The sequence below is a fragment of the Piliocolobus tephrosceles genome, chromosome 3 (genome assembly GCF_002776525.5).
Source record: "Piliocolobus tephrosceles isolate RC106 chromosome 3, ASM277652v3, whole genome shotgun sequence".
NCBI lineage: Eukaryota > Metazoa > Chordata > Mammalia > Primates > Cercopithecidae > Piliocolobus > Piliocolobus tephrosceles.
In genome coordinates this window covers 5,356,164-5,499,127 of record NC_045436.1, presented here as the reverse complement: position 1 = coordinate 5,499,127, position 142,964 = coordinate 5,356,164, and the positions used below count along the sequence as shown (strand labels likewise).

At 45.3% G+C, this 142,964-nt stretch overlaps 1 protein-coding gene, 2 long non-coding RNA genes and 1 other non-coding gene across 12 annotated transcripts; 1 reads left to right on the top strand and 3 right to left on the bottom strand.

Annotated features, from left to right (window-relative positions):
• Window positions 1-5,686: 5,686 nt before the first annotated feature.
• Window positions 5,687-30,352, bottom strand: LOC111548476. 7 transcript variants are annotated; one of them, XR_002733435.2, is made up of 5 exons: window positions 30,290-30,352; window positions 29,034-29,285; window positions 9,756-9,917; window positions 8,176-8,324; window positions 5,687-7,818 (listed from the first exon to the last, which is right to left on the bottom strand). It is a non-coding gene; the product is annotated as an uncharacterized LOC111548476 (long non-coding RNA). The 7 variants fall into 7 exon arrangements; XR_002733436.2 differs by lacking the exon at window positions 5,687-7,818 and having other exon boundaries at window positions 8,150-8,324; XR_003309756.1 differs by lacking the exons at window positions 5,687-7,818; window positions 8,176-8,324; window positions 9,756-9,917 and adding exons at window positions 16,848-18,011; window positions 18,513-18,661.
• Window positions 30,353-55,658: 25,306 nt separating this feature from the next.
• On the bottom strand, window positions 55,659-60,357 carry LOC111548454. Its single transcript, XR_002733425.1, has 3 exons — window positions 58,919-60,357; window positions 56,285-56,417; window positions 55,659-56,103 (listed from the first exon to the last, which is right to left on the bottom strand). It is a non-coding gene; the product is annotated as an uncharacterized LOC111548454 (long non-coding RNA).
• A 15,931-nt stretch (window positions 60,358-76,288) lies between these two features.
• IRF2 (interferon regulatory factor 2) lies at window positions 76,289-142,508 on the bottom strand. Of its 3 annotated transcripts, none has more exons than XM_023220948.2 (9): window positions 142,391-142,508; window positions 118,934-119,025; window positions 109,178-109,277; window positions 108,242-108,418; window positions 107,877-107,923; window positions 97,872-97,989; window positions 88,648-88,806; window positions 80,789-80,835; window positions 76,289-79,143 (listed from the first exon to the last, which is right to left on the bottom strand). In XM_023220948.2, exons 1-9 carry the CDS (start codon window positions 142,434-142,436, stop codon window positions 78,835-78,837), a joined length of 1,095 nt encoding a protein of 364 aa, XP_023076716.1. In that variant the 5' UTR covers window positions 142,437-142,508; the 3' UTR covers window positions 76,289-78,834. The 3 variants fall into 3 exon arrangements, with proteins under 3 accessions (XP_023076716.1, XP_023076715.1, XP_023076719.1); XM_023220947.2 differs by having other exon boundaries at window positions 88,648-88,812; window positions 142,391-142,499; XM_023220951.1 differs by lacking the exon at window positions 142,391-142,508 and adding an exon at window positions 139,087-139,207 and having other exon boundaries at window positions 88,648-88,812.
• Window positions 121,847-121,930, top strand: LOC111548526. Its single transcript, XR_002733452.1, has one exon. It is a non-coding gene; the product is annotated as a small nucleolar RNA SNORD79 (small nucleolar RNA).
• Window positions 142,509-142,964: the final 456 nt, after the last annotated feature.

The window sequence follows — 142,964 nt, the reverse complement described above, 5'->3', positions numbered from 1 at the left end:
TTTAGGGTCATTCCAGCATGTGGTGTGCTCAGTGCAGCCCCATATTCCCTCAACAATAACAACAGCAGCAACAGCGGCAACAAGCAGTGAGAACATGAACTCCATGTTGGAGCCAAAAGACATTAAGAGTTCATGCAGCCCAGGTGTGCACTGGCCGTCCAGCTTCCTCCAGCAAAGGCCCCCAGGAGCAGCGTGCTGGGCCTCTCTGCTGCAGGGAGAAGGGCCTGAGCCAAACTACCCAGCGCAGGCCAAGCCCTCCCAGGGACAGGCATTGCCCCGGAGTCTGTGCTCGCTGGGCACAGGGAATGTTTCTAGTCGGCCTCACTGCCCAGCATGACTGATTTCTTCCCAGGCCAGTTTTTCCCAGGAGCCCGGGAGCTTCTGGAAGGCTGCCATGAATCGTGTTCTTCCACTGCTTAAAACCCTTCAGAGATTCTCCCCTGCCCTCGGGACAAAGTCCAGATTTCCTCATGGCAGCAAAGGCACTCCCTTTGAAACTGGGGCCTTCCTTTCCTTCCAACTTCAGCCCTGCCAGTCCCCATTCTTGCTCTGTGCTGTGTCCATTGTTACGTTCTTGAGGTCTCTGAAAGGAACCACACTCTCTCCCACCTCAGGACTTTCCCCCATGCCTTTCCTCCAGCTCCAAACATCCTTCCCCACCCCTTCCTTCCCACCACTTGGGTAATTCTGACTTGTCCCTCTGGCGTCGGAAGTCTCTCACGGTTCACAGGAAGCCTTGCTTGCTCACCTGGCACAGGCAGGGTGTGCTGCCCAGGTGGGCACATGCGGTGTGCACCTGTGCGTCCTGGGGCACCAAGGCCCCACCCAGCTCCACCACAAGCCTCGGGACGATGTGTCCCCTAAAAGATCATATTTAAAGTCCTGTCCCCCAGGGTGTGACCTTCTTTGGACATAGTCATTACAGAGCAAATCAAGCTAGAATTAGGTCATTACAGTGCTCTCTAATCTAAAAACCTGGTGCCCTCCTAAAAGGCGTAAATGTGGAGAAGGACACTCAGGAAGAAGGCCACGTGAGGATGAAGGCAGAGACTAAGGTGAGGCTTCTACGAGCGAAGAACTCCAGAGATCACCAGCAAACCACCAGCTCGGAGGAAGGCGCAGCTGTCCGAAGGAACCAACGTTGCCGACCCCTCCATCTGGGACCTCCAGCCTTCAGAACTGTGAGACCATCAACTCCTGTGATTTCCGCTGCCCTATGTATGGTGCTTTGCTACCCTAGAAAACGAACACAGGCAGCAATCATGTCTTCACTTTATTTTTTTCTACTTCATCTACAGAGCTTAGCACAGCAAGTGGAACAAAAGTGGAGCTCAGTGCATAGTTATTGAAAGAAGAATTTGTACTCTGGAGAACAAGGAGGAGACATGGTTCTTGCATCCAAGGATCTCATGCAATGAGAACACAGAGAAGGAATAAGATAACTCAGAGCGTGTGCATAATGCCAGGCTAGACAGATGGACAGCCAGGCCACTTCCAGGCAAGTCCCTGGAAACCAAACAGAAAATTTTAAGGCCCTCAGCCACCTGAATGATGGCCTCTCGACCAAGGCATTCCAAAGTTAACCTATAAAACCAGCGCAGGTCGTGAGGGGAAGGGGGAGCCAGACATGCCTCATGATCCCCTCCTTCCTTTTGGAATGACTGATAGAACAGCCTCTTTAAGTCTGAGAAGAAACATTTATAACCTACTCTCTCTGAAGCCTGCTACCTGGAGGCTTCATCGCATCATAAAACCTTGGTCTCTACAACCGCTTACCATAACCCAGACATTCCTTTCTCTTGATTCCAGGTCTTGAGATAATAACTCCATCAACTGCCAGTCAGGAAAGCTTTGAATCTGACTGTGACCTGGAAGCCCCCACTTCCAGCTGTCCCAACTTTCCAGACAAAACAATGCGCATTCTACATGCATTGATTGATGTCTTATGTCTCCCTAAAATTTATAAAACCAAGTTGTGGGCCCACCACCTTGGGCACCTGTGGTCAGGACCTCCCGAGGCTGTGTCCTGGGCATGTCCTTAACCTTGGCAAAATACAGTCCTGATTAACGGAGACTTGTCTCAGATACTCTTGAGGTTTACACCCCTTACTCAGATGGGGGCAGGCAGTGCCCGGCAGCAATCCCAGGAATCTCCCAAAACCCAGATCTTCAAGTACAAGCTGGTCAAGCAGAAAAGAGAATTGGAAGAAACAGAGGAAACAAAGCCCAGTGGACTATTTGTGTACCCTCGAGTAATGTGCTGGGAGAGAAGCTGGGACCAGTCGTGAGGGATCCGGGAAAACCTGCCGAGTCTGGGAACCAATGGCTGAACTTATTAGGGGGAGTCCTAGAAATTTTTCTCTGGCAAACTGAGGATACATTTCAGGGGGTTGTGAATCACTACCAGCATGCTCCCTGCTCTTCACGGACATCAGAAACTGGGGGAAATCTTTCTTTGTGAGCCCCCAGCCTCAAGGGCAGGCGGTTCCCGGGCTGAGCCTTTGTGTGCCATGTAGGAACTGCCCACACACCAACTCCTGTCTTGTCCTTTTGATAGGCAGCTTATTTCCTCAGCAGGTGTATTGCATGACTATTTTTAAGCCCAGACCACCTTCACCCTCCTAGAATCTGCCTCTGATTCTTGGAAGTTGGGGAAAACCACGTTTTTCATAATTTCTCAAAACTACTAGTTTGCGGCAGCAGTTCTGTGAAGCTGGGGAAGAAGCTGAGGACATGTGTGCCATGTTTCTGTTCTTATTCACGTTTCTCTGTTCTCTGAAAGCAAAATAACACAAAGTTATAAAGACCATCAGGGAGAATCACAGCGCAGACAGGATTCCAAAGGATGGAGGCTGCCCCAGACAAAACCCCTCGCCAAAGCGGGGAGGAGGCAGAGAGAGGCTCCAAGATCCCAGGTGCTTCCCTCTGCAGCACGACACAAACTATGAGGTCTGGGTAAAGAAAAAAAAATATCAATTTGGGTCCAGTCTTCTTGGTCTCATTATTTTTATCATCTCTCAGAGGATGCGTGGTTGTCCTGAATCCTGTGCTCAGAACAGGAAGGGAAAGCAGAGGCTAACAGAACTCACTCGGTCTGCAGGACAGAGGAGGAGAGCAGGCTAAAGGCCCATCCACCTCTGCACGCATCAGGGGGCTTCTGCATCCTGAGACACCCTTCTTGAATCGACACTTGGGCCCAGCCTGGCACTGGGCCCCATAGATGCCAATTAGCTGGACGTGGTCTCCACACTGCAGGTGTTCACAGTATTCACTTGCCCCCGCAGACCCCAAATGTCAGAGAACTCATTTGCTGACCTTTAGCTGATGACAGGGCTAGAGTTGACATTTGTATCAACCCAGCGCATGCCTCAATGGGTCACCCTTCTGTGAGCAGGTGCTTCAGAGGCACAGTAGGACAGTCCTGGCGGCTCACCACAAAGCAGGGCCACCACACGCATGGGGAGAACTAGAAACCCATGACTTGGAATTTCCCTGCTGTTCTGCTGTTCTGGGTGGGCTTTGATGGGCTCTGCTCTGACTTCCTCTCTTAGACCTCTGGGCAGTGTTGCTACTGATGCAATAGAAATCAAGCATCCTGTTTCACTTGGCAGAGGCTGCATTGCAGCCATGAGGGGTGTTTGCCCCCATACCCAGAGAGGCACTGCTGGCGAGCGAAGGCCCATAGCAAATGGGCACCCAGCACATCAGGCCCAGGAGTCTGCTGCGCTGCAGAAGCTGCGGAAGTGCTGCCCCTGCCCACCTCCCAGGACACCTGTGGGAATATGGGAATTCCACAGATAATGTATTCTAAGCCCCAGGAGATTTAAAAGGAAGGGAGAGGGAAAGAATGAGAATCGATGCTCTATTATTTGATGAGTTTGTAGCAGAGTGTATGAGGGCAGTGTTGAGACAAGATTTTCAACTTCGATGTAAGGAATATCTGTTAAGCCCCTACTGTGTGCCGGGGCTGTGTGGGACGTCTAAAGAACAATTGGCAGCAGCCTCTCAAGGTGTGTGTGTGTGTGTGTGTGTATGTGTGTGTGTATGTGTGTATTTGTGTGTGTGTGTGTTTGTGTGTGTGTGTTTGTGTGTGTGTGTTTGTGTGTGTGTGTGTTTGTGTGTGTGTGTGTGTTAGCGGCAGGCACATAACACAAGTTCAAAAGGGAGTGTCATAACTGTATTAAAGGGAAAAAATTACCACCACTGGATTTAGAGTTATGAGATCTGGGTTTGAGTCTTGGTTCTACTTATCAACTGCTTCCTTGAGTGTCCTCTCTATAGAATAGCGATCATAGCTCTTCCGAACATCACAGGGTTTGGGAAGCCAGAAAAAAGAAAAGGGATGAGAAAACACGCGGGGAAAAAAATGTGGTTCCACAGCAAGAGTGGGCCCTCATGTAAACTATGAGCTTTGGGCGATAATCGTGCATCAACGTAGGCTCCTCCCTTGTACGGATCAGACCCCTCTGGTGCCAGATGTCGATAGGGAGGCTGCGTGTGGGAGCAGCGGGAAACTCCCTGGACTTTCTGCTCAATTTTGCTCCAAACAAAAAAAATGGCTCTTAAAAAAGAAGTAAATTCAAAAGAAAAAAAAACATAAAAATACATAATCCATTTGAAAAAATTACAATAATCAAAAAAGACAGAAAAGGAAAATGGAAAACCACAATAGATGTGGTTTAATTGAGTTGATATTAAAGCTTTGGTAGAAAGGCACAAAGAAAATGGCCTAAGAGTTCAAAGCCCAGTGAAAGCACGAGGGGTACTTGAGGGAAACTAGGGGAGAAAGGTTGAAGACACGGTCTCCAGCAGAATGGGCTGCCATGAACCCTTGGGGTAAGAATTGGGGTTAGGTCGTGAGGAGAACAGCTGCCTTCTGATGTCATCCCTCCCTCTGTCAGGCACCCTAGGCAAGAAGCCGTCCAGAGAGACGCCGAGGCCAGGGACTGAGTGTGCTCGCACACCTTGCCCTGAACCTGCACTTGTGTCCCGATTTCTGCCTGTGCCGCCATAACACGTACCACAATAGGGTGGCTTAAACAACACCGGCGCATTCCCTCACGACTCTGGAGGCTGGAAGTCTAAAACCAAGGTGTGAGCTGGGCGGTGCTCCCTCCAAAGTCCTGAAAGGAGGACCCTTTCTCGCCTCCTCCAGTGTCTAGCAGCCCCAGGAGGTCCTTGGCTGTCAGCAGCATCGCCCTCATCCATCTCACATCTTCTTCCGTCTGTGTCTGTCTCCACATGGCCTTCTTCTCCCTGTGTGCACCTGTGTCCAAATTTCCCTCTTCTTTTTCTTCTTCTTCCTCTTTCTCTTCCTTCTTCCTTCCCCTTCTTACTTCTTCCTTCTTCCTTCTCCTTCTTCTTCTTCTCTTTCTCCTTCTCCCTCCTCCTCCACCTCCCCCGCTCCTTCTTCTTCTTCATCTTCTTCTTTTTAGAGTGGGGTTCTCACTCTGTGGCCCAGGCTGAAGTGCAATGGCACAATCATAGCTCACCGCAGCCTCAAACCCCTGGGCTCCAGCAATCCTCCTGCCTCAGCCTCCTGAGTAGCTGGGACCACAGGTATATGCCAGCCACCATACTCTGGTAATTAAAAAAATATATTTTTTTTAATTGTAGAGATGCAGTCTTGCTATGTTGCCTAAGCTGGTCTCAAACTCCTGACCTCAAGCAAACTTCCTGTCTTGGACTCCCAAAATGTTAGGACTACAGGCATAAGCCACCATGCCTAGCTAAATTTCTCTTTCCTTACAAGGACAGCAGTCCTTTGGATTAAGGCCCAACTTAATGACGTCATCTTAATTTGGTTACATCTGTAAAGGCTCAGTTTCCAAATAGGTCACATCCATAGGGGCTTCAACATATCTTTTAGGGGAACAAAATTCAAGCCGTAACAGTGGGCTAGAGTAGCTCATCCCCTCACCTTGTCCCCGAGAGCCAGGCAGAGAGGATAACCCTGGGTATGGAATTCTGAGACCTGCATTTGTATCTCAGCTCTGTGGCTTACTAGCTGCGTGACCTCAGACAAGCTGCCCGAACAGTGAGCCCCAGATTCGGCGTCTATAGCAGGGATCCGAATGCCTACAACACCTCCTCCCCACCACTGATGTGAGGATTCCACGAGACGGTGTTAGTGGATCACTTTGTAAATCTAAAACTCCAGGCAAACATCTGTTGTCATTGCTTCAAACAAAGGGCCCAGCTTCAACCACCTGTGGCTACAAAAAAATGGGGGCAAGTTTCCATCAATACTCTAATTACAACCAATTGCATGCATTTCCGTCTGCCCACACAGGAAGTTAAACCCCTCAGAGCACCTTTCTGTTATTTCTGGGGGTCCCCCTGGGCTGTGTCACACGTGCTCTGGAATAGGAATAGGTTCCCATGTACCTGGGCGTCTGCTCTTCTTTCCCGCTCCTGAGCGACCAGGACTGCCTTCCCCGCTGCTGGCACCCCCGAGATCACCACTGTTCTGGTGCCACTGGGTCCCCCTACTCAGGCCTTGCAAAAGGAGCACGCGCTCCCCACCTTCTCCTCTGCTCCACCTCATTCCTCTCCGCAGCCAGCTGAAGCTGGGCTATAACCTTTAACCAGGCCTTGTTTGAAGTGTCAGCAGAAGGGATGCTCAAAACAAGGGGACTTGGGGCTGCTAGTGCCACTGCTCAGTCAGTCCCCCCGAGCTTGCCTCCCTGTAGCAGGGCCTGCCCACCAGGGTGCTACGAGCACACCTGCCCCCCACCACGCAGGACAGCCCTCCAGAGACTCAGTGAGAGCAGCAGCTCCTCCACCCATGGGAGGCAAACTCTGCCTCCCTGTGCCTGAGTTGCTGTCCTAGGACAGGCCACTTTCCAGAAGGACTGGCAGTGGGAGTTCCCACTGCACTCGGGGAAGTCCCCATGCCGTACCCATGGGCCTGCAGCACTGCTTCCTGACCCCACGCCACATGATTCCACTGGCACATAATGGTCCAGAGGCTGCAAATTAGGCACACAGAACTGTTTCATTTGGGTCATACAGTTTAAAAAATATATATGAACTATTATCAATATTCCCATTGAGATAGTTTACACTTTAAAAAATCTAAATTTCTATCTTCTCTTGAAAACAACATTCAGCCTCTGGATCTGCATGTCAGTCACCAGCGAGCTCTGCAGCAGCTCTCTGCAGTTGGATGTGTGTCCCTCCAAATCTCAGGTTGAAATGCGATCCCCGGTGTTGGAGGCGGGGCCTGGTGGGAGGTGTGTGGGTCATGGGGTGGATCCCTCATGAATGGCTTGGTGCCATCCCCATGGTAATGAATGAGTTCTCGCTCTGTTAGTTCCCAAGAGAGCTGGTTGTTAAAATGCCCCTGGCGCCTCCCCACACACGTGCTTCCTCTTGCCATGCCATCTCTGCCATCTCTGCTCACACGGCCCCCTTCCACTTTCCACCCTGAGCGGAAGCAGAGCAAGGCCCTCACTAGAAGCAGATGCCTGATCATGAACTTTCCAACCATCAGAATCGTGAGCCAAATAAACCATCATATATACATATATATATTGCCCAGCCTCAGGTATTCCATTATAGTAACACAAAATGGCTTAAGACACAGCTCCTTCCTCTAAAAGGTCTCTTTTAGTCCTGTGTATCACCTTCCCAGCCCCTGCAGCCATCTGAATTGGTGGGATCATGCTCCTGCAGTGGGCCCCAAAGGTCCACTCCACAGAGCGCTGGGCCTGAGCTCGTTCTGGTGCCATTCTCTCCTCCAACCTGGGACGGCGATTCTGTCTGTGTGTCCTTCCTGGACAATGCTGCTGTGAGCTCTGCAGCTCCTAGAAACACCTGCACAAAGAAGAATACAGCCTCAGAGCAAGAGAAACCGGCAGGTTAAGGGCAGGCTGCACGGCAGGTTGCCGCAGAACTCACCTTCAATCCATGTGGGGCCAGGAATCATTCCTTCCCCCTTTGTGCTACCCTCCATCAGCACCATAAAAGAGCTGGTGGAGACGGGGTCCTTGCACAAGCAAGTACAATTGCCATCTAGTTAATGGTGAGGACCCAGTCAAGCGGGAACAGTCTGCCCCAAAGATAAATTTCAGTTTAAGCTCTTTTAGGAAGCCCCTGCTTGCAATTTTTAAGGAGTCAATTTTCTAGAAATTTTTCCATGAAATTATTTTTTTAACCTTATCATTTGAGCACCTGTTAACATCATATCGCTGGTGTTTCCGACAGACTGCAAGGTGGAGCATGATAACCGATAGAGACCAAAACTTCACACGCAGACTGTCATAAACGAAATGCTGGTGGGAGGGCTGGGGAATTTCCATAGTACTAGAACCTCTGACACCCTGTGGGCATAAAAGAGAGCACGAAAGTTGCACATACTGAATTTCTCTTTGCATAGAGGCACAAGTGCATCTCTCCTGTTTGACCTTGAAATATTAAAAGAACCACAAAAAGGTATCTGTTTTGGGAAATCCCTCATGCCCCAGTGCTGAGAAGGGCAGGTGGACTCAGTCACAGGGCTCTGTCCCTTTAGGTCTATTGACCACAGCAATGGTTGTAGGGAGAGGTGCCTCTCCCTCATTCTTTTTCTAATATCCTCCCCTCCTTGCTTCCTCACTCAGCCTACCTCCCCAGCTACACAGCCAGTGCAACCTTGACCCATTTAACCAAAACGCTGCCAATGTTATGGGACAGCAAATCAACATAGACAATTTGGAATTTTCTGCCTTAGAAGATACAGCTTTTGGCCAGGTGAGGTGGCTCAGCCTGTAATCCCAGCACTTTGGGGGGCCAAGGTGGGCAGATCACCTGAGGTCAGGAGTTCAACACCAGCCTGGGCAACATGGCAAAACCCCGTCTCTACTAAAAACACAAAAATTAGCTGGGCGTGGTGGCACGTGCCTGTAGTCCCAGCTACTCGGGAGGCTGAGGCAGGAGCACAGCTTTCTCGTCTTCTGTGCAGGTTCCCCGCATTGCCTCCAGTTCCCCGCATTGCCTCCAAGATGCTGGCGCCATACGTAACTCCTACCACCTAGAATCCTCCTCAAAAGCATTTTTCAGTTCCTCAAATTTTAGACCCAAGGAGTGAGGCTCAGGGAAAAAAACCTCAGGATTCCTTCTCACCTGCCTGTGGCCCACCTTGTGAATTCTGACTTCCTGTCCCATTTGGGAGTTCTGGTCCTCATTCCTGTCTGAGGACCTGTCACCTGATACAATTCCTAGCAGGAAAGTCCATCCATGTCAAAGAAGACCACACCTGCACATACAGACCTAGGCCTTAATATTCAGCCTACGACAAGATGGTCGCCTCTAGCAACAGAGCCCAGTTATTTGCAACAGGAACACACACCTCCAACAATGTCAGACCTGCCCCGTGCTCTAAAAAGTATAAATTCTGCCCAGGTGGATGGACTAGTCTAAGCTTTCCTGTAAATGGGGGCCTGACATGGCTACTGGCTGCCTAACATCTGAAGAACTTTCATCAGCTAATTCAACTAAACTTTGCAAAGCCCTGTGCCCTCCTCCTCCTTAAAGCCATACTCCCCAGTGTCAATGCACTACTCAGAGAAGAAAACAGCAGTGTTTATGGGGTGAGGCCTGGGGTCAAGTTCTTCTCTGCAACTTAAATTCTCTACAGCTCACTTCCCTCTCCTGTCTGACCCATTAATACCTAGTCCTATAAACAGTCCTATAAATTTGCACACAAAGTTAGTTATTAACCAGCACCAAGGCTGCATGGGGTTTCTGCAAGATGACTTACGGTGATTACTTACATGTGAGTTGAGCATAAACATCCTCCTGGAACATTCAGTCCACGCCTCTGCAGCATGGCTGTCAACTCTAATAAATGTTTCCAGGATTAAAAGGCTGGTTTCTCAGGGTGTCAAGAGAATAAGGCCAACTGGTGGTGAATCAGAAATATCCGGGGGGAGGCCCTTTGGAGAATCATGAATAAGTATGACAAAAAGAAAAACATTTTAATTTTTATTAATTACTGAATAATTTCCTATAGCATCATTGTTAGATTATTAATGAATACCATGAACTAAGTTTATTTTATTATGAAACAATTCTTTTTAATATACTTATTAATCTATCAGTGATAATTATTAATTAACTTACCATATGGATTAATTAATGCATAATGATGAAGTAGGTTGAGAAGGGCTATATCAAAATATGGAACAAAACCAGGGGGATAAGCAGGAAAAGAGCTCTGCTGTGTCATGGGGCTTCCGGAAAATCAGATTAAGACGTTCTGCAATTGGAAAAGTACATGTCCTCTTCTGTAGTGTGTCCTCTGTACAAATGCTTTAAAACTTCAAATCACCTGATCTTTTTTTTTTTTTTTCCAGAGTCTCACTCTGTCACCCAGACTGGAGTGCAGTGGTGCTATCTCAGCTCACTACAACCTCAACCTTCCAGATTCAAGCAATTCTGCTGCCTCAGCCTCCCGGGGCGAGTAGCTGAGATTACGGGCATCTGCCACCACACCTGGCTAATTTTTGTATTTTTAGAAGAGACGGGGTTTTTCCATGTTGGCTAGGCTGGTCTCGAACTCCTGACTTCCAGTGATCCACCCACCACGGCCTCCTAAAGTGCTGGGATTGCAGGCATGAGCCACTGTACCTGGCTGTCCTACCTGATTTTTAAGGAGTAAATAATCATTTGTGTAGATTTTAGTTGTTTGTGTTTTTTTGTTTTGTTTTATTTTGTTTTGTTTTAAAAAGTATAACTTTTGGCCAGATGTGGTGGCTTATGCCTGTAATCCCAGCAGTTTGGGAGGCTGAGATGGGTGGATCATGAGGTCAAGAGATCAAGACCATCCTGGCCAATATGGTGAAACCCCGTCTCTATTAAAAATACAAAAATTAGCTGGGCATGGTGGCGGGCACCTGTAGTCCCAGATACTTGGGAGGCTAAGGCAGGAGAATCACTTGAACCTGAGAGGCGAAGGTTGCAGTGAGCCGAGATCATGCCATTTCACTCCAGCCTGGCGACAGAGTGAGACAGTGTCTCAAAAAATATATATATATACACACACATATAATATTTAATATGCCAACAAGTTTTTTAAGTTTTTTTCTTTCTTTTAACTTTTATTTTAGGTTCAGGGGTGCATATGCAGGTTTGTTATGTAAGTAACTTGCGTGTCACAGGAGTTTGGTGTGCAGATTATTTCGCTGTCCAGGTCATAAGAATAGTACCTGACAGGCAGTTTTTCGATCCTCACCCCGCTCTCACCCTCCACCCTCCAGAAGGCCCTGGTGTCTGCTGTTCTCTTCTCTGTGTCCTTGTGTCCTCAATGTTTAAGTGAGAATATGTGGTGTTTGGGTTTCTGTTTCTGTGGTAGTTAGTTCATGTAGGATACTGGTCTCCAGCTTCATCCACGTTGCTGCAAAGGACATGATCGCTTTCTTTTTTATGGCTGTATAGTGTTCCATGGTGTATATGTACCACATTTTAGATTTTAGATTTAAAGAAAATTCAGTGCCCCCAAAATGTAATCAGCTGCAAACATTTCACCAGGTGAAAACTTTCTCATCCCACAAATTTTAGGCCATGGAGAGTGTGATTTTCCCAGAGTCTAGGGAAAAGTTAAAGCCCTGGGCACAAGGTAAATTCACTTAGAATTTCAGGGTAGATACTGATTTTTATTAGGCTCTCGTGCCACCCACAGAAATGCCGCATGCTCTTAGTTATCAGCCTCACCCTAATACCTGTACACCACATCCTGTTCAGCAGAAAGGAGTATCCACTTTAACACCCATCAGGGAAAAAAAAAATGCTCTTTTTAAAATAAATCAGTGACAGTTTTCTCAAATAAAAAGTTGGATCAAGAAATAAATGCAGGCTAGGCACAGCTTCTCATGCCTGTAATCCCAGCACTTTGGGAGGCTGAGGCAGGTAGATCACAAGGTCAGGAGTTCCTGATCAGCCTGGCCAACATGGTGAAACCCCATCTCTACTAAAAATATAAAAATTAGCCAGGTGCGGTGGTGGGTGCCTGTAATCCCAGCTACTTGGGAGGCTGAGGCAAGAGAATCGCTTGAACCCAAGAGGTGGAAGTTGCAGTGAGCCAAGATCACGCCACTGCATTCCAGCCTGAGTGACAGAGCGAGACTCTGTCAAAAAAAAAGAAAGAAATGCATAAATAAATGTATCCCTACAATGGAATATTATTCAGTCATAAAAAGGAATGAAGGGCTGGGTGCAGTGGCTCACGCCTGTAATCCCAGCACTTTGGGAGGCCGAGGCAGGCAGATCACAAGGTCAGGAGATTGAGACCATCCTGGCCAACATGGTGAAACCCCATCTCTACTGAAAATACAAAAATTACCTGGGCGTGGTGGCCCACACCTATACTCCCAGCTACTCAGGAGACTGAGGCAGGAGAATCACTTGAACCCGGGAAATGGAGGTTGCAGTGAGACAAGATAGCACCACTGCACTCCAGCTTGGCGACAGAGCAAGACTCCGTCTCAAAAAACAAAGAACAAACAAACAAAAACAGGAATGAAGCTCTGACATAGGCTACAACATGGATGAACATTGATTGGAAACATGCTGCTAAGCGAAAGAAGCCAGACCCAAAAAAAGAAACACTGAATGATTCCACTCATACAAGGAACCTAGAATTGGCAACTTCATAGAGGCAGAAGGTTGAAGAGAGGTTACCAGGGACTGAGGGGAGAGACAGCTGCTGTTTACTGGATAGGGAGTTTCTGTTTGGGATGATGAAAATAACAAAAACATTTTTGGAAATAGACGGTGACAATGTTTGCACAGCATTGTAAATGTAATTAGTGCCAGTGTACCGGACTCCTAAAAATGGTTAAAAAGGCAAATTTTATGTCTATTTCATCACAATAAAAAAGTACAAATATTAAAATAAATGAAAACTTGGAACACCTTAAGCCATAGAGTTCCGCCGGGGAGTGTTTGACCGAAAGGACCGACCAGACCACGTTCCCAAGGCTTTTCCATCCCAGACCACTCGCAAGCCCGTCTCCTCCAGCTCCACGGCCCCTCCTCACTATTCTGCTGACCCGATGGCTCTGCTTCTGATCTCAGCCTCACCAAGAAAAGCTTCCAGACTCACAGAAACACACTCTGGGAGATGAGCTTTCTTAAAGCCTTTGCTTTTGGTTTTAATAAAAAATATATATATATCTTAAAAGCAAAACTGCTATCTAAAGCCTGCTAAAAATATAACTGCAACTTTAGGAAAACGTAATTACATGTGCTATCAATCACTGGCCCATGATCAATCTATCTATATTTCCCTTTTCTCTCGTTTCAGAAAGTAAGAATAAAGTGGTTTTGCCTAAATATAAAAACCTAATCTCTCTTCTCATCTCTTCTACTTCCTTGTATTAGATTGTCTTCCAGAACTGATCATGAGGTCCCTAAAGCTGGCTCCAAAGACAGGATCCTCTGAGAAGGTCTCCACTCTTTAAAAACACCCACTCACGCCTGTAATGCCAGCACTTTGGGAAGCCAAGGCGGGCAGATCATGAGGTCAGGAGATCGAGACCGTCCTGGCTACCACGGTGAAACTCTGTCTCTACTAAAAATGCAAAAAAATTAGCCGGGCGTGATGGGCGCCTGTAGTCCCAGCTGCTGGGAAGGCTGAGACAAGAGAATAGCGTGAACCCAGGAGGCGGAGCTTGCAGTGAGCTGAGATCAGGCCACTGCACTCCAGCCTGGGTGACTGAGCAAGACTCCATCTCAAAAAAAAAAAAAGAAAAAGAAATTTTATTTGTAAACAAAGACCTGAAATCCGTGATTACACATTTCACGTAAGATGGGATGGGGGCTTTTGCTCCAGGTGAGCATGCATGGCTTGAACTTGACTCAAGGTCACCAACTAACCTATGTTGAGAAGAACCTTAATGTGATAAAAAGAAGTGAGTGTGAAATTTCCTACCAGAAAATGTTGAGGGTTAATTTTCTGTCAACTTGGCCAGGGCAGTGTGCTGATATGTGGCTTAACATGAATCTGGATGTTTCTGTGAGGGTCTTTTGGATGAGATTAACCTTTAAACTGAGGGACTTGGAGTAAAGCAGATTGCCCTCTCCCGTGTGGTGGGCCCCATCTAATCAGGTGAAGGTGTAAAAGGAAAATATTGTGGGCCCTCAAAATCACTAAGCTAAAGGGAAAATTCAAGCTGGGAACTGCTTAGGGCAAACTTCCCTCCCATTCTATTCAAGGTCATCCCTCTGCTCACTTAGATAAATGCAGATCTGACTGCTTCCTTTGGAAAGGCTAATCAGAAACTCAAAAGAATGGAACCTTTTGTCTCTCACCTACCTGTGACCTGGAAGCCCCCTCCCTGCTCTGAGTTGTCCCGTCTTTCCGAATTGAACCAATGGTCATTTTATGTATGTTGATTGATGTCTCATGTCCCCCTAAAATGTATAAAAGCAAGCTGTGCTCTGACCACCTTGGGCATATGTCATCAGAAACTCCTGAGGCTGTGTCACGGGCATGCCTTCTCAACCTTGGCAAAATAAACTTTATTTTATTGATTGATTGATTGGTTGATTGGTTGGTTGGTTGAGATGGAGTCTCACTCTGTTGCCCAGGCTGGAGTGCAATGGCGCAATCTCGGCTCACTGCAACCTACGCCTCCCAGGTTCAAGTGATTCTCCTGTTTCAGCCTCCCGAGTAGCTGGGATTACAGGCAACAGCCACCATGCCTGACTAATTTTTGTAGCAAAATAAACTTTCTAAAAATTAATTTAGACCTGTCTCAAATGTTGGGGGTTCACAAAGGCCTGTATAGAACAAAAGACTGACCTTCTCCCGAGCAAGAGGGACTTTGGTAGCAGACAGCCTTCAGACTTGGACTGCAGGATTGGCTCCTCCCTGAGTCTTCAGCCTGCTGGTTCACCCTGAAGACGCTGGACTTGCCAGCCTCCATAATCACGTGAGTCAATTCCTTAAAATAAATCTCTCTATATGCCTAAATACACATTCTATTGGTTCTGTTTCTCTGGAAGACCCTGCCTAATACAAAAATCTAGGAACAAATCCTGACTCCTCTGCTACATATTTGCAGAATGTTTTCAGTAAACCAATTAATCTCTCTGAGGCTAAATGTCTTCATCTGTGAAATGGAGATTTTTATAATACCTGGAAGTGTTCTGGGGGTAATGTACATAAAGCACATGAGATATCATGGGTGCTGTTTGGATGAACCGAGGCAAGATGGTGCACTTCCGGGTTCTTCATCCCCACCCCCCCCCAACTCTTCCCGCGCGCGCGAAAATGCAGCCGGCGCCCAGGGAGGGTGCAGACCAACTGGGCATGCGCCAGGTGACGTCAATCCGAAGAGAACAAGATTTACCTGGTCGCACCTGCGGAACGCCCCTGACACGCCCATGCCCCACCTATTGCCCTCCCACTCCTAGAAAAGCCGCTCTCCGCCATTGAGCCACGCGGCCTTCTCACAGCCCCGGCGGCCTTCTCACAGCCCCGGCGGCCTTCTCACAGCCCTGCGGCCTTCTTGCAGCCCCACTCCTGTCGGGATGTCGGGACTGTGGGAAGTCCGTCCGAGAGCCCCACGGGGGGACTCTGCCAGCCTCCTTCCCCGGAGGCCGACAGACTTCTCCCGCACACCTTAGGTTACCAAAATAAACGTGCAGTTTTGCTGTTACACTTGCCTACCCGCTGCTTCTTTTGCGCCCGCTCGGCTGGTCTTAGAAAAACAAGACAGGTGCCAAATAAACAGTAGCTTTTAAGAGGGAATGCCACTGACACAAAACTAAAGAAACCACTTCTCTTCTCCATAAGTTGCTTATAGCCTTGGAAAAGAGCTAAATAACAATGGAAGTAATGTGTACTAAAACAAATAACTAGGGCTTCAGATTCATGTGTCTTGGGTATGATGGGAACTAGAACGTGCCACCCCAAAATATGCCACTTTGGCATACGAATTGTTTTGAGCTGAAGGCAATCAGCTGTCAGGCACCCCCTATTCTGTCTAAAAACAGGACATAAATTTCCATTTGTAAGGATGTCCCTCTTTCCTATACGAGGAAGAGAAATACTCCAGAGTCAACTTTTAGCACCTGAGGCAACTCTTATCTGCTTAACAAACATTATTAAACAACACTTGTTTATTACACATTATATTCCTTCACCTTCCCATAACTTACCTCTCATCTCAGAAACCCAAAATCCCCTTGCCTTTGTCCAGTCTAAGATGGTATATAAGCTCCAAACTCTACCTGCCTCTTCGAGTCACATTTCATTGTGAATTCCTGTGCTAGCAGACATCATTATACCTGTTTTTCTCTCTTGTTGGTCTGTCTTGTGTGAATTTAATTCACAGCACCCCCAACCACTGAATATAGGAGAGTAGAGAACAGATGTTTTTCCTCCCCTACAAGTATGACTAAAAATATAGGAGATCTTGCAATTAAGAATTGGCCTATGAACCAATATTCCCAATCTCTAATCTCAAACCTGTTTTTTCCCTCCTGAACTGATGGTATGTTGACCTAGAGATGATAAAGACAAAGTTATTTAGGAAGGTAATGCTGGCAGCCAATTGGGTGGAATAGCTGGAAAAGTTCCTTTAAGAGTGAAAGGATAGGCCAGGTGTGGTGGCTCACTCCTGTAATCCCAGCACTTTGGGAGGCCAAGGCAGGCAGATCACCTAAGGTCAGAAGTTTGAGACCAGCCTGGCCAGAATGGCAAAACCCCATCTCTACTAAAAATACAAAAATTAGTTGGGCATGGTAGCACATGCATGTAGTCCCAGTACTCAGGAGGCTGAGGCAGGAGAATTGCTCGAACCCAGGAGGCAAAGGTTGCAGTAAGCCGAGATCATACCACTGCAATTCAGCCTGGGCCACAGAGCAAGACTGCCTCAAAAAAAATTAAAATAAAAAAGAGTGAAAGGATCCATAATTACAGGTAGGTTATCATCAGTTTTCTATTTTTGCTAGATGTTGAAATTAGGTGTATTGAATAAAATGCATGGGACTTAAGGTCTCAATAGTTTCTTTCAAATTCCAGCTCTGCTTCTTAGCAGCTGCCATTGGAGAAGTGATTATCCTCTGAGCTTCATTTTGTTCATCTATAAAACCCAGTGACCAGCACATAGGAAGAACACAGCAAGTGCTGATGTCATTGAACATGCAGATAAATGAATGATTAACAGTCATTGAATTGAAAACTGTTTACCAAACCCAGGCTTGGAAGATTCAAAACAGAAACAGTGGTGTTGACAGAGCATTATGTTTTAATGGATGGATGACAGTAAATAGAAAAAGGGGGTTGATTCTGGAAAAGCGGAAAGAGCTTCAGAAATACTGGGAAGCTCCTGGCTTTGGACGCTCTGTCTTGTTGAAATATTTAAGCCTCAACGTACTTTCTCAACCTCATTTTTAGTGAAAGAAGGAAGGTCTATTAAAGAGAGCAGGAGAAAAACCATGCCTCAATAGCCAGAGTAAATCTAGTTTCCACCACACTCAGGGTGACCGGTGGTCAGGGCAAAGCAGCGTGGATGCTCCTGTCAGGATTTTTCTGTCCTGACCTGAGATGCTTCTGGGTGAACCCATCAGACAAGATGCTTTCTCAGACTCAAGTTCAACCACGTGGACCTCAGAGGACATATAACATTGTGTTTGTTGTTCCAGCTAGTACCCAGACAGGAGTCACCTGTGTGCGTGCCTTTGCATGCATAGCCACAGGGGTTTTCCCAGCTCTGGTTCTCTAGTTCACTTGAATGAACACAGGAGGGAATCACAAAGGCCTGAAGAATGTGTGTTCTTTTCTTCTGTTTTCCTGCACAGGTGCTAGTGTATTAAAAGCAAGAGCAAAGGGGCAGCCTGATGACTGACGAGGTGATGAACAAGAGCAGCGTGTGTGGCCCGGCTGTTCCTAGAGAACAGTATGCAGAGTGTATTTCTCCATCACCCTCTCAATTTCCAACTACATCCCAGTTGTCCCCTCCTCAGTCCTGAGGGGCTTTCTTAGTTGAGTCATAAGGGTAACCTCCAGGATGTCTCCAGAGCTAGAAGGAAGTTGCATAATATCAGTGTTTTTTAAGTACTTTTAGAAAACAGTGACACTCATTTGACAAAAAAATTCAACGTACAGTGATTTCTTTCACTTACTGCTGTTGACTTTTCAAAAAAAAGATAATCTAAGGTCCCTTCCCTCAAGGATGGATTTACAACCTCCTTGGGGAGTCAAGCATAAAAATTACATAAGAGCTATGCAAGAATTGTACCTATATAATAGATTTTAAAATTAGATTGAGAGCAAAAACATTTATTGAGCATGTACTATGCTCCAGGTACCTGCATAGGCACTTTTATTTATTCCTCTGATTAAACTGTCCTGTAAGGTGTGAGATATTATCTGCATTTTACAAAAGGTAGCTCGAGGTTCAGAATGGTTAAGTAACAACAGGGTTCAGGACATGCTACCCCAAACTGTGGTACCTTGACACACGGAATATCTTAAGCTGAAAGAATCTGAGAGATGGCACGTGCAAGCAGCTCCCTCTCACCTTTCCCCTCACCTTTCCTCCTGAATCAGGTCATAAAACCTAGGAAGGATTTTCTGACCTTCTCCTGAACCAGAAGGTCAAATCCCAGCTTCGCTTCTTAGCAGCTGCCACTGGAGAAGTGATTATCCTCTGAGCTTCATTTTGTTCATCTATAAAACCCAGTGACCAGCACATAGGAAGAACACAGCAAGTGCTGATGTCATTGAACATGCAGATAAATGAATGATTAACAGTCATTGAATTGAAAACTGTTTACCAAACCCAGGCTTGGACCCTCCTGTGAGCAGTGCCCTCCCCAGACCCGGAGAAAGGGAACATCCTTATTTCTGAAGAGAGAGAAGAAGCTGAACAAACAGGCCTTGCTCAGTTTCCCCCAGTTTATTACCATCAGATTACACTCTTTCCCCAATCACGTTTCCGCACACCCGGCCACTCCTCATCAAACCTGCTGTACAAAAGAAGCCAGGTTGAATTGTTTCTCTGGGTCTTCATTTCCTTATGAAGGCCCCCGTGTCAAGTAAAACTTAGATTAACTAAATGTGTATACTTTTCTCTTCTTAATCTGTCTTTTCTTGTATGGGCCTCAGCCCTGAACCTGGGATGTTTGAGGAAGATACATTTCCTCCTGTACAAGTGTCTTCTCGTTCAGAGTTTCCGATTCCAAATCCAGGAGTCTTTCCACTACGTCAAACCTAATGATAAATATTCAAGTGTGTACAAAAGAAGGATCCCTGTAGTTTAGTGCATCCAGAGAACCGCCTTGGCTCTCCCAGTAGTACCACTCTGACCTGAGGAAGAATAAGGCCTTTATAAACACAACTTGGCTGCACTCCACTGGCATAAATCCCAATCAGACAGTCAACCCCCTTCCCCATTCCCATCCTCTGGCCTTTCGAGAAAAGGGATCCACCCTCCTAAGGGAATGTTCATTTTGCCACTAACAGGGAGCAAAGGCCCTTTCTGAAAACGCTGTTTGCTGTCCAGTAACAGCTCTGTGGAATCTTTTAACACATGGCAATTCCATGGCAGGATATCTGTGTTGGTTTTGTTTTCACAGAGTGGTCACAAAGCTGAGTTCAAGGTGAGAAGTGAAAAAAATTAAATGAATGGTAGCTTTTTCCACATGACTTTTCACTGCAGAGACCCGGCCAGGTCAGTCCCCGCCCCTGCTCGGTGTGCGCACTTGCCATGACACACACACACGTGGTATTCATGAGTGCGTGTCAGGAAAGCAGCAGTGTCGCATGGACAAGCGAGTGTCAACAAGGGATGTGCCTCCTCCACACATCATGTGGTTAATGTCCAAACTCGCTCACCCCACAGTCACGTTTGGCTCTCGGTTGATCACTTTGTTCATGTTAAGATTCAACAGGAAATATTGTTTTTACAGGGTCTGGAATTTTAATGAGTCTAAGGATTCCTGATGGTTTTATTGACTTTATTTGTGGGGTTCTCAAAAGGAATCTCACAGTGTAGTTAACAGCAAGGAGTAAGCATTTTCTTACTTACAAAACCAAAGTTATATGTGTGGTACAAAGATGAGAGACTGGGGCCGAGCACGGTGGCTCACACCCGTAATCCCAGCACTTTGGGAGGCTGAGGCAGGCAGATCACCTGAGGTCAGGAGTTTGAGATCAGCTTGACCAACATGGTGAAACCCCATCTCTACTAAAAATGCAAAAATTAGCCGGGCATGGTGGTGCATGCCTGTAATCCCTGCTACTCAGGAGGCTGAGGCAGGAGAATCACTTGAACCCAGGAGGCGGAGGCTGCAGTAAGCCAAGATCACGCCACTGCACTCTAGCCTGGGTGACAAGAGCAAAACTCTGTCTCGAAAAAAAAAAGATGTGAGACTGGGAGCAGAAAGAAAGCAGTACTCATGCCACACTGGGCTGTGGTGCTTTAAAAAAGTGAAAGAACAAACACATGAAATACCAGCCTCAATGCAAAACTAAGCTGGAATGGAGGAGGTTTTCCATGCTTTTTGAAACTAAAGAAAAACAGTCTGCACTCAGGCTGGGTAGAAATTGTAGCCTTGGGGGTTTTGTTGACTCCAAGAATTTCAGCTTTGCCTTAAGTGTTACTCAAAAGGTGAAATGGATTCAGCCAAAGGTTACCATATAAACACAAACAGGCACATTTTGAAAACAGTTCCTGGAGTTCCAGGGAGCTCCCTTTTAATTCATCCCTCGCTCAATGCCATATAGTTAGTGCTCAACATCCTTCTAAGAAAAGAACTGAGGCGGTTTATTATTAGTGGGGAAGAACCAATAGGCAGAAATACAAAGGGGCATAGAAAGATAGTAAGCAACATTTCTGCTACAACAAGAGTCCTTAACCACGCTTTACTCCTGCCTCAGGGCTTCTGAAACCTGCTTAAGCTAAGAAGCACAAACACATGTATGTGGGTCCATAATAGAGGTAGGTGAGGGCTACAGGTCTCCTTAGCTTCATTACCAGGTGGTATGTTACAATGAAAGCAAGTCTCAGACTGAATTCAGCCATAAAATAAACATTTAGAAGCCAGCAGGCTCAAAAACGTGGTACAACCAGTTCTGTAAACTCAACCAAGTACTGGTGCTTTGTTCTGCTGGCACACTGACAGGTGCCTTACATAACAGGTTCACTTAAGGCAGATGTGACAGTGTTCAAACAACATGACTTAGTTTCATGTCTAGTCAGGGTCAGGTGCAGGAACCTTCCTAGGAGCTGTGGATACAAGTCCTGACTCAAATCCCAAACCAGAGACAACATTTGGAAGGGCATACATTACCCACTAGGCTTTCTAGGTCATAACACCCTGTTTGTGCAAGGAGATGCAACCTGATACGGTGCTTCCACTCAGCCCACAATATACTGAACGACTCTTACTTCACCAGTGAGAATGACTTCTAAAATCCATTATGCCAGATAGCAAAGCTGTTGGTGTTCATTGAGAATAGAGGAAGTTCTTACAGCTGACTCTAGAGCAGGAGCTGCTTCTTTTCTTTTTTCTTTTTTGTTTTTTTTTTTTATTTTTTGAGATGGAGTCTCGCTCTGTTATGCAGGCTGGAGTGCAGCGATGCAATCTCGGCTCACTGCAACCTCCGCCTCCCAGGTTCAAGTGATTCTCCTGCCTCAGCCTCCCGAGTAGCTGGGACTACAGGCGCCGCCACCACACCCGGCTGATTTTTCGTAGTTTTAGTAAAGACGGGGTTTCACCATGTTAGCCAGGATGGTCTCAAACTCCTGACCTCGTGATCGGCCTGCCTCAGCCTCCCGAAGGTGGAGCTTCTTTTTTTTTTTTTTTTTTGAGATGGAGTCTCGCTCTGTCGCCCAGGCTGGAGTGCAGTGGCCGGATCTCAGCTCACTGCAAACTCCGCCTCCCGGGTTTAGGCCATTCTCCTGCCTCAGCCTCCCGAGTAGCTGGGACTACAGGTGCCTGCCACCTCACCCAGCTAGTTTTTTGTATTTTTTTAGTAGAGACGGAGTTTCACTGTGTTGGCCAGGATGGTCTCGATCTCCTGACCTCGTGATCCGCCCGTCTGGGCCTCCCAAAGTGCTGGGATTACAGGCTTGAGCCACCGCGCCCGGCCTGGTGGAGCTTCTTAATAGTCTTTCGAATTCCAACAGACCACCCCTGGAGTGTGTATTCCTTCCTGAATAGGGCCCTTCAATATTGACTCGCTGCTCCTGGTTGTCAATTAAAAACCCAGAGATAAACACCACCACCTATGCCGGCATTCTTAAACATGAACTGAAACAGTACAACATTTTTGCTAGGATCTTTGATTGTTTCTTGCAGGGCCCAGACTGGGGGATCCAGGCATACACCTGGGCTCAAGACTTAAGAAAGCCCTCTCTCTTTCCTGCCCTTAGGGTCTGGAGTCTTGGTCAGAATCTGCCCATCTTCAGACAGTTAGGGCTTTTTCTCTTCTTAACTGTGCCTTCCATCAACCTTATGAAGGAGGTGACGGTTACCAGGTTTAGAGTTCAGTTATTCCAAGTGCTTATCAGAGGAATTAAGCAGAAATTTTTGATGTTTTTGCTTCAAGCTATCAGTTCCAAGGTCAACATGATACCTTGATACTCTTAAATGCTCTGATATTTTTTGATTTGCTATGACAGGCACACAATATTAACTCTATGAATGCCAGACAAAATACCATCATAAGTGCTACATGTGGAGGGCCCTTGACAAAGACATTCTCAGTGACCAAACTAGAAGGGCCCTCTCAGCCCTCTTTTTAATAGGCTTCATCCCTGGACCCAGGCTTCAGCCTACCTAGTCCAGTTTCAGCAGGGATCCTGCTAGGCCAGTTTAGTGAGAATCCCCCAATCTTGACCTCTGATCACACTGGTCTGCCTTCAGCAAGAATCCTGTTAAGGTCAGTTTAGCAAGAATTCCTCTCCCCTTGATATTTTTCTTGGTAATTACTTCTCTTAATAATTTTCTACCCATGAACCTCCCCAGTCCCCATCTGATACTGATACGGCCTAAAAAACTTAAATCTCATACTGCTGGACTGAGTGAGGGCTTTCGAAACTCTGGTTGAGAAGCTGACAGATTCACGAAACTACTAACCCATGATCAAGCAAAACAAGAATTAATTACGTAGGACTGAATCAACTAAAGAAGGATTATAATTTGTATGGCTTTTTGTTTGGAACATTGCTTGTTTTTACTGTTCTATTTTCTGGAAATGAGGAACCCCTTTTCTTTTTATCTTAAGTTAGCTATAATATGTAACAATTTAGTAGATAGATTTCTATAACAAAAATGGAACATTTTTTTTCCTAATCCTTCCATAATTCAGAAACTATTACTGAGTCTTTTTATGTTCATGGTTGTATTAGTCTGTTCACACATTGCCATAAAGAAATACCTGAGACTGGGTAATTTATAAAGAAAAGAGGTTTAATTGGCTCACAGCTCTGCAGGCTGCACAGGAAGCATGGCAGCTTCTGCTTCTCAGGAGACCTCAGGAAACTTCCGGTCATGTGGAAGGCAGAAGGACAGCGAGCTGCATCACGTACCCAGAGCAGGAGGAAAGACAGAGTGGGGAAGTGCTACACACATTTTTTTTTCTTTTGAGACGGAGTTTCACTCTTGTTGCCCAGGCTGGAATGCAGTGGCACGATCTTGGTTCATGGCAACCTCCGCCTCCCGGTTTCAGGTGATTCTCCAGCCTCAGCCTCCCGAGTAGCTGGAATTACAGGCATGTGCCACCACACCCAGCTAATTTTGTATTTTTAGTAGAGACGGGGTTTCTCCGTGTTGGTCAGGCTGGTCTCGAACTCCCGACCTCAGATGATCCACCCGCCTTGACCTCCCAAAGTGCTGGGATTACAGGCATGAACCACCATGTCCAGCCACTACACACTTTTAAACAACCATATCTCACGATAACTCACTGACCATCACAAGAGCAGCACCAAGGGATCAGCAATGCTAAACCATTTGTGAGAAAATGTCCGCATGATCCAATCACCTATCCCTGGGCCTCACCTCCAACACTGGGAGATTACAATTGAACATCAGATTTGAGTGGGGACACAGATCCAAACCATATCAATGGTGATATAATATTTTATATGGGTTCAATAAGAATCTGTCCTTCTTGTAACAGAACATAATTTTAAAAATTGGTTAATCAAGGCTTTGATTAAAATGTCTTATTTGAGAATAAGACATGGGGGTCCGTTCCAAGATGGCCGAATAGGGACAGCTCCAGTCTGCAGCTCCCAACCTGATCAATGCAGAAGACGGGTGATTTCTGCATTTCCAACTGAGAATAAGACATAAAATCACATATGAACAGACAGTTTTGAGGAACTAAGGTTAAGTTTATGGAGCCAATGCGTATGAAGCCCTCCTGGAAAGTCTGCCTGGTACCTGGCTTATGGAGTTCCCAGCCTTGCAGGTGAGTCAGGAAGGTGACTCTCTGGCAGGCCAAAGAAACTCAGAATATTTTTAGGGCCTCAAGAAGAGAGGAACCCATCTGAATCTCGAGGCATTGCAGATAAGGCCTGGTAGTGCTTGACTTGGCTTTATAGCTTCAAGAACTCTTGAAAGCATAATCTGAGATTACTTGTAAAAAGTTCCAGCCATGGCAACTTAAATAAGCCTATATGGTCAGTTGCCATTCTTGCTGCAATTATGTAAATAAGTAAGTCAAATGTAATGAGACAAGACTTATTTTGTAAACAAGAATAATCTTACTTTGGTTAACTTGGATCAAAAAAGGGGGATGATAGTAGAAAGATATTTTGTAAAAACTATAGCACCTTCTTACTGGTTATGATTCTGGTCCTAAACTTGTCTTTCAGGTTTTGTTATCTACTTGTGAATTGAATGGGATGCTGTCATCATGCATAGCTTGTTAGTCCTTACCAGATTCTCAGTTCTTCTAGTTCCCTTTACTATCTGGCTACCACTCTCCAAACTGAGGTTTTAAATTTTTCTCCCACTGTCCTGATTTGGCATCAATGAGAACTAAAACCTAACTTCCCAGATCTTTATTGTGACTGTCTAAAGAAGCCCTTCAAGATGAAGTTGGATGCTTCTACACTCTGCTTGGAAAAATAACCATGACTGTGACACTGATGTCTATGCCATCGCCAAAGACATTCAAACTGCAAACCAGAAAATCCACGGGATGGCCACTGCAGTCCTCACCCCATCATGGAAAGATGCTTTGACATCTAGAAATCTTCTCAACTGGCTGCCCTGCTACCAAGTTTCGACAGGGGGCTCAGCTTGTCATTCATGGAAAAAAGGTCACCAAATGAGAAATTGACTTATATTATTCAAAGGAAAGAAGAATGTCTCTTTTTCCCTTGAACAAGAGGAGGGACCAGGAAAGACCCTCCCCTTGACCAAACTGTAGATGAGCTCCTCTGAGGCCTCTTTTCAACAAGCTCTGTCCTTGCATCCTGTCTTCAGCCTGCCTAGTCCAGTTGTGACAACAGTCCTGCTAGGTCAGTTTAGGGAAAATCCTCCCACCTTTGATTTCTCCTCTTAGTAATTTTCCATCCACTGACTCTTCTCCTCCCATTCTGCTCATTGGCTACAAATCTCCAGTGGTTTTTGCTGTATTCAGAGTTGAGCTCAACCATTTCCTCTCTCCTATTGCAACGGACTTGATACCTATTGCAATAATCTTGAATAACATCTTTCTTCCTGCTTTAATAAGTGTCAGAAAATCTTTTTCTTTAATACCATTCTACCCCGATATGGTTTGGCTCTGTGTCCCCACCCAAATCTCATCTTGTAGCTCCCATAATTCCCACGTGTTGTTGGAGGGACCCAGTGGGAGATGGTTAAATCACGGGGGCATGTCTTTCCCGTGCCATGCTCGTGATGGTGAATGGGTCTCAGGAGATCTGATGGTTTTAAAATGGGAGTTTCTCTGCACAAACTCTCTTTGCCTGCTGTCATCCGTCATCCACGTAAGATGTGACCTGCTCCTTCTGGCCTTCCACCATGATTGTGAGGCCTCCCCAGCCACATGGAACTGTAAGTCTATGAAACCTCTTTCTTTTGTAAATTGCCCAGACTCAGGTATGTCTTTATCAGCAACATGAAAACTAATACATACAATCATTCAAGATGGATTGAATGAGTTTTTTTTCTTCCCTGAAAAAAAAAAAAAAAAAGCAAAATATATTAAATAGCAATTTTAAGGTACTGGACACCAGACAATTAAGGATGATACTTTGATACTTAAGAGATGAGACATAAATAATATCATCCATACAGTGGCCAAATTTTACTACCTTGAAAGAGTTTTGAGGCAACGATATAGGGAGAGGGAACCCTGGTGGAGCCCCAAGGCCTCCCTGAGTTGGGGAGACAGAGCTGCGGGTTGGAAAAACCAGAGCAGTGAGAACTCACAAGCAGATTCCCAGAGAGAAAAGATTTGTGCACAGAGAGTTCTAGGGTTTTGCAGAGGGACCTCCTTAAGTATTCCTCTGAGTATTGGTTGGTGCATGCATGACAGATAACTACCCAAGGCCGAAAGAACCACCTGAATGGGTTAGAAGAAACAATGTCTGAGACTCACACACAGCTAGAAATAGTACCTATTCTTACCAGCCACATTTAAGACCATGATTCATGAAGCAATAAATAGAGCACACAGAAGGGTCTTAACTTAGTAGTGGGGAATAATTATGCCTAAACTGAGCACTGCTGTAGTACCACCTAAAAAATCTTAAAAGCAAGACTTTAAGTATTCAAGTGTTTCCAAGTATCTTAACTGTATTGCCAAACAAAGCTGAAGAACATTTATAAGATTGCAAAGATACCCAAGACCCAAAAAGATAAAATTATAGTGGCTGGCATCAAATAAAAACTTACTCATCATGAAAAGAAGGAGGTAAACATTAGCTATAATGAAGAGCATAATCAATAAACTGAAATCAAAACAGAACTCACACAGACAATAGAATAAACAGAAAAGGACATTAAAACAGTTACTGTAGCTGTATTCCAAATGTTTAAAAGGTCAAATAGAGACATGAAAGATTTAGAAAAGACTCAAATCATCTACAGATGGAAAGTTCAATATTGAGATTAAAAAAAAAAAAAAAAAAACCTATATAGGATTACTAGCAGATTAGCTATTGAAGAAGGGGAAAAAAGTGAAATGGAAATCATAGCAAAAGATGCTACCTAAAAGGAAACACAGAGGGAAAAAAGTTTTTTAATGAAAGAGCATCAGTGAGCTATGGGGCAATTTCAAGTGCCTAATAGACATGTAATTGGAATTGCTGAAAAAGAAGAGAGAGAGGTTGGCATGAAAAAAATATTTCAATAGGATAATGGCCAAACTTTTTTCCAAGTTTAATGAAAACTATAAAACCATAGATCCAAGAAGTTAAAAAAAAAAAAAAACAGCATAAGAAACACAAATAAAACTTTAGCAACACACTTCATAATCAAATTTCTGAAGACCAAAAAGCACCTTAAAAAAAAGATACTATGAACAAAAGAATGAAAATGAGGATGACATCAGACTTTTTAAAATCAAAGATATACAAGAAAAAATATGGTGCAGGAAAAAAACCACAAACCTATCAATCCAGAATTCTATATCCAGTGAAAATATTTTCCAAAAACAAAGTCAAAGTAATCACATTTTGGGACACACAAAAGCTGGAAAAACTCTTCATCAGAGGACTCACAGTACAGGAAATGTTCAAGAAAGTCCTTTACTCCAAACGAAAATACCATTCCAAAATAACTGTTAAATATATTATAGTTAATTTCTCATAAATAAAGCATCAGGTCAAAATGGCTTCAATTATGATTTCTATTAAACATTTAAGGAGTAAATAATACCAATTATACATGAACTTACCCAAAAAATTGAAGCAGAGGGAATAGTTTCCAAATTATTTTATTAGATTACCATTCCCTTGACATCAAAACCAAACAAAGACATTATAAGAAAAGAAAACAACCAACCAATATTCATCATAAACAAAGTTGGAAATGTTTTAAACAAAAATTTTAGCTAATCACATCCAACAATATATAAAAAAGATAATATATCATGATTCAGTAGGGTTTATACCAGGAATTCAAAGTTGGTTTAACATTTAACATTCAATCCATGTAATTCACCACTGAAAAAGATAAAATATGTGATCATCCTTATGAATATCGAAAAAGCATTTGATAAAATGCAATATCCATTTCTCTTCAAAAAAAAAACTCTCCTTAAAAAAAGATAGAAAGAGTTTCCTCGATCTTATAAAAGGTGTTCTACGGATAGCTAAAACTAATACCATACATAATGGTAAAAGACTGAATTTTCCCCCAGAGATCCAGAATAAGATAAGGATGTCTATTATCTTTATTTGTAGAGAACATGATTGTCTATGTAGACTAGCCAATGGAATTCACATGAAAAAGCTACTAGAAATAATAAATAAATTTAGCAAAGTTATAGACAAAATAAATTGCATTTCTATATACTAGCAATAACCCATTGGCAATTGAAATGGAAAGAAGTAATACCATTTACAATTAGTTCAAAAATATTAAATACTTAAGAATTAATCTGACAAAACTCTGAAAGATCTATATATTGAAAACCATAAAACATCGTTGAGAAAAATCAAAGAAGACCTAAACAAATAAAGAAATACACTGTGTTCATGGGAGAAAGACTCAATATTGTTAAGATGTCAGTTCTCCCCAGATTAGTCTATAAATCCAGTGCAATCCCAATCAAATTCTCGGTAGGCTTTTTTTTTTTTTTTTTGGAGAAATTGATAAGCTGATTCTAATACTTTTATGGAAATGCAAGGACCTAAAATAGCCAAAACAGTTTTCAAAAAGAAGAACAAATTTGGAGGCCTAATATAATGTTATTTCAAAGCTTATTATAAAGGAACTGTAATCAAACTAGTGCAATTTTGGCATAAATTTAGAAAACCAGATCAATGAAGCAGAAGAGAGAGTCCAGAAACAGAACTGCACATTTATGTGTTGGTGAATGCCAGGGATTCAGCTTAGGTCTAATTACTCACCACACAGAAAGCCAATCACTGAGACAACAAGTACTGCCAGGAAGAAAGGCTTTATTGCTGGTGATGCCAGCCAGGATATGGGAGACAAGTCTAAAATCTGTCTCTGTAACCAAATAAAGTTAGGAGTTTATGTAGGAGTTGCTCCAGGCAGTAGGTAGTTGAATCAGCGTGCTGGCACCTTGTTGTTAGGATGCAGTGATCTGGAAATCTTCAGCTTTCTGATACTATCTGGGAGGCCTGACAGTTGGTTTCCTGAGAAAGAAACTCAGATAAGACAAACGTAAATTTCACAAGTTTTAAAACCAGGATAGTCCATTTCAATGTTTATTAAAAACAACAACAACAACAACAAAACTGTATACAGTTTTTCCTATCAGTTCTAAGGGAAAATTGGGTCAGTTTCATTTGCATGACCAACTTTTTACAAAGATGCAAAAGCAAGTCAGTGGAGAAAAGACTGTGATTTCTATCCTATCATTACAACAATGATGTTGGCACAAGTGGTAATCTATAAGCAAAAAGAAAAAACCTCAGTCCTTACCTTGTACAATATATACAAACTAACTCAAAATGGATCATATACCTAAATGCAAAACCTAAAGCTAAAACCTTTAGACAAAAACTCTTGTGACCTTGGGTTAGATATCTTAAATACTATGCTAAAAGCATGATTTATTAAAATCATAAATTGATACATCTGACTTCATCAAAATCTAAAACACCTGCTCTTCAAAAGACATTGTTAAGAGAGAAAAGTCACAGACTAGGAGAAAATATTTGCAAACCATATCTCTGATAAAGGGCTTCTGTCCAGAACAGATAACACACTCTCAAAATTCAATAGTAAGAAAATAAACCCAATTTTTAGATAGGCAAAATATTCTAACAGACACTCTACCAAAGAAGATACACAAGTTGCAAATAATTACATGAAAATATGCTCGACAGTATTTGTCATTATGGTACTGTTACCAGAAAGGGCAGAAGGGGGTCCTGATGCAGACCCTAAGAGAAGGTTCTTGGACCTTGCACAAGAAAGAATTTAGGGCGAGTCCATAGAGTAAACTGAAACCAAGTTTCTTAAGATAGCAAAGGAATAGGCCAGGCTCGGTGGCTCACGCCTGTAATCCCAGCACTTTGGGAGGCCAAAGCAGGCAGATCACTTGAGGTAAGGAGTTCGAGAACAGCGTGGTCAATATGGTGAAACCCCATCTCTACTAAAAATACAAAAATTAGCCAGGCATGGTGGTGCACACCTGTATTCCCAGCTACTCCGAAGGCTGAGGCAGGAGGATCGTTTGAACCCAGGAAGCAGAGGTTGCAGTGAGCCAAGATCATGCCGTTGCAGTCCAACCTGGGCGTCGCAGTGAGACTCTGTCTCAAAACAAACAAACAAAACACAAAACAAAAAACAAAGAAAGCGAAGGAATAAAGAAATGGCTGCTCCATAGACAGAGCAGCAGCATGGGCTGCTAAGCTGCTTGTACTTACTGTTACTTCTTGATTTTATGCTAAACAAGGGATGACTTATTCATGAGTTTTCCAGGAAAGAGGTGGGCAATTCCTGGAAGTGAGGGTTTCTTCCCTTTTCAGGCCATATAGGGTAACTTCCTGATGTTGCCATGGCATTGGTAAACTGTCATGGTGCTGGTGGGAGTGTCTTTTAGCATGCTAATGCATTATAATTAGCATATAATGAGCAGTGAGGACAACCAGAGGTCACTTTCATCACTGTCTTAGTTTTGGTGGGTTTGGGCCAGCTTCTTTACTGCATCCGGTTTTATCAGCAAGGTCTTTATGACCTGTAACGTGTGCCAACTTCCTATCTCATCCTGTGACTAAGAATGCCTAACCTCCTGGGAATGCAGCCCAGAAGGTCTCAGCTTTATTTTTTCCAGCCCCTGCTCAAGATGGAGTCACTCTGGTTCCAATGCCTCTGACAGTAATGTGATACCATTACATGCTTTGTGTGTGTGTGTGTGTTTTCATTTTTGTTTTTTTTAGACAGAGTCTCACTCTGTCGCCCAGGCTGGAGTGCAGTGTTGCAATCTCAGCTTACTGCAGGCTCTGCCTCCTGGGTTCAGGCCATTCTCCTGCCTCAGCCTCCCGAGTAGCTGGGACTACAGGCGTTCACCACCACGGCCGGCTAATTTTTTGAATTTTTAGTAGAGACGGGGTTTCACCGTGTTAACCAGGATGGTCTCGGTCTCCTGACGTTGTGATCTACCCGCCTCGGCCTCCCAAAGTGCTGGGATTACAGGCGTGAGCCACCACGCCCAGACCCATTACGTATTTTTAGAATAGTCAAAATTAAAAAGACTGAACACAGCAAGTTTTGACAAGAATGTGAAGGAACTGACACTCTCATACATGGCTGGTAAGAATGTAAAATAATGCAACCATTTTGTAAAACAGTTTGGTAGTTTCTTCAAAATTTAGGTATATACTTATTTTATGACCTTAGATACTTACCTAAGAGAAATGGAAACTTATATCCACAGAAAGACTTATAGATAAATGTTCACGAGAGCTTTGTTTTTAATAACCCAAAACAGAAAACAAGCCTAATGTCTTTCAATGGTTGAACGGATAGACAAACTATGGTGCATACATACAATGGAATTGGCAACATAAAGAAATACATTATTGATACACAGGAAAACACGGCTGAATCTCAACATAATTATGCTAAGTGGGAGAAGCTGGAGAAAAAGAGTTCTTTTTTTCCCCCCTTTGGGACGGAGTCTCGCTCTGTCGCCCAGGCTGGAGTGCAGTGGCGTGATCTCGGCTCACTGCAACCTCTGTCTCCCGGGTTCAAGCGATTCTCCTGCCTCAGCCTCCCGAGTAGCTGGGATTACAGGTGCCCGTCACCATGCCCGGCTAATTTTTGTATGTTTAGTAGCGACGGGGTTTCACCATGTTGGCCAGGCTGGTCTCAAACTCCTGACCTCAGGTGATCCACCCACCTCAGCCACCCAAAGTGCTGGGATTACAGGCATGAGCCACCACACTCAGCCAGAGAAAAAGAGTTCTTAATGTATGTTTTCAGTTATTTAAAATTCTAGGAAATGCAAACAAATTAAGACAATGATTTTTTATCTCTCATAATTCTGTGGGTTAGCTGGGCAGCTTCTCCTTCTAGTTTTGCCTGGCCTGCTTATGCATTGCATTCAGGGAAAGCAGTTGGGCTAGAACACCAAAGACAGTCACACTCGCATCTCTGGAAGGTGGTACTGCACTGCTGTCTGGGGCGTCTTCTTTCTTCTTCATGTGGCTTCTCATCCTCCAATGGCAAGATCTGCTGCTTTCAGGGCCTTTAAAGGACAAGGTTCCAAGTGGGTGAAGGCAGAATTTGCCAGACCTCTTGAGTCTGGCCTCTGGAACTCACATATCTCTTGTGGCTCATTTTGTAAGCCAGAGTAATTCACAAGACTATCTTAAATTCTGGGGAGTGAAGAAATAGAGTGCAACACCAGATAGGAAGGATGGCTTAGTCACATGGCAAAAAAAGAGAGAGGGGTGTGCAGCCACTGTTAAATAAAATTTGGGGGAGGCCATTGTTTTGGACTGAATTCCTGCACTGGGCTCCAGCAGGCCAACCCAAAATGGAATCATCATGTTAAGTGCCACGTAATCAAATTAAAACTTTTAAAAACAGAAAAATCCCAAAACAGGCCAGGTTGCCAAAAAAAAAAAAAAAAAGGGGGGGGGGGGGGGGGGGGGCGGGTCCAGTCAACCTGAGTCGGCATGATAAAGGAAGTTCCCTCTGTTTTAATCCACACAAGGAAAGCAACCTGAAGCAACCAAGATAACCGGAAGCAACCGAGTAAGCGGATATTAACCAATCTGCTTTTTTGTACTATACTGTTTTCTTGTTCCTGCTCAAACCACCTTACAAAATCCTACTGTTCTGCCATTCCCAGTGGAGCTCTTGTCTATTTTATGGACTAAGTGCTGCCCAGTTTATGAATTGCTACTAAAAGCCAATTAGGCTGGGTGTGGTGACTCATGCCTGAAATCCCAACACTTTGGGAGGCTGAGGCAGGTGAATCGCTTCTGCCTAGGAGTTCAAGACCAGCCTGGGCAATATGGTGAAACCTCATCTCTACAAAAAAATACAAAAATTAGCTGGGCATGGTGGCACATGCCTGTAGTCCCAGCTACTCAGGAGGCTGAGGTAGGAGGATCACTTGGGTCTGGGGAGTCAAGGCTGCAGTGAGCTGAGATCTTGCCACTGCACTCCAGCCTGGCTGACACAGCAAGACCTTGTCTATAGATAGATAGATAATTATTATAACTGATAATTAAATGAAATAACATATTTGAAATGCCTAATATATAAAAGACACTTACTGAACAGGTACCTACTATTAATGTCATTATGGTTATGAACAGAGATCTCTGAAAAGAAAGTCTCTTGTTCAAGAATACTTGTCATGGTGACCTCTTTGGTGGATGCCGCAGGGTATGTGACAAGGAACCGAGTTTTGTTGTCAAACTTCTGAGAGAAAGACTTGCTTACTCTTTCCTTTTATAAGCCCACAAATGCAACTGGGGTGAGGAATTAAACAAGATGAGATTGTATTTGATTCGCCTTAAAATTTGCGTTTACTTTATAAATGTGTGTACTGAATAATGTCCAGTCAGCAGAACAGATACTACTCTAGGAATTTCAAGTAGAAGAAAGTTAACCTAGGAAATGGTCTGTAAATGTGTTGAAGGGCTGGAGGAGAACAAAGGGGGAAAGCTGAGATCATTCAGAGATTAGTAACTGCAGGAAGCTACTGCTAAGGCTGGCTGAACAAAAGGAAAAATGGTGTGATCCAGACAGAGTCGGTGACTGCTCTGTGGCTGGGGCGGCTGTGATACTCGCTGCTCCACGGCCATTACTGGAAATCTTTCAGGAAGCCAAGAAACTGAACTCCCACCAAGGGCTGCCTGTCACGGACGCTGATGCTGCCAGAGCCAGAGCCCAGGAATGCCCTGCTGCAGAGGCTGCAGGAGCACCCCCTGTCCCCACTGCTGTTGAAACTCCACCTGAGCAGAAACTCAGTCACCTACTGCCGCCGCTACTGCTATTGCCGCAACTGCTGCTACTGCTGCCACTGCCAGAGACTTCAGCAGAAGCAGAAATAAAATCAGCTTCTTTCTCCCTTCTACCCTCCTTCCAAGCTCCCACCAGTGTTTCCCATTGGCAGAGGCTACTGGGAAGTAAACTGGCTGGGTATTCTGGGAAATGTAGTCTGCAGGCCTCCAGATCCTACAGAGAAGGGCAGAGAGAGTGGGATGGCATTGAGAGCCGACAGGCAAATAGGCAACACCACGCGGAACACAGACATTTCGCAGAGCGCTGCTGCGTGTGTGCATCTCTAGATGCTTTCTGTTTGGGTTTTGTTCAAGCAAAGCGAACGTAGGTTGAATGTTTCAAAATTCTTACTGGAATACTGTCACACCACAATGAACCATTTGACAATCAAATCCCTCTTCCGGCCATTTACTCCTTTCTTCCTTAGGTTTGGCATCGGATGTGTAAATTCTGGCAGAAAAAAAAACCAACTTTGCATTTCACACTCCACTTTGCAGAATACCAGTGGAATCTTTCTGGTCTCCTACCTCTTATCCACTTGAAAGTGCTTCATGAAATACCTGATGGGCTGGATATACTGTATGGGGCATCTTATGCAAAGGGATACATAGATTCCTTGTATTCCCTTAAGTAATCTCAAAAGATACTCCTGGTTTTTTCTTCAAAATTGTCTACGATTTTTTATTTTATCTATGATTACACACCTAGTCTGCTACATCTGTGATAATGCAAAAGGCTATTCTATTAAACTAGCAATGACTATCCCTTATGAAATGAGGTCACTTCCTCTTTAGACCTGAGCATTGAGAACATTACATTATTCTTAGATTTTTCTCTTAGGTTTATTGAGTCTGATTGTTCCTTCATGGGCTCAAATCATGCTGCTGTCTCCAAGAACAGCCCTGGGGAGGGGGCAAGCGGGAGGATGTGACAGCTCAGAACCACTCCAACAAATGAGGCATGATCAGAGATCAGGAGGAAACTTTGTTCCTACCCCAGAATTGGTTTCTCACATAAAATCAGGTAACAGAACAGCGAGGGTAGTCATAAAGATAGAAAGTGAAGGGAGGCTTGTTTTGCAAGGGACAATCCCACAGCCTTGCCACGGAGCCTCATGCCTACCTCTGCACCTGGCTGAGTCGCCCAGTGCCTCGTAGACCCCTCCCACGGCAGTGACAGATGCATGAGGCAGAGGCAGGGGTGGCCAGTGGTCCAGTACAGAGTTCAAGGGATGCAACTGCCTATGAGGCCATCACAGGGATGGGGGACGGCATATTTCAAAGAAGCTTAAAGACAGAAACCAACATTTATCAGATTCCTATGATGCGACAGGCATGCTCTATCATTTTTCATTTTAATCCTGACAGTAACCTTATGACATTATCTCCTTTTTAGAAACAGGAAAACAGATGATCTTGCATCTGGCAAGCCACTTAGCCAGGACGCAATGCACTGTCTCCGACACCCACATGCCCCTAAGGCGAATCCCGGCACTAGCTCCTCCTAGGACAAGCAGGAGGGACAAGTAACCTTTACAGATCAGCTGTCATGCGCCAGGCATTGCGCTATGTGTCTGACACATGTTACCTACTTTAGACTTCCCCAGCACCCTGATTCATTGGTCCTGGTGTTCCCATTGTACAGGGTAGGAACATAAAGTCCAATGTTATAAATGTGTGCAGGCAGGGGATTTGAACCCAGGCTTACTTACTCCAAAGCCAGATCCTTCTGTGGCATCAGCAGTTTCCCGATCTATTTTGGGAGTGGAGACGTGAGCATCGAAGGTCAGGAAGAGGGCCGGGCAGAGCAGGCCAAGAGCTGGATGGTGAGTTTGGATAGTGTGTGGAAACAGGAGAGCCCTGAGGCCTGGGGTGACTGTGCACTCGTCACAGCTGTCTTGCTCTTTGTGGTCTCTTCCCTGCCAGTGTCTCCCAGGGGTTAAGAAAGGCTTGAGCCGCTTTCTTTTTTTCCCCAGAACAAGGTATAAGTGTGAATCTGAGGTCCCAGCCCAATGTTTGTGGGCCCACAGTGGGCCCTCTTGCTGCCGCTCCTCCTGCCTGCACCCAAACCTGTGGGACCCCATGTAGCAAAAGCTCCTTTCAGCACGAGAAAGGCCTCCCTTCTCAGGAGGTTGTCAATACAGAGGTCAGGGCCAGAGTCTGCTCTTTAATTCGTATCCCCGAAGACCCTTTACATCACTTGCACCCAGGGAAGGGTCTATAATTATCTTCTGACTAACTAAAAAAACACGTTAACCTTTTAAAACAAAAACCCCAGGGTTTTAGGAAAAGTGTAACCACTGAGGTCAATTTCATGGGCTTACATTGGGATTTGTGAACAACATTTTAAGTAACTACAAAGCATTAAGTAGTTAGTGACATCTAACAAAATATAAAAAGTAGACTGTAAGTATATGACCATTTTCTTTTTTATTTTATCATTATTATTATTATTTTTTGAGATGTAGTCTTGCTGTGTCCCCCAGGCTGGAGTGCAGTGGTGTGATCTCAGCTCACTGCAACCTCCGCCTCCCGGGTTCAAAACATTCTCCTGCCTCAGCCTCCCGAGTAGCTGGGATTACAGGCGCACACCATCATGCCTGGCTAATTTTTTGTATTTTTAGTAGAGACGAGGTTTCACCATGTGGGCCAGGCTGGTCTCAAACTCCTGACCTCAAGTGATCCTCCCACGTTGGCCTCCCAAAGTGCTGGGATAACAGGCATGAGCCACTGTGCCCGACCAAAATATGACCATTTTCTAAAGTCTCTTTCTTTCAAAATTTGGTGTCATGAAACAGTATTTCCTGCTTACAACTTGTAGTCATGTCCTCACTCCAGAAAGCACCCTGCTTTCCTCTGAAGAAGAAAAAGGAGATAAAAAAGGAAATCATGTACTATTGGGAAACTGCTGGCTGAAAACTTCTCCTAACTCAATATTTTGTCCTCCTAGCCTAGTTCTGTGAAAAAGCTCAGTGGTCAGATCATTACACATTTAAGCCAAACAGAACTCAGAAATGGGGGGAGAGAGACACACCAACATAGAGAAAATCTAAGATCATAAAATAAGCTATTCTAGCCAAGTGTTTCATTCTAGGTGAATATTGCCTATAGAAAAATGTTTTTAAACACAGTTTTGTGAAAAACTGCTACTGGGAAGCCGCTGACACCAAGAGGATGCCTCTTGGTGGGGAATTTAATGCTGTTTTTGGTGTTTCATGTCCATTACATTTTGAACAGGTGATCAGGAAAGCAGTGCTGGTGCTGGTGTGATTTCTCGACTTTACAACAGGTTCATACAGGGCATGCAATGAGAGTCTGAAAACGTGTCCCCAGTGATCATTTCTTAGAAGACTGTTGAGGCTGTTTGGTAACTCTCAGTGGCAGCCATAGGCATTTTCACAATGTTGCTTTCCTGTCTTCAACTGTAGTTCCTCTTTCAGCTGCAGAACAGCTAACACTCCTGCAGAAATGACCTTCTGCCATGTTCTGGAGTCTTCAGCTCCAAAAGGATCGGTCAGGGCCAGTACGTGACACCCTGCCTTGGGGCCGGAAAGCCTTTGTCAGTTACTTCTCAGTGGTGTCAGATTTCTATTAACTCAAGAACACACCCAGAAACCTGAAGAAACATCTCTTGCCGAGTGATACCAACTCTCCCTCCTCCAGCTTGTGCACTGGCCCAGGCAGAAAGGAAGGAAGTCACAACTTAAAAATAAAATTCACACATAAGCTTTCGGCCAATGTTTATATCTTAATAACCTGAAGTCCTATGGGATCCCACGCTGAGCTTTGTCCATGACATTCACGGTGTTCACACACCTCAGACCATCTCTTCTGGGATCTTCCTGGGAAGGCCGCCCCAGCAAAGCCAGCAGTGCTGCCCTTTGCTGAGAAAAGTTCCCACCGTGGCCGGGCTGGAGCCTCACGCACGTACTCTCATGTGCTCCTGCTGTGTCCATCTGCCTTGCAATAAATTCCCCAGGCTTTATCAAATGGCCTTGGTTTTAGAATTTGCCCTTCGGGACACTAGTGGTAAAGGAAATAGCTTGTCATTAGATTAAAAAAATTGTCATCAAAGTCTCCGCTCTTCTGCACAATTAACAAAGCCAAGGCCTCCTCCCCGGGAGCCTGCCTCACCTGACAGAGGTGTGTCTGGCAACGTCTGGATGCACCTGGGACCCAGAGCAGCCAGGGGGAGGCTTTCAGGCCCCCTCTGTGAGAGGAAAGTGCATTTGAACACCTGGAAACAGATGCATGTCTCCGGACTGCCCTTCAGTAAAACATTGCTTCCAACTCCTGATACGCATCTTTATTTTCATTGTTTAGATTATTTCTTGGTAATAACCAGGACATAACTCATGACTGACTCCTTTTCTAATTCTCCAACTTGCCTCAGTGCCTCCCAAAGCCTAGTCCCTGATGGTAAGACCCTGTGTCCGCGCAGTTAGGGTGAGGCCCATGGCAGTCACCTGCGTCTATGAAGAAACCTTTATTTGTAGCCCTGCGCTTCATTAGATAAACTGGTTTTCTGCATGTAGACTGCAAGTAATCACTGCATACCAACAAACTGAACCCTGCCGCCTAGCACTAGATAAGTAACGTTTCAAAAACGATTACTCTAGTCCTCTTCGTAGACTCAGTCCCTTCCCAGCCACCTCCCCACCCCACCCCCTGGCTAAAGCGAATGTGTATTTATTTGCTGTCTGAAATTCTTTCTATCCTGGTTTCACAATCCTCCCTGCCTCAGTGTCAGAAGTCATATAGTTGCACAGACGAGCTTATCTTTAGGCAGCAGTTTCTAAAACAAATGTAAATCCTTTGCTTTTCTCTCCCCTGCCCACCCCTGACACTGTACTGCATCACGTAAGCTTCCAAGCTTGCTTTTAGAACTTCGTCCTTGAGCACATGGGACATGGAAAAATACCGCCTGATAGAGTGGCTAATCTAGTGGGATGATTGGAGATCAGTGGATTAGGGAGATTGTGGCGTCAACTGAAGATCAAGGTCCACTGTGCTTCATGCCACTCCTTTAGAACACAAAGGCCAATATCATTCTTGCCACACCAGCTTAAAACCTGATACCTTGGAAGCAGGTTAGGCGAGGCAGCACTTGCTGAACCCAGGGCAAGCAAATATTCCCACCTGCAAGCCTGCTTGGCAGAGCAGGGTTGAAAGTGGGGCACAGAGAAAGTCACCTCAACCATTTTGTACTCTTCTTGCCTTTAATAAGCCCCCATTTAAACCAAGTTTCACCCCTCCTCTTTTTAAAGCCTCCCGAAGGACCCATAATTGCCCTTGATAGAGCTCCTGCAAGTGTAATTTAAATGTAATTCACTTACATAGTCAATCTGATCAGCCCTTACTAATCCATCGCCTGTAACTCATTTTGCATTATTATTTCTTGAATGAGTGATTTAAAAACTTGCATATGCATATCGTTCCCAAGTCTCTCTCTGAGCCTCTTTGTGATGGGGATGGAGTAAGCACCAGCCTGTATTTCCTTCCTAGTTCCCCTTCCTGAGGCGCTTCCCCCTTGGGGAGATTTCGGTGAAGGCTGAAGATACTTTCTTGGGCAGAAATGAAGGGGCTTCCCATCCTCTGTGGAAGAACCACATTGACAAGCCCCCCAGCACCCCACCTTCTTATTCCCAGTTGTGTGACCTCAGTTTCCCTGACCCCGTCTCTGTGGCTCTCCTCGCAGCCCTCTTGAGGACTTGTTTCTCCACCCCGTGGCTGCTCTGCCAGGCACGGTCTGGGCCTAGACATCCGCAGTCACCAGGTTTGCTTCCGAGGAGCAGCAGCAGCAGGAGGAAGTCTGAAGCTGTGGTGAATGTCCCCGTGAGTCCAGGAGGAAGAGACGAAGCAGGACAGGTGCAGTGGAGGATGAGGACAGGGGACACAGAAGCGCCTTCCTGCTGAAGTGTACAGTGAGGGGGCATGAGGACCACACTTGGGGCTCTGCAGCGGCAGCTGGAGAAGAGGATGACCTCGAATTGCAGAGGATGCTCTGGAAGGCAGAAGGGGGAAAGAGATTCAGAGAGAAACAGGGGGAGAAACAGTAAGGAGAAGCAGAGGGAAAGGGTGAGGGGAGAGAAAAGAATTACCTGCACAAGACGGCCACTTGGATGGAGGATGAGGAATAGAGAGCCCGGAAGGCAAGAAATAGGTCTAAATTCTCGGCACACATTCATACACAGGAGGCCCGGATATCTGTGGATGCTGGGGGTGTGTGCACCAAAGGCCCACCCAGCCTACAGTTGCTATGCTGATGAGGCCTTTTCCCTCTCAATGTCCTGTGATAGCCAGAAGCATTATAACTGCTTAAAGGAAGGTGGCTAGAAAAGTTGAGAAAGTACATATTCTCTAGAGTGTTCTGCTATATTTTTCTACATTTTTATTTCCTCCAAGAGTGACAATCCCTCAAAAGCCCAGGAGCCTGCTTTGAAGGGGATTAGGGGCCATGTGGCTTGAAGGCCAAGAGAGGAAGCTGCAGTATCTCTAGGTGTGAGCGTAGGGCTGGCCCAGCCTCCTGGAGAGGGGCTTCTCCAGGCCCAAGCCCAGGACCACGAGAACAGCAGCTGCGGGTGCGGGAGAGCGGCTGCTCTGGCCAATAGGACCACACCGCCTGGGGTATCTGAGCCAAACACAGCCCACCAGGGACACCCCATTGTTGGATCGGGCGCCATATTTTCCTCCTCCCACCTGGAAAGTGATGCTGTAAGCTCCCATCTGACTTATTCTCCAGGCTCAGCTCAAGCCCACCTCCAGCAAGAGGCCTCCCCGACCTGCTCCCACCCTTATTTGAACCAACAGCCCTCGTAGCATCTACCAATTACAGTTCGCTATTCTTCGGTTTTTCCAAGCAGATTAATACTTTGATGCCATGAGCAATAGGGTTTTCAGAATTAAATAGAAAACCTTAGCACCGTATGAAAACTTTAAGAAAAAATTGGACTACCGGCAGAAGTATCTTCCATTAATGCAAGTAGGAGCTGGCTTTATAATTTCAAGTTGGACTTTTTTTTTTAAATCTGGGGAAGTTGTAAGTGAAGATGAAGAATCTGCAAAGACATATCCCCCAGTGTTTAAAAAGAAATGTTGGGCAAACAGGCTACCTTCAGGTTGTATTTTTTATTTTAATGAAGCAGGTCAGTCTCAAAAAGAAACGTCATAAAGAAAATGTGGCATATATACACTATGGAATACTATGCAGCCATAAAAAATAATGAGATCACATCTTTTGCAGCAACATGGATGCACCTGGAGGCCATTGTTCTAAGCTAATTAATTCATAAACAGAAAACCAAATACTGCACGTTTTCACTTATAAGTGAGAGCTAAACATTAGGTACACATGGTCAAAAAATGGGAACGGTAGACACTGGGGAACACGAGAGGCAGGAGAAGGAGAGGGGGTTAAGGGTTAAAAACACTATCTATTGGGTACTATGCTCACTACCTGGGTGACAGACATTTGTACTCCAAACCTCAGCATCATGAAATTATAGCTTTGTAATAAATTTGCCCATGTACCCCCTAATTCTAAAATAAAAGTTGAAAAGAAAAAGAACGCTCCATTCTCAAGGAGGAAACCAGAAGCCCAAGGAATAAAACTGCAAAGGATGTACTGTGGGAGGGAGATGTGATCCAGCTGGTATTTCAGTTAACATCGTTACTGTTCTTGGTAATAGTAACAAGGCTCTGGTTATAAGTTCCACAGGTCTTGAATGGTCTGCCTCTACTTTTCCCATAAGCTAATTATTTTTCACGCTTCATTTTCCAGAGATGAGAGTTTTTGTGGGTGATGAGGCGGATGAACATATGAGATTGCAGTAGAAACTACCGTTATGTGGCGATTTCTGGCTCATTGACCTGTGACACTTTTTTTTCGGATTCTTATCTCACTTAACTTTGCTATTTGTATTAGTTTCCAAATGCTACTATAGCACATTTCCACAAGCTTAGTGGCTTAAAACAACCCAACTGTGTTATCCTACAGTCTGACGGTCAGAAGTCCTTTAAAATCAGGGTGTAGACAGGGCTGTGTTTCCTCCCACCTTGTCCAGCTTCCAGAGATGCTCTCGCTCCTTGGCTCAAGGCCCCTCTCGTCTTCCAAAGACAGCCATGTCCGATCTTAACTCGCATGACTCCAACTGTCTTGACTCTTTTTTCCACTTACCAGGACCCCAGTGACTACACTGGGCCCACCTGGATAATCTAGGCCCATCCTCCCACCTCAGAGCTTTAACTTAATCTCATCTGCAAAATTCCTCTTGTCATGTAAGTTCACATCACAGGTTGGGGGATCAGGGTGTGGACATTTTAGGGGAGTCATTACCCTGCCTGCCATGCTGTGGCTATTCACCTTTCGCTTCTTTGTCATTCTGTTCCCCCCAGCAATTGTCCAATTCAGATACTCAGAAGGTAGTTTTCAATTAGTTTTCCTTCCTGACTCCTGGTTTGAATAACACAGAAGTGTATTTCTAGGTCGTAGCTGTGTTGAGCCAGTCATGGTATCTTACCTTCTTGCTCATCACTGGGATACAAAGAGGATTCAATATTGCTCCAATTTTCAATAAATTTGCCAGGTCGGGCACGGTGGCCCTCGCCTGTAGTCCCAGCACTTTAAGAGGCCAAAGCAAGAGGATTACTTGAGCCCAGAAGCCCAAGACCACCCTGGGCAGCATAGTGAGACCTCGTCTCTAGAAAAACATTTAAAAAGTTAACTGGGCATGGCAGTGCCTGCCTGAAGTCCCAGCTACTTGGGAGGCTAAGGTGGGGGAATTGCTTGAGCTCAGAAGTTCGAGGCTGCAGTAAGCCATGATCACACCACTGCACTCCAGCCTGGGTGACACAGTGAGACCGTCTTAAAATAATAAATAAACAAATTTGCCTTGCAAAATGTTCAAGATGGCTGGACAGCACCCACAGGGTAAGCTCTTTGACACAGGAACGACATATACAACTAAAGATAAAAATAATGTGATACTTGATTGAGCATAATTTTATGGAGCAAAGAGATGCTAGAATGAGTGGAGAAAGCAACCAGGGAGAGGAGAGCCAAGTGGGTTTATTCTCTCCAAATTTTGAATAAAGTCATGGGGAAATCAAAGTAGTAGGAAGGGGTCCAAATGAAGTGTGCAAAGATGTAAGAGTATAATCATGAGAACCCAAGATAGCAAAATACGTGTATGTCTAAATACACCAGAACAGCAAAGGAGAGCTTACCTTATTTAAAGGGATACAAATAAAACTGAAAAATATAGCAATGCTACCGGAGGCTGAGGGTGGGAGGAGACACTGGTATAAGCAGCTTTCTTGGTCCTTTGCTTTTGTCAATCAATTTTCCAGGATTACCTAAAATGCAGCCAGATTTATCCCAGTAAGAAAAAACTTACCCCCTTTCTGGATGCCCGGAGCACTTTGTTTCCACAGTACAAAGTGCTGACCACATGTGGGTTCAAATTTTGCCCTGGAAATCCCCTTACACCCCCTGAAAGCAGATTCAGGTGTGCTAGATGGTGTTTTCCAAAGATGAAAATGTCACAGTATCCCCCACTCATGTGCTTCTAGAACTTGGCCACAACCCATCAAGACGTAGAGTCTAATTCCGTTTCCTTCAGTCAAGGCAGGCTTGGGACTCACTCACAACCCATAGAAGGCAGTACAATGGATGCTGCCTAGCTTCTGGGTCATCAAAGGTGGCTGAGCATCTGTCTTGCTGGGGCATTTGATCTTGGAGCCCTGGGCTTCCATGTGAAGTCCGAGTACCCGAGGCAGCCATGCTGTGAGGGAGGCCGCAGTGCCTGGGGAGGACCCGGATGGACGCTGCAGTCATCAGATCAGACCTCATCCTCCAGTGCTCCAGGCCAGGGCCAGACATGTGAGGAAAGGAGCCTTTAGATGATAATACACCCCAACTGCTGCATTACCCACAGCGGTCAAGGCCCCAGCTATCATGCAGCAGAGACAAGCCACTCCTGCTGTCTAAATTCCAAACCTGCCGCGTGCAGTGGCTCATGCCTGTAATCCCAGCACTTTGGGAGTCTGAGGCGGGCGGATCACGAGGTCAGGAGTTCAAGACCAGCCTGACCAATATGGTGAAACCCCATCTCTACTAAAAATACAAAAAAACTAGGCATGGTGGCACGGCCTGTAATCTCAGCTACTCGAGAGGCTGAGACAGGAGAATTGCTTGAATCCAGGAGGCAGAGGTTGCAGTGAGCGGAGATCGTGTCCTGGGTGACAGAGTGAGAATCCATCTTAAAAAATAAATAAATAAAATAAAATAAATTCCAAACCCACAGACTCTGAGAGCATAAATAAGGTGATCATTTTAAGCCACTAAATTAAGGGGTGACTTCTTATGCAGCAACAGTACCAGGGGAACCAGGTATGAGCGGTGCACATATTTTCACTGAAGTTATATTTGGGAAGTTTTCCTGGTTAAGAGCTCTAATTATAGCCATTATGTTAACAGAGAAACCAACACCTAGGACAATTAGAGGGTAATCAGTGGCTTCTCCGGGGCTTCAGCTACAGTGATGGGTGAGAGGGACATGACAAGGATCAATTCTGAGAGTGCTGGCCGGGTGCAGGGGCTCAAACCTGTAAGCCCTCATTTTTTCAGGTCGAGGTGGGTAGATCACTTGAGTCCAGGAGTTCAAGACCAGCCTGGGCAACATGGCAAAATCCCATCTCTACAAAAAATACAAAAATTCACTGAGAGTGGTTGTGCTCACCTGTAGCCCCAGCTACTCAGGAGGCTGAGATGGGAGGATCACCTGAACCTGGGGAGGCCAAGGCTGCATGCAGTGAGCCATGATTGCGCCACTACACTGCAGCCTGGGTGACAGAGTGAGACCCTGTATCAAAAAATAAATAAATAAATAAAGAGGTTATTTTACTTGAAGCAGGAAGAAAATATTTTCTGGAAGAGAATCACTTCTCTAAAAAAGAAAAGTAGCAGAATGTTTGTGCCTAGAGACAAGTGAGAATAGGCACCCCTCACGCATGCCGTGTCCTCCAGGATGAGCTGCCCACAGGTGAGGTGGGGGACCACCACCCAGCTCAGGCAGGAGTGGCCCCTGCAGGGGTAAAACAGCAAAGAAGGCTTTCCAAGCAGTGCTGCAAAAAGGCCTTTCTATTGTTTTTTATGTAAGTCCGTTTCATGCCACATTTTGGGTGAAACATACACACACACAGTCTGCACAGCTGACCGTGAACAGGACTTCTTGGTGACTCTGGGTAAAGTCATTGTTGCTGGGAGAGAAGGGAAATGCATGTTTCCAGTGAGTTTTGCCTTATGTGACTAAATGGGAGGAATTTGGCAAATTTCCCAGTGCAAGAAGTCTATGGGACAGTCTGAAAAAGGAAGGGATCATCTCCACCAGTTACTGAAGTGAAAGTGAACTGTTCTTTTCTGGGGACCCTTCCTAACAGAGAAAGGGTTGAAATGAAAACCACAGCACAGCCAATTTTGTAATATTATCTGGCCAGTTTAGTAGCCTATAGCTATATTGTTTAAGGCATTTAGAAATCCAAGTGGTTGTTATTGGGACTATTATTTTCTTTGCTTAAGATATCTAACCAATTTTGCATAAACTAGGATGAGGAATATAAAGGCCTTGGTGTTTCTTTTCCAATTAAAGAAATCTCAATAAATAATTATGGAGCAAGTAACTCCCAAAATGCTCTCTTGGATAATGAAATTCCAAGAAAGAGCCTTTAAAAATTTGTAGTAGGCTGGGCACGATGGCTCACACCTGTAATCCTAGCACTTGGGGAGGCTGAGGTGGGTGGATCATTTGAGTCCAGGAGTTTGAGGCCAGCCTGGACAACGTGGTGAAACCTTGTCTCTACAAAAGGTTTTAAAATTAGCCAACCTGTAGTCCCAGACACTCAGGAGGCTGAGGTGGGAGGATCATTTAAGCCAGGGAGGTCAAGGCCGCAGTGAGTCGTGATTATGCCACTGCACACAAAAGGAGATCCTGTCTCAAAAGATAATAACAATAAGTAAATAATAAACATTTGTAGTAAATAGATGTCTGTTTCTGGGGCTTATTCTGCATTATAAATCTACTCAGCATCAAGGCCCCAGGATTAAATTTTAAATGTCAAGCTTCCTTCTTGTACTGAAATGTGTCAACAGGTGCTGAGTGTTGGCTCAAAGTAACTTGGTCTTACTTGGGGTAATCCCCTACCAGACACCCTCAGTTATCTGGTCACTACACAGCCAAATCTCCTGCAGGCCTGGGCTGCCATTCTGGAGAAAGTGAATCACAAATCACCTTGAATTAAGGTAACGTGGCTTCTACCACACATAAGCCCCCAAACCTCAGTGGTAAAACACAACAGAAATTCACTTCCCACTCACGCAGGAATTGGCACAAGGCAAGAATGAGGGAAGTGCCACACAATCCTGTGCAGCCTATGCTGAGACGGGCTCTGCCATCCTGCAGGCATGTCCCCAGCACTGCTGCCAACAGACAGGATCGGAGAGCAAAGGATGGACGGGAGAGTTTTGTGGGCCAGGTGTGGAAGTGCCATAGGTCACTTCCTCCTAGCTTCCCACAGCCAGAACTGTCACCTGGCCCAAATTATTAAGTAGATGCAGGTCTCTCTTGAAAACATCATCTCTGGCTGAGCAGCTACTTCCCAGTAACAGAGAAGGGGAGCAGAGCTCCCCTGATGAACATCCAACCCTTGGCTGCCGTGTCACTTACACTGGATTCTGCCCAGCCCCAGCCTGGGGGATAGCGCCACAGGTTATCAAACCGCTCCCAGTCCCAGCAGGTCCGTAAGACCATGCTTTGCTGTCTTGATCTGTATGTGACGTTAGTTTGGAGCAGTACTTTGGAACTGGGAGATGGTCCTTCCTGTGGGGATGCAGCAAAGATGGATGAGGCCAGGTCTGCCCCGCGCATCCTGTTGCCAGTGCTCCTTCACCAAGGAGGCCAACCAAACATAGGAGCTTCTTATGAAAGGGGAGCATGTTGCTCTGGTGCTCAGTGATAGATGACCACCTTAGAGTATGCAGCGCCCAGGGCGGGCTCAGGTGTCAAGAAGACTTACTGTGGAACTAGGCCCTGGCCAGGAGTTCACTCAGTAATCAACTCTAGGTGTTCTTTTTCCTCTGTGAGTAGCTACTAATGATACAATGGCAGGATTCAATGCTGAAGGTAAGCAGATCTGCTCAGAGATCTGTTTATCTACATAATGAGTTAGCTTGCCCTGTGGCCCCATCACTCTATGTAAATCTAGATTATTTTTAAGGAATGGCAAATATAAGCCATGATTGATTGTTCTCTCATTATACTAGGCACTGTGCAAAATACAACACAGTTTTTATCTATCATAATAACAGCAGCTCTGCAAGGTAGACATGATTGTTTTTATTTTAAAATGAGGTGCCTCGGCAAGGTTAGATAGCTCCTTCAAGGTAACTGATGAGCAGCCGAGCTGAGACTGGAGTCCAGGCCTACGTAATTCTAAGCTCTGCTCTCCTTCCTACGTGCCATATGATGCATGCCCCACCACCATGCTGTGGGATGCTTGCCACCAGCCTCCTAGAGTAAATGCTTAGCACACACGGCAAACACCCGCCTGCTCATCCTCCCGATAAGACTCACCGCAGCGAGCCTTCTCGGGACACTAACAGTAAGCACGGTACACTCACCTTGATAGAGTAACTCCCATGTGCAAGAAGTTTGTAGAAAACATATTCATTGAAAAGTGAGTGTCCATTGCACGTAACTGTGCATATCAACAACATATAATCTGGTCACACCCACCCCCTCTTCAGCCATGCCAAGGGTGGGCTGCAGAGTTACAACAGCTGTTTTGGATTCTTGTAAGTGTTCATGTCATCATCATAACATGAAGTACACGGTCCACTTCTCTTCGCCTCTGCTTCTTCATAGTTAACAAACCAGGGAAGTGTGCCTTGGCTTTCTCCAGATAGGTCAAAAAGGCCGCAGGAATTCAGAGAGTAACCACCTCGTCACTAACACAGCCTTTTGCCAGGCCACCAGAACATGTGAAAAGATAGTTACTACTGCTAAGAGTCATACCATTGAGCAGAATCTTCCACAGTGAAACATTTGTATGTGTGTCTTTGAATTCTTTAAGCAAAGGCAGAGCAGTTTGACACTGGAAATCACAACAAAGAAAAGCACATTGCCCGTTTCCTAACCGCCATTATTAAAATAATTTTTTGTTGTTGTTTTTTTTTTTTTGAGACGGAGTCTCGCTCTGTCGCCCAGGCTGGAGTGCAGTGGCCGGATCTCAGCTCACTGCAAGCTCCGCCTCCCAGGTTCCCGCCATTCTCCTGCCTCAGCCTCCGGAGAAGCTGGGACTACAGGTGCCGCCACCTCACCCGGCTAGTTTTTTGTATTTTTTAGTAGAGACGGGGTTTCACAGTGTTAGCCAGGATGGTCTCGATCTCCTGACCTCGTGATCCGCCCGTCTCGGCCTCCCAAAGTGCTGGGATTACAGGCTTGAGCCACCGCACCCGGCCCATTATTAAAATAATTACTTCATTTATTGGAGTGTTTCACATTGCTGGGCACTATAGTGGATGCTTTACACACATTGTCTTATTCAGTCCTCACACTGATCCTACAAAGACATTAATTTTATTATTTCCCTTTTGCAGAAGAAAACGAAAACAAAGAGTCAGATGAAGTAAGCACACAGCACATGACAGCAGAACCTGAGCCCTGGTTTGTCTGAATGCCTCGAAAGCCCATGCTTTTTCCTTTGTACCGGATAGCTAGAGGCCCCAGAGTCGTGTGCAAAACATGCCAGCCCAAAGGAGACTCCAGCACGAAGCGGGGGCCCTGGGCACGGCAGTGCCGCTGTTGTAAGGAGACTCCAGCACGAAGCGGGGAGCCCGTCCAGTGCCGCACGGCAGTGCTGCTGTTGTGCTGTTACAAGGAAGGGAAGGCACTGCTCCGAAACTGCACAGGGACTGTAAACAAAATACATGGAAGCTCTCAGAGTTGGTGCTAATGCCTTGCTGGAGGCTGATTTCAGAAGAAGCCTATTGGGTAGCATTTGAGTAGGTAGCTTGGCCCCCAAAATATTAAAAGAAAGTGCTGAGAACAATGTCTGTTTTGTGAGTGTGTATGCATTTAAGGCAGTTTATCTCTTCCTATGCCAGTGCTTTCCGGTGCATATCAGATCTCAAATGCCTGCTTAGTGATTGAAGAATTCCAAGGAAGCCTGAAATGAGCTTTCATAAGGAGAACTCCAAAGCTGACATTTGTTGATAGAAGTAATTTCATAAGGTTTGATAGAATGGAAGATTTGCGATTGCCTTAGGAGGCAGCAGTGGGATGGAATTACAGGAAGGACCCCTGCCAGCATGCCCCTCATACATAATAAATAAATAGAGCAAGGCCATGAACCAATGACTTCAGATGAAAATGCTCACATGTAAAAATACACATATTTTATAATATTTTATTTGTAACAAAGGCCTTAGGAAGGTATAGGTGCAAATGAGTTCATAAGATATGCCATCGGCCAGGCGCAATGGCTCACTGTGATAATCCCAGCACTTTTGGAGGCCAAAACGGGTAGATCGCCAGAGGCCACGAGTTCGAGACCAGCCTGACCAACATGGTGAAACCCCGTCTCTACTAAAAATACCAAAAAAATTAGCCAGGTGTGGTGGTGTGCGCCTATAATCCCAGCTACTCAGAGGCTAAGGCAGGAGAATCACTTGAACCCGGGAGGCAGAGGTTGCAGTGAGCTGAGATTGCGCCATTGCACTTCAGCCTGGGCGACAGAGGAAGACTTTGTCTCAAAAAAAAAAAAAGATATGTCATCTATTGACTGCAGTCTGTCAAGTCCTACACATATTATCTTATTTAATCCTGACAACATCTTGTGAGTTTGTGGAGAAGAGGATTCTCATGGCCATGCTACAGATAAGAAAATTGAAATTCAGGGAGGTTAAGTCCACAGAGGGTAGTAAGCGGCTGAGCTTAGATTCAAACCCAGGTCCTGCTTCCAAAGACAGGCTCTTTCTCACTTCTCTGAATAACAGGCTTCACATTTCCTAGCACAGCTGAGCATCACTTTGAAGTTCTCCTACTCCTCCCTCCAAGGCATCTGAGAAAACCTTGGGAGTGGTAAAAAATCATTATATGTACATAGAGGTTGTTTATTTGTTTACACACATAGCCTTTCCTTACCCTATGTTCGCGTGCCAGAGGCCCCAGGGCCTCCTCTCCACAGTGTGAGATAGTAGTTACCCTCACCAGCCTATAAGCTACCTCTTTTGAGCTTCGAGAATTTGCCCATAAATTTCCACACATCATAGGATTCTTAGCTTTCACTGAGTTCCTTCGCATTCTTTGTGACCTGGAAGCTTTCCATTTTTCAGACTTAAAGATACTGCTGTGAAAAAATAAACATGTAACAACATCTGTTCTCCATTTGAAGATTCATTCAATCACACTGGTTTCTTTCTCTGCTCCCCTAACTTCATGGGGGCAATTGGCACATGTCAGGAGCAGGGACTCATTGATTTTCTGTTTTAAGTGCTACCCCTTTTCTGTTTTCCTTGTCCTTCCCAGTGATACCCACAGGCCTGTGTTAGGATTCCCTCCGGCGCATGTCTTTAGGGTGTAACAAGAGTCACAGGGGGAATTATGTTAGAGGCAGGGTCTGAGCCGCTTGCTGCTTTTCCTCATCCCTTCGTATTGCAGGGCTAAGAGAATCCAACATCATTTTACCCATTCTTGGGATCTTGAAAGGTCTTTCTACAGTTTAATATCGTTATTCAATTCATGAAAGATTTTGATGACACTATAGACTTGCAAAATTCACTGAACAATTCTATTCCATAGTTATTTCTGAAAATGTTACATAAATTCAACTTCTGGTGTTCCCAGTTGCCAAGAGGCCACATCTTCAATATTTCTTTGTCATGGATGCATGAAATGTTTGAAAATAGAAAGGAAGTGTTATTTCCCTTGCCTCAAAGCCCAGGATAACTTTCATTTTAACAGGCCTCTTTAAAGTCTGGAAACCCATGCTATTGCCTCCCCCGTTATCCACAAACCCACTCATCAGCCCTTTCCCCACTGAAGAATGAATGAGGCGTGACTCCCTGTCCAAGCAGCATTTCTCCTGCTACATCAAAGCTCATTCAAGCTTTGAGCTCCAAAAAAGTAATCCAAAGAAAACCTAGCATAAACTTTTTGCCCTGGTCAACAACTTTCTATCAAGTTAGATATCAGTGCAGGCTACCTTCTTCCCAGGTCAGGTCCTCAATATGGGCAAGTAGAGGAGGGAATAATAGAAATTCCAGTCAGGTTTGGGTGATTAAAGAAGGAGGCAGGGGGAGATTCAGGATTTGTGGGATCCCAAAGCTTATGAAATTTGAGGCATCCTGTTTAAGGAAAAAAAGTAAGATTATAAATATAAAATTATATATGAGTGTTAATATTTAGAGTAAGAAAAGAACACAAGACAAATAATTTTTTAAACTGGCAATTAACACAAACATGAAGTCCAAACAGTTAAGATTTTTCTTTAAATAACTGCTTAAAATATCTCTATCATACTTTTGCCATATGTTTATTAGCTGGCTATTTTATAATTTTTTAAATAAAAGGAATAGAAATATAATTGCTTCTCAGACTTTTGGCTAAGACCAAGTATGGAGAATGGAAATATAATGCAGCCTTTTATCCAGCATATTTGGTCAAAATTTGTTTTTTATTATCAAGAAGCTTGGAAAAGTTTATTTTGGCTTCACAATTCATTCTTAATGATGTCATACAAATATTTGGGTTGTTGTCAAGTTTAGAGGAAACCTCTATGGCCTTTCTTTCATACAGGAGCTTTTGTAGACATATTCATTATTTATAGTAATGTTACAGATTTCTGTCCAGTAAATACAGAAAGTCTGTCAATTCTGGTTCATGCAATTCCTATCAAAAGCTACAAATATAAATATGATGAACCTACAATTGTATACTCTGCATTACCAAGTATATTGGTCTGTTCTCACATTGCTATAAATAAATAGCTGAGACTGGGTAATTTATAAGGAAAATAGGTTTAATTGCCTCACAGTTCCATAGGCTATACAGGAAGCATGGTGCTGGCATCTGCTCAGTTTCTAGGGAGGCCGCAGGCAACTAACCATCATGGTGGAAGGTGAGTGGGGAGTAGGCATGTCACATGGCCAGAACCGGAGCAAGAGAGCGAGGGGGAGGTGATACACACTTTTAAACGACCAGATCTCACAAGAACTCATTTGCTATCATGAGGACAGTACCAAGAGGGATGGTGCTAAACCATTCACGATCTGCCATCAGGATCCAGTCGCCTCCCACCAGGCCCCACCTCCAACACTGGGAATTATATTTCAGTATGTGATTTGGGTGAGGACACGTATCCAACCTGTATCCCCAAGGTTATTCTGAACTGGGGAGAACTACACTTTTGGATAAGCATCATTAAGAATCAAGTCCTCTACCAACAGTTTTATCCTGTGATGGCTGGAAGAATTTTCCACAGACGAGCTGCTGGTTCCACATATTTCAAACATTGTTTTTCCTCCCCTTCCCCACACACTTCCAGGGCTGGTATCAATTGCCCTGTGTTCTCTGACTCTGCACATTTATGTCTTGACTTCAGGAAAATCAGCCCAGTGGGCTCAGGGAGTATTCCTGGAAGTCATTCCTCATCAGGATGGTTATTCATAACTCAGCTATATGTGAAATTGTCGGAAAACCACACAAATAGGTCCCATTTCACCAAAACTAAATATACCTCTAACTTGAACGCCACTAAAGCACATATGGAAAAACAGCGCGGGCCACTCCCAACACCCACGCAAGGAAAACAGAAACAGAGAGGAAGCAAAAATGGAAATAACCAGCAGTCTCCATTGTTTAAGTGTCTTACTTTGGCAAATTTTATAAACATATGACCATTTGAACACATTCTAAGGCTCTTCCCAGGGCCTTACATTTTGTTATTTTAAGCCACCAAGTTTGTGGTAACTTCTTACAACAGCCCTGGGAAACGAATAGGCCTGCAAAACTTGTTCCCAATGCAACTGAAATGAAAGAAGGGAAAATAAGCAGCATGACTTGTCCAGACTTCTACTTGGAGAGCTAAGGATGTGGGATTTTTTTTTTTTTTTTTTTTTTTGAGACGGAGGCTTGCTCTGTCCCCAGGCTGGAGTGCAGTGGCCAGATCTCAGCTTACTGCAAGCTCCGCCCCCCCGGTTTACGCCATTCTCCTGCCTCAGCCTCCCGAGTAGCTGGGACTACAGGTGCCCGCCACCTCGCCCGGCTAGTTTTTTGTATTTTTTAGTAGAGACGGGGTTTCACCGTATTAGCCAGGATGGTCTCGATCTCCTGGCCTCGTGATCCGCCCATCTCGGCCTCCCAAAGTGCTGGGATTACAGGCTTGAGCCACCGCGCCCGGCCAAGGATGTGGGATTTAATTCTTAAGGCTAAGGAAGTGACTGAGAAGAGGTTGCATGTTTCACTTACCTATTTTTGCATAAAAAACCATGAAACAACCATGTTATCCTTATGCTCCCAGATTCTACAGGTCAGGAATTTAGAAAGAGAACAGAAGGTGTGGCTCTTCTCTGTGGTGTCTGGGGCCTCAGCTATGATGAGTCCCATGGCTGGGGGTAGGCTGGATGGGGCTGGATGACCCATTGCCCAGGCAACATCTTGGCTCATGTGTCTAGTCTTTGAGTTGGGCTGGCTGGAGGCTGGCTGAGCTGGGGCTGGTGACCAGAGCATCTACCTGTGGTCACTGTAGCATGGCGACCTCAGGCTCCTGGGACCGCTCACAGGGAAGTTCAGGGCCCCAAGGGCAAATGTTCCCAGGCAACAATGCAAGTCTAGATTGCCTTCCATGGCTTAACCTTGGGAATCATATGGTATCACTTCTACCATTCTCTATTGGCCAAAGCAGACCCAGATTCCAGGGGATGGGACACAGCCTCTGCCTCTTGATGGGAAAAGTGCCAAAGAATTTGTGACCATGTTACAACCTGCCATATTGCATGTTGTTTTTCAGCCCTTCCTTACAACCCATCCTGAAGCTGCAGGAACAAGATCAACTCTGCCTGCAAAATCAGCACAGCGCCTCTAGCCCAGTCCACAGAGGCTCTACCAAGAGAGGCTGCTGTGATGGCACATTAATAATTTAAATCATAATTAATAATGCAATGAATTAATATATACTTCATAATTTAAGGCACTATTTCACTGAAATCTTTGTTAAGTAGATGGTCTCTAACTCACGATTTTTTGACGTTATGATGGTGTAAAAGTGACACGCGTTCCATAGAAACCATACTTGGAATGAATTTTGCCATTTGCTCTTTTCCCGGGCTAGTGATGTGCGGTCTGATATGCCCTCTCCATGCTGGGCAGCAGCAGTGAGCTGCATGCAGCTCCCAGTCAGCCACGATCGTGAGGGTGAATGATGATACTCTACGTTGTCCTGTGTCACTGGGTGACTTTGCCCAGCTGAAGTTGATGTATGTTCTGAGCATGTTTAAGGGAGTTGAGCTAAGGGACTGTGATATTTACAACAGGTTTGTCTGAATGGGACCCCATCGTAAGTCCAGGAGTATGTGTATTTCTCACAGCAAGCCCATATGTAATGCTGTATCCCAAGACTTTTTAAAACCAGACTTTGGGAAATATATTGATGTCATGTCTTTGTGAGGTTATCGTGTAGCCAGAACACCCCTATGTGGTTTTACGTTCCTTCCTTTAGCCTTAACCTCTGATGAAACCCTGTTAAACATTACACTGTGGTCTCAGCCATGCTGTGAGGAATTAGTGAAAGCCAGGCCCATGTGGATGTGTTGAGACAGAGAAGAGAAGTGTGGTACCCTCTTGCCTCAGGCTTGTAGCAATGGGGGGTCTGGAAGAGGCCAGGTGTGTTTAGTGAAGATGTGACCCTTGGGAGGGTCATTTGTGGTGTGACCAGAAAGTCAGGATGGCGGCCCTGAGAGAACTTCCTTTGAGCTCAAGTCAGGGGAACCTTTGGGAAACACTCATAAAGATAAAGCGAATAGCTGTGAAGGTGTCCACTGCCTCGCAATAATCCAGCCAGGGGCCGTGCCTTCAGGACCTGGCTTGGCTGTGCCCTGATGAGGTAAGATTCAACTGCAACCTAGGCTGTCCTCCACTGACCAGACCCTGCACACCGGTGTGGGGCTGTGTGCACCTGGCGGAAGCGGTTGGTCACTGCCACTTCTCAAAGGTGTTACGTGAACTAGGGTAGCCCGAATATTGTTATATATTAACAAGTACAATTCTGAAGCAAAATTAGTGCAAGTTGGGATGACAAGGACTCAAGCCCACTTGAGGTTACTGTTGGGGCAGATTTGAGTGGGAGATGGTCACAGAAGCTTGGGTTGAGGGCAGGACCAGGTGTCACAGAAGTGGGAGTAGGGAGACAGATAGATAGATGATACATAGATTTTGTCTTGGTCTATTCCTGTCACTATAAAGGAATACCTGAAAGTCAATAATTTATAAAGAAAAGAGGTTTATTTGGCTCAGAGTTCTACAGGCTGTACATGAAGCATGGCGCTGGAGCAGTAGGTGAGGGGTAGCAGGTGTGTGCATATCACATGGTAAGAGAGGAGGAGAGGGAGTGGAGGATGCTGCTAGACTCTTTTTAGCAACCAGATCTCTCAGGAACTAGTAGATCAAGAACTTGCTCATTACCACAAGGATGGCACCAAATGGCCATAAAGGATCTGACCCCACAATCCAAACACCTCCCACCAGGCCCCACCTGCAACACTGGGGATCTACTTTCAACATGAGATTTGTCCAAACTATATCAGATGTTCAGTGCCTTCAGCCAGTAATCAGCACTACAGGGTGTCTTGGGTGAGCACCCTCATCTGCATGCCATGGTACCCAAGAGGACTGACCCCATGGGCCTGGGCAAACAGCAAGGCTTGTGCTGCCTTCTGGAAGCCAAGAAGATCAAAGGACTTCATATACTGATAGACCCTCAAAACTGCCAGACTCCTATGCCTGGGAGTCAAAGCCATACAAATCTGTGACTACTAGTAGGCTCTTATTTCATCCCACCCTCCTTCCCGCCCCCACCATCACCACCAGTAGCATAACCCAGGAAACATGACTTACATCTGGAGTTCTGATGGAAGTTCTTATCAGGACTATAAGTTTCTTGGGTCAAGATCATGCTAACTTCAGACCAGCATCTTCCAGGAACTCCTCTAGTGCCTGATAGATAGGAGATATATAATGACTGCTCAATCTATATTTGTTGAAAGAACAAAGGACAGGGAGTTTCAGGACACAGTCACTGTAAAACTGGGTGCATCATGTTCCCACTAACTGATTTCTGGCTCCATACTTGTGAGTGCCACCCAGTTTGATGCTGCTGCAGGGCTGAGGTGCTCCCGGGGGGCTGAGACATAGGAGAGCTGCCACCACCCTCAACAGTCATCCTGGGACACCTGAGCACTCTTGACTCAACCTCTGCTGGGCCCAGCCAGTCCCTTTGGTTAAGGAGCTGGGTATGGGAAATTCGACAAAACACGTGAGAGTACCAAGGAGAGGAGAGCAGGGCACAGAAATCTGAATGCCATGGGCTCCATTTGTTTCTTCCAGCCTTGGGTGCAATTCAGTTTGGAGATAAGTGTGGACTGGATGATCTCCTCTCTAATTCCTTCATTTCATGAATGATGTGTCAAAGGAGAAGTCATGGTTTGGGGGTTTGTTGGTAGGCTTGGCCATATACTTCTAGTTTCGTCCACAAGTTCCAAGAAACCCAGCTGTGAGCTGCATAATTTCCAATTAAATGTCTTCTCCCATTTAGCCAGGAACTACAAACAAAGTTCTCTTTTTGGCATTTATTCTTAGTAGCTGGCTAAATGAAGAGCTAACATTTAAGTGAACTGACATAAATGCTTGTTGATTTACTGTATATGAATTCAATAAATGTTTGTAAGCAATACAAACTGTAAATTTGTAAATTTACAATTTACAAATTGTAATGTAAATGTATCAAGGGACTTTTTAAAAGGTCTAGGATACTAGGGCCTTCCACTAACTATTTAGTTAGAAAAATGGAGCAGAACCCCTTTGGGAAAATATAAAAAAAAGCTATTGAGGGTCTGATCATGAGCCCCATGAGTGTCCCAGTCATGGATACCGGTGGGCTGGGCAGGTCCTCAAACACAAGTGGGACCTTGACCCCAGCGGGTGCCCAGGCTCTTGATATCATCGGGAGAAGAAATTCAAGGATGAGTCAGAAAATAGTGAAAGTACAGAGACTTGTTGCAAAGTGAAAAGTACACACTCAAGATAGGGGAGTGCAGGTGGACTCAAGAGAAAGTTGTGTGCAAGGGTGTTTAGGGCTGCTACTTTTATGAGTTTCTTTAACCAAGGGGTGGAATATTCATGAAAATTCCTCGAAAAAGGTGGAGATTTCTCAGAACTGTAGTGCCACCCACTTTTACGCCAAATATGTGTGTTCCTGGAACTGTCATGGCACTGCCGGGTATGCGATTTGTATGCTAATGAATGAATAATGAGGTCCTAAGAGAAACCTCGGTCAAATCCAGCACCATGTTGGGTCTAGTTGGTCTTAGCCAGCTTGGCCTACACCCTAGTTTTTCAGGGTCCTATCAGCCCTTAGCTCCTGTGGCTATTTCAACAGTTTCCTTTTGCTAGTCACGTGAAATGCCTGCCTAGAATTTTCTATTCTTCTGCGACCACCCTGTATTATTCCTGCCTCATTTCTGACAGAAGAGGCAGGAGGAAGGCTGGAAAGGCTGAGCAGATTAAGTGAGAGGAGGAAAAAGGGGAAAGCATTCCAAGCAGGTAGAATCGCGCGAGCAAAGGCTTGAAGGTAGCATAGTTGATAACCCCAAAATGTTTCTGTTATGAATAGAAACCAGAAGGAAGTAATACGAAATGCATTGGTTGGAAACAGATGAAATGCTTTCTAGAAGAATAGGTGCTTGAGCATGTTAGGGAGGAAAAACTTTCTTCTGTCCCAGAAGTTTAATGGCTGGAGCCTGTAAATTTAACTGACGCAAGACAGGTTAACAGGAGAAAAGGAATACAAATGTATTTATATTTTTACATACATAGGAGTTCACAGAAAACTGGTGAAATGCAAAGTGATTAGGCTCAGGGACTTATATATCATTTTAACAAAGGAAAAGGATGACAAATTGTGGGATAGTAACTAGGAAATACATAGAGGAGATTAATGGAGGAAACTTTTTAAAACAAAGCTTGTTTATGCAGACTCATCTCAATGCTGACCCTCCATCTTTGATGGTAAGAGTTGCTCTATACTTCCTGGTATGGGAGTTGAGGAACACCTTCCACAAAGGGAACGTTATGCCCTTGTTTCAGGTAGGAAAAGAAAGAGCAGAGGATTCATCCTGCATCTGCTCATTTTCAGTTGCTTTCAGCCCAAAATAAACCATATGTCAAAGTGGCATATTTTGGGGTGGCATATTCTGGACCCCTTCAATCATGTAGGTCACTACTTGCCAAAATATCTTCACTGAAATTCTAGCCTTGCAATCTTCACTTGACCATAGAAAAAGAATTCCCAGCTATTTGCCCATCAGGCAATTCAAAAAACCTTTGAGTCCTGCTGCAGTAGAGAAATCTGTTTAACTTGGTTTCAGCTCTATTAAACATGAAAAGATAATAATCAGTAATTAAGGAAGTGTAAGTTGAAAATACAAACACCTATGAGAATGGCTAACATTAAAAAGAAAGAACTGGCAATACCAGGTGTGAATGAGGATGCCGAGACCTCAGCTCTCCTGCATTACCGGTTGGAGTGCTGTGGGGAGGTCACCAGGAAACTCATGGTAGACAAGGGTAAGGTTTGTTATGCAGAATTAAGTCAGCACCTGCTTCATTGACTAGAGATTCCAGTGACTTCCGCACATCCTTCTTGCCTGATACTGAGAGGGAGATACTCTTACAAGCAGAGATTTCCTTTATAGATATAGATTTCCCCTGCACAGGGATCTGTTTTCAGAACTCCTGTGTCTGCAGTTTCTCAAAATAATCAGCTCAAAATAACCCTCATGCCCAAGAAGCATATTTTGGGGTGGCATATTCTGGTCTTCTATAGTCATATTTTAAGATGGCATATTCTGGTCTAAATGGTCAGAGAAGACCTCACTGAGAAATTGAAATTTAAGCAAAAACTTGAAGGAGATGAGGAAGAAAGCCATGTGGCTATTTAGGGGAAGAATGATCTGGGCAAAGAGAAAAGAGGTGCAAAGGCCCTGAGGCAGGTACATGACTGACTTCTCCAGATGAAAATCCACAGAATAGGGGGCTGGACCCCTAGGATCCTGTCCTAGTTCTACAGATTATTTCTGCCGTATGGGCCCATTTTCTTCATCTGTTGAATTAAGGCATTCAGCAAGGAGGTGACCAAGATCTCTTCCAGCTTGAACCTCGGATTCTAAATGCCCTCTTCTTTTGAGACTGCCACTTGTTTTCTGCCTATATGACCCACTGGTCATGCTCACAAACCCAAGATTCACCGTTTCTCCGTCCATTCAAAATAAGTCGAGGGAACCTGGCCTTTGCTGATCTTTTCATCTGTGCCTGACTCTGTTATGGTGATTCCATCTCATCAGCACCTTTAAAAAAGAAATCCAGCAATCTCACTGATTTGAAATTACCCCCATCCCTTCAACCCTCAGTTGCTAAATCAAGCAGCCTGACAAACACTCTATTTCCCCAGTTCTAAGATCCCATCAATTATAAGATACTCTATCAATTTAATAGCAGCATTTCAGTGGGAAAAGGAAAGAAGGAAGGAAGAGAGGTTAGAAACAAAGAAGGGAGGGGCTGGGCGCGGTGGCTCACGCCTGTAATCCCAGCACTTTGGAAGGCTGAGTCAGGCAGATCACCTGAGGTCGAGAGTTCAAGACCAGCCTAAGCAACATGGAGAAACCCCATCTCTACTAAAAATACAAAATTAGCCAGGCGTGGTGGCATATGCCTGTAATCCCAGCTACTCAGGAGGCTGAGGCAGCAGAATCGCTTGAACCCAGTAGGTGGAGGTTGCGGTGAGCCAAGGTCGTGCCATTGAACTCCAGCTTGGGCAACAAGAGTAAAACTCTGTCCCCCCCACAAAAAAAAAGAAAGAAAGAAAAAAGGGGGAAAAGAAAGGAAGAGATAGAGAAAGGGAGACAGAGAGAGAGGCACATCTTACTGTGTGTCTTCTTAAATGACTTTGGAATTCACTTATCCATGCCATTACATGCTGCTTTCATTACCAAAGTTTAACTCTGGCCTGTTTCATGATCAGAGACTAAATATTCTTCCACATGATTTCGGACACCCACAGTTATTCACAGCGGTATGGAGAATGCCACTTTCCAGCCATGCTCATGAGCTTGGCCTCTTCAGCACGCTTAAGATTGACAATGTAATTTGAGGGTATCATAGAGAATCCTAGTGGTTTATTGGCATTTCCTCTTTAGCTAAACTTATAATTCTGTTTTTCCTTATTTTAAAGATAAACATTAAGTAACTTCTTTTGAAAATCACTAGAAGCTTTTAAAGATTTTGGAGCCTGAATAATAGTTTTTTTTTTTTTTTTTTTTTTAATGATGTATGAAGTAGTCATGCTAGTGTCCCCTCGCTTTGAACATTGTACCATTTCCTCCGTGCAGCGGGGCCATCTTTCGCCTGGCATATGCCAGGCAATCTTTTGCACGCATGATGACTTTTGCTCCAATACAGTAAAGCAGAGTTATCTTGTGAAAGACGCTTTCAGTGGCAATTAGGAACATGAATCTAAGTTAACAGTGTGCTGTGCCTACCAATGAAAATAACAAAACAGAGTGACAAAATGGATGAATGGATACTTCCACGCAGCTGGCTAAGGTGCTGTGGCCACAGGCGAGGCAGGCCACGTTGGCATGTCACTCCTCTGCACAGCTGCTGGAAAATGTTTTTGACAGGGCATACATTACACATCCCAATTTCATAAATGTTAACATGTGAAAAAATATAAAGTGAGTCTTCAACTAGAGGAAATATGGCAGTTTTCAAAAATCTCAAGGCCTTGGGAGTTTCAGTTAGCCTGCAAAGCTGGGGCCAAGTCCGTCAGCAAAAGATTTGTGTATTCCTCTTCCCTTTCTGTCCTTATAACTCCGTCTCCAACCCTAACCCTGGAGATAAGATGAGTTCAAATCCCAGCTTGGAGGGGAAACCAATTTAAAAGGAAGAAGACAACAGTTAAGCTTATTTTAAGCTTCCTGCCTGAACTGCCATTAGGTTAATTTCTTCTAGCTCAGATGTCATTTTCTGAAGGCTGACAGGAAAATGCATATTTTCATGGCTGTGCTAAGAGATGGAGGCTAGTTCTTTCCCAAGGCCTTGAACTTCCTTTAAATTAGTAATGACGTGGCTATGGCGAAACACCAACTTGAATCTAATCAAGGAATTTGAAATTAATCCTATCCAAGAATTTTGCAGCTTTGTGTGCTCATGTGTGTGGTTATGTTGCTTTTGGTGGGAGGTTTTCCCCTTCTTTTTAATAGTTATAAAGCAAACAACCTTTTCATTGTGGTTAAAAGTCCCCACACAAAAGCTCCTCCCTTTCTTTTTACCAGTAAGAGCTGTGCCTTGCCACCTCTGAAACAATTCCCACCTAGCCAGTCCTTTGAAATGAAGAGTAAATCCCCCACTCCGGAAATTCTGGAAATAAATAACAAGAACCTATACAGGAGGGCAAAGCCAAGCCGCGCCAAGATGCAGATGTCTCTGGAAGAAATTTACTCAAAGCTCTGGAAGAGTCACCGTGTCTGGGCTGTGTCGCTCTCGCTCAGAGCCCAGGGTGAGCAGGCCCCGTGTGCCTCAGGCAGCCAGAGGCCCCTGCCAGCGCTCGCAGCCCTGCACACACACTGGAACCAGAAGATAAAGCAAACAGGACCTCAGGCCTCTGCCCCTCAGCCCCCGCCCTCCCTTCTGGAGCCACTCTGCTTGCTGGAGAGTGAAGAACAGCATCCCGGGCCCAGCGTGGGGGCTCTCACCTATAACCCCAGCACTTTGGGAGGCCGAGGAAGGTGGACTGATTGAGCCCAGGAGTCCAAAATCAGTCTGGTCAACATGATGAAACCCCATATCTACAAAAAATACAAAAATTAGCCGGGCAGGGTGGTGTGCATCGCAATCCCAGCTACTCCGGAGGCTGAGGTCGAAGGATTGCTTGAGCTTGGGAGGCGAAAGTTGCAGTGAGTCGAGACCGTGCCACAGAACTCCAGCCTGGGTGACAGAGTGAGATCCTGTCCCCCTCCGAAAGAAAATAAAGAATACCACCCTCCACCCCCACCTACTGGGTCAGCTAGAAAGCCTTTCCTTTCATTTCTGGCCATGAACTCCTCCACATGTAACCCCTCCCTCAGCACAAAGGCTTTCCGATAAACCTGACTTACCTGGGTTGATTCCTTTTATAGGAAAAGGCTTCATTTTTGACATTACCGAACATTGCTGCGTGGCACACAGAAAGCCTGGGTTTTTCCACCCACCGTCAGTCCCATCAGTACCCGCAGCCCTTCCCTGGGAACCACTATTACAAGTGGAAAAAAGTGCATTTGGAAGAGCAGATGTCTGATCTAAATAAGGAGCCATCACTGCTTCACAGTGAGTTGTAACTGCACCTTTTGTATCTGCTTATGTTAAATACCCGTCTTCCAGCACAGTCTTCTTAAAATAATGACTAATTTTTGACATAGATGCTGGTACTTCTTTAGCAGATTTTGTCCATAGGTTTTCTTGAGGTCGGTGATATAGCCACAGTCCCAGTTGGATGGCAAATGTTTTGCAACATTTTGTGCAAATTACGTATTTATCATGAACTTCCTGAGTGTCAAAAGACAGTTAACACTTTTTCACTGAGCAGGCATGCACTTTTTAAACTCTCATTTTGCCAAAATTGTTTATCATAAAAGAAAAAAGGAATTACTAAATAACAAAATAAATGATGTGGGTATATATATATATTAAGGAGTATTAACCTACAGGATCACAAGGTCCCACAACAGGCTGTCTGCAAGCTGAGGAACAAGGAAGCCAGCCCAAGTCCCAAAGCTGAAGAACTTGGAGTCTGATGTTCAAGGGCAGGAAGCATCCAGCACAGGAGAAAGATGTAGGCTGGGCAGCTACACCAGTCTAGTCTTTTCATGTTTTTCTGTCTGCTTTTATCCTAGCTGCGCTGACAGCTGATTAGACTGTGCCCACCACAGATTGAGGGTGGGTCTGCCTTTCCCAGCCCACTGACTCAAATGTTAATCTCCTTTGGCAATACCCTCACAGACACACCCAGGAGCAATACTGTGCATCCTTCCATCCAATCAAGTTGATGCTCAGTATTAGCCATCACATATACTTTACAATAAACGACATGCCCGTTGTAGCAGAAGCAGCAACACTTTTGTATGCTCTGTGGAAGGACTGCTCAGCTTTTCTTTTCTGCACATATTTCATATGCAACTAACCTATCATTTCTCATGTTTCCCACGGACCCTGCCAAATAGCCATGTGATGACATCGTACATCTCGCAGGCCATAGCACAGAACACACAGCCCAGCTGACTGGCACGCCAAATGGCTTGCAGGAGAAGAAGCATCAAATATTAATACCTCTCCAACTAGGCCTGCAGACGTGAAGGAGTTATCCATCCCTTGACACTTGTCTGTGAAAACACATTTTATTTGCAATCATCCCACATCCTGTGCTTAAAAAGGAGATACTAGTTAGGCTATGTCTGGAAAAGGTCAGAGAGAAGAACAGCATCACTTGTCAACTTTTGGATTTAATCACACATTGAAGTGAGAACTGTTTTTCTTGCACATGCAACTCAGACTATACTAGAAAAGACCATGGCAGAAGCTAGAGTAAAAGCAGAGGTCTACCAAGCCTATCCAGGTTAATTTAATGCAACCATAAATACAAATATGTGATGAATTTTCTTTTTAAGATAGGGTCTCACTCTGTTGCCCAGGCTAATCATGCAATGCGTGATCACAGATCACTGCAGTCTCAACCTCCTGGGCTCAAGCTATCCTCCTACCTCAGCCTCCCGAATAGCTGGGACTGCAGATGCACACCATTACACCTGGCTAATTTTTGTATTTTTTTTGTAGAGTGAAGGTCCCACTATATTGGCAGTCTTGAACTCCTAGGCTTAAGTGATCCTCCCACTTTGGCCTCCCAAAGTGCTGGGATTACAGATGTAAGCCACCATACCTGGCCTTATATGGCCAATTTTTCAAAATGATCATGTATATTTGAAAAGAAAATACATTCTCTATTATTAGGACACAGTGTTGAATATGCATAAGGTCTACTTTATTATTAAGCTATTTAAACAACTTTATTTTCTTCCCATTCAATCTGCCTTGTACTGGCTATGATGTTAAAGTCTCCTATTAATGTGTTTAATATTCGATTCCTATTCTCACTTTGTGTGATTTCTGTTTTATATTGGTGGTTGCTGTGTTATTCGGTGATAAATAGTCATAATTATTGTACATGAACTGTGAAAACCTGGCTTTCAGTGTTGCGTAGTACATTCCATTGTCTCATTTAAGGCTTTTTGGCCTGAATTAACTCATCTGATGTAATAACCACTATCCTATCTTCTTATTGTTTGCATTTTTCTGGTATATCTTTGCCAGTTTTTTATATTTTTGGCCTTTTGAATCATCATGTTTGATATATGTCTATTAAATATAGCATGAGCTCAGGTTTTGCCTTGTGGGCCAATTTGAGAATGGGCTTATTCATCACTATAACAAGAAAAGAGAGGAAACCAGTAAAGCCCAATCCATTTATTGGTATGACTCATATATTTGGTCTCAGGTATCATATTATTTTATAATTACTCCATGTGTCATACTTACCGTATTTCCTTCTTTAATTGCCATATTTTATTTGCTATTTTTTTTTCATTGCTTTTGGCATTTCAGAATGTTCATGTGTTTGTTCCAGTGGTTGTATTTATTCCATTTTAATCCCTTTTAACTTCCTTTTCTTCTTACTGAACATTCTACTGTCTGGTATGACCATTTATACTCTTCTCCTTCACCCTTTATCTATGTAACTATTAATTCTACTTCTCTGCTTTCTCCTTTTTTTCTCTCTTCTCCTCTCTTTTCTTTTTGATTCCATAAGTTTTGCTTTTCAGAACACATAATATATGTATACTACTCTTTAATCCATGTCCTCGCCTGTGTTTTAGCTATACAATTAAAAATATTAAATTTTCACCACGCAATATACTCTACTGTATTAGTTCATTTCACGCTGTTATGAAGAAATACTTGAGACTGGGTAATTTATAAAGGAAAGAGGTCTAATCGACTCACAGTTCCACATGGCTGGTGAGGCCTCAGGAAACTTACAATCATGGCAGAAGGGGAAGCGAACATGTCCTTCCTGACATGGTGGCAGGAGAGAGAGAAGTGTCAAGCAAAGTGGGAAAAGTCCCTTATAAAAGCATCAGATCTCATGAGAACTCACTCACTATCACGAGAACACCATGTGGGAACTGTCCCTATGACCTAATCACCTGCCAGGAGCTCCCTCCCCAAACATGTGGGGATTACAATTTGGATTGCCATTCAAGATGAGATTTGGGTGAGACACAGAACCAGACCATATCAACCACAAAATATATTTTCACCACCAGTCCTTTTGCGAAAGTTTTTCTAGTTTTGCTCAAACAAAGCTCATTCTCTAGGAGAGCCCTACTGTACATGTGTACAGTATCCCTGAGTTATTGTATGTTGAAACTGTTTTACTTTAATCTTGATATTTGAAAGAGCCTGGCTGGATATACAAACATTGGCTCACACTCTGTTCATAAGTCCTTTAAAAGGCTGTTCCATTATTGACTTGCTTTGTCTGTTGCTTACGAGAAGTGTGATGCCAGTTTAGTATTCTTATCCTTTTAAGTAATTTGAGCTCTTTGCCTGGAGGCCCTGTAGTGGATTGAATAATGGCCTTAAAAAGATATGTTTATGTCTAGGTCCCTGCAACTTGTGAATCTTACCTTATTTGATAAACCAGTCTCTGCAGATGTCATTAAGTTAAGGATCTTGGGACAAGATCATCATGGATTATCCAGGCGGGCCCCAATTTCAATGACAAGTATTCCTATAAGAGAAAGGCACAGGGGGGATTTGAAAGAGACAATAGAGGAAAGAGACAGGGATAAAGAGGAAAAGTGCATGTGAAGACAGAGGTGGAGTTTGGAGTCATGCACTCACAAGTCAAAAGAACACCTGGAGCCACTGGAAGCTGGAAAAGGCAAGGAGGGATCCTTCCCTGGAGCCTTTGGAGGGGACATAGCCCTGCTGACACTTTGATTTTGGACTTCTGGCCAAAAGTGAAATAATACATTTCTGTTGTTTTAAGCCACCAAGTTTGTGGTCATTTGTTACAGCAGCCACAGGAAACTAACATAGGCCCTGAGGATTGTGTGTGTGTGTGTGTGTGTGTACCTTTAAAGCCTCATAGTTTACTAAAAATATCTCAGTTATTCTCTCTAGGTCAGTTTTTCTAGATATACAGTGGGCCTCTTCAATATGTAAATTATATTTTCTCTTCTTTCTGGAAAGTTTTCTTGAATTACAGTTCCATTCCATTGCTTTGCTTTTCTTCTCCAGGAGCTCCTATTATATGTATGTTGGATCTTATCTGCCCAACCTCCATTCCAATCACTTGTGTTTAACCCTGTTTACATCATTCTTTATTCTCTTCGTTATTTTACTGCCGCTTTTCAATGTTGAAATTGTTCAATGTTCAAATTGATTATCCTTCAGTACCTTGTAATCTGTTCTTCATTTTTGAAATGATTTTGTATTTTTCTTGAATTTCATTCCATAGCTCAATCAACTCATTGCATGTCTTCCTATTTTGTGCCCATTATGGCCTTAGTTATAAAATTTCTGATTATGGGTTTTTTTTTTTTTTCTAAATATATCCCATTGTTTGAAGATAACTACTTCAGTTTGGAATGTTGGGTTACACTTTTCTTCTGCTCTTTGGTTGGTTTTGGTTAAGAATTCTCATCAGTTAAACTGTAATGATTCTCATTTTTGTGTGTATGTGTTCTAATAGTAGCTCTTTATGGAATTAGGTTGATTTTTTAAATTTAAAGTTTTTTGGACAGGTTCTAAATTCAAGAATATCCTCTCCTGTCAGTGCAGTGCAGAAATGGGTAGTAACGGGGTAGCGGGCCATTATGTCTTATTTCTCTCTACTTTCCGCAAGGTCCTCCGTTTTTCCCTCTTAGTTCCTTCTTTCTCATCACTGTCAAGTCTCTAAGGGGCACTACTCTTTCTTAGTTTATCCGATTCTCCCCAAGAAGCAATGCTTCTTTGAAGTTGCTATTTCTGGTTCTGCTTATTTTCAATCCCCTTCCCTTTAACTGTGCTGTGAATGTGTCCCTTAGCAGTGAAACTTTTACTTTCTGGAGGTGATTTTGTTTATGCTATGTCTAAGTTTCCCCTGCCTCTTTACTCTTTTTCCTGGGGATTTTAAGTCTTCTTTCTCCCACTCTCTGCACACAGCTTACAGTGGGTATAAGTGACGGGAGTTCATTTGGAATATGGCATTTGTTTCTCTACTTATTGGTCACTTAACATTTGTGGTATCCTCCATCTTCCACTAATGCTGAAGGCATGGACCATAGGTGATTATCGTGTGCTCCTGTTGAATTTAAGGGTTTCGTGAGGAGGTCCAAATTAGATGGCCGCAATTATCCTGGAAGCTCCCTTGGATTAGTGTTTCTTAACCTTTTTGAATCCATTTTCTCTTCATCAGCATAAAAATCATGTACACTACTCTCATTTTTATAAAATTCAAAATAGATGAAATATTATAACTAAAAACAAATCAAACCAATGAGACAAAATACCATTTTCTTTCTAGACACACATTCTCCCCTCCACAGATTCTGATGTGTAAACATTTCTTTACCCTCTTCTCCAAATCACTGAACTGAATAATTTTCATAGGCGTAATACTGAATCAGTAAAATTTTGCCATAGTTGTTTTGATGCATAAGTATTTCAATACCTCTGAATTTATATATTTTATGATACCTTTGTCTTTTTTTCTTCACATTTTACTGTCTGTTCTGTTCATTTTAAGTGGTGTAATTTAACTCACACCCAATACCTATAAAATTGTAAACAATATTGTTTTACTTTCCCTCTTCTTTCATATTATTTAGTTGCATTCTTTCTACTTGGTGAGAACATATATTTACTTAGTATAATTCCAACCATGTTCCCCATTTTAGTCTTAGCTATATAATCAAATACAGCAAATTTTCATCAACAGTCTTTTTGCTGAAGTTTCCCAGTTATCTTTTGTTGGATGAAGCTCGTCCATTAGGGCAGTCTTTGGAAGGGCATGTAAGGATGGTATTTATTCGGTGTAGGGGCTTTGATGTGAGCAAAGGTGAAAGCCTCAGAGAAGCATTCCTTCTTGGAGGACAATCAGATTCAAAGAAAAGGAGTGGTACTTCTTACAGAGTTGGCAATGAAGAGAAAGATGAAAGCAAGTTGGGGAGAATGTTAAGAATTTCTTGATGAAATGAAGGAGATACAGCTTTACATCACAGTGGTCATGTCACAAGGAAAAAACTCTGTTTTTATTATCCAGTTGTAATTTCAGTGTCCCAGGGCTTCCCAACCTGTAGGTACACATGATGTCATATTACTACTATATGAGCTGTCCTAAACATTCAAGTCCTAACCTTGAGAGCCCAGCCTATGAAACCTCAGGAAATCAAAAGCAGCACCCCCTGCCGCTACCTCTTTTTTTTTTTTTTTGGTCTCACTCTATTGCCCAGGCTGGAGTACAATGGCGCAATCTCGGCTCACTGCAACATCTGCCTGCTGGGTTCAAGTGAGTCTCCTGCCTCAGCCTGTCGAGTAGCTGGGATTACAGGCACCTGCTACCATGCCTGGCTAATTGTTGTATTTTTAGTAGAGATGGGGCTTCACCATGTTGGCCAGGCTGGTCTCAAACTCCTGACCTCAGGTGATCTGTTCACCTTGGCCTCTCAAAGTGCTGGGAATACAGGTGTGAGCCACTGCACCCAGCCTCCACTACCATTTTTGAGGTCACTTCCACCTTTAGTATCCAGGGTTCTCTGCTTTTGTGTGTCAATCTACTAAGTACACTTCTGCCCTCCCTAGCCCTGGAGCTGCCACTGCCTGGGCCAGCGGCCTACCTACTGCGTTTCTGCTTTTAGGTAATTTTCATTCCTTAGCTAAGGCTTCTGCTTTCCCTACTGTCTTAGTCAGTTTGGGCTACTATAACAAAATACCTCAGACTTGGTAATTCATAAGCAATAGAAATTTATTTCTCACAGTTCTGGTGGCTGGGAAGTCCAAGATCAAGGCATAAGCAGATTCGGTGTCTGGGGAGGACCTGTTCCTCATAAATGGCACCTTCTATCCGTCCTCACATGGTGAAAGGGGCAAACAAGCTTTCTCAGGCCTTTTTAATAAGGCCATTAACCTATTCATAAGGGTGGAGTCCTCATGACCTAATCATCTCTCAAAGGCCCCACCTCTTAATACTATTGCATTGGAGATTGTGTTTCAACATATGAATTTCGAGGGGACATAAACATTCAGACCATAGCATCTACTGATGCAGTCCTATTTCAGGATGTCTGGGAACTTTTACTGGGACACATGCCTCTGTCATTACTGGGGAGGTTCTCATCTTCTACTTAATCTGCCACCCAGGCTCAGGCCACTAAGAAATAGCTAGGGAAAACTCTGCTTAATAGAGGTGATATGGTTTGGCTCTGTGTCTCCACCCAAATCTCATCTCATGTTGTAATCCCCATAATCCCCACTGTTGAGGAAGGGACCTGGTGGGAGGTGATTAGATCATAGGGGTGGTTTCTGCATGTTGTTCTCAAGATAATGAGTGAGTTCTGACAACATCTGATGGTTTTGTAAGTGTCTGACAGTTCTGCCTTCACAGGCTTCTCTCACCTGCCGCCATGTGAGACATGCCTGCTTCCTCTTCTGCCATGATTGTAAGTTTCCTGAGGCCTCCCCACCCATGTGGAACTGTGAGTCAATTAAACTTCTTTCCTTTATAAATTACCCAGTCTTGGGTATTTCTTTATAGTAGTATAAAAACGGGCTAATACAAAGGATAACCGGGACTGGAAGTGGCAGTTTTACACTCCCAGCCATTCTCTCTTCAAGGTGTGCACACCCCTTGAAGCAGGCAGGTGTCTTCACAGGTTCAAGCAGCAGTCAGAACGCTGTACCAAGAACACCTCCTACCACCTTCAGAGCCTAATTGGCCCCAGCTGGTCACATCCTCAGGCTAGATTCTTTTCCTGGGATCCATTCTCTGCACGCTCTTCTAGCTCTTTTCCCAGGAGCCTCCTCAGCCCCTATGTTAATCTGTTTATGCAAACAGATAACACAGAAGGCCTGGCCCTGCCCTCATGTCTGGCACAGGTTAGGCTCTGACAAAGCACCTGCCATGTAAGCTCCCTCATTCTGTCCTGAGTGTGGGTAAGATTCTAGCATAGGGTAGAAAGATACCAAGAAAGCACAAGAGCTTAATGTTTGTGGTTCTGTTTTATGACTATGTTGAAACATTCCCAGTTTTAAAATTGTTGAGTCAAAATGTCATGAATCCCAGGATCTAGTGGGAATTATAATGCCAACTGGTCCACAAGGGAAACTGTATCAATGGCCAGAATGAAGCAAATCAGAATCACTTCAATAATCAAAAGTTAATGTAATTCCACTGGGTGGCTTTATGAAGCTTAAAAAGTTTGTTTGAGGCCGGGCGCGGTGGCTCAAGCCTGTAATCCCAGCACTTTGGGAGGCCGAGACGGGCGGATCACGAGGTCAGGAGATCGAGACCATCCTGGCTAACACAGTGAAACCCCGTCTCTACTAAAAAATGCAAAAAACTAGCCGGGCGAGGTGGCGGGCGCCTGTAGTCCCAGCTACTCCGGAGGCTGAGGCAGGAGAATGGCGCAAACCCGGGAGGCGGAGCTTGCAGTGAGCTGAGATCCGGCCACTGAACTCCAGCCTGGGTGACAGAGCGAGACTCCGTCTCAAAAAAAAAAAAAAAAAAAAAAGTTTGTTTGAATCTATGTTGTTTAAAAAATAAAATTGGCCAGCCATAGTGGCTCACACCTGTAATCCCAGCACTTTGTGAGGCTGAGGAGGGTGGATCACTTGAGCTCAGGAGTTTGAGATAAGCCTGGGCAACATGGTGAAAATCTGTCTCTACAGAAAACACACACAAAAAAAACTAGCTGGGCATGGTGGCATGCACCTGTATTCCCAGCTACTACTCAGGAGGCTGAGGTGGGAGGATGGCTTGAGTCCAGGAGGCAGAGGTTGCAGCGAGCCGGCACTCCAGCCTGGGTGACAGAACAAGACCCTGTCTTAAAAAACAAAAATCAAACTAAATTAACTGCCAGCAGGTTTATATCCCCTTCAGCTTCTACCAGAAAGGAATAAATTCTCAGCTCCTTCTATGCCACTTGACAACAGAATTAGGCTTGCTCAAAAAAAGGCGAGCTCAGAGAAGGAAAGACTAATTTTAGCTATATAGAAATTGGGGTCACATGTCTGAGCTCTGAGATCCTCAGTGGTCAAATCTTGAATTCATGTAAGTCTGAGAGAGGATGGGTAGTTTGGAATCAGTGCTCCAAAATATGGATCTTAGCTATTTTATATGCAGATGGTGTGGCTGATATAACTGAGTACTTACAATGTACTTCATACTTCAAACTTTACATTATCTTATCTAATTCTCACCTTGCAAGTAAGGTGTTAATATCCCCATTTTATATGTGAAGAACCTTTTTCTCATAGATACAAAGAGATTTCCCAAAGTCGTCAGCAAATAAGAGCAGACTGAACCCAGGTTTATCTGATTTCAAAAAACGTATTCTCTTCCCACTACATATGTTGCTTTCCCATCTACGCTGGAAGGTATGGGATGCAGATTTCATTCTCTGGATATTCTTACCTTGGATTTTTCACTCCCTTTGGTATTCCTGGCAGGTTTCCTGAGGTGTGACAGACATCCTGAAGAGGCACTCAGCACCCGCTCTCAACTCCTTCTGGAGTGTCTTCCTGTAAACTGCAGAGGCGGGAACTCTGAGAGCCATTTCTCCAGTCTTACTTGCAGCTGGGGTTCTAACTGTGAATTAGGTTCAACCAATTATATGCAAGAGATTTGGAAGTCAGAATGGAGGCAGAAGCCACCTCCTCCTGATTGACTGTAAACACTGGCAAGCATGATTGTGGTAACACTGGGGCTTTCTGAAGCCATGTCTCCAAGTTCAGCCACTGACTGCATGGGTGTTGAGAGACAGTTAAAGTGGTGGTGACAGAACTTTCTAATAAACAGCTTTCAGCTAAGACAATGTGTCTTCAGAGTCACCGTTTCCAGCCACAGGCTCCTGATTTCCTCCCTTTACGGTGGTGGCAGATGTGGAAGCACCCGCAAGCCGGCTCCTCCAGCCTTCCCAGCAAAGTTGTAAACACCTGCTTCTTTCTAGACAATGCCTTTCTGCTTAAAATAGCTGGCGTGGTTTTTGTTTCCTGCAACTAAGCCCCATTGATATATGCTGTTTTCCTTCTTTCCCTCTAACTGCTGGTTTTCACAACCGCCAACCCTGCAATCAATCCTTTAAGCTCTAAAATGAAAGCCTTGAATATCTTCATCACTCCATATTCTGCTTTGTTTTTCTCCATGGAGTTGATTGTCGCCCAAAGATTATTTTTATTATTTGTTGATTGTCCACCTTACTAGAATTTAAACTCCATTAGAACAAAGACTTTGTTTTGTTCACTTCTGTAACAACTCTCTGACATTTAGAACAGTACTAGAAAATAGTGGGAATTCAGTACATAGGCTTGAATGGATGAAATCTACTTTTTTTTTTTTTTTTAACAAAACACTACTTTAAATTAATGCATGAATAGGGTCATCAACAAGATATTCTCAATAACACCTCTTCATGAAACATTTACCTGGGTTTTAAAAATCTTCCAAAAACACAAAATGTCATTTGTGCTATGTAACTCAGCACTACATTTAGGTGACATCCCCTCCCAGTTTGCCTGAGACATTCCTGGTTTTAGCACTAAAAGCCCCACATCTTGAGAATCCCCTCAGTTCTGGGCAAACGAAGATGATTGGTTACCCTAATTAAATACGTTAGTTGCTGAGAAAGGCACTGTAATTACATTACTTCAGATCAATTTTGCAAATAAAAGTTTGAAAACACAAATCCACCTGTGGTCTCCTTCCCGTATCAGCTGTGTTGCACAGGATCCCTGGAACCATCAGGTAAAATCCAAGCAATGGCTTTGGGCTGTATTTTATGATTTTTACTAAAATTTCTATTGCTTGGACCCTGAGTATTGCAGAGCTGAGCCTGTGACATCTTTCCTGCATCTCAGTTACATTCAAAACATGAACTTCCCAGAGAAAAGATACTGCAGCATAAAGACGTGCTCTAGAGTCCCAGCACCGGGGACGTCCCCTTGGGAGAGCGCAGAGTGAACTCGGCAGAGAATATGGATCAATGTTAATTCTGGGGATGAATAAACGCTTAGTCATCACCTCCCCCCAATTAAGGAACTCAATCCCATCTCGCTGCTAACATTATCCTGAAACTTCAGGCAGTCAGTTCCGGTGCCATGTGTGGATCTGAAATGTCAATGCCTTTGAACTGGCACATTAGAGAAAATTTGGAGAATAAGAGTATTCTCAGATACACAACCCAAGCTGCCAGAACATCTTGGATATCCTCTCCCTGATGATTCACGTGGAGAGATATTTGTATTTTAAAATGTGCTTCTCAACCAAAAGTGAAACTTAAAGCTGCTATCACTGTGGAGTTTTTTTGCACCTGCAGAAAAAAAAAAAAAAAAAAAAAGTTGTGTTTTTTAAATTAACTGTTTTCGCAACACAGGCTGTTGCACGGGATATTGGTGTTTCTCCAGCCACGCATGTAAGGGGTTAACTGGGCAGCAGTTACATGATCCCAGCACACTACATTCCACAGCACCAGCAACCTCTGTCTGGACGTGTTTATAAAGCAGATACGGGAAACTGAGCAAACCTCCACAGGGCAGTGTGCTTACAGGAACAGAAGCACACACACTGCTTTTCTTCTGCAGAAACTTGGTCAGACTCCAGAGCATGCTCTTTTCAGATTACATGAACTCTGAAATGTGCTACATCTTGATCCTTCCACAGCACAACCCAGGTTCTTGGACAGACTTAACATTTTTGCTAAAACCAGCTATTAGGCCTGACCACTTCCTTCCTTCCAGGCACTATTTTCGGAAGCAGAGACACGGTGCCTCTGCACCTGCTCTTCGTGTGGCCACAGAAGAAAACCTCTACAAAACCCTCATTTGTCTGCACAGCAGGACCAGTGATGCCAAAGCCCAGACAGGGAATGGGGAAGGTACCAGTGTCCCATGGGGCCAGTGGGGACCCAGAGGCCAGGCAGCCTCACAAGAAATCATCTCCCCCCGACTCCTGCCAGCTTCCTGCATCTCCTGACCTGAGACCTGACGGCTTCGCACAGCTGGGCTCTCATCTCCAGGCCTGTGGTTGGACACATTCCTAAGGGGGTGAAGCCAGGAGTCCCAGTCCTGTTCTTTTGACACCAGGATGGTGGGGCTCAGGGAAGGAGATCTGGGGGATGACAGCCTGGTAGTACCCAACCTTGATTCACATGTTGGGGTGCAAATGAGATTGAGAAACAGCCTCAAGAAGCTGATGGTGTCACCCAACTGCCCTTGGGAGGGGTCCACTGCAGCCTGGGGACAGAGGGAGGTCAGCGTCATGTCCTACTGGCTCTGATCACTCTGGTCCCAGGCATGTCACTGTGCTGTGGGATGGAGTTTCAGGGTGAGGGAGGTGGCTGAACAGTACCACGTAAAAACCAGTTTCTGCCTCCAGACCAAACTGGTACTCAGCCATTAGCTGTTTGACCCCTGAATGCCAGGAACTCATCCTGGCCACCTGTGTGTAAACCTTTCCTTGCTTTTGTCTTTTATCAGGAGAAATCGGGCAGAACAGTGGGGTTCTTTTTCTTCACCTTTGAGGTGGGCTTATTTGTCCATAACTACAATAGCAGGGGGCCTTTACAGCCTAATGAATGCAGCGTTGCAGAGTGGCCTCAAGCAGAAGGAACGTCTCCTGTTCCATCTCTGGGAACTAGGGGCAGGAGGCCATCTGGGGCTTACCATCTTTTCATTCATATGCAAAGTACTTCCAAAAGCACAAGTGTGAAAACTCAGACTCCTGAAACCAAATCACTCATCTTCTTCACTTCTAAAATCTCTGTCTCAGTGGTGGCTACATGATAGGATGGGACACTCTGGATTCGGGTGGGGAAAGGGTGTTGTGTTAGGGTTCTGATGTCCCAAGAATCTGTATTCCATAGCCATGTATAGTTTTCTTTTTTACAAATCCTTTTCAATAGACTCAATATCACCTTTGGCAGTGGTTCATCAAAACACGGACAAAACAGTACGGTTGAGGGTGGATTTATTTAGATATGCAAATGGCATTCCAGAAGCCCCTTTCGTCAAGGCATGTGGATGTGCTGGGTGCTTGCAACCTCAAGGCGGGGCAGAAGTTCATGTCCCTGAATTCACAGTTCACAGCTGTACAGCGAGCCCGTTATCAAGGGAGTGACCCAGGAACTGGCTGCAGAGAATGGAAACTATTGTTCCAAAGGCAGTTACACTGAACTTGAACTTGCTGTTAAGTGCACACGTGCACACACACACCCAAGCCCATCATAAAAGCCTATCAGCTCGCACAAATACCAGCCAGAAGCATGTGTCCCTGGTACTTCCTCTAAGTGATGACAAGGTCTGAGGCTTGGGTCCATGAGCTGCTCCATCGCCTTCTTCTTCCTCATGTCAACCCTAGGCATCCTGAGACTAGCTTGTTTTCCTACATTACTCGCAAGGATCACTTAGAAACAATACAGGCTTTCTCACAAGTATTTTAAACATGATTCTGTTTTTCATGGCCTTATTGGCAATGGAGTATCATCTCTGGAGCTTAAATGATGCATTTCCAAGTCCTGAATTTTATTCCACTTGATGGGGTTTGAGAAGTCTGGTCACACTACAGAAGCAGGGGGAGGGCAGCAGGAATGGCATTTGGGACCTGAGATGCAGGAAGAAGCCCTGAGCCTGTGTTGGGAAGAAGGAAGGGGGAGGAGACCTGAGCTACCTGAAACCCTTTGATAACCAGGTCATGTGACTCAGGGCAACCTTCCGTTACTGTTTTGTTAATTTATTTAAAAACAGGATGACTCAGTAAAAGGTTTTAGATGTAAGTCTCAAAGAACTAAACTCCTCCATTTAGGACCTGGGGGAAGAGCAGGTCTTAACTGAAAAGCAGGGTGCCAAGGAGCCAGGGAGCATCCCTTTCCTCCTGATAACTCCCCTTTCACTAAGAAACTGAGACAGTCAAGGAAGGTGCTTCTTCCAGAAGCAGCCCCGCCTCTGTGTGTGGCATTTCAACTACAATGCATCCGCCAGGAAAATGCTCCAGTTGATTTCCATCCAGGGCTGGATAACTTTATGGCCGCTAATTATATCTGCAGCCACACATGGAGATAGGCACAGAAATAGCCTTTTGTCCTTTCATTAAAGGAACCTCTTCAAATATTAACTTAGCAATCTCCTCCACAACCCCCCAGAGGTAGCAGGCAGGCAGCGGAGTTTTCATATTCTGATTTTACAGAATAAGACACTGGGGATGCAGGGGAGGTTGGTGCTGTGGCTTTCTCCAGGCCAAGACTATACCTTCAAACACCAAGTGGATGATAAAGACTGGTGTTCTTGAAGTCACCCCTTTTATTCCACAAGACAGACCCCAAGTTTTGAGGGCAGCGTCTATGTGTAAGGCCTTGGGTCCTAGAAAGAATAGTGACAGACATGGTGTTGGAGCCCAACACATATTTCCTGTAGTGGAAAATGTCTTATCCACGCACCCCTCTAAGTGACATAAACACAAAACGTTCGTTGTACGTGTAAGCCTAAGGATGAAAACAGGAAAGACACAGAGGTGGGTGAACCCACTCATAGCAGAGAAGGAAACCAGTGGAGTAGCTAAAATACTCCCCCTCCCTAGGGAACGCTCCCAACACAAAGGAAGAGAGACATTTGAGATCACAGACATGCTTACAAGAAACAAGACCCCCTTCATAGCACAGGGAATTGGGCTCAACTTGCACCCAACTTGTGCCCCGGCCTCTTAGTGCCACTGTGAGCTGAGTAAAGGCATCTTCACGCTAAGTCTTCATTTCCTCCACATGAAACGGAGATGAATGCCTATTCTACAGCACAAGTGTGATGAATGAAGGTGGCAACTCACGGAAAACGCTCAGCACAGGCCCCTGCTCAGGCGAGCCCTCAAGAGAAGAAGTCATCTGAGGCCTCACAGTAGGAACCTCCAGGGTTTCTTGTGGTCAACAAGGGAAAACATTTTGGTCCCCAAAAAGAAACAATACTTTGTCAGTCCTATTCCGTGATTGTGCTCTTTTAAAGCAGACACAGACAAAGCCAGGAGTGATGCCCCTTAAAAATGTAACTATATATCATATTCATTTATTATCAATCCACAGGATAATCTGATTGCTACATGAGCTCATAAAAGCTTTTCTCACCTTTACAAAATTAAAAAAAAAAAAAAATGTGCCACAAGGATGTAATAACAACTGCTGATAAACAAGAAAAGGAATCTTAAAATTATAAATTTGCTGTAGAAAAGATAAAAAACAATTATATTTTATTTAGAATTTTACCTTGAATAAAATATTCCCCTGTATAAAAAATAAAAAAGCTTGCTCTGGTTAGAATTAGAGTATTTTTGTCTTCAAATCTGGGAATTTGCATAATATTTCCATGATAGTTTTTCCTTTGTACCGCGTGGCATTCAAGCATAGCAGATTAGAAGGATTTTTTTAAAAGCAGTCTTAAAATGGGACATCTGTAGAGAAATTCATTTCCTTCTTCTCCTCCGGATGTGGAATGGAAGCTTTGAGGGAAGGAAAAGTAGGAAAAGAGTGGGATGGGATGGGTCGGGATGGGATAGGAAGAGAGGCTGGGGAATGGGCAGAGAAGGGGGTGCTGAGTGTGCTGTGAAATAGAGCAAGATCACAAGAAGGCCTATCTGTAAGTGCTTTAAGATAAGGTGCAGAAGCAGACTGCAATGTCGCTAGTGCTGCCTATGTACATATTCACAAGAATAAAAAATTCCAGCTAGTTCACATTATCTCGTCCGTTCTGAGGCATCCACTCCACCTTGCTGGCCGTGACCGCAGGCAATGCAGCACCTCCACTGCCCTTGTTGGTCCTTGAACTTGAGCGAGTAGCCCTGGGAGATCCAGCAGGCTCTAGAAACACACGTCTACCAATGGGCTGGAGTCCTGAGTTAAAGAGAAGCTCCAGTACTGGAGTTGGACACAGCAATCAATGTTCTATTGTCAAGGCTTTTTCCCTTAGATTTGTCTAAAATAGGTGTCAGAGAGAAAAAAATAAAATACAAACAAACAACAAAACAAAGCCAAGAAGCCCCACTAACCACCGGGGGAGTCAGAGGCTTAACAGCTCTTGACGCGGGCCTGGGTGATATCCGATGTTTTCTTGATGACACTGGCCCGGGTCTCCCGGTCTGGCCGACTGCTGCTGGATGCTGGGGTCATGGAGGAAGAAAGGGGGAGGTCTTGAAAAGGGGGCCAGGAGCTGTTGTAAGGCACCGGATTGCTCTCCTCTTTGATGGTGACCTGGAGGTCCGGTTTGTTGGAAGTGACGAAGGACGCCATGCCGGGCAGCAGGTAGGAGCCTCGAGTCCCCATGTTGCTGAGGTACTGTTTGCCTTCAATATTCCTCTTCCGCCAGTGTGGCCGCCCCTTTCAAGAAAGTAATTAAGATATGTATTTCCTTCTCCTTCTATTGGATGGCTTTTTAAAAAATGCATCACTGGCCAGGTGTGGTAGCTCATGCCTGTAATCCCAGCACTTTGGGAGGCTGAGGCTGGAGGATCACTGAAGCTCAGGAGTTTGAGACCAGCCTGGGCAATGTAGTGAGTCCTCATCTCTACAAAACATAAGAATTAGTTAGGCATGGTGGTGCACACCTTTAGCCCCAGCTACTCAGGAGGCTGAGGTGGGAGGATCACTGGAGCCCAAGAAGTCAAGGCTTCAGTGAGCTATGATTACGCCACTGCACTCCAGCCTGGGCAACAGAATGAGACCTTGTCTCAAAACAGCAACCCACAAATAAAATTTAAAAATGAAAAATGTGTCACTGTTCCCATGTGTTGGTGCTTTAGCTGAATTTTTTAAGAACTGCAGAATGAACAAAGGCTTAGCACTTCTATACCCCTCAAGTGGAATCTATTGCACCCAGCTATTCATATGCCAAGTAATGGTTTTTCTTCCCTTTTCTTTTTTTTTTTTTTTTTAAATCAATTCCCATTTGCTACCTCCCAGAAATACTTTCCAGACTACTCTATGAAGGCAAGAAAAGAAGGCAGCAGCTTGGTTTCTGGTTCCCCTATGCTCTGCCGCTCGGCCCGATTATTCGATAGGTTTCAGGTCACCACGGCCAGTGTGGCACAGTGACTCAGTCCCTCAGTGCTGGCCCAGTCAACCTGAGCCAACCTGCATTTGCAAAGAAAAGGTAGTGAGGAACTTAGTGATATGCAATATATGCCCCTTGATTGCTTTCAAATGGGGGTGGTTTAAAGCTCCACAGTGTGGAGCTCTGAATGAAGGGCTGGTTTCATTCAGAGAAGGGACTAGACCTGCAACCTTGAAGAAATCACACCAGGGTGTATGTGAGTGTGTACATCTGTCTTTTCAGAATGCCTGCACTTTTTCTGAAAGTGTTTAGTACATGGGAAACCACTAATCCAAACAACCATGAGCTTTCCTCTCTCTCTCCCCCTCCCTCTCGCTCTCTCTCATTCACTCAAGCACAGACCCCCAGCAGGTGGCCAGCAGGAATGCTTTCCACGTCCATTCCAGCCACTCTCTGCCATTGCGCATGCCCCATCTACGGGAGGGAGAGGGGATGGGACCCACTCGGACTCAAGATGGGGCACACAACCAGCTCTGGGCATGGGTCACAGAGGGAGGGAACCCACGCACATGTGGAAGAGGCTTTTGCTTAGCATTTTCTGACGTGTACTGGTCACTGCTTTCGGCTGGGAAGGCTGTTCTATTTTTGCCAGTGAAGTAGGATGTTTAAGTGGTAAGAGCATCAGCATTTCCTGGCCTCCACTTCATTCCCTTTTCCTGCCATCACAGCTTCTCTACCTGATGGTAACATTTAACTCCCTTTCCTCCCATTCAGTTGCAACACCGAATTTTATAACCCCAAACCCAAAAGTATGGTAAATTTTTGGTGATGCATTATTTCACCACACAAGAAAATCCCAAAGTGAAGCTTGTGATCTAAAGGAAAGGTGTGTAACCAGCAGCAAGGAAAGCCCGGAGCTGGTGGGGAGGCTTTTCCTCAGCAGAATCGTGGGCGGTCGGGGCGGCGGCTTACCTCAGCGCTCTCTTCATCGCTGGGCACACTATCAGTCGTTTCGCTTTCTGTTCACAGAGAGAAAAACACAGGGCCATCATTCCTGTCCCTCAAGCTGTGCCCAGGCTCGGGCAGTGTTTATAAAAAGGAGACTGAGTAAACTCATCACCTCCTCCCTTTGTAAAGTCAAACATTCTACATGGAAGAAGCTACAGTGAATTTCCACTCCGTAATCTTCAGAGAAGCCAGGCTTGAGAGCTGTGAGGAGGCTCGCTTAGCCGGGGCCGGGCTGTGCCTACACTGGGCACTGACTCCCAGGAAGGGGCCCTGGTCCCTGGGGCCCTCCTCACTGCAGCTCCGTCCACGATGCCCACACAGGTCCTGTCTTCCAATCCATGCCAACCAATTCATTTAAGTTCCAATGCAGAGTTGACCATTGCAAAAAGGTTTTCCTACATTATCCCCATCACACTCAGATCCTTCCTTTACCTCTCACCCCTTTAGGACTTAGATCCTGCATTTCTAGAGTTGCATCTGCCATGTGGGTTACCGTAGGTGGACAGACCTGGGGTGCTCCCCATGATCCTCACCTCCTCGGGTTCACTTTCTTTGGGATTGCCTCCCTTGAGTGTGGATGGAATGTGTGTCTGTTTCTAATAAATAAGATACAGCAAAGGGGATGGAATGGATGTGATCCTGTGTCCATGATCATGTTACATAACACAGAAACCTGTTGGAAGAGGAAACACTCTGCCTTGCTGGCCTTGCTGAAGCAAGCAACCATGTTGGGAAGGCTCCTATGGCAAAGAAGTAAGAACTGCTTCCAGCCAACAGCCAGCAAGAGACTGAGGTCCTTGGTCCAACAACCTGCAAGAAACGAAATTTTGCCAAAACCACGTGAGCTTGGAAGTGGACCCTTCCCCAGTTGAGCCTCAGATGAGACAGCAGCCCTAGTCTACACCTCCATGGCAGGTTTGCAAGACTCTGCAGCAGAGGACCCAGCTAAACTATGCCTGGATTCCTGACTCACAGAAACTGTAAGATCCAAATGTGTGTTGCTTCAAGCCACTAAGTTTGTGGTTTCATGGTTATGGCAGCCAATCAGTTATCATCCCCATTTGGCCTGCCAGTTGTGAGACACTGGGCAAGTTTCTCAACTTCATTGAGCTGCAGTTTTCTCCTCTGTAAAATGAGGGCACTGCCACCTGCTAAGAGGATTACATGGAGAGTGAGTGAGAGGGTATATGCAAAAGGCCTAGCAAGGGCCTGGCACACAGCACACGCTCCGTACATCAGCACTGCTTAACCCTGGGTTTGCACAACAGGCTGGATTAATGGAATTGAAGTCTAGTGATTACACACAACCTATGCTTATAAAAAGATTTTTAAATGTAAAAACATTTTGATTTTGTAAAATAAAATATCAATGGTGTGCGATTTTTCCAGTGTCCATAACCACTGAGAAATAAAATCACAGAGGGCAGAGCTTGTGCAATATTTAGGCATTTAGAGATCACTTAGCCTGAGCCATTCACTGTACAGACAAGGCCTAAAGAGTAACTGCAATAGCTTCTCTTCCTGATGGTAACCTTTAACTGCCTTTCCTCCCATTTAGTTCCAACTCTGAATTTAATAACCCCATACCCAAAAGTATGGTAAATTTTAGGTGACATATATTTCAAAACACGAGAAAATCCAAAAGCGAAGCTCACGTTCTAAAAGAAGCGAACATTCTAAAAGAAGGGAGCCCTATGGGTCAGTGCCATGCCACAGTCTTTGCATGCAGGTCTCACAGGGGTCCTACGTCAGGAAGCAGCTGCTCTTATCCCCCGTTATGCAGAAGAGCTCTTATGCTCCAGTGCCTTCCAGCTTTCCACCCCGTCCCTGCTGAGGGGCTGGTCTCTGTCTCACGTCTTCCTTGTGGCAGAGCTGGGATGAGATGGCTCCAGCCCAGATAGAGCCCTTTCTTCTACTGAAAGCATTAGCCCTAGACCAGGCTCTCTATCAATTAAAGGCTAAAGAACAAATGGAAAAACTGTGCCACAGGTGCATTCCTTAAACGAGGAAAGTAAGAACGTGGACTCCACTTATCCCAGCCTGGAGTCTCTGGGCCTGTTTGTCAGCCACCGTTCTCCAGTGACTTCACACAAGCCTGAGTGATTGCGGGGGGCTGGCCATGAGCATGCAGAAGGCAGATCTCTCCACTCCTCGGACTGGGCATGTTTCCCCAAAACATCCTGTGCTGGGAGCCACAGAGGCCCAGAGAAGCCCTCAGCCTCAGCTGACGAAGATCCCAGCTATGAAGATGAGCTGACAGTGCTAAGCACAAGAACTGTTTCCACACAGAAACACACGAAAAACAACAGAAAACAGAATTCCCCTCCTCACAGAACCCTCGTGTTGGCTCAGTATCCCGAGGAGGCAGGAATCGGAACAGCCACTCCCAAGAAGAAAAATGAGGAACAGAGATGTTGAGAAACTTGCCAGAGTTGCCAACTGAGACAGCACAGAGGAGAGAAAACAAAACCGGACTTCTGACTCCAGGGCCTGCACACCGCACACAGCAGCCCCGCTTCCCTGCTCTTCTGGCCTCTGACGAAATTTCAAGATCCGCTTTCCATTTTATGCTGAGCTTTCTTTGTGCTCCAAAGCCAAGGTTTCTCTTCCTTTCATATGGGTTCAGAGGCTCTTCACTCCTAAGGACTTTCCATAAATATCACGGTCTTCTTTTCCTTTCCCCTCCAAATACAAACAAACAAACGCCACCAAGCATGCTTTGGGGGCTGGGATTCCAGCACAGCCCAAGTCGCAGGTGCAGGAAGGGCTGGAAGTCAGATCCTGGGGTAAGGCTCCTGGGTGAGACCTTGCACAGCCCATGAACGTGACTGGGATGCTAACTTCCTTTAAGTACACAGTTTTCAGCTTCAGGGAAATAGCTGCAGATAAGAAAAGATACACACGCTCTGAACTTCTGTTTTCAGCTGACACAAACGCGAGTTGAAGAGCGTCATGTCTAGATGAAGGTCCACAGCATCTGAAGTCGTCAGGAAGATGAGCCATATTAGGACACCGACAGTTTTAAAACGGGGCCTTGAGCACCTTCACTTAGGAGCAGAGAACCCTGAACCTGCCCCTGAGGGCAGCAGTTCTCTCTGTGACCCCAAAATCGGTGACTCAAAGTGCTTTGGTGGATGCACCGCGCCCCATGTCCTCTGTTTCCTTGGTTTGACTCCACCACTCCCACTTCCACGCTGACTTCTTACACAAGGCAGCTGACTGCAGCTGTGCTTCCAGATCAGTGCTACTATGGAACTATCGACATAAGTTGTTATTTCATTTTCCCTTTTGATTAGTTTGAATTTGCTTTTGCTTTTTGTTTATTACTTACTTCAAATACAATGGAATAAAGAAGTCTGGAGATGCTTCTCTAGCAACTCCAAACAAGCTGAAGCTGAAGGTGTTCACATGGCACCAACAGGCACATGAGTAATCCACTTAACCTTCCTGGTCTCAGTTTTCCTGAAAGCATCTGGGCTGGGAGGGAAGGGGAGTATTTGGATTAGATGATCTCAAAAGCTCTTCCAGTTCTAGGGTGACGCTGGTTGTAGGTTAACTCTCTATTCCAGACCAGTTTTTAATGCCTCCCTGAGAACACACATATTGTCTAACCATCTCAGGAATACTGCTGGAAGGGAGATGATACATTTTTACCTGAAAGCCGTTTTGCACTCTGACATTCTGCTACACTTTCTGGAAGGCTCTTGTTCAACAAGTTTGATTTGAATGTCTTTCTATTGATCATATTCTCAATTACTTTCACCAGGAGTAAATTATTTTCAAATCGGAGTCCTCTCAATCTCAAAGCTATTGTGTCTTTGCTCCGCCCAACAAAATGCAAGCCTGGTGTGGTTTCCCGAAGGATTCAAAGCCTTTACTGATGGCTGCTGGTCAGCAGCAGATTTCCACTCTCTCATTATAGCCAGTGAGTCCTTCAGATGATGCTTTCTTCTCGAGTCTACTCTCCAGCCCCTCTTACCCATCCTCCCCCATTACTCTACTGTGGTTTTAATTAAACCATCAACCACCTAATAAAATTCTGATGCCACAGATCAGGCAAGCGGTCACTTTGTGATGGATCTTTAAATATGACATGTCTCTCCGCCAGAGCTTCCCAAAGTGGCACTTTGAAATGTCCCTCCCTAGTATGAAAGGTTTACAAATCACACTAGAAGTTTATGTTGTCTTAAAACATCCAATGCAAGTACTGTCTCTTCTCTTTCTCACCGTAATATTTAGACCATAGAGGAGAAGACAGACTTGCAAAACTGAATGTAGTTTTCTAATATACTACTGGGATTATAGTTCAATGATTAGTAGAGGGGAAAACTAGCAAACAGCAGCCTCCAAATACCAGTTTCCCAAAGAGATGAATAAATATGGTCAGAGGAGGTTGACATTCAGATGAACAGCCCAAACAAAGGAACTCCATCATGAAAAACAGGCAAATGGCCGACTCTATTGGAGAACATAAAGCAAGAAAGGTGAATACACACAGAAAGCTGCCTTTCCTGGCAGCATGTTATACAATTTCTGACGGAGGAACTAAAATTAGCCACAGTCAGTAACAGGGAAATGTTTTATATCAGTGTGAGCTCTAGAAAAGCAGCAGCGATGGAACATTGTGGCTCCATCCAGTAAGCTCCCTCCACAAGGTTCTGGAGAATCCAGACAATGAAAACAACGGAAAGAACCAAAGACCAGGCTGAAAAGCCAGGCTCCAGCCAAACCTCCTGTTGACTGCCATCCTGGCACTGAAATCCTTCCTTTCAAATCTATGCAAATGTCCTGAAGACCATAATGAAATTTTCATTTCTCTCTGCATGGATCTGCTCTTCTCCGGATTCTTTTGCTTGAGCAGATGCCACTGCTGGCAGAACAGCAAGAAGAGGTCTTTCCAGAATCCCCAGGAAGACCTCATGAAAGTCTTACTCAACAGATAAACATAGAGGTCTATTCTAAAGCTCCGACCCCCTAAAAAAAGAAGAGAAAAAGAAAACCACATGGAGTGTAACGATGCCTGCAGCAGCAGGATATAGAAGAAAGTCATGGGTTTTCAGCCATAACTATGTAAATATAAGTAAAGTGGCTGAGTGTTTCACGCTTCAGTTAGCTCTACTGTAAAATTAAGGCATAAACATTCGGCTTTGCCTCCTTTGGTGGGTCCTTGTGAAAATCAAATGAGATCACGGGATGTGGCTGTGTTCTGAATGGCAGAGCCCGTGCAGCTGTCCAGGGCAGCAACACAGGGTGAGGGGTTAAGGACCAGCCTTTGGCATCAACGGCTCATGGGTTCTAGCTGTACTTCCAATCGTTCCTCCCTCAGACACACAGCTTTACCTACGACAGCCGTAGATCCATATATATATATGTTTTTTAAAGACAGGCTCTCACTCTGTCTCCTAGGCTGGGGTGCAATGCTGCAATCAGGGCTCACTGAAGCCTTGAACTCCTGGGCTCAAGTGATGCTCCTGCCTCAGCCTCCCAAGTGGCTGGGACTACAGGCACATGCCACCACACCCAGCTAACTTTTTTTATTTTTTGTAGAAGTGGGATCTCACTATGTTGCCCAGGCTGGTCTCTGATTTCTGGGCTCCAGTGATCCTCCCACTTCAGCCTTCCGGTGCGGGGATTACAGACGTGAGCCACCACACCCAGCCAGATTCGTCACTTTTAAAAAGGGGATGATGATGATGTCCAGCTGACAGGGTTACTCTAATTATAATTAAACAAGTCAACTGTATCATACCAGGCTTGGCAGCTCAGGCCTGTAATCCCAGCACTTTGGGAGGCTGAGGCGAGCAGATCACTTGAGCCCAGGAGTTCTAGACCAGCCTGGGCAACATGGCAGAACCCCATTTCTATTAACAACAACAATAACAACAACAAATAGTCAACTGTACCGAAGCACTGAGCATGGTTCCCAGGGCACGATAAACTTGCAACAAATGGTAGTTCTTGTGACTGAATACTGGTAAGGACCAAATAGGGACTGGCACATGTAACAGTTCAAAATGCATTTGCTGGATAAATCACTGATGACAAGCTTATCCTGTTTGACAGATTATAGTCTTCCTGTAGCCAAGGTTTATTCTCACATCCCACTTACGTTCCTAGCATAAATGCACACTAGGACCTACGCTAAGTGAAGTAAGCCAGTCACAAAACAATAAACACCGTGATTCCACTCGTATGAGGTACCCAGAATGGCCAAATTCATTGAGATAGAAAATAGGTAGGAGGTTGCCAGGGGGTAGGGTGGAGGAGGGAGAAGAGGACTTAGTGTTTAATGTGGACACAGTTTCAGTTTTGCAAGATGAGAAACGTTCTGGTGGTGGCTGCCGGTGACAGCTGCACAACATGAACACGCTTAATGCTACTAAACTGTGCACTTAAAAATGGCTAAAATGGTAAATTTTATGTTAATGTATTTTACCACAATTTTTAAAAGTGAAAAAAAAAAGAAAAAACAAGAAAGTTGGCATTCAGGAAAAATGAGATTAGATTTAGTGGCTGATAATTCACAAACAACGGTCCTTTAATTCCAGTGCTGGTCTGAGCCAGTGTTGGGGGTGGCACCTACTGGAGGACACCCCATGTGGCAGCGTGGAAAGAGCACAGGGAAGAATCCCTGAACAATTTACTACAACTGAACTGCAGTTTCCTAGGATGGGGCCTCTGCGTTTTATTTTTAATATCTGCAAGCAGTAACACTGACTCAGGATTTATATTTCCTAATTATGATTGATTTCCACAAAGTTAAATGGAGATCATCAGGAAGACAGGAGAAGATGACGTAATGCCGGTGAACAGGAGGGGCCGTCCTTTTACTCTGTAAGAATCAAGAACCAACTGGATCTGTTCCTTCTCCTGTGACTCTGCCCGGGCCAACTCCTGCCATTATGTCGCCAGTTCCCTGGGGAATTGGCAATGGGCTCAGTCGTCTGGCCTAATTAGAACCTGTACTAGATATAAAAAGAAAGAGGAAATATGTGGAAAGGACAAGTATGCTTGGTGGAATGGAGTGGATCTAGCAATGAGCTTGGGGTCTGAAGGTTGAGGTCAAGTCCTGGCCCAGACACGTGCTGACTGTACGACCCTGAGTAAGTCCCTTCCCTTTCAGAAATGAAGGAACAGGAGGAGATCACCCCTAAGGCCCTATCCAGTCTGTTCAAACTGAGAATCCATTAAAACACTGCCAAATTTCTAATAACTTGGACGAATAAATTAGACTCTGATGAACCACTGCCCTAAAGAAATCTTATCTGTTAACCATACATAAAAATGTTATGGGAGCCCAGGCACTGTGGCTCAAGCCTGTAATCCCAGCACTTTGGGAGGCCGAGGCAGGCAGATCACCTAAGGTCAGGAGCTCGAGACCAGCCTGGCCAACATGGTGAAACCCCAACTCTACTAAAAATACAAAAATTAGCTGGAGTGGTAGTGTGTGCCTGTAATCCCAGCTACTCAGGAGGCTGAGGCAGGAGAATCGCTTGAACCTGGGAGGCAGAGGTTACAGTGAGCCGAGATCATCCCACTGCACTCCAGCCTAGGCGACAGAGCGAGACTCTGTCTCAAAAAGAAAAAAAAAAAAAAATGTTATGGCCAACTGAGTAAAGAAATGCTGTGATCCTGTCCTCTACCTGAGAACAAAAGTGTCTAAGAAGATGTTGATCAAGATCATTAAAGTATGAAAAACTCCAGGAAGAGTAACTCCTAGGACAGAGGAGAGATGCTCTGTGGGGTGGTGAGATGGGTGACCCTAGGCCACAGCACTGCGCAGCCGGTTCCCAGGCCTCCCAGAGCCTCCCGCTGCCGCTCACCTGCATAGGAAGACACGGGGGAGATCTGCAGAGGGTAGAGCTCGCTCATGCTGACCGGCTGCTCATCGCTCTCAGTGGTCACCTCTACGACTTGGCAAATGTCCGGCGGATTGGTGACAATCTCTTGATCCTCAATGTTGCTGTCCAGATGGGACTGTCCTACAACTTCAAAGAAAAGACAGCCATCATGCAAAGTCCCCTGACCTCACAGTTCTAGCACACTTTCTCAAGAAAGAAAGTCTTCCCCAAAAGAGCCAGGTTGCCAGGCTCCCATCACCATCTGTCCCCCGCCATGGGGCTGAAGAACAAGCCTGAGCTCTGTAGCTCTGGGGTGATGGTTCCCAGGGAGCAGCCGGCCAGCACTTGGTTCCCCAGGTCTGTCTCCAGCATGCCTGCCAATGGCACGCACCGTAGCCATGTCCTATCCAGCTCAGCAGAATTCCACTCAACCCCGTCACAGCCAAGGCCACAGGACCAGAGGCAGCATCCAGCCCAGCCCCAGGGCCAGACATGACAGTACTTTGAACCTGACCGATTTCTGCTCCCTGTTCTTGCTCCGAAAGAAGGCGCTGTGCTTATTTTCTGGATTCTATGATCCAGGGAGACATTATCAAACCTTACCAAAGAGGAAGGACCATGAAAATCCACCCAATTGTGGCACATCTAGCTGTGGGGTGCTCTGCTTACGCTCCCAGCTCTCTTCCTACTCTGCAGGCAACATGTCCAACTGGCTGAAATATCAGCACGGTGGAATAGAGTCAGATCTCCAATTCTGGCAAACATTAGTAGCATCAGCTCCCCGGAACACTGATAAGACAGAATCTGACAACCCTAGCTCTGAAATCTGCCTCAATTTTTAAAATTATATTGTTTATTTCGAGATCATTATAAACTCACACACAGTTGTAAGAAATAATACAGAGAGATCGTGTGCCTGTTACTCATTTTCTTCCAATGGTTATATCCTGCAAAGCTAGAATACAATATCGCAACCAGAGTATTGACATAAATAACAATCCACCCATCTTGTTCTGATTTCCTCAGTTTTACTTGCACTCTTTTGCGTGAGTGTGTACCTGCGCCAGGACTAAGTGCAGTTTTATCACACGTGAAGTTTCATGTACCTACCACCACTGTCAAAACACCGAACAGTTCCATCACCACCAGTCTCTCTCATGTTACTCTCTGTAACCATAGCCACCTTCCTTCAGTACCTCCCCATCTATCTCTTTGTCCAGGACCCCTGGGCAACTACTAATCTGTTCCCCACTTCATTAATTTGTTCATTTCAAGGATGTTATATTAATGGACTCATATAGTAACCTTTTGGGGCTGGCTTTTTACTCAGCAGAATTCACTGCAGAGTCACCCAAGTTGTGTGTTCCTTTTCTATTGCCGAGTAGTATTCCATGGTATAGATGTACCAGTGTTTATTCTCCCCCTGAAGGATGTCTGAGTTGATACAAGCCTTTGACTATTACAAATAAGGCTGCTATGAATGTGTGTGTTCAGGTTTTGCATGAACATCAAGTTTCCATTTCTCTGGGATAAATGCCCAAGAATGCAATTGCTGAGTCATATGGTAATTTCATGTCTAATTTTACAAGAAATTGCCAAACTGCTTCCCGGAGTGACCGTGCCACTTTACATTCCCACCAGCAATGTCTGAGTGATGAGATTTCTCCATACCCTCGGCAGCGTTTCGTGTTGTCACTGTTTATTTCTTTTGGCCATTCTCATAGGTAAGTAATGATATTTCATTGCCATTTCGATTTGAAGATCCCTAAGGTCCTGCCCTAATTTTAAACGAAACTGACCTCATACCGCTGTCAGTTGGATGAAATGTCCCTGAAAATTAGCTTCAATAAATAAAGGTGAAGAAATAATTCCCAAGGTCCTCGTATATGTTATTTTAACATTTTATCCCACAAGGATGACAGAGAAAGCATCGTTATCCTGTTATAGATGAAGAAACTCAGGCACAGAGAGGGAGAGTGACTTGTCCAAACTCACACAGCTTAGAGAATATGCGGTGCTCTATGTTGCTGACATTTTCTCACCAGTCGGCAAAGTATCCAGGTTCGAATGCATTCCAGTCTCCTTGAGACGCCAGGCGTCATGGAGAGGCTCCTGTTTTAATCACTCCAAGTATTTTATTTTCTGAAGTATTTTTGTTTATAAACAGGTTCCTGTTTTAATTGCTTTCTGTGGAGTGATAAGCACATTCTCTGCTTGCTACGCAGGGAAGGTTTTAGAGGGCAGTGGCAATTCTTAGGTTCTTTAATATAGAAAGGAAAGGCACAGAAGAGGCTCAGAAAGGGGATTTGGGGCTGTGATAAGAGTCCAAAAGCCACAGCATACAGAATGGGAGGAAACCGGATCTTGTTTAGGTTTTCCTGGTGGGGATAAAATTAAAGAAAAGGCAGGCAGGCTATATATGGCAGGCAGATCCCAAGCCTGTTTATTTCATCCTTTGGACTATCCTATTTGAGGGTGAGGACGTCAATTATGCAGGTCACTAGACACAGACTGACGCTGACCTACACTGACCTCTCTCAAGTTTCTTCTGCCTCTTCCCTCCAAGTAAAATAAAATGGCAGGAAAACAAGATAATGTCCTGCCCTAGCCCAAGTCCTAAGCAGCAGCTGGTGGGTGGAGGTAGAAACCGAATGGGTGAGTTTGAGGAGGGAGGGCACAGTGATACTTTGCATACTAAGGCAACGAAGGCCTTAGATAAATGTGACTTAAGTCGAAGCCATTTAAACTTCCAGTACTTCAAAACTCATCTCTCCTTTGCATGTTGCTCCTAATAGAAAGCCAGCAAGCTAGCTGGGACTACAAACAATGGCAGCCGCTCAAGTATCCCCCTAGTCAGATCCCTTTGTTCCAACCAGGAATTCTTTCTCTCACTGCTTTTCCCCATGACATCCAAGTCGGTTATTCAACTAACAGAGATTTATGGAACACCTGCTTTGCACCTCCTAGCCTCCCAGGGCTAGAAGGAGCAGCGGAAGATCGATGCAGTCAAGCATCCGGTTTGTATGAAGTTCATAAACATGGCTATAGGCCAGCGACTAACCATCTAGAGAGTAAGTTTAAGGTCGTGAACACAGAAAAGAAAGAAAAGAAAAAGAAGGGGGGCCGTACGATGGAAGCTGGAGAAGTGGGGTGTTTTTTCTAGTTTGAGGAATCAAAGGCTTCAATGAGGCAGTGGCACAGGGGTGGGGGTTGAGTAAAAGGCAGCGTGCACCATGCCCCTGACTTCTGGAGCCCCTTCCTGACCCGCCAGCACAGACCGGCCTCTGTCCCCTGGGTGCCTCTCACTCACTGTCCCCGTCGCTCGGCCGAAACTACAACGGGGCGTGACCTTGCGACACTTCTGGACTTCCGGCCTTGTGTTGCTGGTTAATTCTATATACCCGTATGGAACTTTGAACTGGTCAGTGGCATCTCTCCTCAACGGAAGTATGAACTTTCTGTGTCCAGTCATGACACACACTCACAACTCCCACCAGAGGCACTCAGGGACTCTCCCCTGAATAAAGGGACACGTGAAGGGGCTGAGGTTCACTGACTGGAGCCAGAGTCGAGTCCTGCAGGAGATTGTGACAATCTGCAATTACGAGATGTGACAATTAATGTTTTCTAGAAAACGTCAAGACTTCTGGCAAGTGGACTCTTGAAGCCTTTGGGAAGTGATAAAGGCAGCCGGCTGTGGGTGCGAGGGCTGGGGGCCAGGGAGGAAACGTGTTGGGGTGATGAAAATGTTCTGTCTTGAGTATGGTGGTAGTTACATCACTGAGTGCATCTGTCAACATTTATAGGACTGTATGCCTTAAAAGGGGTGACTTTTACCATATGTCACTTAATATACATGACCTGGGATAAAAAGTAGATAAGCATGTCCACGCAGATTTTAGGTGTATCCTGAATGCGGGTGACCAGGACAGAAAAGTCAGTCTTTGTTTTCTGGGCTATGATCTGGATACCAAGTTAATGTAATTATGTTATCTCTCAGGCCAAATTCCCCCACAGGAGTGTGCTGTTTTATGCCCTGGTAAGGGACAATGGCTTCTCTCCATCCAAACATCCTGGGTACTTCAGAAACTTTCCAGCTCCCGAGTGAAAGCCCATGAGAGAAGCAGGGAAATCCCGGTATTGAAATGCTCGCGAGATGAGCATCAACACTATCGCTAACCAGTCTCTATCTGTTTCTCTCTCTCTGTCTCTCTGTCTGTCTCTCTCTCTGTCTCATGCCACGTGAACTGATTTCCCTGAACTGCTCACAGCAACACTGACTCCTGATGGCTGAAAAGACACATGAATAACAAACTTACCTGCTACAGCAAATAGAGTCAGAAGTGGCACTCCTCTGGGTACTAAAGAGTGTCCTGACTGATAATAATGACAAAACCTGACTTTCTGAGCACCTGTCTTTGCCTCTACCTACCACCTCTCAAGACCTCACAGCCCATGAGGAAGGCACAATAGTGACCCCCATTCTAGACATGCTGAAACAACCGGACGAGACATAACCACGTAACTAATTCAAGGTCAGACAGCCAATCAGCAGCAGAACCGGGATTCAATGTTAGCCTTACCTGACTCCAAATTTCAACTCTTTATAATATGCTCTCCCTAACAGAGAGAGTTAATGAAGTCCAAACTGAGCTACTGTTGGCTTTCTTAGCCCCTCTCAGGATAAAAAACTTTTGAATCTCACCTTAGTGAGTCTTCAGGCTCATAACTAATAGTGACATTTCTTTTCAACAGTTCTCTGTTGTGTGCCAGGGAAATTCTCAGTTAGAAGGAGAAATCCACTAAGTTTCTCCAGTTTATTAAAGTCAGCACATTTGAAAAGAGTCACCCACAGGAATGCAATTTTAACTGAATCTAGTTGCTGAGAATTATAACAATATTATTTATGGCTGGTTACTGATGAACCGGTTTGATTCCTTAAAAGGTCATTCTTACTTTATTAGCCATTGTTGACTTAATGTAGGTCTCCACCTGAGAAAGCAGCTTGCTCTCACGCCTCAGAGAAAGTACTTAAAAGCAGATTATTAGAAACAGAGGGGTCCTTGGAGGGAGTTTGGTCCTACCATTTTACAGCTGAAAAAAGCTGAAACCCAGAAGTCAGGAAGATTGCTAAGGTCACCCAGGTAGCCGCAGAGTCAAGAATGAAACTGATTAGCAGGCATATAAACTCAGGCCATCAGCAGGGCATCACGCAGGGAATTTCCCCCGCCCTTCTGAAGATTTCAGGAGTTAAACTTCACACCAGCCCTGATGACACAGCACAGATGGAGGCTACTTTTCTTAATCAAATATATTTTAATATGATTTTGGTAATATCATAATCATAACATATCATTTTACCCCCTTCTAGCCCCAGAGTGATTTATCTGTACATTTCACTTCATCCTCACAGTAACTCTGTGAGATGGGCCGGATCCGTATGATTATTTCCATTTTCTATGCAATTTTAAATATTTCCATTTTATAAATAATTATATATTATTTCCAATCTATATAGATATTGAATTTCAAAAGATTAAGGAGTTTGCCCAAAATCACATGGTAAATAAAAAACTTCAGAAGCAGGTCTAGAAACCACATCTTTTGACTTCCAATCTCGTGCTCTTTCGGTATAAAATACAGCCATGATTTGGTTTAGGCACTCGAGAGCCACGGTGGGAGAGACAGTCACCGCGGGGTCGGTGATTCAGAGACAGGGACCTGTAGTTGCCTGAGGCCAGGCTCTCCCTGACTACAGGCTGCACACACCTCACCAGGGTGACAGAGTGCAGGAGTAGGCAAGAGTGGGACGGGGCACCATGCACCCTGTACCCCGGGAGAAAGCAGCATCTCAGGCTACTACACGAAGGGAAGCACAGGATGTATCCCAGTAAAAACTCAGTAGAGGCTAGGCGCGGGTTTTTTTTACAGCTGAAACCCAGAAGTCAGGAAGATTGCTAAGGTCACCCAGGTAGCCACAGAGTCAAGAATGAAACTGATTAGCAGGCATATAAACTCAGGCCATCAGCAGGGCATCACGCTCACACCTGTAATTCCAGCACTTTGGAAGGCCGAGGCAGGTGGATCATTAGAGGTCAGCAGTTCGAGACCAGCCTGATCAACATGGTGAAACCCCGTCTCTACTAAATACAAAAAAAATTACCCAGGCGTGGTGGCACATCCCTGTAATCCCAGCCACTTGGGAGGCTGAGGCAGGGGAATCACCTGAACCCGGGAGGCGGAGGTTGCAGTGAGCCAAGATCACGTCACTGCACTCCAGCTTGGACAACAGAGTGAAACTCAGTCTCAAAAAAAAAAAAAAAAAACACTCAGTAGAGGTAACCAATGTCTCCAGGGTCAATGATCTGGGAGCAGAAGTGTGGATGAGACGTGTTGGGCTGGAGCTACACCTCCTGTTGGAACTGCCACACGTCCACTCCTCACTGTGCCCTGTGGACAAAGCCTTTGCAGCTGCTCCACCAGAAAGAGGCCCACCACCAACCTCACTGTCTCCATGAGCAGCCACAGGGAGCTGAACTTGTTCAGAGTAATTCAAGTTCAAAGACAGGTATGAAAGCGGTGGGCAGGGCCCAGGTCATGCCAGACCCCGGGGACCTGGGGGAACTCAACTCCTTCTCTTGGGGTCAGTGGTGACATGATGACACTGGCATTTTTATTCTGTGAGAAGAATAAATGGGGGGCAGAATGGAAGCAGAGCCCAGCTGACAGGCAAGGCAGGCCCACACACAGTGTCCGAAACAGAAGGGATGGACTTGAGAAGTATGGTGAGGGAAGACAGGAGGAGTGACAGTTCATTATAAACGAGGTAGTGGCAGCCAGGGAGAGGAGGAGGAAGAAAACAATATATAGCATCACAAAAAGATGACAGCTTTCTTGAGTAAATAAAAACTTCTTAAGGCTGAAAACACAGCAGCCCAACTCCACTGCCCGGGTCTCTGGGTTGGCACCTGGTGACTGAGGAGCAGCCCCACAGTCTCACCTCAGTGCCCAGGCGCCCCAGGTCCAATACAGCCAAGAATAAAGTATGTTGTTGTGGGTTCTGTGTCTGGGCATACTGCGATGTAAGGGTTCACATCTCATATGGTGTTTCATCTTGCTAAGAGCGTTCTAGGGGTGTGGATAAAATCGAATGCCTTGTCTCAGGCCCCTTCTCCTAAGGCGTGAACAACTCAGTTTCCAGGAGGAAGGCATGGGCACGGCTGACAGCATAGGTGATCTCTTCAGAGGGGGTGCCCTCCATCTAAAGACTCACCCAGAGCTACTTTTTAATCTTTGTTCTTTTTGGGAGTCTCCCTCTATCACCCAGGCTGGAGTGCGGTGGTGCCATCTCGGCTCAGTGCAACCTCCACCTCCTGGGTTCAAGCGATTCTCCTACCTCAGCCTCCTGAGTAGCTGGGACTACAGGCACCTGTCACCACGCCCAGTTAATTTTTGTATTTTTAGTAGAGACAGGGTTTCACCATGTTGACCAGGATGGTCTTGATCTCCTGACCTCGTGATCCACCCACCTCGGCCTCCCAAAGTGCTGGGATTACAGGTGTGAGCCACTGTGCCCGGCCCCAGAGCTACTTTTTATCTTATAAATAAAATTTCTATCTGAAGCATAATAAAATATGGCAAAAATAAGGGGAAACAAAGGATATGGGAAGAGATGAAGACCCAGTGCCACAGCCCTGTGTCACCTCTGGTCATCCTGAAACCATGGCAAGTGCTGGGGCCAGAGTCTGCCAACCTTGAGTTCAACTGGGTGGCCCTCATGGGGACCCTAACACTGGCCAGTAAGCTGTGGATCTGCTCTCCTGCGCCTTCGGGAGCCCATGTTGATACTTGGGTTTGCAGGCTTGCCTTAAAAAGCTGCTTGAGTTTCACTGTAGATAAAGATAGGCAAATTTGGAAACAATTACCAAAAAAAGAATATCCTATAGGGGGCACTTTGGGCAGACCAAAATTAAGACAAAAATCCCAACTCCATGACTTCCTAATTGCCATATGTCTAGTCACTACAGACTGCTCTATTTACTGCAGAGTAATGAATAGACTCTCTGGTTTCATAGCAATCTTTGCTTTATTAGAGGGTGGGGCTGTGTTTTATCAAGAAACACAACAGGGTTACAGAGCACTGCCTAGGCCGGTCAGACAGAATGTCCGCACCTGCAAACTTTTTACACTGCCCGGGAGATGGTTTCAATACAAAAAAGCACCGCTGACCTCGGCAAGAGGCCAGCGGAGGCCTGCCGGGACACTTCAGTATGCTGCTGGCTTCTTCCGTTCCTAAAAACAGAAGTCACCACACACACAACAAAAATTCAATGCTAAAAGAAAGTAAAAATAAAAAGGAGTTTTTTCTTCTCCTTCCCCTTAAAGGGAAAGCAGGCTGAGGTCTTTTGGGCACCACACCTGTGCATTTGGCCATACGGGAGGGAAGGAACATCAGAAGACGTGTCTTCGTTGTCAAGACCGTGCCCTGCTCGGGGGCGGGCACAGCTAGCTACATCTGGAAGTTGTTCAACTGTCACGAAGGAGGAAAAGCACTGCTCCTCTGAGACCTCAATCTAAATTCGGTGCCTTGGTTTTTCCCTCTCCTTTCTTTTCTTTTGCAGTATTTACCACACAGGGTAACACTGCAGTTATCTGTGGGTGTCTTTGTTTACTATCTGCGTCCCTCCTTTAAAAAAAGAAATTGGGCCTCCTCCATCTATTTCCTGCTCCTAGTACTGAGTCTGATATACAGAAGGTGCTCAAAAATATCGGCTGAATCAGAGTGGGCCCTTTGGCAACCTGTCTCTGTGCCTCAGTTTCTCTGTCTGCCAGGAAGCAGCTGCTGAGAGGACTTGTGAGGACCATCTTCCCTCTCCTTGGGTCCCGAGTGAAATAAATACTCTTTTGTCCACGTGAACCAAATCGTGAAAGACTGGGATCGCTAGCCACGAGCCGCCGGGAAACAACCGTTTCTCCTGGGAGGTCAGCCCAGCCTTCTTCCACGGAGATTGACCCGTCTAAGTTCTTTATCTGATCCTCAAAAGCCTTCGTTTCTCAGCCTTGAAATCCGGGGGCTGGAACTTGCATTCTGAGATGATTCCAAGACCTCCTCCCACTGACTGTTATTTGAAGTTCACTGTTTTACAAATTTTAGGCCCCAGGGGGCTGCTCGTATGTATAAAAAATGAGATGTCAAAACAGTTTACCTATGATGTTCACCGTACTATCCACTTCATTTTTTATAGCTGAAGTCAGGACCGCATACTCAGGAGAAATATCACTTACTCCATTACTAAGCCCCAGAGATGACTCAACTGGTTCTTGCTAGGAAGAAGAAAAGAAAAAAGAATTGAGAACACTTCCTTTCCCCTCCCTTCTCTTAGCTGAAATTCTACCCTCGGCCTACTTTCTTTAATGCTAGGGTCATTCATGTTCAGCTGCCGATACATTCATTCCCTGCTTCTTTAAGCTGGCCTGTTTTAAAGCACATTTCTGCACAGGGTACACTGCTGGGTATTCAGCTCCTTCCATTTTCCTTCAAGGAAACGGTACCGGCCCATCTGGCTCGCCTTTAGGAAATGCTTCCACCTGCAGACAACAGCTTTGGGGCTACGCAGAGCTGCATCACTGTCTCTGTAAAATGCCGCACTGTGTGGATTCCACATTCTCCTCCTCTGAGGGAGTGCTCAAAAGAATCAATGCCTGGCTTTCTCCTAAGGGAGGAATCAGGCCACCTCTTTCATAGTTATTTCTTAGGGAAAGCTCTGCCTCAATGACTGGCCCAAGAACAGGAGCCTAGGGGAAGCTGTAGATGAATTCTCTGCAGATAAGTTTTGCCACGGCCTCTGGCCACCTGAGGCCCTGCACTGGATGGTTGGCTGATCACAAGGGCCGTACCCTGGCCTGAGTCCAGCCAGGCAACCCCATACCATGGGCTTTACATAACTGCCCTTCAGGTGGCTGAATATCCCATCCAGCCCAAGAATTCTGCACGCGCACACTAATGCAATAATGAGAACAAATTCCTTTCCCTTATTGGAGCTCTAAATGTGTGCTTTTTTTAAGTGCACCAGAACCCTCCATTCCCTTGTACTAAACAGCTCTGCAAAAGCCAGCCCTGAGGTGCCTGTTGCCGTTCAGCTCTCAAGGTAAGCTTGCATCTGCTGCTACGATAGCAATCAAGTCAGACAAAAGCCACACAGGACAACACCCAAGGAATCCAAAGCGGAAGAGGAGGGTGGAGAGCAGAAGGAGCACAGGACTGGAAGCAGAGGATCATGCAAGTAGATGTGACTGTGTTTGGAAAAGTCAACAGTGGTCGGCTCTGAAACATGGTGGGTGTTCTCATCCGTTTATTTATACACTAGCTGGAATCAATCCTCCCAAAATCCTCAAAAAGTCACTAACGGAAGGAGGGGAAATAACCTCCTCCTTCATAATCCCACCTGGCAAACTCCCACCTTAATAACATGACTTCAAAGGCATCGCTTCACTGTATAGCTCGGTTTTCAAATAAACGATACGCTGCCTGGTTTACCAGACGTTCCGAAGGTCCAACGTAAGGGCAGGCCCAGAACATCCATCTGTACCGGGCACGATTTCTACTCCTTCCTCCCCCAGCATCTCGCATCTCTTCTCTTACAAGTTCTAAATAAGATATCTGCCCCTTCTTGGGTCAAGCACGGTGGCTCACCCTGGAATCTCAGCACTTTGGGAGGCTGAGGCTGGAGGATTGTTTCAGCCCAGCAGTTGGAGACCAGCCAGGGCAACATAGCAAGACCCTGTCTCTACAAAAAATAAAAACATTAGCCGGGTGTGGTGGTGCATGCCTCTTGTCCCGGATACTTGGGAAACTGCAGTGCTGGGAGGATCTCTTAAGCCCAGGAGTTCGAGGATGCAGTGAGCTATGATGATGTCACTGCACTCCAGCCTGGGTGACAAAGTGAGAGCCTGATTCTTAAGGGAAAAAAAAAAAAGCCTGCCCTTTCTGGAAAAAAAAAAAAAAAACCCTTGTCTGTGACGTGGGTGAGTCAGCAGGTTTCCCTTCCTTCACAGCCAAACTTCCGACCCCCTGTCTGCCTTTCCGGACTCGGCCTCTCCACCTGGGCCCCCATTAGTTCCTGCGGTCTTGCTTCCCCTCCACCTCCAGAATCAAGCTCCCAGCGGGTCTTGAGAGCTCAGGCTTTGGAATCAGAAGGGCCTGGGGCAAAGCCTGGCACCTCCCCTCCTCACTAGCTGCGGCTCCTTATTGAACCTCTGTAAGCCACCCTAGGGCACCGCGGACAGTTGTAAACTGAGGACAGTAATAGGACTCACGTCATAGGGATAAGGTGAAGATTAAATGAGCTAACTACGTACATAGCACCTATTAGTAAATAAGTACTCACCATTACCAAAGGTCACCGACAAAACTCTGCTCTCCTAAATCCAACGGCCTTTTCTCAAATTCCTTCTCCCGGCCCCATAGTCTGACCTCTGATGGACCGTGCTGTCCCTCCATGGCCACCTGGACTGACACTGCTGCAATTCTCCACCTCTCCAACGGCAGCCTCCTTTCTCAATGGCGTCCTCAATGACCCTGGTCAGTTTCCCTCCCCCGAGTCATGCCCCACCTTTCACTCTTCCACCTCCATTTCTTCAACTCCCTCAAAAAGAACTAAGCACAGGCCTCTGAAGAAGTGACCAGAGAACTGCTCATTTGTATGGGTTTCCTTTGCTGTCTGACCTTATTTTTTTACTCATTCTGTTTCTAGGTTTCTTATAAAACTAATGAGGCAGTCAGGCTTGCATATATTTAAAAAGCTAAATTAATTCTGTTTTCTCCATTGAAGACCTCTAAATGTTACACATGATCTACAGTTTAATGAGTGACAAGTGATACTTTTATCACTTGAGAAAACCATGACTCAGAGTCTAAATTAATTTTCCAAGATCACGCTACTTTTAGCCTGCAGAGACACTGGAACTGAACTCTGTCTCTGGTCATAAAATATGGTTCAATTCCAGGAGCTTTCTGTCTTAAGAAGCCCTTGTATCCTGCCCTAGTTCCAGTGGAGACTGAGACACGCTTTTGAACACTATTCTACTCTCTCCATACTTTTTTCTTTTTTTCTTTTTTTTGAGACAGGAGTCACACTGTCACCCGGGCTGGAGTGCAATGGTGCGATCGTGGCTCGCTGCAACCTCCACCTCCCGGGTTCAAGAGATTCTCCTGCCTCAGCCTCCCAAGTAGCTGGGGTTACAGTTGCCTGCCACCATGTCTGGCTAATTTTTTTGTATTTTTAGTAGAGATGGGGTTTCACCACATTGGCCAGGCTGGTCTCGAATTCCTGACCTTAGGTGATCCGCCAGCCTCGGCCTCCCAAAGTGCTGGGATGATAGGCGTGAGCCACCGCACCTGGCCTTCTACTCCCTCCATTCTTACCCTGTATCCTGCACTGACCACTTCTATAATGGCATCATATATTCCACCGATGGAGGCTGGGAGAACCTATTCCAAACACTGTGTTACTCCCTTCACCCCACGTCAAAAGAAACCATCATTTCAAAGCCATCATCTCACTGATACTGTCATTCTGGACAGACAGTACAGTCAATGGCACAGTAAAATGGAGCCAGCACCTCCCGAAACGCCTCCATCCAGGGTGCAGGATAGGCCCAGGAGAGAAGAATCTTCACTAAACTGGGTCAAAATTTTTGAAATGATTGGAAGTAGAAACATCTAAATCTAAGCTATATTAAAAATCCAAGGATCTCAAATGAAGAAAAGGGGTGTGGAGTTCTCTATGTAAAATGAACATAGAGATCCTGCAGCCCCTGAACAGCCTTCACCCGCAGCCTCTCCTGGACCCCCGATGCCCCACTCCTGCCCTGGCTCAACTGCCTCCTGCTTTGCTGTACCATAACCTGGCCTGGTGAATCCTGGCCAAGATTCATGTCTCCTCTTTCTGCTCCCTTTCTCACTTTAGATAGAGGCTCTTCTGAAAATCAAGTAACCCATAGCTTTCTTGACTTTTAATTTTCTCAACTTACTCCAAAGATAAAATAAAAAAAAAAAAGAAAAAAGAAAAAAGAAGACCCTGCTTGGGTCCAGACCCCTCCACGGTGCATAAACGCCGCCAAACATTTATGTTCAAAACTTTTGCTCTAACTATAGAATCCAAGGTTTGGTCTACATGGGGGCATGAACTCCGCCAAACACTGACGCTCAAGAACCTTTGCTATAATTACAGAATCCAAGGTTTGGTCTATGGTTTAAGGGATTTTAAGCAAAAGCAAACTGGCACAAGAGAGAGTTCAGGGGCAGGAGCACGCTTCTTTAGACCTGTAAAATAATACACCTTTAGCTGGTCTTGAAGCTACACAAGCTCAATGGGCTTGGGGATGGACCAGAGTTAGAGGACAGCAGAGGGATTCCCCTCTGCTCCAAGCCTATGCTGGCTCAACCCTGTGCTAATGCACCTTGTCCCTGAAGCCCTGTTCAATGGGCCTCCAGCCCACCTCCCACCTTCCAAAATGCTCTAATTCATCTGTGCAAAGCCAATCTCTTTGAAGCCAGATTTAAGAACATCAAATTTAAGGGCATCTCTAGGTCTCTGCTAACAGAATGTGTAGGCTGAGAGCTGGACTTCACAAGTAGGACAGGGAACTGGACCCTGGCGAGTGCACACACCCAGCACAAAGGCTGCAATGCCACTGAGAACAGAAGCTCTCGTAAGACAGGCTGGGGCCTCCTGCCCGGTCCCAGAACCACCTTCCTTCCGCTCCTTCCTTGGAATGAGGCCATCGTCATTGTCTTCCTCCCTTCTCTCACTGCAGCTTCCCTCTTGACTTTTTTCCTTAGCTCACTTTTCTCTGCCTCTTCTCTGCAGGCCTTTGTCTGCATCTCACACAGCTTCTCTCTTGGAGAAGCCATCAGTTTCCAAAGCTACCAACGCCATTCTCAAGTACATGACCACACATCTGCCCATTGGGCACTCACTCAAGTGCTATGCTCTCCAACTTTCTAGCTGGCATTTACTTTCAGGGCTCTCTGTCACTTCAAAGGCAGCACGTCCAAAGCGAAACACCCTCTCCACAAAACGACCTCCATTCCCAACACTCCCTTCTGAAGGTGCAAGACGCAGGGGCCTCCTCTTTAGGCCGCTCTTATCTGCATCCTCCATACCCTCTTCCACTTTCTGGAGAAACGTCTCCTCCCTCCATGCCAGCAGCACCAGCTACTGACTTTCCACAGCAGTGTCTCCGCCCCCCCAACTCCTTCCTACCCCGGTGAGAAAGGCCTCCCTTATATAACCAGTTCCCTCCTGCTCTAAGTGTGCTCCAAGGAGTTCAACTGTGTCTCATCCCATAAAACTGTCCCTCAAGCTTTTCACATTGGGCTCGGAGGTCCCGTTCTGAGCCACCACATGGGAAGGGAGGATCCCGGGCAGGCAGAATAAGCCTGATAACCCGCTTCACCCAGGGCATCTCTCATCTTATCTGTTTTTCAAGTGAGTTGCTGGCGTGTGTTTTCATTTGATTAAAATTTAAAAACTGAAGACCTCTTCCAACCAGTGAAGGGATCACTGCAGGAGCAGCCCTGCCAGGGAGTGTGCCGTGTCTTCATCCAGCTCATGTCACTGTGAGAGCCAACAACTCTATGAGAAAGAGCAGCTGAACCCCTATCTGCTTTTCTATAACTTCCACCCATAGGTCTGCACTCAGAACGAATACAGACCAGGCCTAATCTTTTCCCAGCGATTTTGGCAGCCCTTCCCAATTCTGTCTCCTTCATAACACTAACACTTTGATCTGGAAGCACTTTGCAGTTTCAAGGCACGTATGTTTCAGCCGCAAACAACCGTCCGAAGCAGGAAGTACCCATTTCTATTCGCCTCACCTACACGCCTGTATTTCCCATTCTCCCCTCACACAAACCTCTGCTCTAACTAAGCCAGTTTCCTGTCTCATCCAGGAAAGACAAACCAACTCTAATCTCCAGGCCTTCATTCCTCATGCCCCTAGTGTGGGGGAAGGACCATGGTTTGACCCTGTCCACCCCTCAAGGCCTGGCTTAGGCCCCAAAGGCTACCAGGCACCCGGTGGACAAACCTGGATTCGAATATCAGCTCTGTAAAGCAATGCAGCCTTGGGAAAATCAATCAGCTTCTCTGTGCATCCATTTCCTAAATGTCTACAAGGGAAACAACCTGCCCGTCACAGGGAGAACTCAATGAGACAATAATCATAGCTGGGAACTTGGAATCAGCTCAAAAATATCAACGAGCCCCCCTCTGTTTTAACTACTTCTATCCTTATTGCTCTTGGCCTTGTGTGAAGTCTCACAGAGCAAACCGATCTATGATATTTTCTGAAGCATATGCATGCACCGATGATGTAGAATCCAGGATTTCTCACTATTGTTTTTCTTTCTTTTCTGAGGTGGGGAAGGGGTCCTGCTCTGTTGCCCGGGCTGGAGTGCAGTGGTGCAATCATGGTTCACTGCAGCCTCGAACTCCTGGGCTCAAGCCATCCTCCTACACCTCAGCCTCCTGAGCAGCTGGGACTACAGGCATGTACCACTGTACCCAGCTGTTTTTCTTGTTTTCACTTCCTTAGATATCCAGTTACTGCCGCACAGGTGGGGCTTAGCTCAAGGAAAACATGGCTCACTGAGTATGCAGGGATATGCTCACAAAAGGAAATGTCAGAGGATGCTGAGGCCGTTTCTGCACATACCACATGGCCACTGGGCCTTGGGTCTTCCAGTCTCGGGGAGACTATTTGTTGGGGGACATACAGCATGGAGATGAATCATGAGTGACCCCAAGAAAATTCTAACACTTGGCCTATGTGTTGTAAACGCTGTTTGCTAATTAAAACTTCAACTTGAATGGAAGATTGGGAAGAGCTTGCTTCAACAGCAAATTTTCATACCTAGTTACCACATGAAAGACAGATTTCCTCAGTAGAAGAAACCTGCTTAGTGTATCCAGTTACATATTTGGATGGACTAAGTAGGTTTAGTATATTTGCACAGGGTCTATTAACTCAGTCCTTGGATGTTCTGATATACAATTAAAAGGTAATATATTAATAGCTAGTAATTGTCCTCTGACTTCCCACTTCCAGACGCCCTGGGGAGTTCACTTTTCAAACTCTCTACAGAGACAGAGTCCACACGATGGCTTGAACAGCCAGGAGGCACAGAACTCGGGAAGCCCACTGGCCTCCTCTGAGCTTCCCTGCTTTACTGTAAAGCACAATGCAAGTAGCTCGAAATTCCAAAGTTAGGCTGTGTTTACGCCTAATGAATCACCTGCCTTCTGCTGAAGGAATCAGGTCCTTTCAAAAGAAAAGTTTCAGGTATGAATCATATCCTCATGGCACAAGGATTTCATGAAACACACTTGGCTAAGGTGGCTCTTGACCCACATGGCTGCACCTAAGGGGATCTCTCCCTTACTTCCCTGGGCCAGGATGGTCAAGCCCACCTAGGACTGTGCCTTCCACAACTTGCTCATTTTAGGGCCATGTGAAGACACTGCCAGTGCCGATGCGGCTGTAGAGATCCCGGACGAACGGCACCACCACATGGCATGAACTGCTAAGATGTACTTTCCTCGCATTGCCACATCCCTGAAAAGAGGACATGCCTTTCAATCCATTCTGTGTCATGGTTTCAATGGAAGCAATTTTTCTAAGAGATACGCAAAACAACAGTGCATCTTAGCATCATTGGCATCTGGCATTCGATGGAACACAGTGGATACATGTGAGCAACGTGTGCTGAAAAGGCAACATCTGTTACTCCATTCTTATTTCTTCATTAACTGTGATTCAGAAATTAAATCTGCATCCTAATGGAAAACCCCTCACTCCCACCCCACATATCCTACTTATTTATGCATCTATTTAGTCAACAAACGCTGATGCATCTATTCAGTTATCAAATACGTATTAGTGATCTGTTCTGGGCCAGACACTGAGCTAGATGATGGGAAAACAGTAGTAAATACGATTCAGTCACACTTGAAATTGTAGCAAATTCTCACACATTTGTGAGAAAGGTATACTTTTGTGACTAATAACAGGAATCAAAATCTAGGCCTTAAAAATACTAACTCGGCCAGGCTCACACTTGTAATTCCAACATTTTGGGAAGCCAAAGCAAGAGGATCACTTGAGGCCAGGAGTTTGAGACCAGCCTGGGCAACAGAGTGAGACCTCACCTCTATAAAAAAAATTTTTTTAATTATCCATGCTTAGTGGCACACACCTGTAGACCCGACTACTAGAGCGAGGCTGAGGCAGGAGGATCACCTGAGCCCGGGATGTTGGGGCTGCGGTGAACCATGATCGCGTCACTGCACTCCAACCTGGGTGACCGAGTAAGACCTTGTCTCAAAAAAAAAAAAAAGAACTGTGAGAAATGATATGGCTAACAACTAGGTTTGCTCACTGGCAAAAAAATATATATATATACTTTAAGAGGTAATATAGGAGAAACATATATACTTAAAAAATACTTAAAAGACATTCAAAAATCACATGTGAATTTTATATGGGTCTTAATTTAAGTAAACAAACCACACGAAAGTTATAACATGTATGAAACAACTGAAACTCTGAACACTGGCTGGATATTCACTGATATTGAGAAATTACCGTGCACTATTTCAGGTACAATAATGACATCATGGTATTTTTACAGAGCACTTATCTTTTAAATATATATACTGAACTATTATGAAAGAAATGCTATGAGGTTTGGAATTTGCTTCAAACATTATATTAAGCTGAACTATAAAGAATTGTTTTTGGGCCGAGTGCCGTGGCTCCTGCCTGTATTCCCAACACTTTGGGAGGCTGAGGTGGGAGAATCGTTTAAGGTCAGAGGTTCAAGACCAGCCTGGCCAACATGGTGAAACTCCATCTCTACTAAAAAATACAAAAACGCATAGCCAGGCGTGGTGGCATGCGTTTGTAGTCCCAGCTACTCAGGAGGCTGAGGCAGGAGAATCGCTTGAACCCGCGAGGCAGAGGTTGCAGTGAGGCAAGATCGCACCACTGCACTCCAGCCTGTGCCAACAGAGTAAAACTGTCTCAATTAAAAAAGAAAATAAATAAATAAATAAACAAATTATTTTTGTAAGTCAAAAATGGTTGAAGGGCTGCAATTTCATGTTAGAAGTCAGGAAACGGGAAGAGCTATTGATGAAGCAAAACTGGCCAGGAGCTGATTAAGGTTAAAATTAATCTGAATGATGGCCTATGGAGTAAATTTTACTCATTTGTCTCCTTTCTATGTGCATAAAATCTTTCCACAATGAAAAGTTAAAGCACAATAGGCCTTTAATATAGTGCAATATTTAAATTTAGTTAAAAATAAAAAATAGTGAAAGTGAAACTGAAAGTATCACTGCAAAAATATGCTGCCTAAATTTCTTCGTCGGCAAAGGGAGGCCAGCGAGCTAGCCAATCTCTCTGAGATCGCTGCGTCTGTGGCCGCAGTGTCTGCTCTCTGCTCAGCCACTGAGGCTTGTCTCCAGTTTTGCGGGGCATATTCGGCTCTTCTCTCACTATTTAACAAGGGCCACCTCATCTGTGCACAGAGATCCTCAGACTGCAGGGGACTTCAGACCACACAGCCTCGTGAGAACTCACACACACACGCACATCCCACGGGAAACCCTTGTGGGGTGCGAGAGATGCAGGGGGCAGAAGGCAGTCACTGAGAGCTGTGCTGATGGAGGGCTGAAGCTAACCACCGTGTCCCCCACCGAAGCGCCCGTGACGGATGTCTGCAACATACCGTTCATACATTTTATAGAGGGATAGAACATTCAATACACACTAAAGGATATTTAATAGCCTGAAAAGATGCTTAATAGTATGAGCCACAAGCTGTTGTGGAGCTTAGCTGGCACAGAATGACCGCTGGCAACGGCCGTGGTGGCCAGATGGAGGCCTCAGCCTGCCGAGCACTGTGAGACTCTGTGACTTCATTCATAAATTTCCCAGGGAAACGGGATGAGGCAGGGCCCTGTGTACCTGTGACTGCAAGTGGATACATGCCGAAGAGCAAACATGTAAAGCACAGAAGACACAAGCAAAGGAAGAAAGATGACACATTCCGCAGAGGTCCTGTGACTCGTCTTTACGAGGCAGAGTATGAGTCATTAATAGAAACCCAACTTTGGCTTTCTCTCTGAAACACCCAAGATTACCTTGATGTGCTTAACTTTGTCTTCTTTTTCTGTCTTTGGTTTCTTTCCTGTGGCAACAAAAATGTAGTTTTGGATTAATTCATGAAGGGCCTCCAGAGAAACATTTCCCTCAAATTAAATTCTTTCTGAAACTCTCAATGAACCTGTTGCTTTACTCTGTACATGATCAAAATTCCACATGTATCTTTTACTGCCTTTGGTGAATTGAGAGTCTTGTTTCCAAGCCAGGTAGGGGCGGAATGATCCCCCACAGCATGAACAGGCTATTTTACCTGCCAAGTGACTGCAGATGTAGAAATGAAGAGATCACGAAGGCACGATGACATAAATTGAGTGATCTTGTTTTGGTCTGTAAATGCCTTTACCTTTCTTAGAAGGCCGCTCCGATAGGGGCAGCATTCGGTAGACCCTGAAGGCATTGTTTCCTTTCTTTATGCTTTTATCCTTGACTTCTTCAATATCAGGCAAGGAATTCATGGCACATCTGAAATTCGCCTTCCATGTTTTGGGATCAGGTTTATCTACTCCTGGTTGATGCTTTCCTAACAAAAGAGACAAAGATTAAGAAAAAGAGAGAAAACATTAGATACGGAAGAAGACATTTCTGGAAACACAGTATTGCTGGTCAGGCAGTACGAGGAAACCTTTTCACTCCAGGCTATACCTCTAGTGGCCAATCGTCCTGGTGTGCCTGGGGGTGAGAAGGTTCTGGGGATGTGGGAATTTTGTTTTTAAAACCTGAACAGTTCCAGGCAAACTGGGACAAGCTGGTCACCCTGGTTCTACTGAACAGCTTGAGGAAACTATAAATGCTGGAAGAATGGAGCACCAGCGTAAGAAAAATACAGAAGACTGAGAGGCTGCAAAGTCAACAGGCAGAGGGGACCTGAGTGCCTCTTTTTCATCTGACGCTCCAATAGAGTCCATTCCTGTAAATAGCTCCCTACGTAAATGTCGTAATAAATAAATGTATTTCTGACTACCTTTTGTGGGGGAAATAAATTTGATCAAAGTTTATAGCATCAGAACAAATGAGTTTCTATTCCCTGGTAACACCTAGGGAACTTCTTAGAATACCACATTTATAGGAAACTGAAGGACTAAGAGTCTATGAGATGAGGGCAGTATTACTTCTGACGGCTGCAGTTTGCACCCCATGTGTCCTGGATGTGCCTACGGACAAGTCACAGGTTTTTCACAGCCATCTTCATGAGGTCATAAGCCAGGATATTTTATGTGTAATGAACACAAAACTAAGCAAGCGTGCCTGCCTCTATAAATGCCGCAGGGAGGTTTAGTACCTGTATGGATTGCCCAGTTTCTAAAGAGTGGTGCATCTTTTTCCACGTCCCACCCATGTCGAGCCGCATGCATCCAGGGGATCTGAAAAATCTTCTTTTCCTGAAGGAAAAAAAAAAAAGGGTAAAGAAGAACTGCAGTTATGGGTTTTGACCCACCACTGCAAAAGGTTGTGAAGGTCTAGCCGGCAAGATTCCCCACCAAGCATCACTGAATGTGTTGACTGTTGACAAGAAAATCTACTGTAAACCAAACTCACTTCCCCCGCTGGATCCCAAATCCTGATAGCCTCCCCCAAGTGACAGTCAGTCCCATGAAGTCTTGCAGAGCAGGAATGTTTTCCAAGGTCAGAGGTGATGATTTGGGATATGCCAGTGTGTTCCATTATTTGTGCCTCTTTTCTGTTTTGTAATTTTCTTTTTGGAGACAGTCTCGCTCTGTTGCCCAGGCTGGAGTGCAATGGCACAATATTGGCCCACTACAACCTCCATCTCCCGGGTTCAAGAGATTCTCCCACCTCAGCCTCCTGAGTAGGTAGGATTACTGGCATGCGTCACTACACCTGGTCAATTTTTGTATTTTTAGTAGAGACAGGGTTTCACCATGCTGGCCAGACTGGTCTCAAACTCCTGACCTCAAGTGATCTGCCCGCCTCAGGCTTCCAAACTGCTGGGATTACAGGTGTGAGCCACCACACCCGGCCCTGTGCCTCTTTTTATAAAAACACAGAAAAATGGCCACCTACTGAAACTTCTAATGCTTATTCTTATAATTTATTCTCATCGTTTGGTAAATAGTAACTCCAGCTATCTTAGGTAAATTAAAAATGAGACAACTTTCCAAAACCCTTGATGCTGCTACAGAGAGGTCGGGTATATCTGGGCCACTGTCACAGAAACCAAGTATCTCCATTTGCTTATGCATCCAACAGAAATAGAAAGTAATGTTGGAATCCCTGTGGGTCCACTGCCTCAGGAAATAGCAAGAAGTGCAAACAAAGAGGTAGAGGTTATGAGATGACACATTTTCTGGAGAAACATCTCTCAGTACAATCCTTATATCAGACTATCTCTACATCTCTCTCAATGTAACTGAGGTTTGTAATTCAAAACTGCCTCAAGCAACCCTGAAAAACAAATGATTGGAAACTGGAAACGCATGGTTTACTAAGAAAGCCGTATTCTTAATGAAGCTACAGATGAGGAACCTGGCCCAAGCAGCTCCTGTGGCGGTAGCGGCAGGTACTAAGGTCCCACTGGCACTGTGCATCTGCCTACACATCCACATGGACCTCAGTTTTGTTTTCCTCCTACAGCCTCCTGAGCGAGGTATATGTTACAATTTCCATTTTACAGCTGAGGAAACCAAGAAGCAGATTTTAACTATTTGGTCAAGGAACTTGCAGGGTAATAAGTGTCTAAGTTCAAACCCCAGGTCATGCAACTCCATATACTATTACTTAATCACCCACTCATTATCTCGCAGCTTTTATATTTGGAAGAGTCCCTGTCCTATGACAGACTGGTTGAGACCTGGATTCTGTGGATTAAAGCCCAGGAGACTGTACTCTTTTAAACTCTCAAGGCAGTTCTGATAATTGCCAGGTATGCGGGTCCCCGCACTAGACGCTGAGGAAGGAGAGGAAATGTCAGCAGGGAGTTTCCACCTCTCCGGTCTCACACAGTGACACGCAGAAAGGTTCCAGCTGTCCCCAAAGAGACTCAGCACCTCTCCACAGAACCAATCACAAAGCCAGGACTAAGACTATTTCAGAACATTGAAGAGTTTCCCAAAACCTGTTAAAAGGAAAATTCTACCATCTTCTAAACAGTCAGTTATTAAAGGAGAACTGAAAGTGAGACTTTTTCATAAATTCCTTGGTGTTCATTCTGTATCATCCACAGAGAGGGCTTCAGGTTGGCCAATTTCAAAAGGACGGTGATCAGAAAGGGGCTGAGTGACATTTGATGCTTTAATGTAGATGAAAATCAACAGCAAAATCACTTAATGCCGTTTATTGATGTTCACATGAAAATGAATACAAGTGAAAACTGATTTCAGTGGAAGAACTTTTCCTGAAGTGCACGCCCAGAATCTAAAGCTTTATGCTTAAACATCAAGATTCTTAAGAATTTGCTGTTGCACTTTTTTCTAGATCAAAGGAGTTCTAGGGTGACACAATCTGAAATCTAACTTGCAAGACACAAAATTGATACCAATAAAGTAGATCTTTTTAAGCATCTGCATGCATGCATGCATACACATACACACACACACAACCAAACCTAGTCCCACAGAAACCGCAAAAGTCATGCAACGACAAAAGCGCTGACCGAACCTAGCAATTACCCACTATGGATCCTCTTGAAATGTGTGACAGGCCTGAGTAGACTGGAAGAGTTTGGATGTTTGTCCCCTCGAAATCTTGCGTTAAAATGTGATCGCTAGTGTTGGAGGTGAGGCCTGGTGGGCGGTGTTTGGGTCATGGGGCAGGATCCCTCATGAATGGCTTGGTGTCGCTCTTGTGGTAATGAGTAAGCTCTCGCTCCATTAGCTCCTGTGAGAGCTGATTATTCAAAAGAGCCTGGCGCCTGCACCTTTCTCTCTTCCTCCCTCTCTTGCCATGTAATGCCCTTTGTCTCCCATCCTGAGGCCTTATCAGAGGCAGATGCCAAGGTCATGCTTCTTGTACAGCCTAGAACCCTGATCCAAAGAAACCTCTTTTCTTTATAAATTACCCAGCCCCAGGTTGTCCTTTATGGCAACACGAAACAGACTAACCCATAGACATGTCTCCAAAAACAGATACACAAATAACAAACATTGGTGAGGATGTGGAGAAACTGGAATCCTCATACATCGCTGTGCGAATGCAAAACGGTGCACAACCCTTGAGAAAAGGTTTGGCCATTTCTCAAGAAAGTGAAACACAGAATGACCTGATGACCCAGTAATTTTACACCCGGATATACACCCAAAGAATTCTAAGCCAACATTCAAACCAAAACTTACACAAATGCTCATAGCAGCACTACTCACAAAAGCCAAAAGATAGAAACAACCCGAGTGTCCATCAGCTCATGAATGGGCAAACAAAATGTGGTATATCCATACAATGGAATATTATTCAGCCACAAAAAGGAATCGAGTATTGACACATGCTACCACATGGATGAACCTTGAAAACATTATGCTGGGTGAAAGAAGCCAGACACAAAACGCCAAATATTGAATGATTCCATTTACATGAAATATCCAGAAAAGGCAAATTCATAGAGACAGAGGAGATTAGTGGTTGCCACAAGCTAGCGGGGAGGGAAATGGGAAGTGACTGCTTAATGGATATAGCATTTCCTTTTGGAGGGACAAAACGTTCTGTAACTGGACAGTGGTGATGGCTGCATATTTTTTAAACTACATGTCACTTTTAACTAGTTTTTATATTTCAGGAAAAAAAAAGAAAAGACTAATACACTTATCAGAAATATCTTTAAAATCATATCACAGATTCTTTTCTTGAAGAAGACCATATGAAAAGGTAAGAGAAAGCAAGATTCATCTTAAAACTGAAAGAGATTCTGACCAGCAAACATTCTGGTCACAAGCTGTGTGTTCCATGGGACATGACGGTGTTGCTATGTGTGTGTAGACCCTATGACGTCAGTATGTGCCAGGTGTCCCATCCCCGAGTGAGCAGTCCTGCACATGTGGTGGTACACACCGTGCATGGATAGACGCCCCGTGCCAGGGCCTACGATTTGTACGTGTGTGCAGAACTCTGCCCATCTGAAGGAAGGCAGGAGAGATGAGCGCTGCTTGACTTCAGAAAAGCATCTGAGATTATCTTGAGCAATGTAGAACAAAAATGTTCCTTGGCCCCACATGGAAACTAGTTCTGTTATCTCCTCTGCCTCTTCTTCCCTGCAGCATTTGCAAGCTGTTCCAATTACTGTGCTATTTTTGTTTGGACTCCTTACCTCAGTCAGAGACAGCCTGATGTTTACACAAACACAAGTCTACTTTCAAAGTGAAAAAAGGGAAAGGTCTGATGATTCCCCTGCCTTAGTGCATGGATCCAGGAGGATCTCCCACAGGAAATAAGAAATCAATAACCCCACCAGTGGTGGGGTCACACGGAGCTGGGAGAGAAACCGGGACCCCGGATGTGGCTGCCTCCTTCCTTCCTCAAGAAATGGCCCAGGGAACCCCAAGCAAGCACGTGGACAAACCCAAAACTAACCTGGTCTCAACAAGTCAATGGCAAGAAGGAAAAAAACAGAGGTTACTGCCCACAGTCAGCAGAGACTTAGAGTCACAAACATGAAACACAGCCTGTGGACAGTCTCTGAATTCTGATTTGAACAAATCAACTGTAACAAGATTATTTGGGAATACTCAAGGCATTTTGAATATGAATGGAGCAGTGATGATATTAAACAGTATTAACTTTGTCCAATTAACAACGGTATATTGTGGATATATAAGAAAACGTCCTTATGTCTTACAACGTACACTGTCAGGGAGTTGCTTTCAAATGCCACACAGATACACACAGATACACACACACACACACATACACACAAAGATAAGGCAAAATATTCATACATCTAGATGCAGGCATATGAAAATTTGCTATCCTATTTTTTTTTTGGTCATTGGGCTACTCAAACATGCTATGCACATTTGCAAATACCCATAACCAAAGGCAAGTGGCCCCAGCCAAGGCCTCATTCATAAGCTGCTTATAATGCACTTTTCCAAATTTCCTCGCTGTTCCTTCAGGGGAATCCAAGGGACCCATTCCATTCCCACCCTCCTTCAAGACTTATTAAAGCAGGTGCTATGCTTTGAATATCTGCCCCCTATGAAACTTATATTGACATTTAATCCTCAAAGTGGCAGTACTGAGAGGTGAGGCCTTTAAGAGGTGATTGAGTCATGAGGGCCCTGCCCTCATGAATGGATTAATCCATTCAGGGATTAATGGATTAATGGGTTGTCATGGGGGTAGGACTGTGGCTTTTTAAGAGGAAGGGAGACCTGTGTCAGCACACTCGTCCCCCGCACCAGGTGATATCCTGCACTGCCTCAGGACTCTGCAGAGGGTCCCCACCAGCAAAAAGGCCCTCAACCAGATGCAGCCCCACAACCTTGGACTTCTCAGCCTCCATAACTGTAAGAAATAAATTCCTTTTCTTTATAAACTATCCAGAGTCAGGTATTCTGTTATAAGCAACAGGGAACAGACTAAGACAACAGGGGATGGAAACAAACTTAGGGCACTAACGAACCAGCTCTTTCTCTCTTACTGAAAATGGAGTAGGTTGAACGGACTTTCTGAGAGCCATGTGACAACTGCCAACCCAGTGTCCATAAATCTGATTATCTTAACAGAACAAAAATACCACCAACATTGCTCCCCTTCAAGACCACGACATTCATCTGCGTATTCCCAGAACAATTTTGACAGAGGGCCTCCCACTTACCAGGCACTAGGCCTGGCCCTGAGCACGCAGACATGATAAAGACGGCCAAGGCACCAGTGCATGGGGCTTCCAGCCTGGAGCACTTCACGATAAACACGAACACATCCTGAATGCCGACTGAAGCAGAAGTGAGTCCCACAGCCCCAGGAACAGTGTTTTCTAAGAGTCACAACAGTCTTCAGTGGCAAAAGAGATCTTGGAATGACCTCAAACCACTCAAAATACAAACAAGGATTTCCAGGCAGAATGCTTGTGAATGGGAGGGAAGAACATTAGGCTCTCAGTTAAGTATGTATATGGACGGATGAATGCCAACAAGCCTAAGTTAGCGGAAACCTATAAAAAGATGCCCTGTAGTATAGGTATGGAGCGAAGAGATCCTGACCCCAGCCGAGGTCTGCAGTGACAGTGATGGCAGTGCCCATGTGCACGAGCAGCACACGTGCCCACTCTGGCTAGGCCTCAGCAGGATGCAGCTTGACAGGGCCTCAGGGCCACAGTGCAGGCCTTGGCCTCTGTGCCAGGGTGGTGCTGAGAGGTGGCACGGGCCGGCAGCCATGGGCACGCCCTTCATCAACCTGGCTCATGTCCAGCTCTAGCAGAGGAACCCAGTGAGATGACACAGAGGTCTCCTTTCCTTCCATGCCTCGGGAAGAGAACTCTCGAGCCAAGAGTCAGATGAGTGACGCTCAGCAGGTAAGGGCTGCCTGAAAGGGACCAAGTGTTCATTTGCACAAAGAGAAATCCATTTGCCTTCTGGTCCTGTATCAGAAAAACATGGACAACATAGATGGAAGAGAAGGCATCTCAACCGAGAGTCCCAGTAAGGAGGTGACCCTTAGAGGGTGCATCAATCTCCTAAGACTGTCATGAAAAATTACACAAAATGGGTGACTTAGAGCAGCAGAAATGTATTCCGTCACAGTCCTGAAGGCCAGGTGTCTGCAGGGCCCACTCCTTTTATTTATTTATTTATTTATTTTTGAGATGGAGTCTTGCTCTGTTGCCCAGGTTGGAGTGCAGTGGCACAATCTCAGCTCACTGCAACCTCAACCTCCTGGGTTCAAGCGATTCTCTTGCCTCAGACTCCCAAGTAAGTGGGATTATATGCACCCCCTACCACACCCAGCTAATTTTTGTGTTTGTAGAGATGGAGTTTCATCTCATGACATCTTCATGTCGGCCAGGCTGGTCTCAAACTCCTGATCTCAAGTGATCTGCCCACCTCGGCCTCCCAAAGTGCTGGGATTACAGGCGTGAGCCACCGTGCCCAGCCAGGGCTCACTCCTTTCAAAGGCTCTGGGAAGATTCCTTCCTCGCCTCTTCTTGGAGTCCTTCGGCTGTGGCTGCCTATTTCCAGTCTCTGCCTCAGTCCTCACACGCCCCTCTCCTCTGCGTGTGCCTTCTCCTCTTCTGTGTGTTATAAAGGCACTCCTCATTGGAGTTAGGGCCCACCCAGAAAACCCAGGATGATCTCATGTCAAGGTCCTTCACTATATCTGCAAAAACCCTTTTTCCAAATGAGGTGACATCCACAGGTTCTGGGGGTGAGGATGTGGACATATCTTCTCGGGGAGCCACAGTTCCACCCACTACCGCACCAAGAAGGGACTAATGGTTAGTCTAAGCCAATCACAGAGGTCAACATACCAGGCACCTGCTCAACACGATTGGTGTGAGACACTGTCTGTTCTCCACTGCATCAAGCCAACCAAAACGGGTGCAGGTATTTTTAAAAAAGGAAAAGCAAAACCAGACAACTTACTTCTCTTTAGAACACAGGAGCATATGCTTTCCTCTTCCACTCCACATCAAACAGTGATGCTACCTGTTCCTCAAAACAGAGTCCTACCTAACCTCTCTGTGCCTCGGTTTCCTTGTCTGTAAAATGGAAAATATTAACTGTACCTACCCCATGGTGGCAGAAGGTGAGTTAATGCATGCAGCTTGCTTAGAAGGGTGCCTGGCAAACAGTAAGTGCTGAGTACTCGTCAGCTTTCATTTAGTGTCATTTGCTACCCTGGCTCTCCAGCTCCCCTTTACTCTGGTCCCCACTTCCTTATACCTCCATGGCACCCCTGCTAACTGAGCTGACCAAGGAGCACCTCCATTTCTTGTTTGTTTCTTTGGAAGAAGCTGATTACATATGTAAATCTAAAACACTATAGATAGAGCAACTCTAGAAAAATACATTGTTTGCGTTAAGACCTTGAGATATGTGACAGGCCACAGGGAATAAGCATATGTTTTCTTCATTTCTATTTACTTAGTGCCCCACCTTGTTTCAGAAAGGCTCAAATAGAGCTATTCAACACAGTAACATTAAATTCAAAATAAGGCTGGGCACTGTGGCTCATGCCTGTAATCCCAGCACTTTGGAAGGCCAAGGTGGGGCAGATCACTTGAGTCCTGGAGTTCCAGACCAGTCTGGGCAACATACTGAAACCCCATCTCTCCAAAAAAAAAATACAAAAATTATCCAGGAGTGCACCTGTGGTCCCAGCTACTTGGGAGACAAAGGTGGGAGGACTGCTTGAGCCCGGAGGCAGAGGTTACAGTGAGCTGAGAGCGTGCCACTGCACTCCAGCCTAGGCGACAGACCTTTAAACCTTGTCTAAAGAAAAAAAAAAAAGGAAAATCAAAATAAGTGGATAAAAGGAAAAGGGCAAAAAGAAATAAGATTTAAAAGATATCTGAAAAGACCCAATAAGGCCAGGAATGATATTAGTTAAAAAAAATTATACTGCAATATCCTGTTCCCTTGTTGGAAGCAAGCTACAAACTGCAATCTGGCTCTAAGCTCTTGCACCTGATACAAAGATAAAGCCTGGCCAGCTAAATTATTCATTGTGTCCTTAAGATTAAAAAAGAAAAGGGGAGGGCGTGGGGAAGAGGGAAGAGGCATTTACTCAGAACTGTTCCTGGTAGGAGAGGAACTTCTCTCCTGGGCCTCCTTAAAGAAGGTATGATATATATTTAGTTGCTTTTCTAGATTATATAGTTCTAGAAGTTTTTCATTTTTACCTACATTATCTCTTTCTGATTCACCCCTAATAGCTAGGATCAATTAAATTAAGAGCTTTTTTTTTTTTTTTTTTTTTTTTTTTCGAGGCGGGGTCTCGCTCTGTCGCCCAGGCTGGAGTGCAGTGGCCGGATCTCGGCTCACTGCAAGCTCCGCCTCCCAGGTTTACGCCATCCTCCTGCCTCAGCCTCCCGAGTAGCTGGGACTACAGGCGCCCGCCACCTCGCCCAGCTAGTTTTTTTTTTTTTGTATTTTTTAGTAGAGACGGGGTTTCACCGTGTTAGCCAGGATGGTCTCGATCTCCTGACCTTGTGATCCGCCCGTCTCGGCCTCCCAAAGTGCTGGGATTACAGGGTTGAGCCACCGCGCCCCGCCAAATTAAGAGTTTTTAGGTTAACAAAGGAAGGGAGTGTTCGTGCATGGAAGGGGCAGGTTGTAAATGATTGGCTGCTTTCTTAGGAAAGGTGGGCACACAGATAGGGCTTCATTAAGAGCTAAAAAGAAGGCTTTTTCTTAAAGACAAAAACAAGCTTTCTTTAAATAGAGAACATGGAAAAGGAAATGCTCCATTCCTAATATAAAACCCTGGAGCTCCCATGTCCTCTAGTCCTAAAAGGCCAGGAGAGGCAAAAACAGGAATTTGGAGAAGGAAGAGGGTAAGAATTTTCAAAGAACAACACAGCAAGGAGCCTTCCATAGGCAGTCAGCCAAGACAGCAAAGGTGAGCAGACACTGGAGACTCCAGGCTGAGGCTATAGTCGGAGAGGATACAAATCCTTTTGCGACCGGGTTCAGTGGCTCATGCCTGTAATCCCCACACTTTGGGAGGCTGAGGTGGGAAGATAACTTCAGCCCAGGAGTTCAAGACATCCTGGGCAACATGGTGAGACCTCAGCTCTACAAAAAAAAAAAAAAACAAAAATCAGCCAGGTGTGGTGGCGTTTACCTGTAGTTCCAGCTACTCTGGAGGCTGAGGTGGGAGGATGACTCGAACCCAAGAGGTCGAGGCTGCAGTGAGTCGCGATTGCACCACTGCACTCCAGCACAGGCAATATAGTGAGACCCTGTCTCTAAAAGAAAAAAAGCCTTTGAGATGGTAACTTGATGTTTTATGATCATTTCGCATTGGCTGTTTTTTGTCATGAATGAGCCTAAGATTTTGAATACAAACAATTTTACTTTCGGCAGTCCGCTTGGGCGTGTTTCAGCCAGGACCTCTCTCACGCATACACCCACTCTGATCCACTCACCTTGTTAAGCCACTTGAGCCCTGGGATCGTGTTGGAGTTTATCTGCTCCTCCAGCCACGGGCGCATGCGCATCCTTTCCACCGGCATGGTGCCTTGCGGGAGAGAAACACAGCGTCAGGCGTTGGTGCCACTCAACGTAGTGTCTGCGCTGCAGAGTTCTACACCCCGCCTGACCCTCTCCTTCTCTCCTTTCCTGGGGGTGGGGACTGGGGAACTGGGGGGTTGGTGTACTCAGGGGCTGTGTCCTAGAGCCACCTGTGCAAGCCCAGCCCTCGTGCTGGCCAGGAGGCTGTCTAGGGACGCAGGATGGTCCAGGCCTGCCCTCCACTGGGAAGGTCCTATGGACATTGGAGACGAGGACCGGCACTCCTCCCCGGGACTCTGCCTAGAGGGGGGCTTTATCGCCACTACCCTGGCCGTATTTTGAGGCTTCAGTTGCTCGGAGGCCTCAACGCCTTTGGGGATTATCCTTCCAAGAGCCAGGGGTGGGCAGAGCAAAGCAGTTGTGGGAAAGCACTGATAGTCAAGCCATTCCTTTTGAGAATGTAGGTTATACAAACGCTTTCAACCGCCAATATTAACATTTAAAGCTCGAAAGGAATCAGTTAATTTGGCTTTCCCAAAGTTTTCCACCAACTACCCGTCCCTCCCGACTTTACTTCCAGAGCCCCTGGCACCCTGCACAGGTATCTCCTTTGCTTTTGCTTTTACCCAAGTGCAATCTCTCACCCAAGTGTCTTTCTTCAATGCCAGCCTCCCCTCTGACCTGACATCACCCCCTTTTCCTTTAACTTACTTTCCCTTTGAAAATCATTTTCCTAGTCTGACCACCATTCCTCCGCCAGTCCACACAATGCCCCCCGCTGCTTCCAGATGCCTTTCTGAGATGGACTTCCCTTGTCCATCGGAACAGATCCAGAGGGGAATCGCTAACAAAGTGCCTTCCACACTGTCCCCCACCCATCTTCACCCTATCTATGCCTGCATTCACTTCTAATCTGGGGTCCAAAAGCGAAGACGGTTCCGGTGCAAGCCTCCATTCTACAGGACCTCACAGACAGCGTGACACTGTAATCCTCTTCTCAATCCTGATGCGTCCCTTCCTTCTTTGGTTCATTTCCTCCAAAACTGAGCTCGGAAAATTCTATTCATTGGCCTTTGGGCTGATGTCTCAATTACTCTCCTTTCCAGCTTGCCACGAGCTTCCTCTCTCCTCTATTCCCTGTGCCCTGAACATGCCAGAGATACAGGCATCCTCCCATGACCCCCCGCGGCCTCACTGGGTCTGCAGGAGTCCACAGCCTTTTCCTTCCTTGTACGCCTCCCGCAGTCGGGCCCACTGAATGCTGCAGACACCTCCTGCTCCATGCTCATCCCATGCCCTCTGCTCTTCATTCCCTGGCCTTGCAGGTCCTTATCTGCCCTCTAAGACCCAGCCTCCTCCTCCACAAGGGCTTCACAGACCACTGCCGCCTAAGGCAGTGCCTCTGCCTCCAGCTCCTACGATACTCACTAATCGTACACTGCTCCTCTGAAAAATCAAACACTGCTTTGGGGAAGTTGTTTTAAGTGAAGTCTTTCATCTTATCCCGTGCTTTACCTACACGCTTCTCAGCCGTGTACACTCCACTCTCTCTTCCTAACCAAATTTAAGTTCTACATAGGAAGAGCATCACCTTCTTTTGTTCTGGAGGCTGGGTCTCACTCCGTCACCCGGATAGGAGTGCAGTGGCATGATCACGGCTCACTGCGGCCTCAACCTCCTGGGTTCAAGCAATTTTCCCACCTCAGCCTCCCGAGTAGCTGGGACCACAGGTGTGAGCCACCACGCCCAGCTAATTATTTTTAAATTTTTGTAGAGATGGGGTCTTAACTCCTGGGCTCAAGCAATTCTCCCACCTTGGCCTCCCAAAGTGCTGAGATTACAGATGTGAGCTCCCATGTTCTGCCCTCTTCTAGGTCTTTCACGAGTCCTACAAAGCCCAAATGTTGCCTTCCACACAGGGAACACTCACGACAAGGCCCAGGCCAGCTCTGAAGATCGCTCTGACAGCCTAGGTGAGGTGCCGTCAGAGGTTGGCCTCATCGACTCATATGTAGGCTCCAGCCACCAATCTTTGAGACACAAACAGGAACCTTAGAGATATTTCACAAGGACATGGAATGGCCGCAAGGCGTTGCAGATACTGCTGCTCTTGGTCTCATTCATTCATTTGTTCCATTCATTCATTTGTTCACTCACTCATTCAAAGATCATGTATTGAGAATGATGCTCCAGGAACGGGGAAAGACGACATTCCCTATCGTCTAGGAACTCCCGATCTAACAGAACACTGGAAAGAAGGGAGGTGCCACGCTCCACGAAGACTCCTGGGTACAAGAAGATAAAGAGTTTCAGAAAAGTCTGAGGAGCGCTGGGGAAAGCTGTGCACAGAGGAGTGCACTGGCGACCCCTCAGAGCCTCACCCTGCAAGAGCTCTGCCCTCCAGGGTGGTGACTGCCAGCCCAGCCTGATCCTCCCTCTGGAAAAGACCTCAAGACACAGACTGGAGACCACTAAATCCAGAGCAGTCAAGAAAGTAGAGGGAAGAGTAGTTCAGGATAGGGGTAGGTACAGTGGTCATGAGGAGAGAGCAACAGATGCCAGTTCCCCTGACAGCCTGATGTGCAGAAGCGCTGTGTGTGGGCCCTGGCACTGCAGCTGAGCCTGAGCCTAGCAATATGGAAACATGAGCAGAGTGTGGAATGGCCCTGCTTCCAGCTAGTACTCAGAATAATATCAGATCTCCTCCATTATCTTTCTCACAAATAACCCAGTTGGGCGGGGGAGGAAGTCCCATCTGAAATAGTTCAAAAAGCCATATGGTATGGATCCTCTCAGGTGCCCCCACCAGCCCACGGTGGTTCCTGTTGTCATGTTAGTGATGGCTTTCAAAGTTCACACAGACGAGAATCTCTCTGAAAGACAATGAAGATCAGTTTGAAATGGAAACAGTAGTTGAAAAGTCAATTGTCAGGTAAAGCAAAGCACCAAGACAACAAACCCAACTTTCTGTCTTTAAAACTAAAGCCTGTGTGTGAAGACGCATTCGATCCACGCTGTTCGCAGATTCTGTATCTGTGAATTTGCCTACTCACTAAAACATCTCCGCAACGCCCAAATCAATACTTGGTGCGTTTGTGGTCACTCGCGGACGTGTGCTGAATTCAAGTCGTCTGACGCATGTGTTCCCAGCTGAGGCCGGACGAGGCCACACTCTGCCTTCCTGCTCTTGCTCTCCTGTGGCAAACAAGTATCCTTTTCACAGGCTATGGAGTGCGACATTTTGCATCCTTGTGCTTTTTGTTGGTGACTTTGTCGTTTCAAATGGCCCCCAGGCATTGTGCTGAAGTGCCTTCCCAGGTTCCTAAGAACCAGAAGGCTATGATATGCCTTACAGGGAAAATACGTATATTAGATAAGCTTTGCTCAGGCATGCATTGTAGTGCTGTGAGTTCAATGCTAATCCATCAACAGTAAATATTACAGAGGGTATCTTCAAACAGAAACACGTAAGACAAGGTTATATACAATGATCAGCTGACAAAATATTGTGACCAGTAGCTCGCAGGAACCGGATGTCCTCATAAGAGGGAAGTGTGGACACGGATACACAGAAGAATGCCACCTGAAGCCACAGACACAGGGAGGACGGGCACATGAAGCCAAAGGCAGAGACTACAGTGAGGCTGCTGCAGCCCGCCATGCCTGGAAGCTGGAACGGGCAAGGAAGGATTCTCCCCGAGAGACGTGAGGCAGAGCAGGGCCCTACTGATGCCTTGATCTGAGACTTCCGGCCTCCAGAATTGTGACGGAATACATTTCTGTTGTGTGAAAACCATCTGTTATGGCAGCCCTGAGCAACTAACAGAGAAGGGAGAGCTGCAAAGGCCCTGAGGCAAGGTGCCCCTGTGGACGGCAGTCAGTGGCAGGGAGGGCCCAGAGACCCAGCTCACCCAGAAGACCATGCCTAGGATTTTGGTCATGACCATGACCTAAGACTGAAGAGAAAACCGAAGGATTTTAGCAAAAGAATGATAGGGTCAGTTTGGCCAATAGTAAATGGAAGAGCTGACTGTCAAATCCAGATCAGCGCTTCACCAACTTGAATGCACACAGGAATCCCAAGTCAGTGGATTCGAGGCAACCCCTGTGGTCTGCATCTCTGACAAGCCCCTAGGTCCTTGGGTCACACTCTGAAATCAAAGCTCTAGAGTCCCCTTATTTTCCATGCTTAATGGCCTGGATCTCCATGCTCCTGCCGTGTGGTCATTTTGGCTATTCTGATAGAGTCCTCCGCTGGTCAGCATGCCAGGCTTGTCATCCACCAGCTGGGTCCACTCCTCACTTACGCAGTGTGCCTGTCTAGTAAGGATGCAGCTCCACCCAACCTCAAGCTTATTGGAAAAGTTCATAATCTTAAATCAGGACTGTTATTAATTATAAGTAACTTTTAGAAAAGGCAAAAAATCAAACAAGTATTTTATCAGAGTAAAAAAAAAAAACTTAAAAAGGTCTATACTTATTTCAGGTTTTGTTTGTGTTTGTTTGTTTGTAGCTAGGACATCTCCAATGAGACACAATGAAAAGCTCACCTGGTCACATGAAGGCCCTTCTCCTTTCTCACTTGATTTTTTCTCCCCTGACTCATCCCCCACCCTAGGAAGGTAGTGCATTACCAGTGTGCTTGGCATGCGAGAGGGTACAAAGGTTGCCATTTGACATAGGTTTCTCTAGACTAGCAGAGCGGGAGCATACATCTTTACTTCTGTGAAAAACAGCAAAGGCAGAATCTACCTCAAGCCTAGCACCAGAAACGGATCATTTAGTTGGACACTAAAAATAGATTAATGATGCTTCCAGAGATTAAAAGACTGAGATGACAGGCACAGAGGATCAGGGGACTGAGGACTGGAAAGCAAGATGCTTACTCGGTATGTATCATGTAGCTTCCATTCCTGAAAGTCAGGGTGACGTGCTGGTCTTTCTGTAAGGCAAGCCTCCCACAGGCACTAACAGCCCGGCCATGTGAACCTCGAACAGAGTTACAGCAGACAGGTAACTCAGTGGAGATGACACAGAGCGGCTATGTTTGTCTAAGAACAAAATGCACAGAAGTCAGGACAGTTGTGCCGCGGCCCTGACTCTGCCATTGCTGGTGTGTGTCCCTGGGCTTTAATCACTCTACCTTTCTGGTCCACACTTTGATCATCTAGAAAAGTGGGACGTTTTACACAGATGATTCCTGGGGTTATCCGTGATACGATGAATCATAATTTGATTTTTTTTTGTAAGCTTCTCTTCTTGTACATCAGATTGTTTTTAGAAGTAAAATGCTAAAATTTTATGGTTCTACAAACCTAATATATGAGCAACCTGTACTTCAAAGTAAGTAAAAGAGTTGAAGCATCTACCCTGGAGCCTGACGAAAGGCACTGTGTAAAATCACCTATCATTCCACCTTTGAGATTTGAGGTTGGACTGGTTTCAAAACCGTGGTATCTGGCCATAAGTCAATTCAGCCCATGGTGGGTACTGAGAACATCACTGGTGCCAAGCCTGCTATATAAGGCATGCAAGCTATTCATTGTGATTCGTAAGTCACGAATGATCCTCCATGAAGTAGACAGTACTACGGCCATGATTAGTGCTATCAACGAGGCTGAATTTTCACCCAAATAACTGAATTTTGGTTCTTGGAATAGTAAGAGCAACGGTGACCATTTACAGAGCACTTAACTATGTGCTAGGCATTAAAACTAGGGTTTTCTTGCTAGACGTGGTGGGACACTCCTGTTGTTTCAGCTACTTGGGAGTCTGAGGTGGGACAGTCACTGGAACCCAGGAGTTCGAGGCTGCAGTGAGCCATGATCACACCACCGCATTCCAGCCTGGGTGGCAGAAAGAGCCCCTCTCTAAAAATAAAAAATAAAAAACCTAGGGTTTTCTACAAGTTTTGTCATTTAACCCTTACAACGCTAGGACGTAGGGACTTTATTATCCTTTACTACCTGCTAGTAAGTGGAGAGCCAAGACTCTATTTAAATTCAGGCCTGTCTAACATGAAAAGCCCAGGCTTATCCACTCTAACCTCTGCCTTCATCTTGCTGTAGAAAGCACTGAGTTATGATGGCCTCTTAATTGTTCTACTTGCTGAGACTTTCCAAACTCCTCTCTGTCTTGCATACCACTGACAGTCATCTTCCTAAAATACCATTTAATCATGTTAATTCTCTGTTCCAGAGACTTCTAAATGTGCCTGCTGGACTTAAGGTAACAAATTCCTTAGCTGAGACGGGGGTGGTGCTTCTGGTAATGGTGCAATAGGTAATTCAGACCTGACTCCCAGGCTGAATAACTAAGAAACATGGACAAAATATATTTTTAAAATCCACGTACATGCATCAGAGAGCTACCAAGGTAGTTAAAAATTAGGGGGGCAAAATCTAGGATAAAAAGAAACCCAGGACGGTGAACCTGACATTCAGGGCTGCTGTCATCCTAGCGCAGGGACAGCTGCTCATTTCTGAAGAGGAGGCTGCGGGGCTTTGAAACTGAGTAGAGCGTTTGACACACTCAGGTGACTAAGGAGACAAAAATCGAAGACAGGACCCAGCTAGGAAAAGGGGTTCCTGGAAACACCCCCACAAGCCTTGTAAGTAATACAACTAAGTAGAAATAAACTAATATCAAAGGCTGAAGCTCAGTTTTAAATCATCTCAATCCCTGATCAAATGAAAATGACCTGGAACTACCAAAAGTAAATATAAATCAAATCTTGAGGAACATAACATTATCCTAGGATTCATATTATCTCTGGAGCTTTTCTTTTTCTTCTTTTTTTTTTTTTTTTTTTTTTTTTTTGAGACAGAGTCTCGCTCTGTCACCAGGCTGGAGTGCAGTGGCTCGATCTCAGCTCACTGCAACCTCTGCCTCCCAGGTTCAAGCAATTCTCCTGCCTCAGCCTCCAGAGTAGCTGGGACTACAGGCGCCCCCAAGCCCGGCTAATTTTTGTATTTTTAGTAGAGACAGAGTCACCATGTTAGCCAGGATGATCTCAATCTCTTGACCTCGTGATCTGCCCACTTTGGCCTCCCAAAGTGCTGGGATTACAGGCGTGAGCCACTGCGCCCGGCCATGGAATGCCTTTTCTTGGTACCCAGTCACCCAGTGGATCAGCAAAAATTCATTAAACACACATTGTCACAAGGAACTGTGCTGAGTGCTGTGGGGGATTCAAAGATGGGTAAGACATGATCACTACCGTCAAGGAACAAATAAGTTAACTAAGGATATGAGAGATAAATCACATGAAGCTAACTAATAATCCTATAATTATAATAATAAAAGACTATGCAATAAAGATCAGAAGGTAATGTATTATTAATTGCCAACTAAGTTAGTTAGTTCATAAGGAATACATAAATCATTGTTAAATGGGCTTGTAAGAGAAAGCTTTATGGTAAGGGAAAGCTTTATGACAAAGGAAGACCTTAATGGATGGGGAGGTGCTGTCTAGGCAGGGAGAAGGTGGCAGGCAAGCCGGGGGAGGTAAAAGGTTGGTATCGGTGGCCAAAGCAGGACTGAAGATGTGTTTGCTGATATGAGCAGAGCAACTGTCTTATGAACCAACATGGGTGTCTTCATAAGAGTCACTGGTGTGTGAGAAGCAAGTGCTGGGTATTTCACATCAATCATTTTTAACTCTCATAAGAGCTCTAACCAGTTAAATACTAGTATCCCCATTTTATTTTTCCATTTTATTTTTGAGACAGGGTCTCACTCTGTCACCCACACTAGAGTATAGTGGTGCAATCCTGGCTCACTGCAGTCTTGACTTCCTGGGCTCAAGAGATCCTCTCACCTCAGTCTCTCAAGTACCCAGGACTACAGGTGCATCCACCATGCCCAGCTAATTTTTTGTTTTTGTTTTTGTGTTTTGAGACAGAGTCTGGCTCTGTCACCCAGGCTAGAGTATAGTGGTACAATCTCGGCTCACTGCAACCTCTGCCTCCCGGGTTCAAGCAATTCTCCTGCTTCAGCCTCCTGAGTAGCTGAGATTACAGGCACGCGCCACCACGTCCGGCTAATGTTTTTGTATTTTTAGTCGAGACAGGTTTTCACCATGTTCGTGAGGCTGGTTTTGAACTCCTGACCTGATGATCCACCTGCCTTGGCCTCCCAAAGTCCTGGGATTAAAGGCGTGAGTCACTGCGCCTGGCCTAATTTTTAAAATACTTTTGTAGAAACAGGGGTTTCACTACCTATGTTGCCCGAGGTGGTTCGAACTCCTGGCCTCAAGCGATCCTCCTACTTCAACCTCCCAAAGTGCTAAGGTTAAAGGCATAAGCTACCGTGCCCAGCGTATTATCCTCATTTTAGAGATGAGGAAAAGCATAACGAAAAAGGCAGTCCCCCCAAAAAATAAGAAGAAAGAAAGAAAAGAAAATGTCCAAGACACCCACGCCTCTAGACTAGGAGCCAGGATTTGAACCTCGGGAGGGTCTCGGATGCCCAGCTGGAGTCTGAGCTTGTTTTCGCAGGCTGCTGACAACTTCTGAGTGCATGACTTGGGAAAAACCATGCTTCCGTTTCATGAGCCATCCAGCACTCTATACAGAGCCAAATGGAGGGAAGGAGGGGAGCTAGAAACTACTGCTCCAGGTCAGGACAATGGCTATGGAAATGTACAAAAAAAAAAAAAAACATGCGATGACGTGCATATAGGAATCTAACAGCAGTGTTTAGTAGTAACTTTTCCTGGGCACACAACAGTCTTTTCCCAAATGCAAGTTCCTCTTGCAGGTTCCTCACAATGACTTCTGTGTGCTTTTTTAGCAAAAGTAAGAATTTCCATGAAAGTTATGTAAATTGAGTGAAAGCTGGAGTTAGAAATTGAACATCATCATCGTCATCCCCATCATTAATACCATTCCAGCCCTTACTAAGAGCCTGACCCTCAGCCCAAATGCCTTTCATGCATTATTTCATTTCATCTTCCAACAAGCTACATAAGGCAGAGTAGCTACTCTCCATTCTACAGATGAGGAAATGAAGCTACTTACAAAGCTCCACTTACAGCCAGTAAGTGGTAAAGCAAACATTCAAATCCAGATCCGTCTGACTTCAAAGAATATGCCAGAAACCTCTAGACCAGTGCTTTGCAAGTCTCTGTTAACAACCCATCAGAGGGTCATGGGATCGTTTATTGCATTAAGATCAGCACTTTCAATTTAATTTTAATTTACAATATAAGAGAATGGAAAATGAGCGAGCGCCCCAAACAAAGTGAAGTAAGCATTGTTTTACGAAACGTTTGCTTCCATTTAATGTCACATCACATTATATGATACTGGTCCTGGGGTCAAAGGGGTATAAAAACATTGAAGCAGGCTGGACTGCCTCCTGAGGGTGTGTGTGCAGGTGTGTGTAAGCACGTGGATGGCGCAGGCAGGGAGGGGACACTGTGGGAAGTAGAATGCAGGAAAACAGGATATGTGAAAACAAGAGAAGCAGACCCTAAGAGCTGTACTGAGTGCTAAGAGGTAGAAATAAAACGTACGAGAACTTCATGGCATGAAAATAGCATGTTCAGAGCAAAGATAATAGGACCTGTATATTAGAGAGGTGGCCTGAGACCTTCCTATGTGGCCATGCTTAATCCTGCTCTGCCTGTGACTTTCAAATCACTCTCCAGACTCTGATAGGGACCATGAAGGCTGAAGTCAGCCATTGCCAGTCCTGAAATCAGAAAGATGTTTAACGTTTGGATGGAGGGCCAGATACAGAAAAAAGCATGCCTCTCAGTATACATATTATCTGCACCAACGCAAAACTGATTTTAATAAGTTTTGTTGAACTTTAGAAAGTCATAGATTCATTTAAGAATGAGAGTCTCCAGCCAGTCTTCCTCAGGAGGTTTTAAGCAATTCAACCATGAATTCTCCTACTATGTAGATTTCTCAGGATGAATGATGGGGCAGGACTGCTCTCCAAATACATCATAACCCGCCTTTATTCTTTTCTGTTCTGTTCATACCACTAGCCCAAAACTGTCTTGCAACGCTATCACCTTAAAACTTAAAAAAAAAAAAAAAAAAAAAAAAGGCAGGGGGTGGGGGGAGGACAAATAAGTCCCTGGCCCCACTCTAATGAAATAAGAACTGGGATTTTTTTTTTATTATCCTAGAGTAATTTTGATAAGCAATTCACTGTTATTTAGTATCCATTAACCCAATGGACTTCCAGATTCCAGATGTTTAATAAACATCTCCAGCTGAGTCATGGGAAAACAGGAGGCCAGTGGTGAACAGATTTCATCATTAATGAAATATAAATGTATATGAAATTAAAAGTCTAAAATGCTTTTAAATACCACAAAACCAGTTTTCCAGGCTGAAAATCATCCAGATAATAGTTTTACATATTTGCCATTCTATGCACAATTTTCCTATTAGGTGCGTTTTCTATATCCTTTTGGAAGCTATTCCCATAGCTACTTTCTAAAATTTACCTTGTCTCTGACCACAGACTCCTCTGGTACCTGAAATGTGGGCTGCATCACAACCACAATCGAGCAAACTGACTTGGGGCCCCTATGTGTGTGTGTGCACAAAAGTCACCTATCACTGGCTCTTGGTTCTGCAGACGACCCAGTGGTCACTCTAGAAAACAGTTCTCAATGCAGACTAACAAGAACAGCAGATCTTCATCCAGAGATCACGCCTTAAAAAATACATGCAAGGTGTTACGTTCACCCAGATGTGTGCTTTTCTGAGAAAGGCCCCCACAAACTCTCAAAAGGCAGTTCCCTAGGCAGATATAAGAAACACAGTGCAAGAACACGAATGGGAAAGCAGCTAGACCTCTCTGCCGACACTCTCTTCACTTTCCCTGGCTCAAGAGCCACTTCCCTGGCCCTCCCACCCATTGCCATGTCAGCCACCAAGGGCTGCAGTCTCCATCCATCGGACCATCCCCGTTGCCCATGGCCTCCTTCCATGCTCCCACTGCAGCCTGTTCAGGGGCTGCTCCACTCTGCCCCGAGCTGCTGCAGCGTCCCTGTCCTGGCCACCCTCCCTTCAATCCACTTCCACATGCCACACAGTGGAGGCCTGCACTTACTGCATGTCTGCTGGGTGAGAGTACAAGACTACGTAGGCCTATATATTAACATGGGCAGCAACGTTAACATGGATTCCAGCTACAGAGGCCTCCTGCCCTGCTCCCTAGAATGCCCATTCCCTGGCCCCATTCTGCTTCCCACACAGTGGCCTGACCACTTTCCCACCACAAACAGGCCTCACGCCTCCGTCTTGTTTGCTCACACTGCAAACATTTGTGATAGGCTGGAGAACCTTAAAACAGATGGACGGTTGATCGCCTCATCTGAGCTCTCAGAGTCTCTGCAGATCTTTCTGCTTTCCTCTCCTCAGGTGCTGTTCCCATTTTCCACAGGTGCAATTTCAGATCCCTCCCTGCCTCCAGCTTCACAGAGAAAAGAGATCTGCGAGGCTCTTCTTTCTGAATGTCTGCCTCCCCGCCCTCTTCACACACATCTGGGTGTGACCTTTTTCCCTTTCTTAGACTATAACGCCTGGGAGTGCCACTCCGCAAGGCAGGATGCGGAATGTTTGAGGAGAGATACTGAGAGTGGTTTGGGGACTACTGAGTTGGAGATCTTTGGGATACCCAAAAAGAGGTGGTGGCTGCGCTATTAGCTGTGCGAGGCTGGAGCTCAGGAGAAAGGCCCAGCCTGGAAACGTCCAGCCATACCTTGAAAGATTGTTCAAACGTCATCTTTTCCACATCGCCTGGCCAACACAAGACACATATATGCCCCCTTCCCTTGAAGTCATAAAACTCACTGCCTCTAACAGTGAGTTAGCATGCATCTTACACTGCCCGAAAGTCACCGGTTCATTGTCATGTGCTTTAATCCACTGAGACCAATGCTCCTTAGGCCTAAACAGGCCTTGTACTCTGCACCCAGCAAACACCCAATGAGTGTAGACCAGCACTATCCAGTAGACGTTTTGCAACAATTAACTTGTTATGTATCAGGGCAGTCAACAAGGTGGCTCCTGAATACCTGAAATGTGGCTAGCATGAATGAGGAAAGCTTTGTCATCAAAGATGGAAACAGTTTCCAGGCCAGTTCTAATCTTTCCAAATCACAGTGAGTGGTCAGGTGTCTGGTGGAAAGAAAATACCTGCTGGTGACACCCCTGTAGAGCTCCTGACACTGAAACTGCTTTGTTTTGAGAAAACTTTAGTTTTAAAAAGCCTGATGCACACTTTGCAAACTTCATCACCTTTGGAACACAACCTGTTGGTAAGCAAGGGAGCTTCTGTGTGAGTAACTGCCTGATCCAGGTCTAGACCTGCAAACCCTTGGAAATGAACTCCTGACCTGATGATCCACCTGCCTTGGCCTCCCAAAGTCTGGCCAGAAGGGAGTGTCCCACTTGCCAGGATATTGTCAATATCCTCCACCATGAGGGTATTAGCCATAGCTAAGAAGTATTAAGCGCTTAACAGTGTTAGGCACGTTCTAAGCACGTTAAGAGGATAAGCTCACCTGATTCACAGCGTCCCAAGAACGTGGGTACCACTGTGGTCCCCATTTTATAGATGAAGAAACTGAGGCATGTAAGGTTAAGTAACTTCCCAAGGTCACAGAGCTACTGAATGGCAGAACCTGTATTTGAACTGGAGTCCTAGGCCCTTACTTAGCCTTTGGATATGAGGCTCGCACAGGCAGGCCAAACCGGGGTTCACATCAAGAGGCAGAGAGGGCCCCACACCTCTGTCCGACCTGGCATCTGCACTGGGAGCCTGTGTGGAAGGGGACACAGCCAGGGCCGCAAGATCCCCACAGCCTGGCAAACACCGGTCCAGCCCCTGAGCTGGCCCTGGTGCACAGGAAGCAGTTTCCCAGCCTTCTTTAGGCAGCCCCTTCTAAAGTCACACTTCCTGCCCCGTTCGATACTTTCCTGGCGAGTTGGCATCAACAACACATGCTGCGTTTCCTGTGGCCAACCCGGGCCTTCCTCTTGTAGTCCGGACCAGGAAAACACTCCCATACTCCCGAATAAAGACACTCACCCTCTCTCCACCCTTCACCTCCACGCCGTCTTTAAGGAAACAAGAGCGAACCAGAGGGGCTTTTTCCTAGCTTTGCATCACCTGGGTGTATTCTCCAGTTGTTTCATGTTAGTTGCTGCGTCTGCCATAAAGCAGGGTCACCTGGGTGCTTACAGGGTCTTTTGAAGGCAGAAGGGGAGGAAAGTGTGCTCTGCCCAGCCCATAACTGATTAACCTGAAGAACTATTTCAGAGGCACAAGTAAGTCCCACAGAAGGCAAACACTCCACTATCTTAATGTTAACTTCACATGGGCATTTATTTAAGGTGCTGAAAACCACTGAAGTACTAATAAGCATCTTCAGTATGTGTCAGTTTCCACCTCCTACCATTTCAGCGCATATGAAGAGCAAACACTTCATTACGGGGCCATTTTGCTTCCCACTCTAAAAATGACCTCATTTTTAGTATCAGGACCTCTAAGTAGTACAAAACCCTTGTGCCCCAAAACTCCTTTCTCCAACCTACTTAAATCTCTCAGCCCTGTTTGTTTTTTTACCACTTGATACCAAGTACTTCTCTCTTGGTCTTCAGAAGATAACTTTGTGTGTGTGTGTGTTGGTGGGGAGGAGGTTGTGTTGTTTTGTTTTGTTTAAGACGGAGTCTGGCTCTGTCGCCCAGGCTGGAGTACAGGGGCGTGATCTCGGCTCACTGCAACCTCCGCCTCCCAGGTTTAAGCGATTCTCTTGCCTCAGCCTCCTGAGTAGCTGGGATTACAGGTATGCACAACCACCATGCCCGGCTAAGTTTTGCATTTTTAGTAGAGATGGGGTTTTACCATGTTGGCCAGGCTGGTCTCGAACTCCTGACCTCAGGTGATCCACCCACCTCAGCCTCTCAAAGTGCTGGGATTACAGGTTGTTTTTGCTTTTGCTTTTAGTTTTAAATTCAGGGGGTCCATGTGCAGGTTTGTTATACGGGTGTATTGCATGATACTGGCCAGGGTTTCAGCTCCTAATGATCCTGCTGTCCAAGTAGTGAACATAGTACCCAACAGGTAGTTTTTCAACCCTTGCCCCACTTCTACTTCCTCTCTCTCCCCTTCTGGAATCCTCACTGTTTCTTGTTCCCATCTTCATGTCCATGTGTACTCAGTGTTTAGCGCCTTCTTATAAGTGAGAACATGTGGTAGTATTTGGCTTTCTGATTCTGCGTTAATTCATTTAAGATAATGGCCCCCAGCTCCATGCTTGCTTCTGTGAATGATTTCATTCTTTTATGGCTGCGTAGTATTCCATAGGGTATATATACCGTATTTTCTTTTTCCAATCCACTGCTGATGAGGACCTAGGTTAAGCCCATATCTTTGCTATTGTGAATAATGTTGCAGTTAACATAAAAGTACAGGTATCTTTTGCTAGAATGATTTCTTTTCCTTTGGGTATATACCCAGTAATGGAATTGCTGGGTTGAATGGCAGTTCTATTTTTGGTTCTTTGAGAAATCCAGGAGACGGTTTTAAATCTACCCATCCCAGAAAGTTTTCCCTAGCCAATGTAGACTCACCCATGACCACAACTCCTGCTGAGATGACAGCCCTAGGAAATGGCTTGTTGCAGCTGCCATACTACGCCATGAGGAATGAGGATAGGCCTGTGAAGGGCCTAATCACTCACTGGGAAGTTGCATGTTGCCAAATTAATGATCAATCATGTCTGACCCTTAGCTCATTAATTTGGCAACATGCAACTTCCCAATGAGTTGATTAGGCCCTTCACAGGCCTATCCTTCTTCATCACGGAGTAGGATGGCAGCTGCAATGCAGGATGCAGGATGGCACCCGAGGTCTGGCAGCCGCATGACTTCAGGACAGCACAGCCACCTAAGGGCAGGGCAGAGAACAGGGAAGACCTCAGCGGCTCCTGCATCCATGACAAGTGGGCAGGAGCCAGCCTTGGCTAGTGATGCTTTTTTGTCACTATACCGTACATGAGATAAGGTCCCTATCCTTATCTCATGTACGGTGTAGTGACAAAAATGAAATCTTAAATGAGAAATCAACAAGCCATTGCCCTAAAACTTCAGAAATCCCCTAGTACTGGTCGCCGTCTCCACATCTGTAGAAGCCATTCAGGTCTCCATCCAGCAACTACAGCCACTCGCCAGGGAACTGCTTCAGGAAGCAAACGCAGAAGGTAACAGAACCCAAGACCCTTATGCCTCAGTTTTCTCCTCTGTAAAATGGGATAACTTCCGCACGGTGTGTGGTAAGGATTAAATAAGATGTGTAACGTGCCTAGCCTGGCACCTGATCCATCAATAGTCGATATTTAACAAATAATAGTTTCTGCAGACACAAATTTATAGTCAATGATGTTCAAAGAGCATCATTTATAAATAGCAAAACTAACCCAAATACCAGATAGTAGGAAGATGTGGAAAGAAAGTGTAATAGAGTCAAATAATGGAGTATGGGGGCTACAGCAGATCCCCTTATCTCAATAAAGGGATGATTTATGTCCTGGGCAGGAAGAGGTGGGATCTTACATTCCATCATGCTACTTGCAACAGTGCACAATTTAAAACTTACGAATTGTTTATTTCTGGAATTTCCCATTTAATATTTTCAGACCTCAGTTGACCATGAATAACTGTAACCACTAAAAGCAAAACCACAGATAAGGGAGAACTACCCTCTAGAATATTTAATTTGTGCAGGAATGCACAGAACATAATGTGAAAAAAAGTAGGGAAGCAGGTGGTTTTAACCATCAGGGCAATCAAGGACTACGCACAAACTTCCAGGCCCTCCACACCATGGTGGTTTCCCCCACGGCTGAGTCCACGTGCTGACACACTGCTCTCTTCCCCCGCAGCACCAACGACAGTCAGAGTTCCCCATTCACTCACACTCACAGAACTCAGAGCATGCACCAGGCTGACAACACGCACCAAGAGACAGCTGTACGACCTGGAACTGGGCCTCTGGGGGTCGGGGGTGTGCCCCAACGCCAGGATGGCACAGAACAGAGGGTGAACATGTCTCCTGGACAACCCAATGTCATCACACTAAGTGCCATCCTGTGCTCACTCTTAAGTCCTGAGTTTTCCAAGACTGTCCTGATGTCAGCAGGGTGCCCTAATTTTAGATGAGAAAATAAGAACAATAGGCCAGCACAATGTTTCACGCCTATAATCCCAGTACTTTGGAAGGCCGAGGCAGGTGGATCATGTGACCTCAAGAGGTCGACACCAGCTTGGCCAACATAGTGAAAGCCCGTCTCTACTAAAATATACATAAATTAGCCAGGCATGGTGGTGCGCGCCTGTAATCTCAGCTACTTGAGAGGCTGAGTCAGGAGAATCACTTGAACCCTGGAGGCAGAGGTTACAGTGAGCTGAGATCATGCCACTGTACTTCAACCTGGGCAACAGAGCAAGACTCCATCACAAAAAAAAAAAAAAAAAAAAAGAAGAAGAACAATATAGTAATAGAGAACATTCTTCTCAAAACAAATGAGTTTCCTTCTACCCTTCCTTCCTCCACCCTTCCTTTATGAATGATTTACTCCAAAAGTCCATTCGATGCAACACAGCAAAGATGTACTGGGTTGAACAGTGGCCCCCCAACATTCGTGTCCACCTGGAGCCTGTGAATGTGACCTTTTCTGCATATGGAGTCTGTGCAGATGTAATCAAGTTAAATGAGGTCATACCAGATTAGAATGGGCCCTAAATCCAATATAACTGGCGTCCTTATAAGAAGAGGGAAACCTGGACACAGACACACATAGTAGAAAGGAGAATGTTTAATGAAGACAGAGGCAGGCATTAGAGTGACTCCTCCATAAGCCAAAGAAGGCCAAGGATTGCTAGCAGCCACCCGAAGCTAGGAGAGAGGCATGGGGCAGGTTCCCGCTCAGGGTCCCCAATACGAACCAGCCTTGTCCATACCTTAATTGCCAACTTTTGGCCTTCAAAACTGTGAGGGAATAAATTTCGGTTGTTTCATGCTTCCCAGTTTGTGGTAATTTGTTATGGCAGCCACAGGAAACTAACAGATACTAGGGGTGGAGGGGCAGGTGCTGCCAGGGTAGGTATTGGCAGAAAGAGGGCACCTGTTAGGATGGCTGGGGCAGCAGCCACCCAGCACACAGAATATGAAAGCCCATGTGGGCAGTGAGGATAGACACAGGAGGGAGAGCACAGCCCTGTGCAGGGGCTGGGAGCCAGAGCAGGGAGGTGAGGAGGGCATCATCACTGCGGTGGGGCAGCAGTGGGGACACAAGACCACATACACACAGGCAACTGAGTAAATTATATTATATACCAGGGTAATGGAAGCCAGGTTTTTGACTACTGGAGAAGGAAGTTACAAATACAGAAAGAAAGAAAACTGTAATAACCCAGGCTGTGGCACTAGAAGAGGAGGACTTCATTTGAATTTGTGCTTTTTCATAGATCTCAATAAACACAGAAATAAATACAGAGGTAAAAAAGCATGCATAGGAGGCGGGCGGATCACGAGGTCAGGAGATCGAGACCATCCTGGCTAACATGGTGAAACCCTGTCTCTACTAAAAATACAAAAGAAAATTAGCCAGGCGTGGTGGCGGGCGCCTGTAGTCCCAGCTACTGAGGAGGCTGAGGCAGGGAGAATTGCTTGAAACCGGGAGGTGGAGCTTGCAGAGAGCCAAGATCGTGCCATTGCACTCCAGCCTGGGCAATGAGCAAGACTCTGTCTCAAAAAAAAAAAAAAAAAAAAAAGCATGCATATGTGTAAGTATATATGTAACTAATACACATATTCTTTAACCTTGCCACTAAAAGGGCCTGGGAACAGCAAGACCCCAACAGCAACGAGCACAGGCAGTGTCCAAATCTTGGTTTCCAAACACCATCCTCCACCAAAAGGAATCAAGGCTCCTTGGAGAAATGGCTGACTCCAGAGCTGGGGCAGGGAAAGCAAAAGATAAGACCGGGCCAGAAAACAAGGAAGAGCTCAAAAGATAACAGCAACATATCGAAAAGAGACACAGAAGCCAACCTGATGGGGCTCCCACTGGCCACACCTAAGAAAATCTGAGCACCCAAATACATGACTGAAATGTATTTGTCATTGAACAAAATTGGAATCTATGAATCAATACAGGGGGATGAGAAAGCTTTCCCATAACGCAGAATGCAAACGAATAAACATAGGAAGAATGATGGACTTAGAAGGTCGACATTTGGTAGCTATCAAAGTATACTCAGCCAAGAAATACCAATGGATGCTAACCAGTGGGTAAAAGGCTGGTGAAAAATGGGATACTTACATAGCCTCAAAAATACCTCCCACAAAATATTTTTTACGACAAAGGGGAAAAGACTAACTTTATCATGGAGAAGCCTGACTGATGGCTCCTTAATTAAAAGATCAAATGAACGTTACCAATTAAGGGACAAATCAAAGGCATGTGTCACCTATAAGGATGCAAGAAGAAGAAAGCCTCACCGCCGCGATATTCTTCTAAGAAATGCATAACCTGAAACGTCAACAGGCCCAATCGGATAGACATTCTCTAAGATAATTAATTGCCTTATCATTGTCAAAAGTGTCAAGTTCATGGAAGTCAAGGAATAATGAAGGAGGCAGGGCACCAAACTTCAACCCCTAGCCCTGCATCAGATTCTCCTGCTGCAAGGGACTTGACTGAGACATTCCAACAGGAACGGGGTCTACAGGTGGGAGGGGACTCACGCAGCAGTGCTAGTTTCCTGATTCTGACGGCCGTGCCTGGTTCTCAATGGAGAGTGTCTTTGTCACAGCAAAGATACACTGAAGTACTCAGGAGTGATGGGATATCAGTACTGGCAAGTTACTCTCCACAGGTGCAGAAAAATAATTCTTGGTGCTATTGCTGAACCGTGGTGGAAGTCTGAAATTAGCTCAAAAGAAAACGACTTGGCGAGAAAGACAATGCCAGGTAGGGCAGTAATTTCCAGTACAGAGGAAAAGACCACAGCCTTTCTGCAAATACAACAAACTCTAGAAAACCCCCTTTGTGGTGCTTCAATTAAGCTGCTGGCGGTTTATTCTTCATCCGTGCACCAGGACGGTATTAATAAGCACACGCATCAATCACTTTATCTAGCCGTCCATAAGGGGCAGCTTAATCAAGCAACAATTAGCTGAACAAGGAGCCTGTGAGCTTCATTTCCTGGGGAAGATGAGGAGTGATGGTCCATAATTCATTTAAATTGTTCGGTTGTGTAGAAGAGGGAAAAACAAGACCACCAAAGAGCTCTCCTGTGTATTTGAGAGAAAGCGCTCAGGTGTAGGCAGCAAAGATTTACCTCTGGTCAAACTTCTGTGCCAATTCAATAGAAGTTATTTATAGTTTATATTTTAAAGCCCAGAATTGGTTTCCAAGTCACACTGCCTCACCTCAAAGTTAAGGTGGAAGAAAATCGCCAGAAGTGCCCTCGCTGGGTCACTGATAGATTTGCAAATTTTAGATATTTATCCTCCAGAGGTCCCTCCACCCCCAGTTCTCTGCGGGACACTTCAGGGTTCCCAGCGCCCCAAAGCTGGCATTCCCAGCATAGTTTCATTTACTGTCATGACAATAGTTCCCACTCCCACAGCTTTTCAAGCACTTGGCTCAGAGAAGACCTACTATGAGTAAGGGCTTTGCTTTTAGTTTCTTGTTTACAACGTTTCCCCGACGTGTGCAAGACGGAAGCCTGAATAACCAGCAGTTCCACTGGCTGGTACTTGGCTGAACACTGCAGTCACTCCCCTGGCCTCAGACTCCGGAGAAGGGCACACAGCACTGTCCAAGAACAGCTACCACACTCAGAACAGAAACCGAAACCAGGGGTGAAGAACCGCTCCTTCCTTCCACAAAGCCTGGACCAGGCAGCCATTCAGACTGCTCTCCTCGGCCGCCAACCCCAACCCAACTCTGCCCTGTAGCCAGAACACCCTTCCGAAAGCACAAACAGGCTTCCCGTCATTCCACAAGCCTAAAGCCTTTCCTTACCCCACAAGCCTCCAGCGAGGGGTCTGTCCCAAGGCTCTGCGTCTGTCACCCCTCAGCCTCAAGAGCATCCCCTCTCACAGGCTAACTCTTACTCATTTTTCAGATTTGGCTTCAAAGTCACTTGACAGCAAGCCTTCTCCATCTCGCCAGGCCAGGCCCCCAAATCTGTAGACAAGAATCTCCATGAGAACCAAAGCCAATTCTGTTTTGTTCAACATGCTAGTCCCAGGGCTCAGAGTATGGCAAGGCCAATGCTCAGTATTAGTCGACTAAATAATGAACTTGCTATACACGCCCAGCATAGTGATATGCAATGGGGGGAGGAGCTTGCAGCCTAGAAAGAGAAGGCAGGGACACGGGCAATGACAGCGAGGAGAAGGATGAACTGCCATCAAAGGAAGCACCGACGCATGGGAAACGCTGTCTAGACAGGCAGTCGGGGACACGTTATCAATAATGCTTTAAATTATTTCAGGTTTTCAAGATACAATCTGGAATCTTGTTTATGTAGATCTTGTTTATTTTATACATGAGAATTCATTAGAAATGTACTGATGTTCACCAACCCTGCGTTGGCCGTTACCAAGAACTATGGTATGTGGTCAGTATGGTGACCAAGCCAAAATGGAGCACTTCTGACTGTGAATGAGGTCTCATTAATACTTCACCTGAAACAGATATAAAGAGTGACTGTTCCTAGAAACACCAGGATGTGAGAAGCCTCTGGCTGTAGGGGCTAGGTATACTGACGCAGGCTCGCCATCTTCTATTCAAAATCTTGGGGCCAGATAAAGTCTTCAGAATTCAAAAGTGTGTGGATGTTAGCAAGATAATGCAGCACATATACCATATACCCCAAGGAACACCCTGGAAAGTATCTAGGGCGGAACCCCTTAATCCAACACAGTTAATATTTCTGCAGCGAAACACGAACATTCACACTGATTGGGATAAATAAAAGCTATGAATAGCTTCATGTCAATTCAGGGCAGACTATCCTGCCAAATGAGTCACAATAATCACTTTCAGTTTCACAGCATTTTGGATTGCAAATAAGGGATTTGGGGCTTGCAGTAGATTTCAAGTTATTTCAATCCTTGGAATATATTATTGTTATCATGCTATACAGAAAAATCAGCATCATTTTCCTTAAACTGTATTTATATTACAAATTAATTTGGCACACACCATGCTTAATGTAGTGAATAATAGCACTGTTTAGTTCTGAAATGAAAAAAGTGTAATGCAAACCATTTCTGCTTATTAGAAAGTGGAAAAATACTTTTCCTGAACATTTTTACAAAATTTGAAATCTTAAGCAGCCATTTACAAGTATTATTTCCTTTAAATCAGGTTTACCTAACAATGTGTATGTGCTTTAGCTTACCCATCAAATACATAAAATATTTACTTATAAAATAAGAAAAGCTTTAAATATTTAGATTCAAAATTTCTTTAAAATAATCTCCCTAAGGTTCCTTTATGATGGCATTTGTAGTATCATTGTTCTTTCTCCATAACATTCTAAATATTTGATTTAAAAACTAAAGTTATTGTAAAAATACCCTTCCAAGTATCAAGTTAAATGACATTTGTTTATTTGTTTGTTGCTGTGCGTGCACTATGAATGACGTCCACATCATCCACTGAGATGAGCACATAAGCAACTGCTCCATTTAACATGCCCTACTCCTCCGCGGAAGCCTTGGTACAAACTGAAAAGACTCAATACCCAGAGGCACAAATGCAAAACCATACACAGGAATTGTTGGGCAAGTTTACCTCCTCCATTTCTTTTATCACATAATTTCGAATCAAAACGGCAAATATCATGCAACGTGAGAAGTATAAAAAGCACTGAACTGTTTAGGTTCCATGGTGCTTGGGAGGAAACTCAGTTCAGAGAGGCACATACTTCCCCACGAAAGTGTGAAGAAAGAAAAAACACTAAAGGTAATGAGGGTCAAGGTGAAGGAGCCCCGAGACCTTCCTACCATAACGGCCAAGGTACTTAAATCAGCGTCTACATTTGCAGGCACTGAATTATTTATTACATGCAAAAGTCCAAAGTTGCTTCACAAAAATGTTCTCCTGATGTCTAGGAGATAACGGTGGTGGTGGGGATCATGAAAGCAATGACTATTTACTGAGCACCCATGGTGCACCCAGCATTAAACTCTACACATTACCTCATGTAACCCTCACAGTAACTGATGGGCTTGGTCTCATTACTATCCTCGTTTTAAAAGGGTGCTCTGGCTTAGCCCATGCCACAGCTGATTCTAGGTCATCAGACTCCATTATCATGAGAACTGAGGATCCAAACATGGGCTTCATCTTCAGGGGTATTCTTGGCAATATAAAACCCCTGGGAAACACTATTTTTCTACATGTGCCGTTGATCCTCAAACAGAACTGCTAGGAAACTGGTGTGCTTCCCCAGCTGGCCTTGGACACCACACTAGTCCCCAGGTTGTCCCTCCTGTCAGGAACGTGAACACTGAAGTCCCCCAGGCCCGCAGATCAGAAAGAAAACACAAAGCCAGAATGTTCCCTGGGGCCCTTCCCAACACTTTCTGCTTGCTCAGTCTTTGTTCAGAATGAAAGACAATTAAAAATACAAATCCCCCACAAGCAGGGATGGAACAAGAAGATAAGTGAGCAGCTGTCTGGGACTTTTCCTAAAAGAGGAAGCCTTTTGAGCCAATATGACCCTAGGCTGCGCCGGTGAAAACAAGCACATTTTTTGCAAAATCCATCACACCAAATGGAGCAACAGAGACAAGCATGGGTCTAAAGCCTGCAATCCCTACAGAAACTCTGTAAAACCTTCACCTCTATTTGGAGACCCTCCTCAGGTGATGTAGAGACCCTAGGCCAGGCCCAAGTCCCCCCAGCACTGCAGTCACGGGAAACGATGCCGGCAGAGGAGACGGGCAGTGACAGCAGCACAGGGGCACAGGAGAGCTGAGGAAAGGGGCTGGCTCTCCAAAGTGACCATTGCTTCTTTCCAAATTACGCCGCTGCACACAGAATGCGAAGACCATAGGCTTTGGCCCAGGAAAAGCATTCTGCACCTGTCCTATCTGATGAATCAAGAAGGAGCGTGAAAGACGAGGCCATATCCATATCTAAGGGCTCCCAAAAGGAAGGAGTCTCATCACAGCCTCTCTTTGTTCTCATGCCGGCTGCCATGGAAGGGCAGAGTGGGCGTGGCAACAACATGGACTGTGGAGCTCTGCTGCACCTCCTGCTTTCACCCCCAGCTCTATCATTTAGCTGTAACTTTGGGCAGGTTACTGACCTTCTCTGTTCTCATCAGGCTTTGTGAGGATTAAATGAAGAAGCATGTAAAATAAGGCAATGCGATGGCTCACACCTGTAATCGCAGCACTTTGGGAGGCCGAAGCAGGAGGATCACTTGAGCCCAGGAGGTAGAGGCTGCAGTGAGCTATGATCATGCCACTACATGCCCATGGTCCAGCATGGGCAACAGAGCAGGATCCTGTCTCAAAAAAAAAAAAGAGAGAGAGAGAGAAGAAATAGAGAAGAAAAGAAAAAAAGCAAATAAACATATGAAATATCTAGAATAGTGTTTTGCATGTTACATGCACTATGGGTGGGAGTATAAAATAGGTACAAAATTTCCAAACAGCAGCTAGGCCATAGGTACCAAAACTTTTAAACACACCCTTGGACCCAGCCATGTCACTTCTAGGAATGCTTCCCAAGTAATCTGATCATGTGTGAAACATGCTGTCTTAAAATTTAAAAAAAAAATCTACAAGGATCATGAAATTTGATGCAGATACAAATGTAATATTCTTTTCTGTAAAAAACAGATAACATGAGAAAACTGTGAATTGCAGATAAATTAC

What these genes read in the sequence shown, in the direction of transcription:
- IRF2 (XM_023220947.2), bottom strand. Translation starts at nt 142,436, where the DNA reads ATGCTTCTTCATTTAATCCTCACAAAGCCTGATGAGAACAGAGAAG. An exon ending in AAACTGGGCAATCCATACAG is followed by an intron (nt 108,419 to 109,177) that starts GTACTAAACCTC and finishes CTCTTTTGTTAG; the next exon opens with GAAAGCATCAACCAGGAGTA. An exon ending in GCGATGAAGAGAGCGCTGAG is followed by an intron (nt 79,144 to 80,788) that starts GTAAGCCGCCGC and finishes CTTTCTTGAAAG; the next exon opens with GGGCGGCCACACTGGCGGAA.